Raw genomic sequence first — 118,405 nt, forward strand, 5'->3', positions numbered from 1 at the left:
AACCCGAAGTCCCCACCTGCAGGGAGCAAGTTTCATAAGAGGTGAAGCAGTTCTGCAGGAGTGTCTCTGTCTCTGTCTCTGCCTCTCTCTCTCTCTCTCCCTCTCTTCTCTGGATTTCTGTCGATATATCTCTTTTCTATTATTTTTTAAATAAGAAAGTAAGTTGAAATTGCCATAAATGGGGGCCAGGCAGTGGTGCACCTGATTAAGCACACACATTATAGTGCACAAGGACCCAGGTTCAAGTCCCTGGTCTCCACCTGCAGGGGGAAAACTTCAAGAGTGGTGAAGGAGGGCTGCAGGAGTCTCTCTGTCTCTCCCTCCCTATCTTCTACCCCCTCTCAACTTCTCCCTATCTCTATCTAATAAACAAAAATACTTTTAAAAAATTGCCATGAATAATTCAGTGTCAATACTGTGGCTTTCCCTGCAGCCCTCAGGGCTGCCACAACCATGGGTATCTGCTCAGCCGTGCACCCTCCCTGGAGACTCATCACCCGAGCGTTCCCCGCCCCCTTGCACAGATGAGCCCCAAATCCCCAAGCCAAGATGCCACTCAGGCCTTCCTTCCTGTCTCCCCTCCTCCCTCCCAAGTGTCTCTGCAACCAGCAAAGCCCTGAGCACCTAGCAAGCCCCCTGCTGGCTCTGAGCAGTGCCAGGGACAAGGCGCTAATAGGCCCCGGCTCAGAGATGGCTCACTGGCTGGGGTGTGCATCTTGCCATCTCTGAGGCCCAGGCTGAAGCCCTAGTATCACAAGGCAGGTGCCACGGCCCCAGGGGAAGCTCTGCTGCTGTGGTGTTTCTCCCCTTCTCTCTAGCTCAGTCTATCTGAATGAAGAAGCCGTCAGACACTGGGGACCCCAGCTACACACACACACACACACACACACACACACACACACACACACTTGAAAAAAAGACCCTGGGCTAGAGAGAGAGGCAAATCCGTGAGTAGAATTCATGCCTTCTATGCTGTGGTCCTGGGTTTGATCCCCAGGGCCACATGGGAACTCCACAGACTGGGGAGCTAGGGAGCAGCTCTTTGTGGGTATCACCTTTCCTGTCTCCTCTCTTTTCTCTCTCTGCCTACTTCTCTTTTTTCTGACTCTAAGTTTATATATATATGTATATATTTGTATTTACATATATACACACACATATATGGGGGGAATATGAATCAGATTAAGAGGCACTATGCGTGTTTATCTCTTAGCACTGAAATTAAAGAGAAAGAGTAGGGGCGGGGGGTAGATAGCACAATGGTTATGCAAAGAGACACTCATGAATCAGGCTCCAAAGTCCCAGGCTCAATCCCCCACATCACCATAAACCAGAGCTGAGGTGAGTGTGCTCTGGAAGAGAAAGAGAAAGAGAAAGAGAGGGAGGAAGAAAGGATGGATGGAAAGAGGGAGGGGAGGAGGGGAGGGGACTGGGGAAACAGCATATGGTTATGCAAAAGGACTTTCATGCTTGAGGAATCAAAGGTTCCAGACTCAATCCCCAGTACCACCATAAGCCAGAGCTGAGTAGTGCTCTGGTAAAGAGAGAGAGAGAGAGAGAGAGAGAGACACCACCACAATCACTCTCTTGGACAGTGTGCTGCTTCGCCACGTACACAGCCTAAGTTGGAATCTGATCCCCACAGCAGTGAAAAAAGCTTCAATGCTGCTCGCTCTCTCTCTCTCTCTATCTCTCTCTGCCTGTTTCTTTTTGTTTGTTTGTTTTTTAATATTTATTTTATTTATTTATTCCCTTTTGTTGCCCTTGTTTTATTGTTGTAGTTATTATTGTTGTCGTCATTGTTGGATAGGACAGAGAGAAATGGAGAGAGGAGGGGAAGACAGAGAGGAGGAGAGAAAGATAGACACCTGCAGACCTGCTTCACCGCCTGTGAAGCGACTCCCCTGCAGATGGGGAGCCGGGGTTCGAACCAGTATCCTTATGCCGGTCCTTGTGCTTTCTGCCTGTTTCTAAGAAAGAAAAAAAAGAGAAAGAAAGAAGGAGAGAGAGAATATAAGAGGCCCTGGGAAAACAGCTCTTGTGTAAGCTTGATGCAGGAGAAGCACACGTCCTGCTTGACAGGGGAGAGAGACTGGCCCATGAAGTCTGGCTTCACGAAGAGCCAAATCACACCAGAAGCAAATGACTCAGCCTCTGTGGGCAGCTCAGGTCTTCCCGGCTTCCTCTGGCCAGAGGTGCTGTTGCCCTGAGCCCTGACCACTCTCCCACAATGCCACAGACAGGCAGGCCCGGAACACAGGGCTGGCGGAGGGGGGTTTGGGGAGGGGGGAGCCGAGAGCAAGATGACAGGGGAACTGAAGACGGGTGGGAGTGGTGAAATTTCCTTTTTAACTTTTAAAGAAAGATCTGTAGTGGGGGAGCACTTGTTTGAGCATACACATTACAGTGCACAAGGAGCCAGGTTCCAGCTCCCCGGGCCGCACCCAACGGGGGGGAAGTTTCACAAGTGGTGAAGCAGGGCTGCAGGTCTCTCTTTCTTTATGTCCCCCGACCCCTCTCAATTCCTGTCTGTTTCTCTCCACACAAAAACAGCAGCGATACACCTGTGATGCAGCCTGCTAGCTGCCGGCACTGAGCATCTATTTGCAGAACTTGTCTCCCAGAGAGAAGCTTGTGCCCTTGTGGTGAGAACCACCCAGCTGAGGCTCAGGAATCGCACCTGCACCTCCAGGCAGAGAAGTGAGAGCCTGGCGTGTGAGGGAGGGGACACTCACCTCATTCCTGGCCACCAGAGTGATGAAGGCGCCCTGTCTGTAACACTCGATGGCCACACACTTCCCGATGCCGCTGGAGCCGCCCGTCACCTGCAAGCACAGAACACAGCCTTTTCCCTGGGACCTTTACTCAAGAGAACTTCAGGTGGTCCGGGAGGTGGCGCAGTGATAAAGCTTTGGACTCTCAAGCATGAGGTCCTGGGTTCGATCCCCGGCAGCACATGTGCCAGAGTGATGTCTGGTTCTTTCTCTCTCCTCCTATCTTTCTCATTAATAAATAAAATCTTTAAAAGAGAGAGAGAGAGAGAGAACTTCAGGGGGGGGGGCCCAGGGGTGCCTCAGAAGGGTAGCACACAGCCTGCACACAGGAGCCTCAGGCTGGATTCCTGGAGCCAAAGTTGATGAGACGCCCCCAGTCTCTCCCAATTAAAAATTTAAAAAAGGGGAGTCAGGTGGTAGCGCATGTGGCACAAAGCACAAGGACCGGCATAAGGATCCCGGTTCAAGCCCCCAGCTCCCCACCTGCAGGGGTCGCTTCATAGGCGGTGAAGCAGGTCTGCAGGTGTCTGTCTTTCTCTCCTCCTCTCTGTCTTCCCCTCCTCTCTCCATTTCTCTCTGTCCTATCCAACAACGACATCAATAATTAACTACAACAATAAAACAACAAGGGCAACAAAAGGGAATAAATAAATATTTTAAAAAAAGAAAAAATGTAAAAAAATAAATAAATAAAGATCTGGGCTCAGTGAAACGGCTCGCTTGGACAGTGCGCTTTGCTGTCACCGCACGGCCCGGGTCCGAGCCTACTGAGTATGCCACGCCAGGCCCTCAGTATGAGGTGCGTGTCTCTCTCTCTCTCTCCCTCCTTGTATCTAAAGTGAATAAATAAGCACCAAAAGACATCCACTACCTACACAGGGCTCTCACAGTCCCTCAAACACACATATTCCACTCAAACGGCTTCCTCAGCTCAGACCCGGTGAGCAGCTCGGAGCAAACCCAACCACCCAAAGGCTGGTGCCCACTCACTGCTCCCTTATTTATTTTCTTTTCTTTTTATTTATTTATTTTTTTATATTTATTTTATTTATTTATTCCCTTTTGTTGCCCTTGTTGTTTTTTATTGGTGTAGTTATTATTGTTGTCATTGTTGTTGGATAGGACAGAGAGAAAAGGAGAGGGGAGGGGGAAGACAGAGAGAGGGAGAGAAAGACAGACACCTGCAGACCTGTTTCACCGCTTGTGAAGCGACACCCCTGCAGGTGGGGAGCGAGGGCTTGAACCAGGATCCTTATGCGGGTCCTTTTGCTTAGCGCCACCTGCGCTTAACCCGCTGCGCTACAGCCCGACTCCCTCCCTTATTTATTTTCATTTTAACCACAGCCCTGCCCAGCTCTGGTTTATGGAAGAGCTGCTGGGGACTGAACCTGGGACCCCAGAGTCTCCGGCATGGAGGCCGTCCGCAGTATGCTGTCTCCCCAACCCTGCCTTACTTTTTAGATCGAAGGTGAGAGAGGGAGAGATGAAAGACACCACGGCATCATTTCATTGCTTGTGTTGCGACGATTTGTGGAACCGGTGCCCGATAGCATCTCTGGAAAGCGAAAAGCAGCGCCAGAGCAACTTCTAAGCAAAATGGGCGCTCTGTTATTCAGAGCTGCTGTCCTCTGCCTTGACTGCAGACAGAGGGCAAGAGCTGTTGAGTGTCTGACTGCAGGACAAAGCACAGGGTCCAACCGGAGGGCTTCTATGATGTGTCCACAGGAACACAAGTAACTTAACACTCCCATTTGGGTTCCTGTTTACTCAAGTCAGTTAATGCTTAGAAGGCAACTGAGTATATACTTAAGGCAATTCTCATCTGTTATCCTTGAACATTCTAAGAAAATACAAGAACACTAGGGAAAGAGAGAGGCAGACTGGGAGTATGTGGATTGACCAGCCAACGCCCATGTTCAGCGGGGAAGCAATTACAGAAGCCAGACCTTCCACCTTCTGCAACTCACAACGACCCTGGGTCCATGCTCCCAGAGGGATAGAGAATGGGAAAGCTATCAGGGGAGGGGATGGGATATGGAGATCGGGTGGTGGAAATTGTGTGGAACTGTACCCCTCTTATCCTATGGTTTTGTTAATGTCTCTTTTCTTAAATAAAAAAAAAATACAAGAACAGTTGGGGGAGATAGTTTAATGATTACATAAAAAGACTCTTGTGCCTGAGGCGTCAAGGTCCCAGGTTCAATCCCCCACACCACCATCGGTTAGAGTTGAGCAGTGCTCTGGTAATGCTGATGATAATAATAATAACAACAACTAAATTAAAAAAAAAATGAGGGCCAGGTAGTGCCACACTCAGTTAAGAGTACAGTACCGGGGGGAGGGGGAGCAGCGGTAGCACAGAGGGTTAAGCACACATGGAGCAAAGCGCAAGGACCACCAGTTCGAGCCTCCGGCTCCCTACTTGCAGGGGAGTCGTTTCATAGGCGGTGAAGCAGGTCTGCAGGTGTCTGTCTTTCTCTCCCCCCCTCTGTCTTCCCTTCCTCTCTCCATTTCTGTCCTATCCAACAACAATATTAATAACTACAACAAGGGCAACAAAATGGGGAAAATAGCCTCCGGGAGCAGTGGATGTGTAGTGCAGACACTGAGCCCCAGTGATAACCCTGGAGGCAAAAAAAAAAAAAGTGCAGTACCATGTGCAAGGACCTGCGTTCAAGCTCCTACTCCCCACCTGCAGCAGTGAAGCAAGTCTGCAGGTCCCTCCCTTTCTACTTTCCCCCATCCCCAATTTCTCTCTGTCCTAACAAAATAGGGAAAAAAAAAAAAATGGCTGCCAGGACTGGTAGATTTGTAGTGCAGACACTGGGCCCCAGCGACAACCCTGGAGGGGAAAGATAAGATCAGGGCCAAGCAGTGGTGCGCCAGTAGAGTGCACAGATTACCATGCTCAAGGATGTGAGTTCACATACTTCCGCCCCACCAACAGGAGAAGCTTCACATCCGTGAAGAGCAGGAGAGCAGTGCTGCGGGCGTCTCTTCATTTCTCTCCTTCCCTCTCCCTTTCCTTCGCTCTCTATCCCTCTATCAAATAAATAAATAAAAGTCACCAAGAAAAGAGTGGTGGCGACAGGAAGACACCAGACCCCCCAAATCACCTTGGTGGGGACGGAGGAAGCTTTTAGAATAACCTGAGGACCGGTAAATTCTTTTTTAAAATTTTTTTCATTATCTTTATTTATTTATTGGATAGAGACAGCCAGAAATCAAGAGGGGAGGGAGAGAGGGAGAGAGACAGAGAGACGCCTGCAGCCCTGCTTCACCGCTCGTGAAGCTTTCCCCCTGCAGGTGGGGACCGGGACTCGAACCTGGGTCCTTGTGCACTGTAGCATGTGCGCTCAACCAGGTGCGCCACCACCCGGCCCCAGGATTGGTAAATTCAACCAAGACATGGGCCACTAAAGATGATAATTTGATTTCATTATATTACATGTAGTGCTCAAAGACCCAGGTTCAAGCCCCTAGTCCTCACCTACAGGGGGAAAGTTTCACAAGTGGTGAAGCAGGGCTGCAGGCATATCTCTCTCTCTCTCTCTCTCTCTCTCCCCCATCTCCTCCTCCTCTCAACTTCTCTATCCAATAATAAATAAATAAAAATATAAACAAATAAACAAATAAACCATTTAATTTCCTTATCACTTTCTTCTTTCCTTTTTTTTTTTTTTTACTTTTTTTTAATAAGGGAAATAATGACTGACCAAGACAGTGTGGCCACATAGGTCCCATGTCCCATCTTCCGCACACCTCTCTCTCACACACCCCCATCGTGCCCTGTCTCCCCAACTTCTTCCTCATCTCTGCCTCCTACTCAGTGCAGATATTGGTCTCTCTCATCAGACAGCACACCTCCTTTGTTTGCTTCTTACTTTGCAAGTCAAAGAGGCAGAGAGATAAACCACAGCACAAAGACATCTTCAGTGTGATGAGGGCTAGGCTGGAGCCCAGATCACGCACACGGCAAAAACAGCGCACTACCCCAGTGAGCTATTTCACCAGTCCCATAAAGCACCCACCTGTCACTGAGGACAGAGGGAGGTGGTTTGCAGACAAGGACTTGCTGTTCCCAACCCTGTGCCTCAAAAGGGGGAAGACTTGATTTTCTGGTTCTCCCCGAGTTAATGAAGCTGCTTTTGAAAAATGGCTGACTTAAATAAGCATCTATGCTTAGACGTGCTATGCAGGTTGCCACTGTTAATTAGGGAGCAAGCCCCAGCATGTAAGAACTGCCCTGAAAGGGGACTGTCAGCAGTGACGGGAAAGGCCTGACCACAAAGCCACATTAGCTGACCTCCCACACACCAGCTCCTCTGCCTACTGCCACCCAGCCCAGCCCCCACAAGCTCCAGCAAACGAATTTCACATTCATTCTTCTTATGCCATTAAGAAAGCCAGGTGGTGAGGGGGAGTCACAGCGGCTTAAACGCAGGTAGCGCAAAGCGCAAGAACTGGCGTAAGGATCCCGGTTTGAGGCCCCGGCTCCCCACCTGCAGGGGAGTCGCTTCACAAGCAGTGAAGCAGGTCTGCAGGTGTCTCTCTTTCTCTCCCCCTCTCTGTCTTCCCCTCCTCTTTCCATTACTCTCTGTCCTATCCAACAATGACGACAACAATAATGACTACAATGATAAAACAACTAGGGCAACAAAAGGGAATAAGTATTTTAAATTTGAAAAAATAAATAAATAAAGCCAGATGGTGACATCCTGTGAATTATTCATATCATCCTTGCATTATGTATAGTGGAGTATGGCCCAAACAAACACAGATCCGGAAAGAAACCTGCGCACCTATGTTAACTGCACGGCTCAAGTGCCCAAGTGCCCTTCTGTCTACGCAAGGGAATATTACTTGGCTATAAAAAGGATAGGCTCTCGCCTTTTGCCACAACATGGCCATCAGAAGGAGAAAGATACCAGATAATCTCACTCACACCCAGGATATAAAGAAGCAAAGCAGTGCCTGGCGATGGTGCGCCCAGCAGAATGCACATACCAAACTGCACACTGACCGGGGTTCGGGCCCTCGGTCCCCACCTGCAGCGGGGAAAGCTTCTCAAGTGGTGGAGCAGTGCTACAGGCGCCTCTCTGTCTCTATTACCTCCTTCCCTCTAGATTTCTCTCCATATATACACAAAATAAACAAATAATGACAAACACAATAAAATATAATAAAAAGACACATTGTAAAAATAAAAGTCCCTTAGAAAACTGAGTCATGCATGGTCTGGGAGGTGGTGCAGTGGCTAAGGGACTAGACTCTCAAGCATGAGGTTGACTAAGGGACTAGACTCTCAAGCATGAGTTCAATCCCCGGCAGCACATGTACCAGAGTGATGTCTGGTTCTTTCTTTCTCCTGTCATTTCTCATGAATAAATAAAATCTTTAAAAATCTTAAAACAAAAGAAAACTGAGTCAACACTTCCTTCCTCCCCCCACCCCTTTGACTAGAGCACAGCTCACCTCTGGCTATTGATGGTACCAGGAATCCAACCAGGAAAGTCTGGCTTGCAGATGTCAGTTCTCCGCTATCTCCCTGGTTGCCTGGATCAACGTCCGCTATCTCCCTGGTTGCCTGGATCAACGTTTTTGTGACTATACCTTTGCTTTGCGCTTTCTCCTAATCATACTCTGCAAACCTAAGTTCTAGCAGAGTCCAACTTTCAAAGCCAGGCTTTCCACAGCAGAAGTTCCCTTGTAGATATCACACTTCCAGAACTTAGCATCGTGATCAAGTCCTGCTTCTCTCGCTCTCTCTCTCTCTTTAAATGAGTTTACAATCAGCTCCTCTCCTACCACCACCCGGCCGGTCAGCAGGAGTGGAGAACAGAGTTTTACCAAAGAGAAATGACAGAAGTCACATTTCCGCTGCTCACAGATTCTCGCCCAGATAGACAGCACTGGGAAAAAGCAAGGATGCCCGGGTCACGGGGCTCTTCTGGGAGGTTGGAATCCCAGAGAAGCGCACGCTTATGTCACCTCCAGCCTGAGTGTGACACCAACTCAAGCAGGGAGGAGGGAAGTCACTGCACAGGGCACAGGTGAGACGCTTCCCCTTATAAGAAATGGTGCCCTGGGGCCTGGAGACAGCTCACTGGGTACAGCCACACCTCCCCTTGCATGGAGACCTGGGTTCAAGCCCCCTGCCGAGGCCCCACCGAAAACAAAAAGGAAGGAAAAAAGAAGAAAGGAAAGAGAAAAAGAAGAGAACAAGGCGCTTGTCTGCAGAAAGAAAAAAAAAGCGAGAGGGGACTTGTGAATCTACCCGCTCCCGGTGAGAAACAAGCAAAGCCCTGCACATCCCTGTCATTCCCAGAGCTCCAGCCAGGTCCTTGGCCAGGTCCCTCCCATCCTCCCTCGCACCCTGGAAGGCCAGCAGAGGGTTGCAGCCCATCCCAGGCTGGGCTCTGAACCCCGCGGTGTGGACGGGCCAGTCGAGCCCCAGCACCACGAGCGAGGACCACCGCTGAGCTGCAGCAGATCCCTGCTCCCAGGTGAGTCGCTCCCTGCTCTTTCTGTCACTCGCAGAGGCGCAGAGGCCATTTTCCATATCTGAGCAGGGACACCCCCCCCACACACGCACACCAGGTCCCCGCCGTGCGGGACCCCGCAGCGGCGTCCTCTGCAAACTTTCCAGCCCTCGGCTCCTATGCTGACCCATCGGGGCGCCCCGAAGCAGCAAACGCCACCGCACCCCAGCGTCCCGGGCCGGGACGCGCGCAGCCGGCGGAGGGCGGAGGGCGGGGTTCTCGCGGCCTCCCCGGGCCCGGCCGGCTGGGTGGCCGGCGACAGGTGACCCGTGCCCCGCAGAGGGGGCGGCCGGGGGCGCTGCGCCAGGAGGCCACTCACCACCACATGCGCCCCGGGCAGCGCGAGCGGCTTGGGGCTGATGAGCGGCGACACCATGTAGAGCAGCAGCACGAAGCCCACGAGGAAGGCGGCCGCCAGCAGCAGCATCGCTGGCCGGGCCGGGCGGGGGGCCGGCGGGGCGCGAGCGGGGGGCGCGGGCGGGGGGCGCGGGCGGGGGCTGGCGATCTGTCGCGGAGGGCGGGCGGGCGCGGTGCTGTTTGGGTCGCGGCGCGGGGCGGGGCGGCGGCCGAGGGGAAGAGGAGGAGCCGGCGGCGGGAGGGGCTTCCCGGGGGCGGGCCGGCGGGGCTCCCCTGACTGCTCTGGGCCCAGCCCCGGGTCCGCGGGACAAAGCTTCGCAGCCTCCCCGCGGGAAGTGGGGGCGCCTCGGGGCGCGCTGGAGGGCGGCCTCCGGGAGACCTTGGTGCGCCGGCGCCCGGCGAGGCGGCTCTTAGGACCGCGGGGCGCCGCTGGCTCCTCGGGCTGAGCGCGCACGGCAAGGGCGCACCCCGCCCCCGGCCCGCTCCGCCCGCGCCCCGCCCCCGGCGCCCCCCGCCCGCTCCGCCCGCGCCCCACCCCCGGCGCCCCCGGCCCGCTCCGCCCGCACCCCTGTGCCCCGCGCTCCGGGGACCTCCCCGGCCTGGGGTGCCCCGGCCTCACCCCGCGGGGAAAGCCATGCAGGGCCGCCCTGGAGCCCGGGCTCCATTTCAGATGTCCTCGGCGCGCCCAGAAAATGGTCATAGCTCACTTGCACACCCCCGGGACCAGGAAGACTTAACATGGAGTTCGTAAAATAAATAAATAAATAAATACCATTAGATCATCCAATTTCATGGAGCTCAAGAGCTGACGATTAACATGAAGTTACTAAAATAAATAAATAAACAAGTAGATAACTATCACTCAGATCACCCAATTTCATGGAGCTAAAAGAGCTCTTTTAAAAAGTTTTTTTTTAATTGGATAAGATAGAGAAATTGGGGAGGGGAGGTAAGAGGAAGAAAGCTACCTGCAGACCTGCTTCACCTCTGGGGAAGCGTCCTGTCGTCCCAGACACACACACACACACCCCCCCCCCACCTACAGATAGGGAGCTGGGGCTCAAAGCCGGGTCCTTGTGCATAGTAACATGTGCACTTAACCAGATGCACCATCTCCCGCCCCCCAGAGCTCTTCCTTTTTATCAAGGTAAGGTTAAGAGAATAAAAGAATCTGGAGTCCGGTGGTAGGTTAAGTGCAAGTGGCTCAAAGCTCAAGGACCGGCGTAAGGATCCGGTTCGAGCCCCTGGCTCCCCACCTGCAGGGGAGTCGCTTCACAAGCAGTGAAGCAGGTCTACAGATGTCTTTCTCTCCCCCTCTCTGTCTTCCCCTCCTCTCTCCATTTCTCTCTGTCCTATCCAACAACGACAACATCAACAACAATAATAATTACAATAAAACAAGGGCAACAAAAGGGAATAAATAAATAAATAAAAATATTTTTTAAAAAAAGAAGAAGAATCGGCCCCAGCAGGTGTGCAGCTGGTTTAAGCACATGTGTGCAAGGACCTCAGTTCAAGCTCCACCCCCTCACCCCACCCCACCCACCTCCCTCCCCGTGAGGGGACGCTTCATGAGCAGTGTAGCAGTGCTGCTGCTGTCTTTCCCTCTCACTCTGTTTCCCCATTCCTCTCATTTTCTCTTTGTCTCTATCCGAAATAAATAAACATTTTGTGTCCTTAACCCCGTGCGCCACCACCCAACCCTCCCCCCAAAATAAATAGGGATAAAAGAACCCTGGAGATTGTAATTGCATTTACATTGGATTCTGTCGTGGGGCTAGATAGTATAATGGTTATGCAAGGAGACTCTCATGCCTGAGGCTCCAAAGTCCTAGGTTCAATCTCCCACATTAGATTTGAATTAGATTTAACTGTACAAGTCATTGATTTAAGCGCTAAACAGAACTTTTAGTATGGTCACAATCATTTCAGAATATCTTACCATACACATACACACACCAAAAAATATCTTTTACCTCTTAACAGCAACTCCCCGCCCCCAGCCCAGGCAATCATTAATCTTTCTCTACTGAGTTGCCTGTCCTGGCAATTTCATAGAAATGAATTTACACCAGGTGTATCTACAGCATTACATCCTCTGTATTCTCAAACTATATGCCCCATTTAATTTCTCCATTCGTCATTGATGGACACTTGGAGAGGGGATTCCACTTTCTGGTTTATTAAATATGTATTTACTTAGGAGAGTGGGTGATGGAGAGGAGAGAGACCAGAACATAACTTGGGCATGTGAGATGCTGGGGATGGAGCTCAGGACCTCATGCTTGAAAGTCCAACCCCCCCCCCTTTTTTTTTCCACCAGGGTTATCACTGGCGCTCTGTCAGCACTATAAATCCACTGCTCCCTGGGGCCTTTTTTTTTTTTTTCTTGTTTGACAGGACTGAAAGAAATTGAGATGGTGGGAAGGAAGACAGGCAGCGAGAAAGACAGACACCTGCAAAGCTGATTCACTGCTCATGAAGCATCCCTCCTGCAGGTGGGGAGCGGGGCTCGAATCTGGGTCCTAACACCTGGTGATATGAATGATTAACCGCGTCTGCCACTGCCCGGACTGAGAGTCCAGCCCTTTATCCACTGCACCATCTCCAGGGAGATCTACTTTCTGGCTGCTATGGATGAGGCTGCTGTTCATGTTCATGTTTGAGCTTCCCTCTGGAGGGAAGACCTGGGAGCAGAACTGCTGGCTCTTTAGTGGCTATCTAGGCTGTCTAACTAGAGCTGCCACATTGTTCACATTCCGCCACCAACAATGTGTGGAGTGTCCAGTTTCTGTACCAACAGGCCTTTTTGATTATCCAGTCTTGATATTGTCAGGTGTTATCAGGTCTTTTTTGTTTTTATAGCCTTGTGATGGGTTTAAAGTCACATTTCTTTGTTTGATTTGCAGAAGACAAGTCTTTTTCTGTGTTTGCTTTTCTTTCTTGTCCGTTTTTTTTTTTTTACAGAAATACCAAAGAACCCCGACACAAAGGAACGAATCTGAGTTTTTTGTCCTTAAAAACGTATTCATTTAAAAATTTTATTTATTAATTTGGATAGAGACAGAAATCAAGATGGAAGATGGGGTGGTGGTGGTGGAAATAGAAAGAGAGACACCTGTGGGGGTTAGGCCATGGCAAACTGCGTTAAGCACACATAATATTAACCACAAGGACCTGAGCAAGATTTGAGTTCAAACCTTTGTTCCCCGCTTGCAGGGGGAAAGCTTCACAAGTGGTGAAGCAGGTATGCAGGTGTCTCTTTTCTATCTCCCCTCCCTCTCAATTTTTCTCTGTCAACTACAATAAAATGGAAAAAAATGGCCACCAGAAACAGTAGATTTGTAGTGCTGGCACCAAGCCCCAGCAATAACCTTGGAGACAAACAACAACAACAACAACATATATATCCATTGAAGGTTACAGTACAGAATTGGAAACATTTCTGTTTCCCAATAGCTGTGACTTAGGGGGAGATAACAATACCAGCACTGCAATCATAGGAAAACACTGCTAGTGACAGCAGATTTTGCAATCTAAGGGAGTAAGCATGACCTGAAAATAAGAGTGGAGGGGCAGTGACACAATTCAAGAGTTTCATCCACTCATTCCCATCATGGTGCAGCCTGATGTTCTCCCACACACATGGCTTGGCAGCATCCCACTAGATTCCAACCAATTTTCAAACCCAGGAGGGAGCATCACCCTTTTAGACAGCTAGATCTACCTGATCTCTGTGTCTCTCTCTATCTCTTTCTCACTATCTCTCCAGTGCTGGGGAGAGGACCCAGTACCTCCCACATACATACTACTGAGCATCTCCTGGCCCAATTTTTCATTTTCAATTTTGAGAAAGAGAGAAAGACAGGGACATTGCCCTGTGACTCCAGCGTCCCTGGAGCTCCCCCAGTGCCAGGTGTGTGCTGTGTGTGTGCTCTGCCCCCGCCCTACGTGAGGCCCCGACAAATAGCACCACCTCCTGCTCTGGGCTTCTCTTCCAAGGCAGCAATGTTAACATTGGATATACCTTGATGGACAACCCACTTGTTCATTTCTTGCTCGCGGTTACTATTTCTTTCTATTTTCTTTCTTTCTTTCTCCCTTTTCTCTTCTTTCTTTCTTTCTTTTTTTTTTAACAGAACAGTGCTCAGCTCTGGCTTATGGTAGTGCAGGGTAGGTATTGAACTGGAAACTCTGGAACCTAAGGCATGAGAGTTTCTGCATTACCACTATACTACTTACCTGTCCATTCTATCCTTAAATTCCATTTGTCCATCCTTTCTTTCTCCCTTCCCTCCTTCCTTCCCTTTTTCTTTCTTTCCTCTGTCCTATCATTTGTTTCTTCCTTCTATCCTCTTTTCTTCCTCTTTCCCTTCCTTCCTTTCTGCCTTCCTTTTTCTTTCTTTTTAAAAATTTTTCTCCCACTGGAAAGGACATTTGGTTCGGCCAACATGCTGCCAGCACTAGGCGTGGCCTGCAGATGTCTCCCCTGTATTCTAGTCTCCCACTCACAGAGCACAGAGACGCAGAAATAATGCAGTGGACTTTCTCAACCAGTTTTCTGCACCTCACCCCCCCAGTGTTCCCACTGCCTCTTAGTAACTATAACTCTAGTATAAAGACTTAAGCTGGGATACTGCCCCGGCCAGCAGGGCAGTGAGCAGGGGCTAGGAAACCAATAAGACCTGAAATGATAGGGACACGAGACACAAAGAATGACAGCAAGACAGGTTTCTGATCAAGCTGCAAAATTTTATTGTGAACACAGGCATTATAAGGCTTTGGGGAAGGAGGGGGGAAGTGCTGGAGGAGGAGGAGGGGGAGCAATCTTCAAAGGGGAATGTTCCTTGCAACATACAATGGATGAAATCATGTTTGCTACCACAACTATGTGTTGTGTCACTGTTTCTGATAAATGGTCTACCTGAGGGGGAAATGAAACTTGTCTTCCATTGTTTCAAAGCTTATCATCTATCAAGCAGAGAAATGGCTCCTGGCAGGATACAACTTCTCTTTAAAATTAATTATTATTTAAGAGATTTTTTCAATTTTGCTTTTTTTCCCCCTTTTGTTGCCCTCATTGTTGTTGTTATCGATGTCGTCATTGTTGGATTAAGACAGAGAGAAATGGAGAGAGGGGAAGACATGGGGGGGGAGAGAAAGATAAGACACCCGCAGATCTGCTTCACTGCCTGTGAAATGACTCTCTTGCAGGTGGGGAGCTTGGGCCTAGAGCTGTGATCCTTATGCAGGTCCTTGCACTTTGCGCCACGTGCGCTTAACCCGCTGCTCTACTGCCCGGCTCCCTTAAAATTAATTAATTTAATAAGAGAGGTGGAGGAAAGGAGAGAGAGAGATCACCAACCAGAGCCCTGCTCAATTCTGCCTTATGATGTTGCGGGGAATTGAACCTGGGACCTCAGAGCCTCAGGCATGAAAGTCTGTTGCACAACCCTCATGCTGTCTCCCCAGCCAGGGGTAACAACACTTTACCTAGGGGCCATCCTGGTTTTCTAAAAGATTTCATTCGTTACATATGAGATGTATAGAGTTTCACATGTGCAGGAGAGCGAGGAGCTAGATGTTTCTCTGACTTCACTCAGGTCATTGTGTGATACACAGCGGTAGTGTGTCAGACTTTCATGCCTGAGACCCTTGGTGCTCAGGTTCAATCCCCAACACCGCCATATGCCAGAGCTGATTTCTCTCTGTCTTGTCCAATAAAATGGAAAAAATGGCCTCCAGGAGCAGTGGATTTGTAGTGCCGACACTGAGCCCCAGCAATAAACCAAAAAAAAAAAAAAAAAAAGGAGAGGGTAGAGCATCTCTGCCTCTTACAGTGCCTGTGAGAGAACCACGATGTCACATCTGTAATGCCTATACTCTACAACTGAGCTACCTATCTCCCCAGTGATCTTGCCATTTTGATTCTAAAGGGAAAATTGTCACTGGGCCCACCAAGAATTTGGTAGAACATTTTCAGTGTTATTTATTTTATCAAAAGAAGATCCACAAAGAAAAAAAAAACCCATGGGTCTGGAGTTCATAGCAGTGACACGATCAGGAGATGACAGGGTGTAGTTCCACACACACTGCACTCACCACCAAAGGCCTGTGTCCCCACCCTCCCAACAATACCCATCGGAGTTCTCACAAAGTCTTAGAATAGTTTGGCTCCTTCTTTTCTCTTTCTTTTTCTCCAAGACATGATATTATCTTTTCTGATTGCAGACGAGTATTCTATGGAGTATAAGCCCCATAACTTCTTTATCTTTGATGGACATTGAAATTCATTTTTTCTTTTTTTTTTGTTGCCTCCAGGGTTATCGCTGGGGCTTAATGCCTGCATGATGAATCCACTGCTCCTGGCAGCCAGATTTTCCTTTTTTTTTTTTTTTTGTTCTTTCTATATATTTTATTTTGATAGGACAAAGAGAAACTGAGGGGGTGTTTGTCTATTTTTCTCACACACGGTAAGGCATGCACTCTACCTACTGAGCCCCATGAAATGTATGTGTATGTGTTTTCATTCAGTTGACTCTAACAAATCACTGAAGCTTCCATATTAGGTATCATTGGTGCCTTTCCATTTTTCTGATTGGTTGGCAACAGAAAGGATTATTTTTCATTTTTGTTTATTTATTTATTCCCTTTTGTTGCCCTTGTTTTATTGTTGTAGTTATTATTGTTGTTGTTATTGATGCCGACATTGTTGGATATGACAGAGAGAAATGGAGAGAGGAGGGGAAGATAGAGAGGAGGAGAGAAAGATAGACACCTGCAGACCTGCTTCACTGCTTGTGAAGTGACTCCCCTGCAGATGGGGAGCCGGGGGCTCGAACCAGGATCCTTATGCCGGTAGAAAGGATTAGTTTTCTAAAGAAACTTTTAGCACAGATTGCAGAGCAGCAGAAGCAGTCTCAGCTTAAATGAAGAGTGGTGCTTGGCTGGGGAGGGGAAGAAAGCTGGGGCTTTAAAAAAAAAAAAAAAAAAAAAAAAAAAAAAAAAAAAACCAGCCTTTCCTGAGTAGAGCATAATCTCAACACCCATTAGAGCTTGGCTTACTACTACCTCTTCCCTATTTATGCCTCTCCCTAGAAATGCATTAGTGTTCTGGCTGCCTCTGAAATGACACCTTACTTCACCCCACATCCATTGATGGCATCTTTGAGTCTCTTATCACAAATAATGACGAAATATGCACACCTGCTTCCTTGCCATTACATCACATCTCAGCTGAGTCAGTAATGGATTTAATATTCACCTGATTCTGTTGTTGTTCTTGCTGGAACTTCACTGCTGTGGGCCAACTTTCTCAAATGGAAGGAGAGAGGTAGAGAGAGAGAGAGACCACAGCACTGAAGCTTCTCTTCTCCCAGTGTTCTGAACCTGGACTATGTACGTGGCACCTCGGTAATGTTAAGCGTTTTTACTTCTGTCTGTTGATTTGGACTTGAGTTACAAAAGAGGCAGTCCAGGGCCAGCTAGTGGTTTAACGGATAAAGTGCAAAGTTACCATGCGCAAGGATCTAGGTTTGAGCCTGTGGTCCCCAACCTTCAGGGATAAGCTTCATCAGTGGTGGAGCAGACTACAGGAGGCTGCTACTGCTGTTTGCAATACTTCTCCTTGACATTTTTCTGGAAGCATAATGCCTTCTTTGGTTACAGTTTCCACTGCACTCCATTCAGCTAGCACTTGGTCAAAGAGAGGAAAAAACTTCCCCAAAGCCTGTCTTATTGCTGCAGGTCCCAATACAAAGGTTTTAAAAATATATTTTAAATTTATTTACTCATGATACACACACACAACTACACACATACTCTGGCACATGTGATGTTAGTGATTGAACCTCACTCCTTCCAGTCCAATATTTTATCTACCTTTCAGATTACTGTCTCTGTGTTCTAGAAAAATTGGCCTGTAATAGCTAAACCTTAGAATGACAAAAAAAAAAAAAATAGAAGGATGACAGAGGACCTAGTGGGGGTTGTATTGTTATATGGGAAACTGGGGAATGTCACGCATGTACAAACTATTGTATTCACTGTTGAATGTAAAACATTAATTCCCCAATAAAGAAATTTTAAAAAAGTCAGTTGATGCAGCCCCAGGCCATATATAGATTAGATGAGTGGGTGAATGAGTGAGGGGGTGACTGGCCAGTTACTGGTGCACCAGGTTAAACACATGTAACACCATGCACAAGGATTCAGGTTTGAGTCCCCCACCCCCAGCAGTGAAGCAGATCTGCAGATGTCTATTTTTCTCCCCTTCCCTCTTGATTTCTCTCTGTCCTACCAAATAAAAAATAAAGTAAAAAAAAAATAATGGATTCCTAGTGCTGGCACCGAGCTCCAGCAATAACCCTGGTGGCAAAAAAAAAGGGGGGGAGAGGGGAAGGGAGGAGTGACAAAGAGACATTTCTGGAACTCTTTAGTATGGAAGTTCTGTGCCCTGTGCTTCTAAAGCCTGTCTGGAGTTAGGCTGGAAGGACACAGGGCTGATGGATGAAGAAGGAAGTTTGGGTGAGAATGGTCAGAAACCTATTGGACTCATTTCCTTCAGTGTGGTGGGGGCCGTGCTCAGACCTCAGCTGCCCACAGGCAAAGCAGTGCACTAGCCATATGAGCTATTTCACCACCTTAATTCTTAATCCCCCCCAAAGACTTATTTATTTACTGGAGGTGAGGAGAGAGAAACAGACCAGGGTACAGCTCATAAGCCCTCCCCACCCCCCACCCCCCCGCAGGTGAGGATCTGGGGTTTGAACCCATATCCTTGCACTTGGTGCTGTGGAGATGCACTATTCTCTCTCATTCTTTTTCCCTCCCTCCCTCCTTCTATTAAAAGCTCACCCTATCCCGGTTCGAGCCCCCAGCTCCCCACCTGCAAGGGAGTCACTTCACAGGCGGTGAAGCAGGTCTGCAGGTGTCTATCTTTCTCTCCCCCTCTCTGTCTTCCCCTCCTCTCTCCATCTCTCTCTGTCCTATGCAACAATGACAACATCAATAACTATAACAATAATAACTACAACAATAAAACAACAAGGGCAACAGAAAGGAAAATAAATAAATCAACATTAAAATAAAAAAAGCTCACCCTGGTTTCACTGGTGATAGACTCTGAGAGCTGTCACAATGACCTGTAGACAGTCAGTTCTTCCAAACCATTAATGTTCATTTTGGCTCTGGAATTCTTACCAGATGCCGAGAAACATATTAATTAGTCCTTACAGGAAGATAATTGAAATACCAGATATTAGATAAATGAGCCATTGTAGCTTCTTGATACACAAATTTTGGCCCAAACTGGTTCACTATGTTGAAGTTTTATTCCCCTGAATGTAATTCCCCCCTTCCCCAAAGTCACTTTTTTTCCCCCTCAGTATGGAATAATGTTCCTGAGAGGTTTCCATTTTGCAGGCCATCAGCTATAGAACAGATGGTTCTTTAGGCTATATCCCCAGGAAAGGAATTGCAGGATCATAGGGCAGGTCTACTTCTAGCCTTCTGAGAGTTCTCCAGACTGCTCTCCACAGGGGTTGGACCAATTTATATTTTCACCAGCAGTGCAAGAGGTTTCCTTTTATCTTATTGTTTTTTGTAATTTCTTTATTGGGGGGTTAATGTTTCACAGTCTGTTGTAGAGCCAGATGTTGTAGTGCGCGGGCCGCAGAGAAGAGAGAGAGGGGGTCTGGAGCGAAGAGGAAACACAAAAATTTATTCGCGCTGGCACCTCAGAGTTGGGTGTTAGAGAAGCAGGTCGGGCCACGTGGAGGTAGAGAAAATGGCCGCCTCACGCAGTAACCTTTCCTGCGTCTGAACACCAGAGTGGAGCGCCGGCAAGAGAGTGAGGTGCGGAAAACGAAGGGTTTTTATAGGAGTAGCTTTCGCGAGAATGGGAAGGGGGAGGAGTAACCATAGCACTCCAGGATAGGATAACTCTCAGTGACAATGGGAGGGGGGAGGAATAACCAGAGCACTCCAGATATAGACAATGCCCTGAGGGCACAACATGGCTGAACAGGCACTGCGAGAATGTCCCAACTCTCCAGGGAACTAGCAGTAGCCTGAGGGGACCACATGGCAGATGTGACTGCATTGGCACAATTTCCCAGCAACAGCCGACAGTAAATACAATAGTCTGTACACACATAACATTTCTGAGTTTTCCACATAACAATACAACCCCCACTAGGTCCTCTGTCACCCTACTCCAGGACCCCCCTGCACCCTCCCTAGAGTCTTTTACACCAACAATACAATACACCAACTCCAGTTCAGGTTCCACTTGTGTTTTCTCATCTGATCTTGTTTTTCAGCTTCTGCTTGAGAGTGAGTTCATCCCCTATTCCATATTCATGCAAAGAAGGTCCCTTTTAAAGTTTATAAAAGAGAACCAGAGTATCACCTGACACGAGATGATGGGATAGGAGTCAGGACTTCATGCTTTTAAGTCCACCACTCTACCCACTCTCTGGCATGTTTTGCCTTTTCAAGATTTTCCTGCATTTTGAAGCTAAAACATGAGAATACTGATGAATATTGGCAAGAATATTCACCTTATTGATGTCTATGCATCCATCAAGTTGCAGGAGAAGCAAGCGAGTCTGGCTTTCTTGAGGACTGGCACTCACTAACCTGAATGTGTTAGGAGTCACAGGAAGTTGTTCCCTTAATACAGACTCACCTAACATTTTTTTGTAACTTTATTACAAAATTTTGTTAAATTATAAGATAACAAGGGTATAATTCCACACTCTTCCCACCACCAGAGTTCTGTGTCCCTATTCCCTCCACTGGAAACTGCTGTAGTTCTCCCAAGGTCACAGATATGGGTGGACTATTATTTCCCTATCTACATATAGTTTTTATTATCTTTAACTGCTTCACCACTCACAAAGCTTTCCCCCTGCAGGTAGGGATTGGGGGCTTGAAACCAGGTGCTTGCACATTGTAACATGTGCACTCCATCAGGTTTGCCACCACCTGCCCCCCATCTATATTTTTTATATGTTGGGTAGTTGCCATCTCCCCCTGGCTTCTTCTTATCCATATGCCTATTTAGGGATTTACTGATCCAAAGGTTTGGTCTATTTACATAAATCACTTTTACATAAAGCACTCCAGGGCATTGGTGGTTCAGTTATAGGATTCTCGCCTGTTCCGCCCCCTCCTTGTCACACTCTGATTTTCACCAGTCACTTTTCTCTCCACCCTCTCTATATCACATCCTGTTTCCACCCTACTTGGAGAGTATAAAAACAGCTGCTCTTCTGATTAAAGACACTTGGAAATTGCTTTCCGGCTCCGAGAGTTCCAGAGTGTATCTCCTGCGGAAGTTGGTGCAGCACGCGTTCCTGATCCCTCTCCCACACAGCAGCCTAGATCAGCTCCAATTGAGTTCTCTCCAACCCAGAGAGCACTAGCTCGGGAAGAAGTACCCTCAGGCTATCCCGGCATTTATATATTTACCCCCTTTTTTTTCTATGGTCCTGCCTTCTTTTCCTTTCTTTTTTTTTTTTTTTCCTTCCTCCAGAAGCTTTTATTTTTATTTATTGGGAGACTAATGTTTTACAGTTGACAGTAAATACAATCATTTGTATATGCATAACATTTCTCAGTTTTCCACATAATAATACAACCACCACTAGGTCCTCTGTGCAGGGTTTTTTTTTTTTTTTTTTCCTATTCTCAATGTTATTTATTTCTGCCCTAACTTTAGTAATTTCTGTTCTTCTGGTTGCTTTAGGGTTCCTTTGTTGTTCTTCTTCTAGGTCTTTAAGATGTGCAATCAGGCTGTTTATTTGTGCCTTTTCTTGTTTCCTAATGTGTGCTTGTATAGCTATGAACTTCCCTCTTAGGATTGCTTTAGCTGTGTCCCAAATATTTTGATAGCTTGTGTCTTCATTTTCATTGAACTCTCGAAACATTTTGATTTCTTCCTTGATTTCCTCTTTGACCCAGAAGTTGTTAAGAAGTGTACTGTTGAGCTTCCACATTTTGGTACTGTTACTAATCTTTTGTTGATTGTTAAGTGTTAGTTTAATTCCACTGTGGTCTGAGAAGATGCTTGGGATGATTTCAGTGCTCTTGAATAGGCTGATGCTGTCTTTGTGGCCTAACATATGGTCTATCCTTGAGAATGATCCATGTGGATTTGAGTAAAATGTGTATTCCAGTTTCTTGGGATGAATGACTCTGAACATGTCCAATAGTTCTAGTTTATCTATCTCTTCATTTAGCTCCCTTATGTCTTTACTGATTTTCTTCCTGGATGATCTGTCAAGTTGAGAGAGTGGGGTGTTGAAGTCCCCTACTATGATTGTGTTACTGTTAATATATTGCTGTAGCTCTTTCAGTAGAAGTTTGATGTATTTAGATGGCTTCTCATTGGGTGCATAGATATTAATAATTGTTAAGTCCTCTTGATTGACTGATCCTCTGAGCATTAAGTAGTGTCCATTCCTATCTTTTTTAATCTTATCTATTTTAAAGTCTATCATGTCAGATATGAGAATAGCTGTTCCTGCCCTTTTTTGTGGGCCATTGGCTTGAATGATAGTTTTCCATCCTTTCACTTTAAGTCTGTGTTTGTCTTGTTGCGTTAGGTGAGTTTCCTGTAGACAACATATTGTTGGGTTGTGTTTTCTGATCCATCTTCCTACTCTGTGTCTTTTAATAGGTGAATTCAGGCCATTGACATTTATTGATATCAAAGATTGAAGATATTTTAACGCCATTCTTGTAGAGTTTTAGAGTGTTTTGATATATGTCCTATTTGTGGTGGTCTGGTTGTTTATAGGAAACCTTTCAGAACTTCTTTCAAGGCAGGCTTGGTGATGGTTGCTTCCTTCAAGTGTTGCTTGTCTGAGAAGGTTTTGATGCTTCCATCTAGTCTGAATGACAATCTAGCAGGATATAGTATTCTTGGCTGAAAGCCTTTCTCATTGAGCACTCGATAGATATCTTGCCATTCTCTTCTGGCCTGTAGTGTTTGTATGGAGAAGTCTGCTGCTAATCTTATGGGTTTTCCTTTGTAGGTGACTCTTTGTTTTTCTCTTGCAGCCTTGAGGATCCTTTCTTTATCCTTATTCCTTTCCAATCTAAGTATGACATGTCTTGGTGTCTTTAGGTCTGGGTTAATTCTGTTTGGGACCCTCTGGGCTTCTTGAATCTTTATGTCTTTGGTGTTGTCTAGACTAGAGAAATTTTCAGCTATTATGGCCTGGAGAACGCTTTCTTCCTCCCCTTCTCTTTCTTTCTCTGGTAAGCCAATAATGCGTATATTGTTTCTTTTGAAGTCATCCCATAGGACTCTGTTGTTGTTTTCAGCATCTCTTAATCTCTTTTTGAGATCTCTTACTTCTTTTTTAGTTGTCTCTAATTCATCCTCAATCTTGCTAATTCTGTTTTCAGCCTCATTGATTCTATTCTCTCTGCCCTCTACTGCTTTCTGGAGTTCATCTATTTTGTTGTCCTGCTCTGATACTATTTTAGCTTGTTTAGCTAGTTGCCTTCTTAGTTCAGCAATTTCAGCTTTCAGCTCTCTAATAACCATGAGATTATTAGAATTTTCTTCCATATTCTCATTTGTTGTTCCTGCAGTTCTGATTACAATTTTTTCAAATTCTTTACTCACTCCTGTTATTATTTCCTTAGCTAATGTTTGGATGTTGAACTCGTTTTGTGCTTCACCCTCTGGAGGACTTTTAGCTGGACTCTTGTCCTGGTTCGAGTCTCCATTATTTTTTCTTGTTGTTTTAACCATTTTATATAAGTTAGCAGTTTTTTCAATTCCTGAGTTGGAGTTCAGTGGTGTAAAAGCCTTTTTTTTTTTCCCCTGTAGGCTATGGTAGCCTGAGGGCTTTGAAACTATCAATAGGCTTCTTGGCTTAATCAGTGACTCCTGACCAAGAGATAAAGCAGGGTGTGGCAGAGATAATCCAGTGGTTATGCAAAGAGACTTTCACAGCCCTTCAGCTATGCCACCGAGGTATAGGTCTTCTCCTGAGTTTCCCGGTTAGATCTCTGTGCCCTGGTGTCCCTCCCTGTTGCTGCTCCAGATTCTGAGGGTAGTAGCAATGGAGACTCAGAGTTGTACTTGGTGAGTCTCTGGTGAGTCCTTTCCTCCCTTCAGCTGTCCCCTTGTTGGTGGAGCAGACTGGAGGTGGTGTCTCCACTGACAAACTGTCGAACTGTTAGCAGTCACTTAATCTCTCCTTAGGCCCCTCTCTCCTCTCTGTCACCAGCCACGTGTGTTTGTACTCACGGGTGATTTACTGGGTTTCTGTGGTCATTCTAGTCCTGTCTTGTTTCGGTCTGGGTGGTCTCCTTTGGTATTCCGAGTTCTTCTTTTCCTTTCTAAGTCACATCTACACCTATTATTACTTCCAAATACCCATCCTTTTGCCCCTGTTCTCCAGGTCCTGATGGAGTTGGGAGTTCAGAGCCCTCTGGTCACCCTTTCCTAACGTTTCTCCCCCTCTGGGGGTATGGGACAAAATTCTTTTTGGGGTGCAGAAGGTGGGAGTTCTGGCTTCTGTAACTGCTTCTCTGCTGCACATGGGCATTGGCAGGTGTATCCATACTCCTAGCCTGTTTCTGTCTCTCCCTAGTGGGGCAGGGCTCTGGAGAGATGAGGATATACTGGTGAGGTTGTCTGCCCAGGAAAGTCAGAACAGAATCACCATGGTGCCTGCAACTTGGTGGCTGAAAGGTGCTAAGATATAACACAGGAAAAAATGTTTAATGAGGGGGCCAGGTGGTGGCACACTTGTTGAAGCGCACATAGTACTAAGTGCAACACCAGTGCAAGGAGCTGGGTTCGGGCCCCCAGCTCCCCACCTGCTAGGGGGATGCTTCACAAGCAGCAAAGCAGATCTGTAGGTGTCTATTGTTCTCTCTCCCTATCTCCCCATCCTATCTCAATTTCTCTGTCCTAGTGAATAAAATTAAAAAAAAAAAAAGACCCCAGCAGTGGATTTGTAGTGCCGGCACTGAACCCCAGTGAGAACCTTGGAAGCAAAAAAGCCAAATAAATAAAACATAAATTCTAATGAGCAGGTACCCAAAAAGTAGTAATAGAGTAGATGAGATTAGGAGTCTTGGGTATTGGGAAAGAAGCTAGCAAGTCTATTTTAGGTATGCTCCAAGAGGCCTGTGACTTTTTTTTTTTGAGGTTGATAGCTAACATGCAGGTGGACTAAACATACCATCTGAGAAGATGGTGTCAGAGATGAGAATAGGCTTAAAAAGTTGGATTAGTGCAGAGTAGCTCCCAAAGCACCTAACATTTTCTTTTCTTTTTTTAATATATTTTTAATTTAAATTTATTTTTAATTGTCTTTGGGTATTTACTGGATAGAGACAGCCAGAAATTGCGAGGGAAGGGGTTGATAGAGAGGGAGACAGAGACACCTGCTTTCCCCACTTGTGAAGCTTTCCCCCTGCAGGTGGGGACCAGGGCCTCGAACCTGGGTCCTTGTGCATTGTAATATGTGTGCTCAACCAGGTGCTCCACCACCCAGCTCCTAGCACCTACCGTTTTCAAGCAAACACTTCCGATGCTGTCCTTTACCAATGTGTCAGCAACTGACAGTGGATTCCTAGTCTTAGCAAACAGGCACAATCCAGTATTAAAAACCTGCAAAGCACCGAGTTCATGTCTGCCTCTGTTGGTGTTATAATTTCATCTCTGAATTCCAGTAGTATCAATACCTTGACACTTGAATTGGTTCCAGTAAGCACAATGAGTGGAGAGATGACAAGTACCACCTTTTTGCTGTAAGGAGTTAAGAATGAGGCGTTGGGGGAGTCGGGCTGTAGCGCAACGGGTTAAGTGCAGGCGGTGCAAAGCTCAAGGACCGGCTTTAGTATCCCGGTTCGAGCCCTGACTCCCTACCTGCAGGGGAGTTGCTTCACAAGCGGTGAAGCAGATCTGCAGGTGTCTATCTTTCTCTCCCCGTCTTCCCCCTCCTCTCTCCATTTCTCTCTGTCCTATCCAACAACGATGACAACAATAATAATTACAACAATAAAACAGTAAAGGCAACAAAATGAAATAAAGAAATAAAAAAAAAAGAATGAGGTGTTGGGGGCTGGGAGGTAGCACATGGGGTTAAGCACATAGTGTGAAGTGCAAGAATCCTGGTTCGAGCCCCTGGCTCCCCACCTGCAGGGAAATCACTTTGCAAGCAGTGAAGCAGGTCTGCAGGTGCCTCTCTCCCCCTCTCCGATTCCCCCTTCGCTATCAATTTCTTTTTTTTCCTATACAGCAAAAAAAAAAAAAAAAAAGAGGGGGATGGCCCTCAGGAGCAGTGGATTTATGTAGTGCAGGCACTGAGCCCCAGTAATAACCCTGGAGACAAAAAAAAAAAAAAAAGAATGTGGGGTTCTGCTCTGAGCCAGAGCTACTGTGAAAGTAATGTCTCGATCTTTCTATTATCTGAGGGGATGGGATATGTGTGGGTGTCTTGACTCACACAGGTTCAGCCAGTGTGACGAGTACTGGGCAGGTGTCAGGCACTGAAGCATCTCTGGAAATGTGTTGAATCCTGAATTTGATGCTTTCAAAGCTGCTGAGAGCTGAGCTATGAATGTAATTCTTCCGGTTTCACACCTACTTCTCTATAGTGTGATGTAAATTCCTAAGTTTGGATGGTTCCAAGTGTCTCTTTAGAAATGATATGCCGTGATTTTAGCACTAAACCATATCTCACCTTAAATAAGTACAAACTTCCTCAGGACCATTTCTTCACACTCACTCCCTTCATCCTTAGGTATGGCTTGCCACACCCAGGAAATGTTTTGTATGTGCTTTAGTAAGTCCAGTTAACTTTATTTCATTATTTTTTTTCAGGTTTTATTATATACATGACATTTTAGTTGCTTTAAGGTAGAAGCAGAGAAATCGAGAGGGGAAGAGGGAGATAGAGGTTTGAGAAAGAGACCTGCAGCATTGCTTCACTTCTCATTAAACTCCCCCACTCTCCCCAGCAGGTGGGCACTGGGGGCTTGAACCCAGGTCCCTGTACATGGTAGGTAACATGTGTGCTCTGCCAGGTGTACCACCCCGCCCGGCCCTGATTTTATTTTACCTCAAAGATTATGCTCAAATAATAAATCAGATTTCCCTTTTCTAGTTTAGCTTATGTGAGAAACTGTTCAACTTAAAAGAGAGAGAGAGAGAGAGAGAGAGAGAGAGAGAGAAAGGAACAGGCTTACAATGGGAAAGGGCAACATTTACTTAGAGAAGAAATCCTGTGACACTATGTGTCAGCAATGAAGGGAATTAAAAGTCATTATTCCCAACTGCAGGAAATAGTTGTTGCTTTGAGCAAGTTTAGTCAATGCCTGCTAGAACAAGTGAGTGTCAATCTGATCTGATCCTAAGGGCAGGGCATGCCACCCAGGCGGCATTCTCCCCCCCACCCCAAAACAAACAAAAAACCCCAAAACTCCAACAGTTTAGTTAAGATCTCAGGGCTGGAGAGCTCACTCAGTACTGTGCGTCTCACCATTCACCACCCTCCAGCAGCAAAAGGGGGTCCCCTTCTGCACTGCTGTGCCTCTCCCTCTGCTTCTGTCTACCTGAAGGAAGAAAGTTACACTGCGGGCAGTGAGAGTGCACAGGCGCAAAGCCCTGGCTGAGGGGGAGCGGGAGTGGGAGAGGGAGAGGGAGCAGGCACCAGGCAAATCAGAGTGACTGGTATTCTTCAAAAGCACTGAAGTATAGAAATAAGGAAGCATAGGGAGCCTGGCAGTAGCGCAGCGAGTTAAAGTACACAAAGGACCGACAGCGACAGCGTATGGATCCTGCTCTCCACCTGCAGGGGGGGTCGCTTCACAGGCAGTGAGGCAGGTCTGCAGGTGTCTTTCTCTCCCGTCTTCCCCATCTCTTCTTGATTTCTCTCTGTCCTGTCCAACAACAAGGGCAACAAAATAGGAAAAATGGCCTCCAGGAGCAGTGGATTCGTGGTGCAAGCACCCAGCCCCAACAACAGATAAACCTGGGGAAAAAAAAAAAAAAAGGAAACATCTAGAATATCATCATCGCTAGGAGACTAAGGAGGCCCGAGGACTAAATACAACGTGGTTTCTGGGTCCTGGATTAGAAAAAGGGCAAATGGGAAAACTGGTGAGGCCAGGAAGGTGGTGCAGTGGATAAAATTTGGGCTCTGAAGTACGAGGTCCTGAGTTTGGTTCCTGGCAATACATCTTGGTTTACTGGTTCTGCACATCCCTGTTTTGTTTTGGTGGGAACTTACCTACCACTTATCCCTCCCATTTTTGGACAGTCTCATTTACCATTTATAATTTTAATTGGTTACTTTTCTAATTCTAAATATCTGGAATTTTTACTTCTTGTTCTATTATTTCTTTAAATTTATTTTGGATATAGACAGATAAAGATTGATAGGGTAAGAAGTTATAGGAGGGAGGGAGGGAGGGACACCAGCAGCCCTGCTTCACCACCTGTGAAGCATCACCCCTGCAGGTGGGGCTTGAACCCGGAACATGGTTCTTGTGTGTGGTAATGTGTGCGCTGCCCATTGGTGAGCCATCACTCAGCTTCTCCCATTAGTTTTGTCCATTGGACGCCACTGCTCCGGGCCAACATTTTTCAGAGAGGAAAAGAGAGGGGGGGGGATGTGGAGTAGGGGGAGAGGACACTAAGGACTGAAGGTTCCCCCAGTCTTGTGGGGGTGTGGCTTGAACTGGGGTCATGCTCTTGGCAAAACAGGCAAGGCCTTCCCAGGGAGCTATCTCACGGGCTCTCCATCAGTCGTAAAAAAGTGATGCCAGGGAGAACTCAAAGCCTTGCACATGCAGGACGCTCTCACTGAGTGCCCTCCTCAGATCAACTCACATTACTGTGAGCCTAGAGAGAGCGACAGGCAAGCGAGAGGCACCACAGCACAGCACAGCATCCATGGAGGATGAAAAACTCAGTGCCTACTACAGTGCCTGTGTGGTGAGGGGGCCAAGCTTAGGTCTCAACAAAGCCGCCCAACAAATGAAGTTCTTCGCCAAGTGAGCGGTCTCCCAGGTTGTTGGTATGCTTCTAATTCTGCTTTTAAAAACCCCTTCTGTTTCATTTGGTTTAATCCCCCCTGCATTCTATTTACATAACACTGTATTCTATTTACATAACCTCTGTTAACAAGCACCACCCTCCCTCCAGGGCATTGGTGGTTCAGTGGTAGAATTCTTGCCTGCTCCGCCCCCTCTCCTTGTCACACCCTGATTTTCACCAGTCACTTTTCTCTCCACCCTCTCTGTATTGCATCCTGTTCCCACCCTACTGGGCTAGTATATTTATAAGGACAAGATTGTTTGTAGTTTTTAGTTTAGCTTAGCTTGGTACAGATTGTGCTGCGTCCTGCATGAATAAAGAGATACTGCGTACAACCCAGCCATGAGTCCTGGGTCGTCTGCCAGCCCGTCGAAAACAACACCAGGTGCCCTCCATCAATTTTGGAACCTCACACTGTCACCCTTTCATAAAATTAATCTCTGTGCATTTTCCCATAACCCTTTCAGCCCTCAACCACTCTTTTTTTTTTTTCCTGCCACCAGCGTTCCTGCTGAGGTTTTGTGCCTGCACAAGTCCATTAATGCTCCTGGTACATATTTTCTTCTTTTTTTCATGATAGACAGAGGACAGATAGAGAAGAGACACTACAGAAGCCCTTGTGAAACTTCCCTTTTGCACGGTGCTCCTGTGTGGTGGCTGGTTGGGGGCTCAAACCTGGGTCCTCATGTGTGGTAAAGTGTTCTTTACCATGTAGGCAATCTCCTGGCCCTCAGGTGCCAGCTTTTTTATGATGAAAAAAATCAGACAGGAGGACATGCCCAAAGTAGGTGTGCACTCCGCCATCACCTCTCCTGTCCACCCTACAGAGTGCAGCAAGCCCAGTAGACACTGCAATCTCTCACAGCCTCACTGTTCACGCTCTGCATGATGGCGGCCAAGTCCTGTCAACGGCCCTGGTGCTAAACCTCTTAACTGTTTTTTTTTCCCCTCTTTTAGAGGGGACCAGACAGAACTTGGGACTTCTCCTTCACCCCTACTTTATTCTTCTCCCACACTCGATGCCTCTCACCACTGCTGGGATACTTTGTCAGCACTGCCCTCCTTTTTTTTTTTTCCCTTGTAAAGTTAGAGACTTGGGCAGGTGCGATTCCCTTTTTTTTTTTTCCTTCTCTCCTTTTTCTCAGATGGATACAAAAGGACAAAGGAAGAGGGGGACATATAGTATGGCTCCACCATCCCTGAAGCTTTGCCCAGAGCCTCGGTGAGCCTGTGTGGTACTGGGGTTCAAGCCTTCAGCCTTCGATGTCACGCATGGCAAGGTGCACACTCTACAGGTGAGCTGCTTGCTGGCGCAAGTCACTTTTACCATTTGCCGGTAAATCCATTTCCCAGCAGCTTTCACGTGTAGCCTCCTTTGGGGGGACTAAGGCGCAGGTCACAGCTCTGGGTCCTTCTGATGCTACACCACAGTCTCCACTTAATTCAGGTGGTACGGGCTGACTGTACTCTGCAAGTCCAGTGAGACGCACCACCATGATGGTCAGACTTGGGGGTGGGGGAAGGGTATGTTGGTGATACTGAAGAAATGGCATCTTTGTGAGTCGGGCCACCATTTATTTACGTCCTAGGGACTCCATCACCATTAAATGACTGAAATCTCCAGGGGTAAGACATTGTGACCATCACCTAAGACTTGTCATCTTATGTGGTCCAGGAGGTGGCACAGTGATAAAGCTTTGGACTCTCAAGCATGAGGTCTCGAGTTCGATCCCCGGCAGCACATGTGCCAGAGTGATGTCTGGCTCTTTCTCTCTCCTATCTTTCTCATAAATAAATAAAATAAAAAAGACTTGTCCCCTTACAAAGTGGCCCAGTTCTGTTAGTTTGTGCTGGTTAGTGGTCAGTGTGTGGCTTCTGAGACCCCGGCATCATTCCAGCTGCCAGGAGTACACCAAAGTGCTAGTGACACACCCAAGGATACTTCCTTCCATCTCAGAAAGCCTTGGTTAAGTCTGTGTTCTGGATATTCTCAGAGAGTGTTGTGGCCTTGTGAACAGCTCTCACCGGATAAATCCACTAATACATTTCTATTTCCTAAAAATGGCGGGCGGTCCTCTTTCTTTCATGTGTTGGTGGATTCCAGAATGAGTCCACTGCTGAACTTGATTTCATCAACCAGCCGTGCAAACAAGTACAAGGCCCCAATGAATGCAAATCAAAACACTGGAGTTCAGAGTCTCGGCTGAGCGAACTCACGCTGACGTTTCCAATCACGTGACGTGTGTAGTTCTGGTTTTTTGGTTCATCACTGATATTATCCATCCCTTGACAATTTGCTGACACTCCAGAATTGCCCTCACTCTAACAAGTGTGTTTATCCCAATGCATGGGTGGGTCTTACTTTTTTGCCCACTAAATCCCCTCATTTTTATTTATTTATTTTACGTGAAAACATGAATTCAACTAATACAATCTGGGAACCTGTTGGACCAAATACTGAATTTTGCTTTTGAAGACTTTAGTACTGTGGATGTAATGGCTTTTTGAGCACAGGCCAAGTTCCATCCCTGGGGCTCCCTCCCGGCTGTCCCAGCTCCCAATCCCTGAAGGGACCGTGCCTTGACTGTCCTGTTCTCCAGCAGATGCAAAGTCGCTTCATTCCATGTGGTCACACACAGCAATGCAAGCAATGCAGCTTGCTGCTTCACCACATGTTACCAGAATTCCATCCATGACATGCTGCCACACTACTGCTCAAATGTTAGGAGGAAAAGTTACAAAGACATTGTCATGAGAATGAGGAAACCAGTACGTTTATAGAAGACTAGATGGCATGTGCTACAGAGTAAAAGCAAGCAGGGAGGGACTAGGCAGAAGCAGTGCTGGGGGGGGATTATAATTTCTAAACGGATGATCAGAAAAGGTCTCACTGAAGAGTTGACATCTGAAAACACACAACACACCCATGAAAAAGATTTTTTTAAAAAAAAATATCAACTCAAGTCTCACTACCTGCTCAAACAAAATTACTCAAGTTTATCTTTCTACATATACAGAGTTTTGGATGAATGATATGGATAACTGGCAGAAAAGTATTATTTTAAAAATAGAGTTCAGTAAAATAAATAAATAAGCAAAAGAGGGTTTACGAAAAATAAAAACAGAGCCAGTGCTGGAGAGATAACCTAATGGTTATATAAAACAATTTATATGTCTGAAGCCCTGAGTTCCCAGGTTCAATCCCTAGTACTACAATAAGCCAGAACTGAGCTGTGATCTTTTTTAAAACATCTGATTAAAAATGTATTAAAATGCAAAAGATTTTTTTTCCAAACACCATTATATTAAAGCATTAATTTTTGCTTTCTCTCTGACTGGAACATAAATTCACTATACCAAGAAAAACAAAGTTACTTTAAATGGACTATTTTACAATCTCATGGATATATAATAAAATCTTAAAACAAAAACTTATACTGTAAAAAAAAAAAATTACCCCAAATTTTACAATGGTCAAGCCAGACAGAGCACATTCATTTTCTGCTGAGTATGTATCAATCAATAGAGAACACATGGAAGTTTTCTGTGTTCTACCCTCCTAAAATAAAAGTAAAACTGCTTGATTCCAGAAGTTGTTTTAGAACCAGAAATACAGAAAATACATAGAGAGCGTCATCTCTCAAAGCACATACGGAAATTAAGGGAGATGAAGTATTCACATCTAACCAACACTAGACAATACTATTTGGTCAAGTCTTTAGACAGAACACTTCCATAAAACAAATTATTAAATTATAAAAAAATTATGAATTTGAACTTTTTTATAAGATTAAAAAAATATTTATTCCCTTTTGTCACCCTTGTTGTTTTACTGTACTTATTATTGTTGTTATTGATGTCATTGTTGCTGGATAGGACAGAGAGAAATGGAGAGAGGAGGGGAAGACAGAGGGGGAGAGAAAGACAGACACCTGCAGACCTGCTTCACCACCTGTGAAGCGACTCCCTGGCAGGTGTGGAGCCGGGGGCTCGAACCCGGATCCTTACGCCGGTCCTTGTGCTTTGCGCCATGTGGGCTTAACCCACTGTGCTACAGCCCGACTCCCGAATTTGAAATTCTATATACTGTGTTATTCTTTTGATGACATAATTAGTAGCTAAGGCTGGTAAAGTACATAAATTATCTTATAAGATACTGACAAAGAACTCAGTGGTAGTTTGCTAATTCCCAACCCTCACACATGAGTTGATGAGAAACAGAATTTCATGTCTATACTCATTTTTAATGATCTCTGCACATTTAATCAGCTTAGATAATTTTCTCCTCTACAGATCTCCAGATAAAACATACACAGCACATAGACAAGAGTAGATCAGACTCATTTACTGCTCATAGAACGGCACATTTCAGACTTCCGATGAGCATTTAACAGCAGCAATAACAAAAATCTGTCCAGAGAACCCAAAGGTGACCGTGTAGCATAACATGTAAACTGCAAACATATTTTAAGATGCAACATACTCTACAGCATTTGCGAGGTAGGACTTAACAGTGATTTAAGGAATCTACCTCACTGGCTAACTCAAAGTTCGGCACATGGAGCCAATGCAGATGTACAAGGCACAACTTAGTGTTGGTGCTAAAGTGGATAGATAACACAGGACCTCAGAGTATTTCATTGAAGACATGAAAATAGCATAAGATCAAGTTTTTATTTTATTACTTTAATGAGACATCAGCTCAATTCTAAGCTTGATGAAACATTGCATCAATGAAATATATGAATGTGGCCAGGGAAAATGATTCCCTGAACTTAAAAAGATAAAAGGCAAGATTCCTGCTATCCTATATTTAAAAAATTATATATATTTATATGTGTGTGTGTGTGTGTGTGTGTGTATGTGTGTACACACACACACACGAAATTTCCCACAATCCAAAGGAAGGCCATTCCTTTTAGCAAAGGTTCCCCTTACAGTATTTCAAGACAAAGTTATTTAAAAAGTACATATTTATTTACCATCTGTTTTGGTCAATCTTGCTACAAAAAGATACTGAAATAGACAATATTCTTCTTCAAGAGGAGGACAATGCTTAATTTTGAAAGTCTTTCTCTCGAAATTGCACAGTGAAAGGTATTATTAAGTTAAATATAAAAGCCTGCTGCTTTTAAAGAAATTATTTAAATCTACACGGAGAAAAACGGCAACTTATTAAAACTCACTAAGAGCGTTGGCTAGAACAAAACCCACTATCTTTCAGTCCAATCACAGTGCTCTTTGCTATTTTACTGCCCATCCCTGAGAGCAAAGATTCTTTAATTTTTATTTTGAATAAAGTGAAACACTGATAATAATGATGTTTAAAAATATTTTTCAAAATGTGAAATAAGTTCTGTTCCATTTAGTAAAGACAGAAAAGCTATTTGCAAAGACCACCATTTGAAATATTTGTAGCTCAATCAATTTTAATCCTCTTTTTACTGTTTCTGTTGTTGTTATTCACAAATCACTCATTTCCTTATAACTACCCATTATTATCATTTTTGTCATTTAGGTTAACAAGAGTACTTAATAGGTAATGGAGCAAAGTACACATCCAACTTGGAGGAATGCAGAAGGGAGATCTATACTCCCCACTGTAGAAAGAGTTTTACTGCAAGTCATCTGAATCCCATTTGAGAAAGGTAAAAATACCTACAAAGGAGAGAACACACAGAGTAAATGTCTTCTTCTTTGTCTTTGGTTTAGCCTTCTTGGCCAAAATCTTCTGTAAACTTCTTTAATTTCAACAAGTCGTGCTCATTGACTGTGGGCTTTGTGCTGGAGAGTGAGCGTAACATATCCGACTGTTGGAAGAAGAAGAAGGGGGAAGGCGGAGAGTATCAGTAAAGGCTTTGAGCAGATGGAACATTATGTGCTCTCAGCGCTGTTACTTCCCCCAAGGGAAATCTGAAGATGTGTCAGGTGCCCTAAGTGAACGCAAACTCTCCTTTACTTCTAGGGCACAGCGTCAATCCTGTTTCTCTGCACAGAAACTGTCAACTGCTTGTCTTGCCCAGACAACAACCTCCAATGGCTTCCCAGTATCCTCTGCAGTGCAAACAGTCCTCTTCATCTGATAAGTAAGACCCTCAGAAACACACCCTCAGCCTCTTTTCTGGTTTTATCTGTTGCTCTCAAACAAGAGAGCAAGTCTCCCAACTGCAATTCAATATGAATATTGTCAAGTTAACACATATATTTAAAATTGGATTTTTTGTATTTGATAGGACACAGAGAGATTGATGGAGGAGGTGAATCTAAGAGAGGAAGAGAGAAAGGAAGATACCCGCAGACCTGCTTTACCATCTGTGAAGTCTTCCCCCTGGAGGTGGGGGACAGGGACTTGAACATAGCAGCATGTGCGCTTCACTAGGTGTGCTACTGGCCGGCCTCTCAATAGTTAATATTTATGTGAAGCAGAATACCATTTAATCAAAATTAGCTAGTGAGAACGCTTAGCTATCAGCCTGAATTAAGATGTTAACAAGGGATTCCTTTAAAAATTTAAATTTTGAAACCAGGTCGCTGGTAAAATAGCATGGGACATGCTTAACAGGATCAAAAGTTGAAAATATAGTAAGTCAAGGATTAAAACAAAACAGGCATTCTGAGTAATTTCTCAAAAACCACCATGGCCATTAACACATAAATACACCTACACGTGTGTATGTGTGCTAACGTGTCCACACGCATGCCTACCTACATGTGTCTACACAGCTATGACTGCACAGCATGTAGAAGCTTCTCTGGAAGTTACTGTTAATTCTGACAGAATTCTTTTGAGAAGTCAATAACAGAAGCAGACATTTTTTTTCCCATTTTTTATATATTTTATTTATTTATTCCCTTTTATTGCTCTTGTTGTTTTATTGTTGTTGTTGCCGTTGTTGTTGGATAGGACAGAGAGAAATGGAGAGAGGAGGAGAAGACAGAGAGGGGGAGAGAAAGACAGACACCCGCAGAACTGCTTCACCGCTTGTGAAGTGACCCACAGGTGGGGATTCCGGGGCTTGAACCGGGATCCTTATGCCGGTCCTTGCGCTTTGCGCCACGTGCGCTTAACCCGCTGTGCTACCGCCCAACTCCCGAAGCAGAAATTTAAAAGACAGTGTATCAATAGGAAAACGAGAGCAAATGTACCTTTTCAAACACAGCAAGTTCTGTAAGAACAACATGACTTACGAAACAGATTTACGAATTCTTAGTTCTCATAAAGCCCAATTAAACTCTTCAAATGAGCTACATAAATGTACCCATTTTGTTTCAGACTTGTCTTAGAGCACTACACTGAATTCTATGAAGTTTTGAGGAGAGAAGCAGAAAAGTCCCATTAGGAAAGCGGTGGCACGTGCAGTGGAGTGTCCAGATAAAGTCTGAGATTCAGGAAAATATTCTAACCAAGCCTCATTTTCAGTTTATTATTCACTGTAATTTATGTAGTATGTTGGCATTATAGTGATGTTACCCCGATATTAGACCTGTTATTTCACTTAACACTAAATCTTCCCCAAAACACCCAAGGAAATGCTAAAAGACAATTATTTTTTATCTTCAACTGTTCTCTACAACTTCCTAGGTGAGTAGGATTATTAGTAAACATGCCTGATGATTCTAACATTTTCTTTTTTTAATTAAAAAAAATTATCTTCATTTATTGAATAGAGACAGCCAGAAATCAAGAGGAAAGAGGGTGACAGAGAGGGAGAGAGATAGAGAGACACCTGCAGCCCTGCTTCACCACGAGCAAAGCTTTCCCCCTGCAGGTGTGGAGCAGGGGCTCGACCTGGGACCCTGTGTACTGTACTGTGAGCTCAACCAGGTGTGCTACCACCCAGCCACTCATTCTAATATTTTCTAGTTAATCTTACGTAAGTGAAAAATTTTATCTTTGATGAATTACAAAGTGTAACATTTAAAATATTTTCTTAAAATTAAAGAAAATGTCCAACCATGCAAACAACCGGCTCCAGAAGCTTATCCCCAGGAACGTCCATCCAGGTCATTTCAATGGCACCCGGGTCCCCTGGAGAACAGGGTGTCAGCAGATCATCAACTATGTTGTTAGGATCAGCTCGTGATGGCCCTTGAGCCTGGAAAACAAAACAGTAATCTCAAATACTTATTTGAACAAATTAAAAACATACTAAGCTCTCGGCCATTAACGGAAATTTGAAGATGCACTGCTCTTTTGTCCTGTTAAAATGTTTACTTCTTTCTATTTATTTATTTTCCTTTTTTTTGCTGTTGCCCTTGTTATTTGTTTTTATTGTTGTAGTTATTGTTGTAGTTATTATAGCTGTCGTCGTTGGCTAGGACAGAGAGGAATGGAGAGAGGAGGGAAAGGCAGAGAGAGGGAGAGAAAGACAGATACCTGCAGACCTGCTTCACCACTTGTGAAGTGACTCCCCTGCAGGTGGGGAGGCGGGGGCTCGAACCGGAATCCTTATGCCGGTCCCTGCGCTTTGTGCCACCTGCGCTTAACCCATTGTCCTACCTCCCGACTCCCAAAATGTTTACTTCTAGGACCAGACAGTGGCGCACCTAGTTAAGCATGCACAAGCACCCAGGTTCAAGCCCCCGCTTCTCACCACCATTATTACAGAACTCTACCTCACTTGCACATGCTCACCCTGCTCACGCAGACACAACAGGGTAGGGAGAGGCAGGGGAACAGAATCATGGAGATTTCGGATTCTAAAGTGCACCTTTCTTAGAGAAAAAGCGCAGCTGTCCCTCTCTAGGTGTGTGTGTGTGAAGCTCTAGGCTCGGGGCACACTTAGTGCTTGCCTGTAACAATCTCCTGGGCCAGATGACAATATGACCCTTAAGGCTCATTTTTATCATCAGGCCCCAGGTTCATCATGCTAACAAGCTATGACTGCCAGGTCTCAGATGAACCATCAACAGGCTGTACGTGTGTCTCTTGTCCACTTTCTGTCAGGACCACACAGGCTGATTATAGCAGCAGCATGTGCTGCAGACAAGCATTTGAACATAGTGACAGTAGCTACTGCTCTTTTAAATTTTGTTAGTGTGTATGCACGCGCTCAGCGTGAATATAATATATAGTTACACTGGAGTAACTATATACTTACACTTCTTTCTAAGCATATTTCAAAATTCCTTGTATAGAGAATTTTAAAAAGACTTTAGGACTATTAATAAACTTTAGTAGAACTCATTATCACTAAAGCGGAAACAAGTCCCATGTAAGTCCAGTTATCTATCGTAGGAAATGGGAAACGTTCTACAATTCTCTGAAGACAAAGCCGATCACTATCTCGAGCTATGCACCAGCGAATGGAGGACTTCTTACCTTTTTTTTTTTTAATTTATTTATTCCCTTTTGTTGCCCTTGTTTTATTGTTGTAGTTATTATTGTTATTGCTGTCATGGTTGTTAGGACAGAGAGAAATAGAGAGAGATGGGGAAGATAGGGAGAGAAAGATAGACACTTGCAGAACTGCTTTACCGCCTGTGAAGCCACTCCCCTGCAGGTGGGGAGCCGGGGGCTCGGAACCGGGGTCCTTGTGCTTTGTGCCATCTGCACTTAACCCATTGCACTACCACCCAACTCCCTCTCCTTACTTTTAAAAAAATTTTTTTTTTCTAAATTTATTTATTTTCCCTTGTTGTTTTTCATTGTTGTTGTAGTTATTATTGTTGTTGTTATTGATGTCGTCGTTGGATAGGACAGAGAGAAATGGAGAGAGGAGGGGAAGACAGAGGGGGAGAGAAAGATAGACGCCTGCAGACCTGCTTCACTGCCTGTGAAGCGACTCCCATGCAGGTAGGGAGCCCAGCAGCTGCAACCGGGAATCTTGTGCCGGTTCTTGTGCTTTGCGCCACGTGCGCTTAACCCACTGAGCTACCGCCCAACTCCCTCTTCTTACCTTTTTGAAGTGAGTAGCTGACTGCACTTTTCTGACAGGCTGCATGAGTGCATCCCGGACAATGACACTTATGTCGGCTCCCGAATAGCCATCTGTTTTCTTCCCCAGGTCTCGAAAGTCTGCTTCCGTTAGACTGTTCTGAGTGGTCCCTAGGTGCAGTTTGAACATGGCTGCTCGGGCATGGGCCTCGGGCAAAGGGATATAAATTCGTTTCTCAAATCTTAAAGTGAAAGAAAGATTACACCAAGACCATTACTACAATTATTTCATTTTGGTGGAAAATTAGAAGGTTTTCAAGAAGGAACACTGGGACTTGGATGTTCTCATTTAGATAAAATTAAGTCTAAGTAGGTCCACATGTGATAGCATTAAACATACATCTGAGTTAAATGAAGGGAATTTTCCAGAAGACACTAACAGCATATAAAGCTAAAATACAGAGGCAAGCAGTTTGAACTGGTTGAATTTTTCACTGATGACTTTTGAGTTTACTCTGGTTATGGTGTTACACATCTAAAATTCATTCCCTAGGGCTAGGATTAATTTCCTATAGATTTACTTTCTGAAGTCCTGAATCAAGAGATTAATGAGGAGCCATAATGGGAAATAGGAAAAAACATTCCTTAAATCCAAAACAGGGAAACTGCTCAGGATAAATATGTGTGACACAAAATCTACATTTTACACATGAACAAAAAGCACACACACTAATGTAGAATGGACAGACCAAAGACAAGTAATTGTGCGGTGTCATCAATGACCACTATGTCTTAGCAAAAACAATTCTGTCCCCTTTTTCTGGCTACAACAGTTACCACTAGGACATGGCGACTCCACCATTCCAGGAAGCCATCTTATCCTCCCAGATAAAGAATGAGAGACTGAGGGACCGGGTGGTGGCGCACAGGTTGAGTGCATATGCTACAATGTGCAAGGACCAAGGTTCGAGCCCCTGGTCCCCACCTATAGGCGGAAAGCTTTGCAAGTGGTAAAGCAATGTTGCAGGTCTCTCTCTCCTTCTCTATAATCCCCTTCCCTCTGTTTCTGTCTCTGTCCAATAAATAAATATAGTAAAGAGAAAGAGAGAGAGAGAGAATGAGAGACTGAGAGGAGAGACACCATAGCACTGTCTGACCATTAGTGAAGTCCCCTGCCTGGAGGAACTCCCAAGCTGTGGCCCAGGACTCAAGCTGGGGTCCCTGTGTGGTAATATGTTTGCTCCACTGGGTGAGTCAGCTGCTGTGCCTTCTGCTGTGCCTTCTGAGAACTTTGGTTTTTGGAGACAAGGAAGAGATGATGAGGGACAAAGACTTTCAAGTTTCTATTATTTCTAGAAACAGGTTCAAAATTCGGCTATTTTTCCAAAACAGCCAACACGCTTCCTGTTTTTCGGTGTTGGATGGAATCTAGCACACTAGCAAACCAAGCTGTGAGTGGATTCCAAGTGGGAGACAGGGCTGGTAACACAGCTCACCTAGGAAGGAAGGTGTCAGCTCTGTCATGCACACCAGCCAGGTTCGAGCCTGGCGGCCACTGCACTTATAAAACTTCAGTGCTGTGGTAGACTTCACTCACTCCCTATGTCTCTCTCTCTATCTGAAAAAGTCAGCTGTAGCGGGTCAGTCTAAAAAAACAATCAAATGACAAAGGGCTAATCTTTACCATTAAGTTAATAAGCAAATGGAGTAGGAACTTTGGAAGCAGAGGAAATAGATGAGACTGTGTCCTCTCCTTGGCTCCAGCTTCATATGAAATTTTGAAATTGAAGACATATTTTTTGATGAAAAATAACATTTGGTTACAATACATACATTAACTTGTATAACTGTCATTCTGTTAAAATTGCATGACTTTTTATAGCAATAGCAAACTGCATATGACTAAAATATGGGTCTACTCAGCTTAGTCAGAAACACATTTTCCAACATTAAGAATTTGGATATAAGGGCAAAGGTAGATAGCATAATGGCTATGCAAAGGGACTCTCAAGCCAGAGGTTCTATCCCCTGCACCACCAAAAAGTGTATAAAAATCTAACCACTTTAACATAGCAAACACCTGCTTCTCTTTCCCCCAGGCTGGGCAGGGGTCCAGTGTTAGGGCACATGAAAAAAATTCTACGAGTTATCAGAATGCCTTCTCACTAGACAAAAGGGAATTGTTCAGTCTTAGGTTTGTAGTTAGAAAGAAAGACATTGCCTTTAGTAGCATACCTTCGCCTAATGGCAGAGTCCAGAACCCAGGGTATATTTGTGGCTCCCAGAACCAAAATTCCATCATTGTCCACACCAACCCCTGCACAAAACAGGGAGATTTTAAATTATCTGTCATTCTGGTGTTTCTTAAACATCCTTGTATGTTAAGCGTGCAGAGCTTCAAAGTTACAGATTCACCTTGAATCTTTGAAAAACCTATATTCAGTCAAATACCCCTTCACTGAGACATGATGCAAATATTCTCAAGAAGTAAATCTCTCCAAGGTTATGGACAATCAAAAAAAATTTTTTTATTTACTTATTACTGGGTAAAGACAGAGATTGAGAGGGTGGAGGGAGACAGAGAGATACCTGCAGCCCTGCTTCATCACTCGTAAAGCACCCCCTCTGCAGGTGGGGACCAGGGGCTTGCATGCTATGTGTGTGCTTAACCAGGTGTGCCACTGCCTAGCCCCCCCCTTTTTTTTTTGTTTAAACATAATGTTAAAGGTAGACAGAATGTCTGAGGGGATGTCTCAGTGGACAGAATGCAATGTATGGAGACTCAAGTTCAGTACTCAGCATTGCACCCCACAGAAAAAATAAATGCTCTGGTCTCTTTTTCAGAAAAAATAAGTAAACACATAACCTCAAGATGAACCTTTAACAATCAAAAGATGAAGTTTAGAAGTAGATCATTAGGCCCTTGTCCCCTCCAGCATTCTCCCCTGACCTGCAGTTGGGCCCAATACGTTCAAGTCTCAGCACAATCTTCTTGGCAGTGTTAGCCTTTTTCTGAAGAGTCAGTTTGGTCTGCCCAGCACAGTTGCTCTGCTTTCTGACATGCACTGCTTCCCCTGGGTATACAATGACTCCTTGTCCTTCCTGTATTGTGGCACTGTGGGCTGATGTCTGACACACTTATAGCAAGTCTGGCTGATTTTAGGACATTCATTTTGCTTCTGAGAGAGCTACTGGCAGGAAGAGCTACAAATTCTGTTAAGGAACCTCGAAAAAAATATTCCTTGAACTATTTAAGCCTATGTATTTCTTCCCTGATAGTCTTTAAGTGAATACTTGAATCTCTTTACTACTTCTTTCAGAAATTCCTACAGTATAAAGATAAACACTGGGTCAGAATTATGTGTGCAAGTAAGAAATAAATCAGAGGGGCCAGGTGGTGGTGCACCTGGTTGAGAGCACATGTTACAATGCTCAAGGACCTGGGTTCGAGCCTCCAGCCCCCACCTGCAGGGGGAAAGCTTTGCAAGTGGTGAAGCAGGGCTGCAGGTGTCTCTCTGTCTCTTTCCCTCTCTATTTCTGGCTATCTCTATCCAATAAGTAAATAAAGAAAATTAAAAAAAAAAAAAAGAAAATCAGAATGAAGTATCTCAAAATCTTGGTCAGACTGAAGGAATTCTGTTTGGATGATTTCCATTACTGTTGTAAGAGTGGCTAGACTCTGCAACCCACAGTGACCTTGGGTCCATGCTCCCAGAGGGATAGAGAATGGGAAAGCTATCATTGGAGGGGATGGGATATGGAGATCAGGTGGTAGGAATTGTGTGGAGTTGTACCCCTCCTATCCTACAGTTTTGTTAATGTCTCCTTTTTTAAATAAATAAATTAAAAAAAAAGAGTGACTAGACAACAAGGGTAAGAAAAGGGAATAAATAAATAAATATTAAAAAAAAAAAGAGTGGCTAGAAGATAGAAATCGAAACAATTACCTTGCATCTGAACTAGGAATTCCGTCTTAATCCTACGAGCGGCTTCACTTTCATTTTCGCTCCTTGAACCACACAGAGAATCAATTTCATCAATGAAGATAATGGAAGGTTTGTTCTCTCTTGCTAGTTGGAATAAATTCTTAACTAACCTAAAAATAAAAGAAATCTTTTAGTTTCAAAAAATAAAAAGGCTAATGACACATGACTTAGTGGAAAGAGGAGAAAAAAAAACCAAGTCAATAGTAGTAACTCTATATATTGGAAACGTCAATCATGTTTTGACCCTGAAGATAAGGACACTACTATTGGATGACTCACTTCCTACTTCACCAACTACACACTTATTCTGTTTTTTCCCTTTTCCAAACTAGGGGCTGATTTGACAGAGAAACGGTAACTATAATTTCACTTCTCTGAGTATCTACTAATGACAGGAGAAATTTGATCCTTTGTAGATTGATGTGGTTTCTACTAGGCAAAGAACAACTTAAAAAAAACTACTTAATACTTACTTTTCACTTTCTCCTAGCCACTTAGAAACAAGGTCAGAGGAAGATATTGAAAAAAATGTTGAGTTGTTCGCTTCTGTTGCTACAGCTTTGGCTAAATAGGACTTTCCTGTCCCAGGTGGCCCAAATAACAGGATTCCCCTCCAAGGCGTTCTCTTACCTAAGATTTACATTAGAAATATTACATGAGAACCACAAAGCTGTTCATTTCACTTACTAGTGACATTATCCATGAAGAAGTCTATGAAGAGGTTTTTGACTCAAAAGCTATTAATCAAATTAGAATAATAATAAAGTGTGAGGTCTTTAATTAACTTTGTTTATCTTATCTTTTTAATGTGGTGCTGGGAACAAACCAGGGGCCTTGTGCAGAGACACCGAAGTATTGCTCTACCAACTATGGAGTTGTCTTGGTGTTGGCTGTGTCGCTTGGGCTTGAACCCAGAGCCCCTCATATTGTAAGATGTACACTTGAATGGAATGAGCAATCTACCAGGCTCTTTGTTTTTTGTAGAGACCACTGTCAGAAGTGTGCTTCCACAGATACAATCGTATCCTTCTAACAAGGAAGTTAGTTTATGCATTCCGTCAATAAGCATCAAAGCTACAACATACTTAGTAGATTTTCTGCCTTCTCAGGAATCTCAGGACTTATATTCCTGGGTGTGTGGAAGCTGAGTTAACTTGGAAGCAACCCCCCCCCCACACACACACAGTTTTTATGATAAATGACCTCCCCAGCATATACAGTGCAGGAGACAAAACCTGAGGGTTCATGCACACATGACCTGTCCCTTCTCACTGAACCACGTCCCCAGCCACAATACTATACATACTTGCTTTTTATTTAATTTATTTATTTATTTTTATTGTCACCAGGACCGGCTGAGGCTCAGTGCTGGCATGACCAACACAACACTCTCAATGGCCACTTTTATTTTCTTTTTTTCCCCTTTATTTTATTTGCTAGAACAGAGAGAAATAGAGAAGGGAAGGGCAGATAGGGAGAAAGAGAGAGAGAGAGAGAGAGAGAGAGAGAGAGATCTGCAGCCCTGCCTCACCACTCATGAAGCATCCACTGTGCAGTTAGGATTGGGGGCCTGAACTGCACCCTTGCACACAGTAATGTGTGCGCCTAACAAGGTGTGCCACTATCGGGCCCCCACACTTGCTTTTTGATTTTTACAATACACACGGGCATCCTTCCATGTCAAATACACAGCTCTCCATCCTTAACACAGGTGCACACTCCGAGGTAGAGAGCACACAGCCCCATTCGCGTTGGTGCCGCACCTTCTGCTCGAGGCTGACATTCTAGCCTGCTTTGAAATATAAATCACCTTCTTCACACAGAACTTACATATGGTAAGAATTCATGATATGGTGACAAGCATGCACAATGCTTTATGAATCTTAGAGACTATGTATTTTTAAAAAAGCAGCATCAACTCCCCCTACCGTCCCCCCCCCCTCACACACACACACAAAAAGACTGAAGTCACCTCACCCGTAAAAAGGTGAGGAAATTTAATAGGCAATATCACGGCTTCTTTAAGTGCTTCTTTGGCTCCTTCCAGACCGGCGACATCACTCCACTTCACATTTGGTCGCTCTATAACAATGGCACCTAGAAAACATTACATCATCTTTGAAGCCAGGAAGATGATTCCATCCAATTTATAAGACAGTGTGAAATGATGATGTTCCAGAAATACATTATGGGTTGGCTGGGAAAGGCTGTCTTAAAACTTTGCAACTGTGTGACGAGGAGTCAGTGCTGAGACAGGAGTCAGTGGGAGTGAGAAACCTGGGGCGGGGGGTGGGGTTTGATACCCAGGCTAACTCACTTAATCCTGCTGTCTGCTTCCTCGTTTCTGAAGTAAAAATAATGGTACCTGCCCAAAGTACAAACTACTCAAGCAGGTTAGTGGAAGGATGCAGTGATTAAATAAAAATGAGTGTTTGAAAAAGCACCAAAGTGGTTTGTTTGAATATATGGACCCTGTATTATGGCGAGCACTTGCTCAATAATGGGTCCTGAGCTACTCTTTTAATCTTGGCCAAAAGAAACAGTGATCTGTTGCTCTCCTTAATCACAGAAAGAGAATTCACTCCACAATATTAATTGAAGATAGACAAAATTAATAGGTAGAGGTAAGAAGGGAAAAGGAAGGATAGGTGAGGGAATGGAGAGAAAATGGACTCTTATAGTACAAATGCAGAAGCAGATCCTGGAGTGGAATCTGGATTTGACTGTAGCCAACATCTATGTCCTCCTCACCGTGGGTTAGGGATAGGGTTTTTATAATTTCAGAATAGAAAAACAAAGAGTATGAAAAGATAAATGCAAATGACGACACAGACGGGAGGAAAAAGCAGATGCAGAAGAGCAGACAGGCAATGAGAACAGGCTGTCGGTGAGCAGCTGCAGTGACGGCCAGGGGTGCCACCGGAGACCTGACTCCCTCGCTCCCTGAAGGGTCAGGACACCGTAACCCCATCTTACTAACTCTCCCTCTTCTTAGAAGGGACACGTAAGACAAAAGGAAAGGTAAGTTGACTGACAGGTTCTTAGAGGCAGATCTACAACTAAAATTCTATTCCAACATGGAAAGTCCCAGCCATCAGTGACCCTATGGCTCAAGTCCTATGAAGACTATCTAAGCAAACAAAGTCAGCCTGTGACCTCAGGGACCCCAAGCCAGTTCTCAGGCCTCAATTAAATGCAGGCGGAATATAATTCAATTTTTTTTTCAAATAAGAACAAATTTATAAATAAAAACTAAAATAACCTTGAAGTTGATTCTGTAGTTTCTTTTTTTCAGGATCATCAGATTCTCCTTCTCCATCACTGTCATTCCTAAGAAAAAGAATTTTATATATTCACATGATTACCTACTACTATCCGAAGAAGTCAAAAATTAAGGTGAGATTAGCTGGAAATATCTCAAATTTAAGTGGCTAAATAAGATATTCAGATTAAGAGTCATGCTTATTTCATTACTTGCAAGAATACAGTAAGTATACACTAGGCAGCATTTCACTCAGTAATATGCAACGATGAATGAGAAAGGGGCAGAAGGGCCAGGGTGAAGTCAGGAAGTAGCTGCAAACTCCCAGGACACAGTTGTGTGTGCATGTCCCTCACCTCCAGATGCAGAAGAGCTGAAAACAAAAGTGAAAACACAAAGACCAGGCAAGCTCCTTATCAGAATAAGAAATCACGACAATGACAGAAAGTGCCACGGAACATGAACGACTTCAGCTCAAAGAGCCGTAACCTTAGTCTGGGGTCCGAAAGGACGAATGGAGCTTCTGGTTTTCTTCTTCTAGCGTTTGCCCTTCTTCCGTAGCCAGTCAACAGCGTCAGGTTGAGCCTGATGTAAAGTTTCGAGACCTCCTTTGAATCTGGAGAGGTGGCAGTCGTTGACTATGTGGGTCATAGTCTGTCTGGAGCCGCAGGGGCAGTTCGGGTCGTCTCTGGCTCCCCAACGATGGAGCATAGCGGCGCACGGGCCATGGCCTGTTTGATAGCGACTGAGGAGGGCCCAATCATAACGTGCTAGGTCAAAGCCGGGTTGACGCTCGCAGGGGTCTGTGATGAGGTGTTTGTTCTTGCCCTCAGCTGACTGCCAACTCTGTTTCCAAGAGACTGGAACAGAGAAGTTCAGTGTAGGCGTAGGGGACCAGATTGGGTGACGAGACGTCAAGCGTTGGACAGGGTGGGCGAAGATATCCGCGTATATTGGCAGGTCTGGTCGAGCGTAGACGTGGGAAATGAACTTAGATGATGCCGCATCCCGACGAATATCTGGCGGGGCGATGTTACTAAGAACTGGCAGCCATGGAACGGGGTGGAACGGATGGTTCCAGAAATTATCCTCATGGAGGAATATAATTTGGAATCGACCAAGTGGACATGGGGGCTACGGAACCATACTGGGGCACAGTATTCTGCAGTGGAATAGCATAATGCCAGAGATGATGATCGTAGTGTGGAAGCGCTCGCGCCCCATGAGGAGCTGGCCAGTCTTGTAATGATGTGATTCCTCGCGCCTTTGCTGCAGTTTTTATGAGATGTTTGTGAAATGACAGAGTGCGATCGAGAGTAACGCCAAGATAGACTGGCTGGGCTTCTGGTGAAAATGAACCAAGACACAGAGAAAGGGAGAAAGGGAGCTCAACCCCCAAATCTCACATCTAGAGATGTATTCTGGGGCAAAAAATTTGAGTTCAAGGGTTAGCTACAAGGACAATCATAGCCACGCTGTTAGAAGAGGAAACCGTGAGAATTAATGCATACTCAGTTACAGGGATTAGACTATGGTACACTGCTAACTTTCAAAATGATGAAAAAGCATGTGTAACATTTCAAAAAGGTAAGAAGGCCAGAAAGAAAGTTCACAGGCTGAGGCACATGCCTTGTCATGTGTACAACCCATGCCTGAGCCCACACACCACATGGGAGCAGCATGGCACTGGGGGAAGCTCCTGTGCTGTGGTGTCTCTTCCTCTATCTGAATGGGAGAAAACAGTGGCCTAGAGGCAGTGAAATCAGCCATGCACAAGGCCCTGGTTTTATACACTACATACACTACACTACACTACACTACACTACATTACAAAGGGGATGGGTGAGAATCTTGGGCAAGCGTGGCCTTGGTTATCTTAGGATGGTGGGGGTATGGGTGAGGCAGAGCCTGCAAAATGACTCGCGGAGGCAATGCTTTCTTGCACAAGGGAGGCTGTCCTTCTGAACCCCACCCTTCCTAGGCTCTCTACAGCTTATGTGAACCACAGAATGATCTACTGTTCATAAGAGCCTGTGTGGCAGGCCAGTACCCCCACCAGGCTGCAGTCTCAGGAATAAAGCACTGCAGGGTTCGCAGGCCAAAAAGTCTCAACTCGCGGGGAGGAAAACACGGCTCGCAGGATTCTTGGCAACTCTTCCCAGTAGTTTAACACTGGAGTTCCTAGCTTCCAAGGAATGTCCCAATTTTGAGGAGAGGCCTGGGCAAGGCTAAGCTGTGCTGATGCTCACTCATCTACAAGATCTGGAGGTAAACTGGGGTCTGCTTTTAGTTAGGTCAGTGCTGTAACTGCGAAGGGTAGACCTTTCTTTGGGGTTGGCACAAAATCCCTGGCCTCCCAAACATATCTTGACCAGAGAATATAAAACCTTGAGTTCATACTTTTCTTTAATCTCTCCCATGTAGGTTCAGTGGTTAACTGAAATGGTCAACCAGCTCACGTTCTTCTATTCCTCGTGACTGTCAAAACAGCCTTTGGACTTAGGCCCCAAAAGCACTGCCTCCAAGGCACTCCTCTGCTCCAGGTAACCGTGGAGGGTCTCCCAAGAGCCCATGGCTCTGCGTCCCATTGACTGTGGGTGCGACATCCTTTAGAGCTAGCCAGGATCCCCATCTTTAAACCCAGGTGGGCCAGATCGCCTCACCCCACGCTTAGCAGTCTGTCACATGGAAACACTTCAAGCACCAACACACAGCGTGGCCATGGGGTGTGGGCAGAGTGTTGCCACTGCTCAGCAGAGCTGGGCACGCACACAGGAAGGCGAATAAGCTCTTTATGACTGACATAACATCCTTCCAGGAAGACCGTCCCCCAAACTGCTTTGGATGGTTACACCTTGACCAGTGGTGCTTCCTTACTGTTACAGAACAAACCAAGTCCAGTGCAAATCGACGCTGAAACACTTTCCCTAAGATAGCCATGGGATTGTTTACTGGAGTCACTTCTCTCTCTGTCTACCTGGTTATTAGCGAGAGTTAACATTTATAGCCAGAGACTTAATTCATAGGTCACTCCTCTAACTTCAGACTTCCATACACAAGTGGAAACTATTCTTACAAATGCCCTCCCCTAATGCTACTGAGTAATGATGACAGATTATGAAGCTTTGCCCTGGGCTTGGGTTTGTAAGGTGTTTCTATGAAGTAGCAGACAGTCAATGTTTTAGGTTTTGTGGGTCATATATTCTCTATTTCAACTACTTAATTTTGCTGCAGTAGTACTAAAGAAGTAGCCAGAGAAGATACTGCCAGGAGAAGGTAATTGCCTGGGTAAGGTGATTTGCTAAAAAAAAAAAAAAAACCCTTTATGGGAGTCGGGAGGTAGCGCAGCGGGTTAAGCGTACGTGGTGCAAAGCGCAGGGACTGGCATAAGGATCCCGGTTCGAGCCCCAGGCTCTCCATCTGCAGGGGAGTCGCTTCACAGGTGGTGAAGCAGGTCTGCAGGTGTCTATCTTCCTCTCCCCCTCTCTGTCTTCTCCTCCTCTCTCCATTTCTCTCTGTCCTATCCAACAACAATGACATCAATCATAACTACAACAATAAAACAACAAGGGCAACAAAAGGGAATAATAATAAATATTTTTTAAAAAGGGAACATAAAAAAAAAAACCCTTTATTTATAAACATAGGCAGTGTGCCAGACTTGGCCCATTAACTATAGCTGGTCAAACCCTGGTTTAACCAGGAGAAATTCATTTCACAAATCAAAATTTAGATGACAGAATCAAGACTGAAATGCACACTGAGCTACATACCTCATATTCTCATCAGCTGGGCTTGGCTGTCCTTCTTTCACTGGCTTCTGTGGCTTCTTCTCTTTCTTCTTCAGGTACTCCTTGAGCTTTTCTGCTCTATCAAGATACTCTGTGCACTTTGCCCTGATACTTTGCTTGGCTTTATCTCCCTGTGCTTCATCTATTGGGGGGAGAAGAGAGAGGTTTCGCCATTAGTTTCCTTACAGAAAGGCTGAAGCTCTGAGGTATGTTGTTTAAATAGACCATATCTATTTTGGAGCAAAAAGGCTGACCAGACCTAGCTGATGGCGATCGATGCTTGTAGTAATAATGTTAGAAGTCAACAGGGGGTCTGATCGGAGAAACCTGACTGGGGTATTTTATAATAATGTCAGATAATAAACAAAGAAATCATTTACTGTCTTATGGGCTTCCCAGTTTCTCTTATACTTTGGGCAAATACTGGGTGGGCAGAAAATTCATGAGGCATGTTTGCATAGAAAAACATAGAAAAAGCATGTGGGACTTTCCCAACAGCTCACTAGCTGAAAGGTGCTTGCTCATACAAAGTGAACAAAAAGACAAACAGAAGTCCAGCAATATTAACCATTTCTGCTACTATCTACACAGGCTTTATTTTTTTAAAAAGTTTTTTTTTTTTTCCCTGCCTCCACAATTATTACTGGGGCTCAGTGCCTTCACCATGAATCCACTGCTCCTGGAGACCATTTTCTCCATTTTGTTGCTGTTGTTGTTACTGTTGTTGTATATGACAGAGAGAAATCAAGAGGGGAGGGGAAGACATGGGGAGAGATAAAGATAAGACACCTGCAGACCAGCTTCACCGCTGTGAAGCGACCTCCTTGCATGTGGGGAGCTGGGGGCTCAAACGGGGACTCTTATGCTGGTCCTTGTGCTTCGCGCCATGTGTGCTTAACTTGCTGAGCTACCACCCGGCCCCTTTTAAAAGATTCTAATTCTTCATTTTTCTTATATTTGATATATAAGTACACAGAGGAATTGAGAGGGGAGTGGGAAGGATCGAGGGAGAGAGAGAGAGAGAGAGACACCTGCAGCACTGCTTCACCACGAGTGAAGCTTCACCCCCTGAATAGGGGGGCTGGAGGTGTGAACCTGGGGTCCCTGTGTCACTGCTTGTCCACCTTCTTTCTTTTTCTGACAAAGACAGAGAGGAATGGAGGATGGAGAGCAAGAGAGCAAGACACCTGCAGCTCCACCACCTGTGAAACCTCCCCTCTGCAGGTGGAGACTGGGAGCTTGAACTTGGGCTCTTGCACATGTGTGAGTGTCGATTTCTATGACCAAATCAGAGCCATTTCCCATGTCCTGTTTTAAGTAAAGCACCACTGTGGTCTCACATTTAACAACGTGCAGGAAATACTGCACAGCGTGCTGGTAGAGCTGTAGGGCTTCCTCCAAGTTGCCGGCCTTGTCCTCTTGGGCTGCTTTGCTCGCCAGATCTATTGCTTTCTGTTTGAAGGAAGATATAAATCACACCATGAAAATCACAGCAAAAATCCACAGGAAACACTCCCATTTCGAAATCCTGAAACAAAGCTCCTAAATCACAACTGCACCTGATCACACCTGCTTATACGGCTGTAAATGACACCTGCTGTTCGGACCAACGCTGCGTGTGTGCGCTGCTTTATCAGTACCAGTCACTGAGGTTCTCGCGCAGTTTTCTACTCTATCAAAGCCAAGCTTCAAGTGAGTAAAGAGTAACTGGTCAATCTGAACATCTGAGTTAAAAGCATTCGCGGCAATCAAAGCCAAGCTTCAAGTGAGTAAAGAGTAACTGGTCAATCTGAACATCTGAGTTAAAAGCATTCGCGGCAATGCTCAAGAATCCAGTCCCGCTGTATCAAAAGCAGTGACGAAAGGGAAGTGTGAAGGCGGCATAACCCCTTTAGAAACAACATGGCAATAAGTATCAAATACACGAAAAAAGGTCACAATTTGTATTCCGATAGTTCCAAATTTTTGTTTGTTTGTTTTTGTTTTGAGTAAAGAGATCTCTTAAAAAACTGGGGTTTGGAGAGGTAGCTTAGCCTGATATATTATCAATCTGCATACCTGAGGCTGCTCCAGAGGCCACAGGTTCAAGCCCAGGTCCTGAGCTGAGCTATGTTCTGGTTCTTTCTGACTTCCTCTTGTAATCAACAAAAGGCTGAGGAGGTGGTGTAGTGGATCAAGTGTTAAAGCCTCAAGCATGAGGTCCTGGGCTTGATCCCTGGCTAAACATGTGCTAGCTTGGGGCTCTAGCTCTCGCTTCCTCTCAAACAAACAAATAAATAAATGAATAATTTTTTAAGTCACAAAATAGATTGTAGCATCATTTAGACAATATCAAGAAACATTTGCAACAACATGGGAAGCGTTTGTAATGGAAAGTTTTTTTTTTTTAATATAGGAAAATGATAAGGAGTAAATTTAACAGAGCTTATCTTTAATAAGACTTTATTTTCATTTTCTATTTTTTTTAAATGTCCACGATGAACAGATTACTTTCACAGTATTAAAACCAGTCCCAGTAATAGGATATGGCACCCTGGTGGTGGGAATTGTATGAATTTGTACCCCTCTTATCCCACAATCTTGTCGATCATTATTAAATCACCAATAATGAATTTTTTAAAAAGTTGAAAAATAAGAAAACACAAAGCAGAACTTGGACTGGGTTTAGTATATTGCACCAAAGTGAAGGACTCTGGGGTGAGGGGTGGGATGGTGGTGACAGGGAAGCAAGCCCTGGAGCATGATGGCAGAGGACCTACAGGGGACTGAACTGTTTCGTGGAAAACTGAGAAATGTTATACATGGACAAACTACCGTATTTTACTTTTTGTTACTGTATTTTATTGTTGATGGCAAACCATTAATCCCGCCAATTAACAACAACAACAACAAACTGCTGTCTTAAACACACACAAAAAGCCCCAGAAACAGATCCATACAAATATGTGCAAAACCATTTGGGAAAAATAAATAAACAAACAAGTCAATAGTAGATTCGTGTTTTTTTAAAAATTTTTATTATCTTTATTAGGTAGAGATGGTCAGAAATCGAGAGGGTAGAGGGAGATAGAGAGGGAGAGAGAAAGAGAGACACCTGCAGTCCTGCTTCACCTCTCGCAAAGCTTTCCCCCTGCAGGTGGGGACCAGTGGGCTTGAACCTGGGTCCTTGCACACTGTAACATGTACCCTCAACCAGGTGCGCCACTACCTGGCTCCCACAGGTTTTTGTTTGTTTGTTTGTTTTTGTTTTTTTAAGGTATAAAAAGAGAAAGCAAAAAGACAGAGAGTGAATGAAACCACAACACCAAAGCTTCCTTTAGCGTGTGTGTGTGTGTGTGTGTGTGTGTGTGTGTGTGTGTGTGTGTGTGTGTGTGTGTGTAGATCCTCTGGACCTGCCCAACCTAAAAGCTTTGGGTCTGTAAGAAATTCTGTGATCAAGATGAGAAGACCAGCTATAGAGTGGTAGAAATATCTGCCAACCGCCTGCCCAGCCAAGAAAAGCGTCTCAGCAGAAAATGGACTCAAGACTTAAACAGACATCACACACAAAAGGGACGTGAGATGGCAACTGTGTGCACATCAGAGATGTTGGCCACTGCCCGCCGCCAGGAAAACGCAGTGAAACCGCAGACAGCTAGCACTTCCCAGCCGTCAGAGTGGCTCACAGAGTGCCGACACTAAGCACGGGAAGGATACAGAGACCTCAAACACCGTGGGCAGCTTGGTATCGCCACTCTGGGGAACGGGTTTGCTCGTTTTACATTTATCAGTCTCAACATGATGCCACACTATGAAGCAGTGCCCACATTCCTGGGCAGTCAGCCAGAGAAGTGGAGACAAGTTCACACAAAAACTACCTGCGTTACCAGAAGGCCTTCAGACTGTCCAGGCAAGCGCACGGTGGCCCAGCGCACAGGACGCTGCCCAGAAACCAACGTGGTCCATGGCTGAGCGCCATCTACGACAGACAGTACTCCCCGCTCTCCCCCGAATGGACAGATGAGTAGTGTCTTTTCTCGTCAGGGTGCAGAGCACAAGTCCTCAGAGGCGTTCCTCTGTCCCCTCGCCTCAAAGCTACCCCACCCCCTGCATTCAAGGCTCCCCTCTCCAGATTCCTACCTACCCACCTCCGTGTTTGTGATGTTTACCTGCCTGTCTGCCAGCCCTACCTGACCATAAAGGGAGGGGATAGGGCCTCCATCTGGACCCTGCTTTACTCCCAGAGACTAGAGCAGCTGCGGTGTAGCCTCAGATTAAAACAAGCAAGCAGCAAACAAAGACATTCCACAAACCGGTGGCTCCCATCTTAAGCACCGAGCACTCCGGCACCACTTCCCTGGTTTGGGTTCTCCTCCCACAGCTCCCATCCGGGCTGCTTTACTGCTCCTTCTCCTGGCTCATGATGCTCACGTGTCGAGGGTTTTGGGGTCTGGGCTCAGGCTCACCCCTCTGCTTTTTTATGAGTAGAGGTAACAGAGGTTCACAGCACTGCGTGTGTACCTGGAGCCCAGCTCACCTCAACAGACCTGTTCCCACACCACACCCACCCAGAGTGCCAGCCTCCCTCCAGCAGATGGCCGAACCCCCTCTTTCCTGGGGTGCCCCCTCCCCGCCACTAGCCTCAGCTCTGCAGTCAGAACCCAAGGATATGTTTTAGTCCGGCTCTGTCTGCTCCTCTGCCTATTTCTTTGAGTGAAGGCACCTGGTATTTGTCTTTCTGCAGTCCATTTCTTTGTGCTCATTCCCTCCCAAGGTGCTCTGTCTTTGGTGACTCACGCTGAGTATCGATGAGCCCCGATTTTACCTGATTTACAGCACATTGCTGCTCTGTCTAGCGCCCCGCCAGCAGCTTGCTTTCTCTTGCCAGTTCTCTCCCACTACACCCTCAGCTCCACTTTGGACAGGGATCTAGGTTGGTGGCTGGAGCAAGTTGCAACTTTATTTTATTTTATTTTTGCCTCCAGGATTATTGCTGGGGCTCGGTACCTACACCGGGAGGCCATTTTTCCCCTTTTGTTGCCCTTGTTGTTTTATCATTGTTGTAGTTATTATTATTATTGTTGTTGCTGCTGTTGTTGTTTTAGATAGGACAGAGAGAAATCGAGAGAGGAGGGGAGACAGAGAAGGGGAGAGAAAGACAGACACCTGAAGACCTGCTTCACCGCTTGTGAAACGACTCCCCTCCAGATGTGGAGCCGGGGGCTTGAACCAGGATCTTTATGCCGGTTCTTGGGCTTAGCCCGCTGTGCTACCGTCTGCCTCCCAAGTCACAACTTTAGAAGTACTTAGCTCAGGAGAGAAAATGTCCCAGTCCCCTTCTGTCCAGGGGTGCGTTTCCTCTCATGCTCTGGAGGCCGCCCCCACCTGCCTTCTTGAACATTTCCTCCAGCAGCTGTGACCCACTGCACGGGTCTCTCCGACCTAGCCTTCCCTGCCCCTGCCCTGGCCCCCTTTTGGTGGGGCTTTGTCGGTCAGCATGACAAATCCAAGTAAAGTCAGTGGGAGAGGGCATGCCAGCTAGAGAGGGTGCTATGTGCAAAGGCCCCTCTTGGCCAACCTCGCAACAGCAGATACCCCGGTAAGCAGACACCCTGACGGGGGCACACATGGTGTGAAGCACAAGGATCCCGGTTCGAGCCCCCGGCTCCCCACCTGCAGGTGAGTCACTTCACAGGTGGTGAAGCAGGTCTGCAGGTGTCTATCTCTCTCTCCCCCTCTCTACCCTTCCTGTCTCCATTTCTCTGTCCTATCCAACAACAATGAATCAATGGCAGCAATAATAATAACCACAACAATGATGGGACAACGAGGGCAACAAGGGGGGGGGATAAAAGGCCTCCAGGAGCAGTGGATTTATGGTGCAGGCACCGAGCCCCAGCAATAACCCTGGAGGCAAAACAAAAAAGTGATGATGGCAAATTACTTTTAGGATTCACTAAGACTTGGCACGATGTGTGGCGCAGCCTAGGCACTCAAGAGACATTTCAGACCAAGAAAAACCGACCTCTCTGTAAACTGAATTATGTACAATTATCCCAATCCTTGCCCAGTTTGATCACATTTATCACAAGGTATTATTACTATTATTATTTTCTATCTGGAATGTATTACACTTTCTCTGAGGTGGCAAAATTATAGTGGGGAAACCCCCCCCCCCCCCACCACCAACTTGTAGGTAGACAAGCCTGGGTTCAAAACTACCTTTGATGTGACTGTGTTTGGGCTACTAGTAACTTTACTCCGGTTCAGTTTCTTAGCCTCTGAAGCAGGAATGATACTGTGAAGAACTATTTTGGGGACTAAAGGAGATCACATCCAACGCCAGGCAGACACTTGGTGTCAGACCCTTTACTTTATCAAGTTCACATCACCTCCTTTGTGCAGCACTCACATTTGCCCCTGAAGAGCTAGATATGCCCTTCTGTTCTGCCTTCTCACGCTATCCTCTAATTCAATTATAGCATTCTCTCATTCTTCTGCAACTTTAACTTTCAGTTATCTGAGTCCCTCTACTAAAGCAAAAGCATACATCTACAGGAGTTCCTCCTTATATGATAGGGAAGTGATTTTCTATTTGAAATGTCCCTCATGCAGATTTCATAGGCCAGATGTTTGAAAAGCATATGAACCTGTAAACCAACCACTAATAAAAATAACTCAGTCTGGGAGTCGGGCGGTAGCGCAGCAGGTTAAGTGCAGGTGGTGCAAAGCACAAGGACCGGCGTAGGGATCCCGTTTCGAGCCCCCGGAGTCGCTTCACAGGTGGTGAAGCAGATCTGCAGGTGTCTATCTTTCTCTCCCCCAGTCTCCCCCTCCTCTCTCCATTTCTCTCTGTCCTATCCAACAACAATGACATCAATTATAACTACAACAATAAAACAAGGGCAACAAAAGGGAATAAATAAGCAAATATTTTTTTAAAAAAACCTTTAAAAATAATAACTCAGTCTCTCCTTAACACTAGCAATTATGCTTTTACCAGGCCGTTCTCTAGCTGATTCATCAAAGAACACCCAACAGTTCAATTCAAACATGATAAAACTGATTATAGAACAAGACGGCAAGAGAAAAACACCAAAGGCTAAACATGAAAATTATATTACAGAGTGCCCAAATTACATGCGAAGTCATTTTGGCTTGCTCCCCCCACCCTTCTTTCTTTTTAAACCAGAGTACTGCTTAGTTCTGCTATGAGTGGTGTTAGGAATAGAACCCAGGCATTCTGGGTAGAATTCCTGTAGCTGACCACTGTACTAACCCTCCAGCCCCTTTCACGTAAAGTCCTGACAAATGGAAAACTGATGGAATAAAAAAAAAAAAATCAACTGACAAGCCCACAAGGATGATGATAAGATGGGCATTTAAGAAAAACATTACTGTAGCTAATAAAAAGAATAATGTTTCTATCAGACATTTTTCTAAACACATCTATTCAGCGAGGTTCTTTCTGAGTGGGGCTATGGACAAAGAGCGACTGACACTGACGCGAGAAGACGGCCCAATGGTATGGCGAATGCTTCCACTCTGCATATGTGAGGCTGCGGACTGGGTCCCCAACAAAAAGCGATGTTAAGCGAAGACTTCCTTATCAATTTAAAGTGATCTTGCTGGATGACAAACAATCAAGGCTTAATTCTTATTCTGAGAAGTGAGTCAGAGTAGAAACTACACTGTTTGAAAGATAACAAAATACATTTCCATAATCTTTTGGGGCTATTTTCTTTTTTTGCCTCCAGGGCTCAGTACCTGCACCACGAACCCACTACTCCTGGAGGCTCCCCCAGCCCTTTTGTTGTCCTTGTTGTTTTATTATTGTGGTTATGATTGTTACTGATGTTGTTGTTGTTGGATAGGACAGAGAGAAATGGAGAGAGGAGGGGAAGACAGAGAGGGGGAGAGAAAGACAGACACCTGCAGACCTGCTTCACTAAGCAGGTGAAGCGACTCCCCTGCAGGCGAGGAGCCAGGGGCTTGAACTGGGATCCTTAACGCAGGTCCTTGCGCTTCATGCCACATGCGCTTAACCTGCTGCGCTACCACCCGACCCCCTAGGGTCTATTTTCAAGATACAAGACTCAAGCAAATGCCACATCTCTCTCGCTTTTTATTCTGTGAAAACTTCATCTTGTCAGTGGACTGTCGGTGCCCAATTACCTTGAGATAAACAGGCCCCCCCTTAGCCCTGATGCCTGTAGCAAACACTTAATAAATGCCCACTGAACGAATTACGGCAACACCAACACAAGAATTCACTACAGGTGCCTCCCCACTACTCATCCGTACTAACCTGACCTCTAGTGGATTCAGAAGTTCTCCAGGCTGTCTCATCCCCAAACCCCAGGTCCATTTTGGGGAATGAGAATAACTATTGCACGATTTTTTTTTTCCTCCAATGATTTCCACTTCCTGGAAAAAGTCTACAATCTTAGGAGTAGCTTTACTAAACAAAACAGAGGGGCGGGGGGTGGCGATGGAGACTCACAGGGGTTTAAGTAAATACCAAAACTCCCCGATCGTATATACTACACCCTGAAAGCTCTAGGACAGTGCTGCTCAACAAATTCCCTTGTTCTTCAGGTCCCGAGACCACCCTGCCAAGCTGAGATGCTGACAGCTGGGACCGTCCACCGTGCAGCGGCCCCCGGCAGGACTTTGTAAACATCACGTTCCTCCCGCGACACCGACGGGCGCTTATGTGGGTCTGCTACAGCGCACGGCCCGGCTGGGTTCCAACTCTAGTTAAGGAAGGTGGTGATGGTGGTGGTGGGCGAGATGCCAAATTTCAGTCAGAAAGACCCCAACAGCTTCTGGTGAGCCCGGAAGCGGGGCGGGAAGCCGGACCCTCCCACCTGCGGCTGCAGGGGACGCCGCCCTCCTCCAATGGCCGCTCGCCCGCCCCCGGCCTTCCCCCTTTCCCGGGGTGGGGGGTGGACAGGAGGGGGGCAGTGGTACCTGCAGGTTGGATGTAGTGGCTGCCATGATGGAGCTCCTAGGCGTCTCCCGGGGGAGGAACGAAGGGGACTGAGACGAGGGCGGCGGCGACGAGTCGCACCCGGTGTAGTTCCGGACGTGCGTGAGCTGTGCGCTCTCAGACCCCGAGCGGTGGCCTCCCTTCCCCAACCTGTCCCCAAACAAAACAGCACCCCTACACCCGCCCGACCCTCCCTACAGAACTTCCGCAATCAGGAGACCCCGTCCGGGCTCCCGTCCAGCCACTGGCCTCAGAACTTCCGGTTTCGTCATCATCACGCGCGCCACCCGGTAGCCGCCTCCCAGATCTCGTCCCAGCCCGGGGCTTCCCGAGACCGGAAGAAGTGGCCCTGGAGTTGCCAAGTCGCCGAGACCTCGCGGAAGTCAGACCGGGCGCATGCGCACTGGGGCTTCAGCCTGGAGTGTGGACGCCAGTGTCAAGCCTAGCAGTCTCCCCGTTACCTTCTTACTTCCCTTCCTTGCTCCCTTCCCACTGTCCCCCCTGTCCAACTATTAATGTTACTGACTCTTGTTTCCTTTCAGTCCAGTCTTGACTTGTGACCTGCTGTTAAAGACCTCGCCTCCTACATCGACCCGTGACTGTCAAACCCTCTCCTTTTCCTCTTCTAAAAGGGGCCACTGCTGCCAAGTTGCAGATGCTACCATGATCCCATCCTTGCTACTCTGGGCAGACAGCCTCGCCTCTCCAAAGCTCTACCCCACTAGGGAAAGACAGAAACAGGCTGCAGGTGTGGCTACACCTGCCGATGCCCATGTTCAGTGGAGAAGCAAGTAAAAGGAGTCAGACCTGGGGCCGGGTGGTGGCGCACCTGCTTGAGCACACATGTTCGAGCCTCCGGTCCCCACCTGCAGGGGGAAAGCTTTGCAAGTGATGAAGCAGTGTTTTGTGTGCACTTAACCCGGTGCACTGCCATCCAACCCCCTAGAGTGAGGCTTTAAGGCATATGTCCACTGCTCTTCAGTAGCTTTCATTAGCTCATCTGCTAAAGTCATTCATGCTTTTCAAGCGCCATGTCCACAGCTGCAGCCTCTGAACTCTTACAGCACTTTGAATTTTAGGTTGTCCAGAGATGAAGGACACCGAGTGCCTCATAGAGTGCTGGGAGTGTAGCTTTCTTCTTTTCCAGACTATAAAGTCAACCAAGATCTGAGACGTCATCTTGTTAGTTAATGCAGAAGATGTTAGAATGTTCTTTTTTTCTTTATTGTTGGAGACTAATGGTCTATACTCACCAGTAAAATACGGTAGTTGGTACATGGGTAACATGTCTCAGTTTTCCGCATAACACTCTAACCCTTCCATCTAGGTCCTTGTCCACCATCATGTTCCAGGACCTGATTACAACCCCTCCTCAGAGTCCTTTATTTTGGCGCAGGACATTAAATCCAGTCCACGTTCTGCTTTGTGTTTTCTCTTATGTTCTTATTTTTCAGCTTCTGTCTGAATGGGATCATCCCATATTCAGCAGAGGATGTTCTTAAATATTCAAGTGCTTGTTAAACAAAATGTAGTCACTGGGGGTCGGGCAGTAGCGCAGCGGGTTAAGCGCACATGACGCAAAGTGCAAGGACCAGTAAGGATCCCGGTTCGAGCCCCCGGCTCCCCACCTGCAGGGGAGTCACTTCACAGGCGGTGAAGCGGTTCTGCAGGTGTCTTTCTCTCCCCCTCTCTGTCTCTCCCTCTCCTCTCCATTTCTCTCTAACAACGAACGACGTCAACAACAACAATGATAACCACAACAAGGCTACAACAAGGGCAACAAAAGGGAAAAAAAATGGCCTCCAGGAGCAGTGGATTCCTGGTGCAGGCACCAAGCCCCAGCAATAACCCTGGAGGCAAAAAAAAAAAAAAAAATGAAGTCACTGTGAGAACCATGGTAGTTACCAATTGGAGTGGCAGGGACACAGAGCTTTGGTGGTGGGTGTGGTGTGAGAATTTACCCAAACCACCAATAAAAACTATTAAAAAAAAAACAGCAAGAGGAAGAGAAAGAGGGGGATGGGGAGAGTAAGGAAGGAGAAGGAGAAAGGAGGCAAAAGGAAGAGGAGAGAGAGAAGGAGAAAGAAAAGAGAAAGAATTAGGGAGGGAAAGAGAGGAAGAGGAATAGGACGAGGAGGAGGAGAGGGAGGAGAAGGAGTTTTCCTGCACACTATTAAGGGCTTGGCCAGTTTGGGAGATCAATGATTGATTGCTAGGTGGCATTTGTGGATTCAGTTCTCAGCCTGCCTAGAACCAAGTCTGTCTGACCCAGAGCGTGCTGGAGAAAATGCATCATGCTGGAACCCCTACAACATACTCTGCAGTGTTAACTCATGTCCAAAATTCAGGTGTCTCCTTGTTGAGTGGCCTCCTCCTCCCCTGACTTGAGTCATAACTAGAAGGAAGGCAAAGTGCTGGCTGCTGACCGCCAGGCAGGAAACCTGCTGATGATGTTAACAGCATTCCATCCTGAAGTGCTCAGTAGGCCAGGAGGCCCAGATATTTCTCACGTATTCATAGGAAGACATTCAGAGCTTCTGGAATGATTAATGGGTTTGGGTACCAACCTTTCACTTCACCAACGGTCAGCCACGTGATGGAGGGTGTGTTGACCTAGCAGTCATTCATCATTCCTGATTACTCATGGCCAAATGTGACATAGGTCATTAGCACCAGTGAAGGATGATGCTCTCAGGAAGTTTGCAGGTTACATCAGCATTCTCAGGCGGTGATTACTTGGAATAGGGATGATGTACTTCAACAGATTGATTTCAAGTCTGTAATATGAGTGTGTCAGGATGGCCGAGTGGTCTAAGGCGCTAGACTCAAATGTGTAATATGCACTTTGTTATTTATTTTGTTTGAGTGAGTGAAACAGAGGGAAGATATAGATAGAAACTAGAACACTGGTCAGTTCTGGGTTAAGGTGGTACTGGGGATTAAAGTTGGGACCTCAGAGCCTCAGTCAAGAAAGTCTTTTGTGTAACCAATATGCTGTCTTCCAAGTCCATAATATTCATTTTTAACTTCTTTCTTTATCTCTCTCTCTCTCTTTCTTTCTTTCGTTGCCAAGACAAAACCACTCTGGGCTTACTTTTTCAGCTAGAGACAGAGGGAGGGAGGGGAGCAAGGTCCCACAGCATTGAGGCTTCCTACAACACACTGAGGCTGAATTTGAACTTGGGTCACACACATAGGCAATCAGGCACACCATTCAGATGCATTATTTAAAAATACATATTTATTTATTTATTTTCCCTTTTGTTGCCCTTGTTGTAGTTATTGTTGTTGTTATTGATGGTGTTGCTGTTGGATAGATCAACAAGGCAAGTGGGGGGGGGAGACAGAGAGGGGGAGAGAAAGACACCTGCAGACCTGCTTCACCGCCTATGAGGCAACTCCCCTGCAGGTGGGGAGCCAGGGGCTCAAACCAGGATCCTTACTCCAGTCCTTGGGCTTTGCGCCACATGAGCTTAACCCGCTACACCACTGCCCAACTTGCCAGATGCATTATTTTGTCAATCTGAAATTTGGATTTTAAGGCTGATATCTGGGGCCTGGTGGTGGCTCACCTAGTAGAACATATGCATTATCATGGTTAAGGACCTGGGTTCAAGTGTCCAGTCTACACCTCTGGGGAGGGAGGGGCTTCTTGAGTGGTGGAGCAGTTTTCAGGTGTCTCTCTTCCTCTCTGTCTCTCTATATTGAAAGACAGTAAAATAAAAAAAAAAAAAAGGCCACCAGGAATGGTGGAGTCATGCACACGCCAAGTCGCAGTGATGATCCTTTTGTTTAAAAAAAGTTCTGGGGGTTGGACAGTAGCACAGTGTTTTAAGTGCAAGTGACACGAAGCGCAAGGACTGGCATAGGGATCCCGGTTCAACCCCTGACGTACACTCCCCCCCGGCAGGGAGGTCACTTCACAAGTGGTGAAGCAGGTCTGCAGGTGTCTATCTTTCTGTCCCCTTCTCTGTTCTATCCAACAACAACAGCAACAACAACAATAAGAACAACAACGATAAACAACAAGGGCAAAAAAGGATAAAAGATGGCTGCCAGGAGCAGTGGATGCGTAGTGCAGGCACTGAGCCCCAGCAATCATCCTGGAGGGAAAAAAAAAGTGCTGACTATATCTGGAGAGGAGAGGCTTCACTTATAGTTGAAGCCAAGCATGGACAACCACAGGATTATTTTTTGATGGAAATTTACACTGCCACATACAATTCAAGCAACAGCAAGAGGGGGAGAGGTGAGAAATAAGAAAACTTCGGAGAGTTTCCACAAATGAATGGCAGCGTTAGGAGGGGAATCTGGCTATCAGGGATTATAAGAGCCCCCCCCCCCAAACTGGAAGGGCTCTTGACTGTACTGCAAAATGTTGATAGATATTTTGGATATGAACTTTGACAGCAGGTCTGGTACAAATGTATTAAGAAATGTGGCCAGTCACCTAGAATCGCCAAAACCATCTTGAGGAAAAGAAACAGAAATGGAGACATCACACTCCCAGATCTCAAACTATATTATAAGGCCATCATCATCAAAACAGCCTGGGACTGGAACAAAAATAGGCACACAGACCAGTGGAACAGAATTGAAAGCCCAGAACTAAACTCCCACAGCTATGGACATCTAATCTTTGATAAGGGGGGCCAAAGTATTAAATGGAGAAAAGAGGCTCTCTTCAATAAATGGTGCTGGGTAAGATGGGTTGAAACATGCAAAAGAATAAAACTGAACCACTTTATCTCACTAGAAACAAAAATCAACTCCAAATGGATCAAGGACCTGGATGTTAGACCAGAAATTCAAATACTTAGAGGATACCATTGGTGAAACACTTTCCCACCTAAACCTCAAGGACATCTTTGATGATACAAACCCAACTGAAAGGAAGACTAAAGCAGAAACAAATCAATGACACTACATCAAATTGAAAAGCTTCTGCACAGCCAAAGAAACTATCACCCAAAGAGACCCCTCACAGAATGGGAGAAGATCTTCACATGCCCTATATAGACAAGAGACTAATTACCAAAATATACAAAGAACTCTGCAAACTTAGCAACAGGAAAGCAAATGACCCCATCCAAAAATAGGCAGAGAATATGAACAGAACATTCACTCCAGAAGAGATCCAAAAGGCTAACAAACACATGAAAAAATTGCTCCAGGTCACTGATTGTCAGAGAAATGCAAATAAAGACAACACTGAGATACCACCTCACCCCTGTGAGAATGGCATACATCAAAAAGGACATCAGCAACAAATGCTGGAGAGGCTATGGGGACAAAGGAGCCTTTCTGCACTGCTGGTGGGAATATAAATTGGTCCAACCTTTATGGAGAGCTGTTTGGAGAACTCTCACAAGGCTAGACATGGACCTTCGATATGACCCAGTAATTCCTCTCCTAGGGATATATCCCAAGGACTCCATAACACCCAACCAAAAAGATATGTGTACACCTATGTTCATAGCAGCGCAATTCATAATAGCTAAAACCTGGAAGCAACCCAGGTGCCCAACAACAGATGAGTGGCTGAGAAAGCTGTGGTATATATACACAATAGAATACTAAGCAGGTATTAAGAACAATAAACTCACCTTTTCTAACCCATCTTGGATGGAACTAGCAGGAATTATGTTAAGTGAGTTAAGTCAGAAAGACAAAGACAATATGTGATGATTCCACTCATAAACAGAAGTTGAGAAAGAAGAACAGAAAAGGAAACTCAAGGCAGGATCTGACTGAATTTGGAATATAGCACCAAAGTTAAAACCCTGGGTTGATGTTGGGACTATGTGTAAGCTTGATAGAGCTTAGGGAGAACTCCCTCATCCTTGGATGGAGGTCTGAGAAGATACCCTTTTTGTTAGTCTCTCTCAACCGATGTGAGCAAAAGGGGAGAAACTCAGACTTAGTTCTTTCCTTCTTGACTCTCAGGCCCATAGATGCCCCAATACTTCTCCCCATTAACTGCAGGCCACATGGCTGCCTACTTTAAGATTCATTTACTCAAAGTTCACAGAGGAGAACACACCTTATCACACACTCCTAGCAGTGGCCTTTGATTTCCTCAATTTGCATCAAACCTTGCTTATCTTCTCTCTATCTTGCCTTAACTGGTTCAACCTCTTACCTCCCCTCAAACACCTTTGGGTAATTACACGCCTGCATCAGGAGACTAATTATCTTGACCTTTATGTATCTGCATCAATTCTTGTCATACCAGCCCCCTACCATAGGGGCAAGCTGACCTTTAAGAAACCTGTAATTTCTGACAAATTTGAATAATTTTCTTTGTTTGGTTTTCTACTTAAACCTTGCCCACCTGCTAATAAACGAGACCTGAGATCTGAGGTCTGAGCATGCTGCAGGTCTCCCCGGTGTCTTTATGTCATGTCTTCCCCTGTCACAAGCGAGAAAGAACCGGTCTGTTACCTTTCCCCTGACAGGTTGAGGGTGTGGGTCAATGTTCAGCTTTATAAGGCAGGGGGTAGTGGGTGAGAGGGAGGAAGGAGAATGGGATAGGACACAGTCTTTGGTGGTGAGAATGGTGTTCATGTAGACTCCTATTAATTTGTAGTCATATAATATGAGAGGGGAAAATTGATTGAATGTCTCAAATTTTTTAATGCACTGAGTCTTTGATATGTTGACTCTTTAAAAAGTTTAGACCAGGGAGTTGGGCGGTAGTGCAGTGGGTTACATGCAGGTGGTGCGAAGCACAAGGACCAGTGTAAGGATTCCAGTTCGAGCCCCAGGGTCCCCACCTGTAGGGAAGTTGATTCACAGGTGGTGAAGCAGGTCTGCAGGTTTCTATTTTTCTCTCCCCCTCTCTGTCTTCCTCTCCTCTCTCCATTTCTCTCTGTCCTATCCAATAACGATGATATCAACAATAATAACTACAACAATAAAAACAACAAAGGCAACAAAAGGGAATGAATAAATAAATATTAAAACATTTTTTAAATGATTAAAAAAAAAGCTTAGACCAGGGAGAACAGAAGCAACCGGTGGCACAGCTATATACAAGTAATGTCAAAGAACATAAATTATGGTGATGTTGTGTATGATACAGCAAATCCTAACAAAGGGATATTTCAAAGTTAACCCAACTGCCAAATAATGTGATTATAGCAATAACTCTCTATTGCCTTCTTAAATCCAAAGACAGCAGGAAACTCCTACTTCTTCTATAGAGCCTATATTTCCCCCAGTCCGGCAACATCTAGGGTGGGGATTACTTTCCTGCATGCTTCTCTCAATTCATACCAAATGATATTGCATCCACCAATCCCAAACTAATCAATGCAATGAGTACCACCTCAGCATGCTTCACTTCACACTGTGTCTAGAGACATCAGGCATGGAATGTCAACCCTTCAGCCTCATTACTTGGGTGAGACCTTTCCTTTCATAGGATTCTCTAATTCCATTCCAGGCAGTTTACTTCCTAACAAAGTCCCAAAACCTAGATATAGACTAGGTCCCATGAGACAGACTGATGTTCACATGTATCCATAAATTAGGGCAAAATATATACCTTAAGCAAAAGTGCACAAAGTCTGAAGTGAGTAATAATGAAATAGTGTCTACTTAGACTTAGTTATCCTCCTCACCTACTTCCTATTACACTTCTCTCACTAACTCCAAAGCTAACCTTATGAAAGCAAGGACTGCAAAAGCTGAATAAGGGAAAGAGACTTGGCATATTTCAACGATGACTCTTTAGTCACTATCAGGCCACCCCATCAGCTGGGGCCCTATTCGGGGAGTCCTGAGATTCCCAAACAGAAATGATGGGCTTAGACCTCAAATAAATCCCTCTCTCCATTGTTACCAGTCATCTCTATCAGGAACAACAAACTAGACCCCTTTTTGGGTTCTCATAGGATCTTGCTCTCAACTTGCATCAACAACGGTAGAAAATGTTTCATCCTCCAAAGGGAGGCTGGACAACACACTCTATGCTACACCTCAGGAAGATGGGTCCTGATATTGGGGCAGCTTGGAACATTCCTACTGATGACCACAGAATGTGAGCTCAGATCTACAGGGATGCAGAGGTCATATAGGCTCCTAAGCTAAATATGGCCCCCAGATCACATCAGATTGATGGGGTTTACAGTCAACAATATTTATACACCTTTCCCATATTTGGGAGCTACTCTCTTCCTTGATCCAGCTTTCTGGTCCTTTTTCCAGCAATGACATCATCTCCCCAGAAAATAACTCGGATCCACATGCATATCAGATTTCAGGTTCAGGGAAAAAAAAAAGAAAAAAAACCCACTAATATAGCCACAGGCCCTTTGGAATATAACTAAAATATACCTACTAGCTATCTACAAAATAGAGGACCCCCCAACTCTTCATCCTCACTATTACAGCCTTTAAGTCCATGATTAGTCAACAATTTGTTTGGCTTTGTATGTTAACTCTCTTTTCAGCCACCAGGTTCCAGATGCTAGCATGATGCCGACCAGACTTCCCTGGATAGACAACTCCACCAGTGTGTCCTGGAGCTCTGATTCCCCAGAGCCCCAACCTACTAGGGAAAGAGAGAGGCAGGCTGGGAGTATGGATCAACCTGTCAACACCCATGTTCAGCGGGGAAGCAATTACAGAAGCCAGACTTTTCACCTTCTGCACCCCATAATGACCTTGGGTCCTTACTCCCAGAGGGTTAAAGAATAGGAAAGCTATCAGGGGAGGGGATGGGATACGGAGTTCTGGTGGTGGGCATTGTGTGGAGTTGTATCCTTCTTATCCTGTGGTTTTGTCAGTGTTTCCTTTTTGTAAATAAGATTAAAAAAATGTGGCCACCACTTATCTTGAAATCAAGGGAATAGAAGTGAGAGAGGACAGCACACTTCTAAAAGGAAGTGGACAGTCTCTGGGGAAGAGAAATAAGCTGAGATCAGGGGTTTCCTTGTTTTTTTGGTTATCTTAACCTCTCCCATTGTCCATGATTTGCTTGCTCATAGCTGCAGGATAACTTGGTCCTTGTGATTCTCACTTCCAGCTGCATCATTAGTGAAGTGATTCACACTGGAGACAGTTTTTGACTCTCCACCAGGTGGACTTGTCAGCTGCCACAGGTCATGAACTCTTATGAATAGTCTTGAGTTTTTAAGTGCTAAGTCACATCATCGTAATGTGCCTCTTCATTGCCAGCTGTCAAGGTTCCTGTCACCTCAGGTGCTGCGTCCTTCTGTCTCCTATCACCCTTTCATCAAACCCTGGCATGGAAAGACCAAAGGCCACGGAGGTGGAGTCAATAAGCATCTCACATTGGCTGAGTCCACCTGCTTTGGTTTATAGCACCTTTCAGGGGTCTTTGTTCAAGACCACCTCTTAATCTAAGTGGGGTCCTTTGGAACAATTAGGTTTTTATGTATCCTGCATTTATTTATTTAAAATTTTTATTTACTTAAAAAAGGAGACATTAACAAAACCATAGGGTAAGAGGGGTACAATTCCACACAATTCCCACCATCCGATCTCCGTATCCCCTCCCCTCCCCTGATAGCTTTCCTATTCTTTATCCCTCTGGGAGTATGGACCCAAGGTCATTGTGGGATGAAGAAGGTGGAAGGTCTGGCTTCTGTAATTGCTTCCCCGCTGAACATGGGCATTGACTGGTCAATCCATACTTCCAGCCTGTCTCTCTCTTTCCCTAGTAGGGTGGCTTATTTTATTAATATTTATTTATTTATTTCCCCCTTTTGTTGCCCTACCTGCTTTTATTTTAAATACATTTTGTTTATGTACTTCTTAATGAGCAAGATACAGAGAGAAACAGAGAGAGAGAGAGAGAGAGACCAGGGCAGTGCTCAGCTCTGGCTTATGGTGGTGCTGGGAATTGAAACTGGGACCTCAGAGCCTTGGGTATGAAAGTCCTGCATAACCATTATGCTGTCTCCCCAACTTCCTTTATTTAATCATACACACACACACACACACACACACACACACACACACACACACACACACCGGAGGAGAGAAGGGGGAGAGAGAGAGAAAAAGAGAGAGGGGAGTGAGAAAGACACAGAGAAACCAGACCACCTTTCAGCTCTGATTTATGGCAATGCTGGGGATTGAACCTGTGACCTTGGACCTTGAAGCATGAAAATCCTATGCAGGACTATTTATGCTATCTCCCCAGCCCAGTGGCTGCTTTTCTAATTGCTACTTTAAATTGCTCTATTTCAAGTGCTCCCACCCCTCCAGTCAGGATCATTACAACACCAGTACATAAAACAAAGTATCTTTCCCATTCCTGCTCAAGCTGCAACTTTTCTTGGTTGCTTTTCTCCAATAATATCTCCCTTTGCTCTCGTGCTAGATTCAGTATTCTAGTGACTGTGACTGAATGTGTGCTGCTTGGTGAGGAAATAATTATTCTCCTCTCAAAACTCTCTTTTCCCCATCATATTGTATCATTAACTATGATTTCTAAATTATTTAACCTTTCTTATTTAGTAATTTTATATGGATTTACAAGGTCATCAAATAATAGGGATCTAATTCCACACCATCTCCACCACCCAAGTTCTTTTTTAAAAAAATTTTTAAATTTATATATAAAAAGGAAACACTAACAAAACCATAGGATAAGAGGGGTACAACTCTACACAATTCCCACCACCAGAACTCTGTAACCTATCCCCTCCTATGATAGCTTTCCTATTCTTTATCCCTCTGGGAGTATGGACCCCCCAAGGTCATTGTGGGATGCAGAAGGTGGAAGGTCTGGCTTCTGTAATTGCTTCCCCACTCAACATGGGTGTTGACAGGTTGATCCATACTCCCAGCCTGTCTCTCTCTTTCCCTAGTGGGCAGGTCTCTGGGGAAGCGGGGCTCTAGGACACATTGGTGGGGTTGTCTGTCCAGGGAAGTCTGGCTGGCATCATGTTAGCATCTGGAACCTAGTGGCTGAAAGAAGAGTTAACATATAAAGCCGAACAAATTGTGGACTAATCATGAACCTAAAGGCTGGAATAGTTCAGATGGTGAGTTGAGGGGTCTCTGTTTTGTAGATAGTAGGTCTATTTTAGTTATATTCCAAAGGGTCCGGTTATACTAGTTTCTTTCTCTCTTCCTTCCTTCCTTCCTTCCTTCCTTCCTTCCTTCCTTCCTTCCTTCCTTTCTTTCTTTCTTTCTTTCTTTCTCTCTCTCTCTCTCTTTCTCCCTTTCTTTCTTTCTTTCTTTCTTTCTTTCTTTCTTTCTTTCTTTCTCTCTTTCTCCCTTTCTTTCTCTCTTTCTTTCTTTCTCTTTCTCCCTTTCTTTCTTTCTTTCTTTCTTTCTTCCTTCCTTTCTTTCTTTCTCTTTCTTTCTTTCTCTCTTTCTTTCTTCCTTCCTTTCTCTCTTTCTTTCTTTCTTTCTTTCCTTCTTTTTTTTTTTCCCTGAGCCTGACATCTGTCTCAGAGTCTACAGGCAGAGCCACTACACCAGCCTTTCAGTCTTGAGCCTGACATCTGATATGCAGGTGGATATAAGTTATTGTCTGGGGAGATGATGTCATGGCTGGAAAAAGGACCAGAAAGCTGGATCAAGGAAGAGAGTAGCTCCCAAATATGGGAAAGCTGTAAACTCCATCGATTTGATGTGATCTGGGGCCCAACCACCCAAGTTCTATGTACTCACACTCTCAACTATTGAAGTAACCATCATAGTTCTCCTGAAGTCTTAGAGAGAAGTTGGCTACTTTTTTTTCTATGAAAGTTCATGTGTTTCAATTCTCTATATTCTACATATGAGTGAAACCATCTGGTAGTTGTTCTTCACTGTCTTCCTTACTTCACTAAGTATAATCACCTACAGTTTCATCTGTTTTGTCTTGAAAGACATGGTTATATATATATATATATATATATATATATATATATACATATATATGATTTTATTTATTATAATCTTTATTTATTGGATAGAGACAGCCAGAAATTGAGAGGGAGGGGTGATAGAGAGGAAGAGAGACAGAGAAACACCTGCAGCCCTGCTTCACCACTCGTAAAACTTTCCCCCTGCAGGTGGGGACCAGGGGCTTGAACCCGGGTCCTTGAGTGTTTTAATACATGCGCTCAACCAGGTGTGCTACGACCCAGCCCCTCTGATATTATATTTTAACAATACTGATTTATTTAATAGATTAACTAGTGGTCATGAGTTTGCTGACTTTTCTAAGTAAGAATGAGTATAAGGTAGAGGGAAGTCTTTCCTGAACCAATCCTTCACTTTTTCTCTCTGTTTAAAACTCTTATTGCAATAAAGGGTTTTGAAAATGGTACACAGAACTGGGTGGTAGTGCATCTGGTCGAGTGCATGTGATACCATGTGCAAGGACCCAGGTTCAAAGCTCTGGTCACCACCTACAGAGGAGAAGCTTTATAGGTGGTGTGTGTGTGTGTGTGTGTGTGTGTGTGTGTGTGTATCTCTTCTCTCTCTCTCTCTCTTCCTTCTCATTTTTTCTCTTTCTATCATAACTAAACAAATAATGGTAATTGTGTTAAATTATGTTCAAACTCTGTCCAATTTTCTATTGTAGTGTCTATCTTTTTATCTTTCTCTTATTTATTAAACACTTGTATATTTTAAAAGTTCTTTTGTTATATGTGTTTCAAAAATCCCACTTTATATTTCAGTTATTACATTCTTTTGGCATGAAGATTTAAGCCTCAATGGGGTCATAGTTATTATTCTTTTCCTTTATCTTTCCTTTCTGTTTATGCTTAGAAAGAACTTATACATTCCCAAATTATCTAAAAACACCATATACTGGGGGCAAAGCAGTAGCACACCAGGTTAGGCGCACATATTATAAAGTGCTTAACCTCAAGAATCCCAGTTTGAGCCCCTGGCTGCCCACTTGCAGGGAGGTCACTTCACAAGCAGTGAAGTAGGTCTGCAGGTGTCTATCTTTCTCTCTCCGCTCTGGCTTTCCCTCTTCTCTCAATTTCTCTCTGTCCTATCCAATAAAACAAAACAAAAAAGAAACGAAGAGAAAAAAAAAGGCTTGGGAATGGGTGGTGGCACACCTAGTCGAGCACACATGTGACAGTGCGCAAGGACCCATGTTAGAGCCCTCAGTCCCCAGATGCAGGGGGAAAGCTTTGCGAGTGGTGAAGCAGGACTGCAGGTGTCTGTCCCTCCCTCTCTATCACCACCTTCCCTCTAGATTTCTGGCTGTCTCTATCCAATAAATAAAATAAAGATAATAAAAAAATAAATAAAGACTTATAGGAGCAGTGGATTTGTCGTGCTGGCACTGAGCCCCAGCAGTAACCCTGGAGGCAGTAAATAAGAAAAAAAACCTGCAACCACATGCTGGTGTATTTTTCTAGCATCGCCTATATTTTAGTATTGCATTTCAATCCTTGATCTCTCTGTTTTGGTCTAACAGTTAATATTGGGATGTAACTTTCTTGGCTTGTTTTTATTTATTCTAAATGGATATTCAGTTGTCCCAAAGCTATTTCATTCTTCCCACTCATTTGAAGGACTACTTTTGCTATGCCAATTTCTCATAAGGATTTGTTTGTATGAGATCTTGATGATGCTCAAATGTTTCTCTTTCTTTTTTTTTAATCGTTGTGGTTATTTTTATTATTGATGTTGTTGGATAGGACAGACAGAAATGGAGAGAGGAGGGGAAGACAGAGAGGGAGAGAGAAAGATAGACACCTGCAGACCTGCTTCACTGCCTGTGAAGCGACTCCCCTGCAGGTGAGGAGCTGGAGGCTCCAACCTGGAACCTTATGCCGGTCTTTGTGCTTCGCGCCACTTGCGCTTAACCAACTGCGCTACCGCCCGACCCCCTCTTTCTTGTTTTTTTTTTCTTCTTTCTTTTAAATTTTTGTTGAGGAAATGTTTTACATGACCGCTGCCTCAGCAGGTACAGTTTTACACTGCCCTCAAATATTATGTCAGGAGTACTGTTTTTTTAAATTTAACTATTACTATTACAGTTGTTTTATAATACATTTCAGTCTCTTGTGGGAGGTCCCTTGAGTGTTTCTGCCATTGTAATATTTTAGAAGACATCTCAATAAAGAAGTTAGATGTGTGGTCCAGGAGGTGGCGCAGTGGCTAAGGCACTAGACTGTCAAGCATGAGGTCCTGAGTTTGATCCCTGGCAGCACATGTACCAGAGTGATGGCTGGTTCTTTCTCTCCTCCTATCTTTCTCATGAATAAATAAATAAATTCTTTAAAACAAAAAGAAATTAGATGTAATCAATTTTCTTTTCTTTTTATAAAAAGTTTATTTGTTGTTTTTTAAAAAATATTTATTTATTTTCTCTTTTGTTGCTCTTGTTGTTTTATTGTTGTAATTATTATTGTTGTTATTGATGTCTTCATTGTTAGAGAGGACAAAGAGAAATGGAGAGAGGAGGGGAAGACAGAGAGGAGGAGACAAAGACACTTGAAGACCTGTTTTACTGCCTGTGAAGCGACCCCCCCCCCCCGCAGGTGGGGAGCCAGGGGCTCGAACCAGGATCCTTATGCCGGTAATTGTGCTTTGTGCCATGTGTGCTTAACCTGCTGTGCTACCTCCTGACTCCCTATTTTCTTTTCCAGGGTTATCGCTGGGGCTTGGTGACCGCACTACGAATGCACAGCTCCTGGAGGCCATCTTTTTCCCATGGTTGCTGTTGGTGTTGTTGTTGTTGGACAGAAAAGAGAGAAATTGAAAGAGGAGTGGAAGATAGAGATGGGGAGAGAAAGACACCTGCAGTTCTGCTTCAGCACTTGTGAAGTGACCCCCACTACAGGTGGGGATTCAAACCAGGATCCTTGCCCTGGTCCTTGTGCCTTGCACTGTGTACACTTAACCTGGTGCACTACCACTGGCCTCATTTTTTCTTTCTTTTTAATTTTCCCCCCATTTTGTTGCCCTTATTGTAGTTGTTATTGTTATTGTTGTCATAGCTGTTGTTGTTGTTGGATAGGACAGAGAGAAATCGAGAGAGGAAGGGAAGACAGAGGACGAGAGAAAGATAGACCCTTGAAGACCTGCTTCACTGCTTATGAAGTGACTCCCCGCAGCAGGTGGGGAGCCGGGGGCTCAAACCAGGATCCTTATGCAGTCCTTGTGCTTTGCACCATGTGTGCTTAACCTGTTGCGCTACTGCCCAACTCCCTCTTTTTAAATTTTTTAATTATCTTTATTTATTTTTTTGGATAAAGATAGTCAGAAGTTGAGAGGAAAGGGAGAGATGAGAGGAAGAGAGACAGACAAACACCTGCAGTACTGCTTTACTGCTCACAAAGCTTCCCCTCTGCAGGCAGGGACTGGGGGCTTGAACCTGGGTCCTTGTGTGTTATAAACCAGGTGCGCTACCACCTAGCCCCCATCAACATTCTTTACTTTTCTTCTCTTTTCTTTTTTTCCCTTTTGCCTCCAGGGTTATCGCTAAGGCTCAGTGCCAGCACCACATAGCCACTGTTCCTTGCAGCTATTTCAAAAAATTTTATGAGACGAGTCAGAGAGCAATTGAAGGAGAGGGAAAGAGAGACCTGGGGGTTCAAACCTGGATCCTTTCTTTGGTCCTTGCATTGAGTACTATATGCGCATAACCAGGTGAACCACCACCTGGCCCCCTTCTTTTCTTAATATAAGACAAACATGAAAGATTTTATATTTTAGGTACTATTTATTATTTTTTTCTGGTACTCTATCTGAATGCATATATACATGTAGATATGCTTTATACTTCCCAAGATTATGCTAAGTATTGCATTCATTAAAATGACAAAGTTAGACAGTAAAAATATAAAACCTAATGATAAGAGACAAATGCTTTAAAGAGGAGAAATCACTGCCTTGAAAAATGATATGAACTGGGATCATTTGGTTTAGAAAGAGGAGCCAATTCTCTGTACCTTCAAAATATGCTGACCAGTGCAGCATCCAGCAGCAAAGTGAATTTGGACATAGTCCCTCTTACTGTGTACTGAGAGTTCCTTCTCCAGAGTGACTCCTCCCAGCTGTTTTTTTTTTTTATAGACAGAAGGTCCCAAAATTGCTTCCATGAAATCAGCACAGACCTAGAGCGATGGTGTTGAGGGTGGAAGCATCTTTATCCCCCAAACCAACTCCTCTTTTACTCTCACGTGCTTCAGGAGAGAAATCTCTGAGATCCCTGAATTGTCTGCCGGCACTGAATCTCCCGCTGCCTAGAACAGCAAAGGAAATTTGCGTTTTGCTAAGTGAATATTTCCCTAGGAATTATAGTCTTCATAGTTTGCCCATTGTCCCATTTGATCACCTAATTAAGGCAATGCAACAAGATTAAGTAGAAATAAAGGAGGTTTACCATGAGTAGCAATTATGTGTGGAGCATGGTGGACTCAGAGATGATGTCTGTGCAGCAGTGTCTCTATTTTCTCCTGAAAATTGTAGAAAGCCAGCTTTACTTCCTTAGAAGCTTGTTAGGAACAACTTATTAGACATCAAATCTTTGTTGAGAACTTATGTTTTGCTCTCATCTTTGTGTGAAAAAGATATAATTGTGTTAGGACAAAAGTAACTTGGTTGGGAGGTTTTGTGCAGATAATAGAGTGAAATCTGTGTGTTTAACTACTAAGCCCTGATTTAATTCCTAGAAAAATGCCTGCAAAATGAATTAGGGAAAATTTCAAAGTAACAGATGAAGTTAATAGCCTGACTATAAGGGACCTTAAGACTGAATATCAGCAGGTAACAGTTTTTTTTTTCTTTTTCTTCACCTAAATCTTTTAATTTATTTATTACTGAACAGAGATAGAGAGAAATTGAGATGGGAGAGGGAGATAGAGAGGGGAAGAGACAGAAAGACACCTGCAACCCTGTTTCACCATTTGTGAAACTTTTCCCCTGCAAGCGGAGGATCAGGGGCTTGAACCCAGGTCCCTGCACGCTGTAATGTGTGCACTTAGCAAAGTGTGCCACTGCCTGGTCCCTGGTAGCTTTCTGCTATGTGCTTTATAAATCACCTTATGTAGTTTTTGAAAGCTATGAAGATTTGAAAGCTATAAATTTCAATGCTGAGTTATAAAACCAAAACTTGCCAACCCCCCAAAAATGTGTTGTATTAGAAACTGCTATTTCAGTGCATCTAAAGGTCAATAATTTAACTAGATAAGGCATTGAGTACTCTTGTTTCAGTTCCACAAGTAATCATATTGGACTTTGTGCTGTGACCCCAACAGGAGTTTGGGACTCTTAGCATATGAGTGACGACATCCGCTGGAGGAGGAGACATAGAGGGGAACACATAAAAGGAGGAGGGGAGAGCAGCTCAACACAGCATGCTCCTGTTGGTTTTGGATATTGGACTTATCCTCACACATGGTGGTCTTGGGTGGCTTGATTGCAGACTTTGGACTTGGCCTGTTAACTAGAATCATTTCTTCATGATTATTGTACTTTCTAAATAAATCTCTTATTGGTTTAATCTTATATAGGTCCATGAGTTTTTGCATTACTTTGGAATCAAAGCACATGGGATTGGATTTTTTTTTTATACTTGTAAATAGACATAAATCATGGGACAGATGATTAACAGACATCAGAACTATTGACTTATCTGTGCTTGAACCAGTAATACTTTGGAGTCAGCCAGATGGTGTTCCCAGAATTCCTACTAGTTCTTTAGTACTTGCACCTCATGTTTCAGTGAACCCAACATGTCAGCTATGGCTCCTTCTACCAAGAACTTTGAGTAGAGTTGGAAAAAGGAATCAGTTACACACAGAGAGAGAGCGATCAAAATGCACAGCACATGCAGTGTACGCTTTATAAGTTAAAAACCAGGGGCGAGAAATGCTGACCACAGTTGTCATATAGAAAAGCTGAACCTGAATTGCCTCTAGAGAAGATGGTATAGCCACCATTTGGAATTTGTGTTGATTGACAGTAAGTCACTCTTGTGCTGCTAGGAGCCTGGTTCTTTCATAGTATTCAAATTGTAATGACAAAAATGAGAGTCCAGAAAATTTAAGTGTTTATTCATAAGTTTGGCCAAATGCCACTTTGGAAGAGGAAAGATAGGTTAAAAACCACAGGCAGTCCAATTATTTAATTTCACTGTATTACAGCTCAAGGTTGCCAAGTGATCTCATTACCAAATTATATCCTAAGGTTATACTGGGAAAGTAGGTTCTTCTGTGCCAAAGTGCTCCCCAAGGGTGGCTCCTGGCCTGTACTATTTTGAAGTTGCACAAATGGTTGTGTTTTTCATTGGAAAATTCCATCCTCTACTTCTGGTCTTCTTGGAGCATTCCCGGGTTTACCTAACCTGATGCTTCCAAGTCCCGAGCCAAGGAATTCTCATGTAAAAGATGCTCCATGACATGTGAAAGACAAACAGTAGTGATCTGAAAAACCAGTGTGTGACAGAATTATTTAAAAGAGGCAACCTAAGTCTATCAAAGTCTTCCAAGAAATCAGACAATGGTTGTGTTAACCACCCATTCTATACATTGTCATGGTTATATACATATGGGTTATAAAGGAACATTCTGCTGGGGAAATTACGAAATGAAGAACTAAAAAGCCAGCAATGTCTAGATCTCACTCTTCATGTTAGGTCCCCCTTCCCACCTCCCCTCTCCCACCCCCCCCTTTTAAGTGGTGGAACTTTGTAGAAGCCGAGAGTTCAGATTTCCTCTTAAAAGAGAAAGTCTACTACTTCTTGTGAAGCAAGGAATGGTCCCTAACAAAGTTGTTTCATTGTGTCAGTGAGAAATTCCAGAAAAGGGATATTATAAGAACCCCCCTGGGGTAGATTTAGGTCAGGGGGAAATATATACCTTGGAGGGAGAAGGAGACATTAACTTATTTAGAAGTTGGCTCTCTTCAACAACCCTGGAGTGTAAAGTATCATGTAATGGATCCAAGCAGACAATATGTCAATCAACAGATCTAAATTGAGTTGACTATTATGTGAAAGGCACCTGACCCTCCATGCTCCTTCTAAATTTCCCCAATGAAAAAAGCCAGCATTGTGCATTGATTGTCTTGCTAATGGGTATTACAACATGAATATATTTCAGAAGTGCCAACAGGGACGCTGTAATGTTATTGGCCTGTGTCAGTATGTGGTGGCGCAGTGCTCTGTGGGGGTTTGAAGTCCTGAAGTCCCACAAATCTTGATGAATCCGTGCAATACCTATGTGGGCTTTGTTGGGGACTTAGCAGCCAGACTTAGTTTAAAAGCAGTATGATGTATTCAGAAGACACTAGTTTTATATTTAAGTATGCCAGGATTTTGACTTAAAAATGTATTTATTCTGTATGAAACAGGGATAATGAAAGAAGAGAGAGGGAGAGAGAGAGAGAAAGAGGGAGGGAGAGAGAAAGAGAGAGAGAGAGAGAGAGAGAGAGAGGTCATAGCGTTACTTTGCTACATTTGGTTATAGGGACTGAACTGGAAGCCTCAGGCTTATAAATCCTAGCTCAACCAGCTAAGGCTTCCTCGGCTGCTGACCTTACTTTCTTATGCTAAGCAAATTATTTTATTTCTTTTATATAATAAAAATCAGAAATGAAAGAGATTAATGTCAGTACACTGATTAATAGTTACCAACCACAGATTTGCTGAAAACCTCTCCCTGACTTTTGCTCCAGTTAGAGTATCTTCATCTCAGTTCCATTCTGATAATAACAGCATTATTCTCCTGGATACAGTGCTGGGTTTTATTTTGATTTTATCTATTTATTTTAATTCTTATTAGTGAGTTAATATTGATTTACAAAGTTATGAGATAACAGGGGTATCATTCCACACCATTCTCACCACCAGAGTTCTGCATCCCCAATCCCTGCATTGGAAACTGCAGTAGTTTTCCCAAGGTCACAGATGTCGGTTGACTCTCATCCCTATAACTGTTTATATTTATATCTATTTGCCCATTTCCCTGTGGCCCTGCCTTCTCTTCCTATGACTACTTGCCCTTGCTTTTTGACCCAAGGAGGATCCTGTGGATTCTCTTGTCTTGAGTTTGCTTGCCTGGGAAAAAGAGTAAGTCAGATGACCCCTAACATCGTGTGCTGCTTGAAGCCAATCCCTTGTCGTAATGATACTATTTGAAATGACTGTGGTTGTCTAGGGCAGCATCTTTGCTTTTCTGCTGGATTGTCACAACGGCACATGGCATATGAGAAAGTTTAGAGAATGGGAAGTGAGGCGTAAGGTCAAGCACTTAATTATTGCTCGGAGACTCAGTTTTCTTATCTTTATAAAACTGGCCCGATAATTCCTGCTTTAATAATGCCATGTCTTTTTTTTTTTTTTTTCTTACAAGATTGCTGCAGAGAAGGGAGAGAATGAATTCTGCTGCCAGGCCCCTAGTGGATATCCAGTAAGTGGTAGTGCTTTCTGCAGTTTTACCTCTATGAATTCGTTGAGGCGAAGGTATAGTATTATTCTCCTGGGAAAATGAAGTAGTCTTTATCACAATCTACAGTTTCTAGGGCATCTCTGGGGCAGACGCAACACAATGCTATCTTTGCTAAGGCAGACAGTGATCAGGTATGAAGTTTAGAGAAGCTTACTAATGGACTCCAGTAGGAGTTCATTACCTTACAAAGGGATTGGATGTTACCTTTTTGAATGTCTCTGACTGAGATGGAACAGTTAATTCTGACACTTAATGCCATGGCTTCAGTAGGTAGCTGGGCCACCTGCCTTGAGCCCCAAGCTGATTTGAAGGCCTACGACACCGAGTGGATGGAGTTTTGATATTTTCCTTGGCGATTCTTTTCAGTCTTCTCTTTTCCTTTCTTCTTTCACTTTTCTTCCATCCATTCAACAAAGTTTTGTTAAATATTTATTATACCTCAAATAACGTGTATGGTAGAAGATGTGTGTAAGACTCATATCCTCACAAAATGGCCACTTTGTAAGTCCAGGGACAGAGAAGAGCTGACACTGCAGGTGACAATGGAACGTTGACCCCTCTGAGTGACACATTAAAGAAATTCCCAATGTAGTCAGAGTGGGCTTTTCCTGGTACTGACCCAGGCTATTGTGGGCAGTTTAGTGAGACATGGAATCTCTTCTCACCTTCCTCTCATCTGACAAGTGAGACCCCAACTTGTTTCTTTCTCAGTTAAAAACAAACAAAACGGGAGTCGGGCAGTGGCGCAGCGGGTTAAGCGCATGTGGCGCAGAGTGCAGGGACCGTTGTAAGGATCCCGGTTCAAGCCCCCGGCTCCCCACCTGCAGAGGAGTCGCTTCACAGGCAGTGAAGCAGGTCTGCAGGTGTCTATCTTTCTCTCCTCCTCTCTGTCTTCCCCTCCTCTCTCCATTTCTCTCTGACCCATCCAACAACGATAACAAATAACATCAGTAATAACTACAATAATAAAACAACCAGGGCAACAAAAGGGAATAAAAAACAAAAAAACAAACAAAACTGGGAGTTGGGTGGTAGTACAGCAGGTTAAGCGCAGGCGGTGCAAAGTGCGAGGACCGGTGTCATGAGTGTGGCTGGACCACATTTTCATATTATATCAATTTACATCAACAATTAGTGCCATTATCAAGGGTTCCTGTGACCGCTAAGATAGAACCCATGTTTCTGGGTTGGATAGGTCCCTGGTAAGTGTGAAGTGCTATATCTGCCTTGACTATAAATGAATCTATGGTGGGATTTGGTGATGCTTACCTCTATAGTTTATTGATTTTGTATAAACTTTTATTCACAATCATATCTACACAGTCATATGAATATATACAATTCTAGTAGATCAGTAAATATCTTTGTTCTCCTCTCTTCTCCCTTCCTCTCCCCTCCTCTCATTTCTTTCTTTCTTTCTTTCTTTCTTCCTTTATTTCTTTTTTTTCCTCCAGGGTTACTGTTGGGGCTTGGTGCCTGCATCATGAATTCTCTGCTTCTGGAGGCCATTTTTTTCATTTTTGTTGCCCTTGTTGTTGCACTATTTCTTATTGTTATTGTTGTTATAGCTGTTGCTGTTGGATAGGACAGAGAGAAATTGAGAGAGGAGGGGAAGACAGAGAAGGGGAGAGAAAGATAGACACCTGCAAACCTGCTTCACAGTCTGTGAAGCGACACCCCCTGCAGGTGGGGAGCCTGGGGCTTGAACCGGGATCCTTATGCTGGTCCTTGAGCCTTGTACCATGTGTGCTTAACCCACCACACTACTGCCTGGCTCCCCTTTCTTTCTTCTTTTTCCCCCCCTTATTGTCACCGGGGCTATTGCTGGGGCTCAGTGCCTTCATAATGAATCCACCACTCCTGATGACTTTTTCTCCCTTTATTTTGTTTGATAGTTCTCTTCCTTTTTTGACTTAAAGATTAAATTCATATTTCCCCTTTTTTCTTTTCTTTTTTCCTTTATTTTTTTGAGACAGTCATAGAGATATTGAGAGAGTGTGTGGGGGGGGAGGAGGAGGGAGAAACACCTGCAGCACTGCTTCACTACTCATGAAGCTTTCCACCCTGGAGGTGGGAAGTAGGGACTTAAACCCAGATCCTGTACATAGTAATGTGTCCACTCAGCTGGGTGTGCTAGTGCCTCTGAAACTTCTCTTTTCTTTTTTTTTTGTATTTATTTATTTATTTATTTATTCCCTTTTGTTGCCCTTGTTGTTTTATTGTTGTAGTTATTATTGTTGTTACTGATGCCATTGTTGTTGGATTGGACAGAGAGAAATGGAGAGAGGAGGGAAAACCAGAAAGGGGGAGAGAAAGACAGACACCTGCAGTCCTACTTCACCCTGCAGGTGGGGAGCCGGGGCTCAAACTGGTATCCTTCCGCCAGTCCTTGCACTTAGCTACACATGCACTTAACCCACTGCACTACCACCCGACTCCCAACTTCTCTTTTCTTACAGAAGGCATCTTTCCAGTGCCTTCTTGGATTTGGGGCATGCCCAGAACCATATCACCGCTGCAAAGACCCTATTTCCAAATAAGATCACATTCCTGGATGCCGGGGGAGGGGTAGGACTTGCAAGTAAGACTCAGCCCACAACATCTAGATAGCCTGGGGAGAGGAGGGTGAGAGGACCCTGTTTGTCAGCATGGTGCTGTGGGAAAGGGTAGAAGAAAGATCCCCTTGAGCATGAACTCACAGTCTCAGCTTGGGCACTCTGTTCTGAGCTTCTGAATCTTGAGTAAGTGACTCCACCTGTAGGGAGCAGTGAATGAGGTTGGATTCCAAAACCCAGTGTCATGAGTGGTCTTGCTGGACGTGAGATGGTGTCATGCTGTGCCGCAGAAGAGAGAGGAGAAAAGATCTGGAGCAGAGAGGGACACAATTCTTTATTAGCGCTGGCACCTCAGAGTTGGGTGAGAGCGCAGTGGCTCGGGCCACGTGGAGCTAGCCAAAATGGCCGCCTCCGCAGCGACCTTCTCTGCGTCTAATCACTGAAGTGAAAAGCAGGCAAGAGAGCCGGCAAGAGAGAGAGGGGCGGAAGAAGAAGGGCTTTATAGGGCAAAAACTGGGAGTGACAAGCTGGGACAGGATTGGTTGGGAAGGGCACTTCGAGAATAATATCGTATTAACTCTCGCGGGAACTGGCACTAGCGTGAGGGGACAACATGGCGGAACAGGTGCTCCAAGAATGTCCCAACTCTCGGAGGAACTGGCACTAGACTGAGGGGACATCTGCACAGCAAGATGGCAGGGTTCTGGTTTGATTTCTTGTCAGCTTCCTTTTTTTTAAAAAAATTTCTTTGATGGGGAATTAATGTTTTACATTCGACAGTAAATACACTAGTTTGTACATGCATAACATTTCCCAGTTTTCCACATAACAATACAGCCCCCACTAGGTCCTCTGCCATCCTCCTTGGAGTCAGCTTTCTTTGACGGCTGCTGTATCCCTGAGATTGATTCTCTGACTTTCTTCTCTGTCTTATCTTCATTTCAATAGCTTTTCACGGAATTTCCTTTTCTTTGCTTAGACAAAGTTCTTCTTTGCAAGAAGGAACTCTGAGTCATAGCAATAGCCAACCAAACTAATTTATTATCCAAATAGTGCCAGAAGGTTTGAAGGAGAAGCAGAACCCAGGAACAATTCGTCCCAGAAGAGTAAGTGCCATTAAGAACATTAGTTATGACGGAACATTAAATATTGACTATCAGGTCACACTTTTGCTGTGAATATTTTCTATGATGGCAAAGGGTCGAGCTCCTCTATAAATAAAGTAGTTACACCAAGGAAGAGTGAATTTGAGAGCTTTATTCTTTGATGTCTAGAGGTCAGAAAAATGCGAATTCAAATTATTTTAAAATTAAGACTCAAAAGGCTTAAGGAAAAAAAATTGGTAGCTGGGCCAATTGCCTAATGATAGGGAACTTTTAAATCAATTCCTCTACTCGATAAGAATTCATTAATTATCTGAGTTCAATCTATTTCTTAGTCAACAATCAGGAGCTGGTTAAAATGAATTTATACTGGAGGCCTGTGGCTTGTTCATCTTTGGCTCTTTGTTGTCTGAAGGAAGCTTGTGGCCTTGCTGGTTTCTTGGCGCCTAACTCTGTTCTTGAACTAAGGAGGATGAACGTTCAGTGGATACATGTGAAATGGGAGGTAAAACTATCGATTTGCTTGGAACTGACAATATCGAATGTAATTTAAATTAAAATAAGAAAAAGGCACTCAGGGGAGTCGGGCTGTAGCGCAGCGGGTTAAGCGCAGGTGGCGCAAAGCACAAGGACCGGCATAAGGATCCCGGTTCGAAGCCCGGCTCCCCACCTGCAGGGGAGTCGCTTCACAGGCGGTGAAGCAGGTCTGCAGGTGTCTATCTTTCTCTCCTCCTCTCTGTCTTCCCCTCCTCTCTCCACTTCTCTCTGTCCTGTCCAACAACAACAACAATAATAACTACAACAATAAAACAACAAGGGCAACAAAAGGGAATAAATAAATAAAATAAATATTAAAAAAAAAAAAAAAAGAAAAAGGCACTCAGTAAACATCCTTTAGAACATCCAGAAAATTGTGGAGCTGTTCTCCAATGTTTCTTCTCTGCTGGGTACAAGCAAGGGTTTAAACTGTAGCAGACAATGAAATGAAGTAACACTAGTTCATCTTTTTTACATAGTGGGTGGAAAGAATATTAAAGTCATGCTAATCAGCCAAGGAACTCACATGGAGAAGGACAAATACTGGATGATCTCATCTACATGGGCTCTAAAGGAGCAGAGCAAGGGAACAAAGTCAAATGAAAGCAAACACTTGGCTTCTGACTGCAGAACTTGAGTTTCCAGTGGGGAGTGGGAAAGGGTTATGAAGAAGTGCGCAGTGGTGCCCCTAGAACATACAGCCTTGTGAACCAGTGTTACCCCTAAAAATTTAAAGAATAAATACAAGATAAGGTTTACTGGAGGTTGCTGGTTCTCTTTTCTGGTGTGTGTGTGTGTATGTGTGTGTGTGTGTGTGTGTGTGTGTGTGTGTGTATAGCGCTCCAGAGCACATAATCTATGTCCATATATAAGCTTATATGAATATGTGTATAGGCTGTGCACAGGGCTTTCAGCTTTAAATAAAACAGAGATTTAAAAGAAAAAAAAAGCAACAAAAAATTATTCAGAACAGTATGAGCTGTTTCTCCAGCCTTGAGTGTGCTAAGAGAGCCATCTAGTGTCTAAGGGTTGAAATTACACATTTCCATCCATGCTGTTTAACAAGAATTCAAATGCACTTTCCTTTTTGTTGTCTCCCCAGTTTCTCTTTGAAAATGATCAGGGGGTGGAGAGGTGAGGCGAGTGGTGGTGCACTCAGTTGAGTGCATATGCTACCATGCTCAAGGACTCGGGTTCAAGACCCCGGTCCCCACCTTTGGGGTGGGGGGAGTTGCTAGTGGTGGAACAGTGATACAGGTGTCTCTCCTTTCTTGCCCTTCCTCCCCTCCCTCTCATCCTCTATCAAAGAAAAAGGAAAACAGTGGCCACCAAGAGCCGTGCAGTCATTGTGCAGGCACTGAGTTCCAGTGATAGCCCTGATGGAAAAGAGGAGGAGGAGAAAGAAAGAAAAGGAGGAGAAGGTGAAAAAGAAGGAGGAGGAGTGAGGAAGAGGATGAGGATAAAAAGAAGGAGGAAAAGAAAGAAAAGAAAGAGGTTGGAAAGGAGGAGGAGAAGAAGGAGAAGGAGAAGGAGAAGAAGATGGAGGAGGAGGAGGATGACGACAATGACCAATATGAAAATTGTCAGAACTGAGAGATAGTATACTTATTTTTTTTAAACACTTATTTATTTATTCCCTTTTTTGTTGCCCTTGTTGCTTTATCATTATAGTTATTATTATTGTTGTTATTGATGTCATCATTGTTGGATAGGACAGAGAGAAATGGAGAGAGGAGGGGAAGACAGAGAAGGGGAGAGAAAGACAGACACCTGCAGACCTGCTTCACCGCCTGTGAAGTGACCGGGAGCCAGCGGGCTTGAAGGTGGGGAGCCGGGGCTCGAAAGGGATCGTTAGGCCGGTCCTTGCGCTTTGAGTCACCTGTGCTTAACCCTCTGCGCTACCGCTCGACTCCTGATAGTATACTTATTATGCAAAAGACTTTCATGCCTGAGGCTCTGAGGCCCCCAGTACCAACATTTGCCAGAATTGACTAGTGTTTGGGTAGAAATAAATAAGTAAATAAATAAATAAAATAAAGTTGCTAGGTGTAGTAATTGCTTCAGCACAGGAACAAGGAGAAGCTCTTTAGGGTGAAGTGAGAAATGCTTCCATTTTCCCACCCGCCTCGGACATTTATTTCTGTGGATTCTTGGGATGGCCCCAGCTCTCAGCTCTAGAATTCTAGCCTTGGCTCATCAGCTGGCCAAGGAAGAGCAGACACACTTTCCGGTCACATGCTGGGCTGGTTTCCATCCCTGCCCCTTTGGGTCTGAGGTTGGGGTGGGCTAGTAGCTTGGGGTGGAACGTAAGGTGCAGGGCTGGCAAGATAACTTGCTGGGTGCTGTAGTTACTTTGCCATGAAGGGGATACAACCAACCCAGGGTTGGCTCTTACTACACTAAAAGAAAATGGGATGTTTTGGTATCTTTCTATCTCTGTCTCTCTTTTTCCTTTATTTATAAATATTTTATTTATTTATTTATTGCATAAAGACAGAAATCAAGAGAGGAGGGGGAGATAGAGAAAGGCGGGAGGGAAAGTCAGGGGGGAGGGAAGGTTGGGAGGGAGGAAGAGAGAGAGAGAGAGGAGAGAGAAAAAGAGGAGAGGAGAGAGAGAAAAAGAGGAGAGGAGAGAGAGAGAAAGAGGAATGGAGAAAGAGTAGAGGAGAGAGAGAAAGAGGAGAGGAGAGAGAGAAAGAGGAGAGGAGAGAGAGAAAGAGGAGAGAGAGAAAGAGGAGAGGAGAGAGAGAAAGAGGAGAGGAGAGAGAGAGAAAAAGAGGAGTGGAGAAAGAGGAGAGGAGAGAGAGAAAGAGGAGAGAAAGAGGAGAGGAGAGAGAGAAGGAGGAGAGGAGAGAGAGAAAGAGGAGAGGAGAGAGAGAAAGAGGAGAGAGAGAAAGAGGAGAGGAGAGAGAGAAAGAGGAGAGAGAGAGAAAGAGGAGAGGAGAGAGAGAAAGAGGAGAGGAGAGAGAGAGAAAAAGAGGAGTGGAGAAAGAGGAGAGGAGAGAGAGAGGAGAGGAGAGAGAAAAAGAGGAGAGGAGAGAGAGAAAGAGGAGAGGAGAGAGAGAAAGAGGAGAGGAGAGAGAGAAAGAGGAGAGGAGAGAGAGAAAGAGGAGAGAGAAACAGAGGAATGGAGAAAGAGGAGAGGAGAGAGAGAAAGAAGAGAGGAGAGAGAGAGAGAAAGAGGAGAGAGAGAAAGAGGAGAGAGAAAAAGAGGAGAGGAGAGAGAGAGAGAAAAAGAGGAGTGGAGAAAGAGGAGAGGAGAGAGAGAAAGAGGAGAGAAAAAGAGGAGAGGAGAGAGAGAGAGGAGAGAGAGAAAAAGAGAGGAGAGGAGAGAGAGAAAGAGGAGAGGAGAGAGAGAAAGAGGAGAGGAGAGAGAGAAAGAGGAGAGAGAAACAGAGGAATGGAGAAAGAGGAGAGAGAGAAAGAAGAGAGGAGAGAGAGAGAGAAAGAGGAGAGAGAGAAAGAGGAGAGAGAAAAAGAGGAGAGGAGAGAGAGAGAGAAAAAGAGGAGTGGAGAAAGAGGAGAGGAGAGAGAGAAAGAGGAGAGAAAAAGAGGAGAGGAGAGAGAGAGAGGAGAGAGAGAAAAAGAGAGGAGAGAGAGAAAGAGGAGAGAGAGAGAGAAAGAGGAAAGGAGAGGAGAGGAGAAGAGAGAGAGAGAAGGAGAGACCTGTAGCTCTACTTCATCTCTTGTGAAGTGTCCCCCTGAAGGTGGGAACTGGGCTTGAACCTAGGTCCCTGTGTATGATAACATCTATGCTCAACCAGATACACCACCACCCAGCCCCCTCTATCTCTGTTTCTGTATCTGAAAATGTCGGCATGGAGTGGTGAAGCCCCCCCCCCCCCATCATGACCCTCCCCCTGCCCTGCAAACCATAAGATACAGGGCCCGGAAGCTGGCTCACTTGGTGGAAAGTACACACTGCCGTGCTCGAGGCCCCAGGCTCAAGTGCCTTCCCACAGCGAGGGGAGCTCTATGCGTGAGCTTGTGGTGTTGTGGGGACTCTGTTTTCCCGTCTCTTTCTCTCTACGTAATGATGGTATCGTGCTGGCACCAGACCTCAACGTAAGATGCACATGTCAAATTAAAAGAAATGTATTCACGTGTATCATTGACTTCAAAACAATTATATATCCGACTCATTACATTTGTGGTGATATAAGTTGGTGTTAACTGCTTTGGAAAGTGTTACTTTTTAGATCCTCACCGATCTAAAAATAGAACTACCATCAGGCCCTGCAACCCTACCTCTGCGCATCTGTCGGAAGGATATGGAAACACCCACCTCAATACCCACCTCATGTTTTCTGCAGCTTTATTGACAGTATCTAAGATTTGGAGGCACCCCAAGAATCTTTGGATGGATGACTGGATAGAGAAGTGGTGTGCTTCTATCATGGAGTACTATTCTGCTATGAAAAAGCTGTCATTCCCACCCAAATGGACGGGACTCAAAGGGACAACGTGACAACAGAGTAAGTCAGAAAGAAAAGTACAAGTTTTGGGTGAGTTAACCTGTGTGAGAAATGTAAAGACAGTGAAATGGATGACTGGACAAAATGAAATAAAGACAGACCCATGGACAGTAAGAACAGAACACTAGGGGGGTTGGGCAGTAGCGCAGTGGGTTAAGCGCACATGGTGCAAAGGGCAATGACAGGCGTAAGGATCCTGTTCGAGCTCCTGGAGTGGGGTAGCTTCGCAGTGTGGGAAACATTCTGTCTGTCTGTCTCTGTCTGTCTGTCTGTCTGTCTGTCCGTCCCTTGACAAGCTGGAAGAAGAAGCAATAATTCCAGCCACTTTAATGGATGCAAAGATGATGCCACTGTTTTCTCTTTTTGAGTCAGTCACGACTTTACATGATGGCGCTCTTAACATGAGATGTTTTTTCCATTTCCTTTTTCTAAATATTGCTTTGGTTTTATTGTAATGAGAGAGATAAGTGGGTAAGAAGAAGGTCAGCTCAGAGCATTGCTCAATTCTGGCTGATAGTGGTGCTGACGGTTAAACATAGAAGCTTGGAGCCTCAGGCGTGAGTGTCTTTTGCACAACAATTTTATCTTCCCACCCACCCCTACCTCCTTTCTTTTTCCTGATGCTTAAAGAGTAGAGAATCTGGTTTGGCTGTAGAAGTAAGAACTTCTTAAGTTAAATAAGGTCCTTTTTCCCCAGGGTTGGTTTGTTTGTTTCTTAATTGACTTACAATGCTATATACAATTTCAAGGGTTTTACACCTGTGTTGGTATTTCTACCTGTGCTTATGTTTACACCTGTGTGTTGACACCTGTGTTTGTGTTGACACCTGTGTTTGCATTTATAACTCACCAAATCCACCACTACGTTCCAGGATCTTCACATCAAAGAGACCGCTCTACCTGCCCCTCCCATGCTGACAAATCACACAGAGTCAAGAGATCTTTTTGTTGTTTTTCCTTCCTTTCTTTTCTCTTTTTACAAAATCATTTGCTCTAGTGATACGTAGTCCAGGTATGAGTGAAACCATCTGGTAACTGGTTCATTTCCTTAGTTCTTTCTCTCAGTATAATCACCTCCATTTTCTCCCAAGAGGCAAGGTTTCTTATTTTTAAATGTCAAAGGAGGATTCCATGGAGCATAACTCCCATGGCTTCCTTACGCAGCTGGCTATTCATGGGAACTGATGAGGACATCTGGAGACTCAGCTTAATTGACAAGAGAAGCAAATGCAAGAATAAACAAACACACTACACCAAACTACACACATCAAAGGAATCTACCACACAGTGAGTGTGACCTGACACGAGACAAGTGAAAAGAGAGAGCAGTGCATGGCAATGGAGAACAGCCACCCAGTTAAGGAAGGACAGAAATATTAGGCATGGCAGAAGGGTCCACACCTGGAGTGCAGGTATGACCATGTGAGAAGTGATAGCCAAAAGGACCATTTCAAAAAGGGCACATCACCTTTCTGCTTTTTTTGCCCACAGCACCGCTTGGCTTTTAGTGCTGGCAGCATTTGAACCCGTGACTCTTGCATGCGAGTCCTGTATACTACCACTTCCCTAAGTCCCTAGTACCCAGCATCCCTTTTAGCATCTTTCTGAGCTTCCCTCCTCTCTCATGCCAGGTGAGAAGGCCCTTGTTGCCAGTGGGTCCCTTGTGACACCTCCTTTCGTATCTTTTTCTTTTTTTAATTTCCTTTATTTACTATTTGATAGAGACAGAGAGAGAAATTGAATGGGGAGGATAAAGAGGAAGAGACACAGAGAGACACCTGCAGCACTGTCTCACCACTCATGAAACTTTCCCCCTGTAGGCGGGGACCAGGGGCTTGAACCCAGGTTCTTGCCGACTGCAGTGTATACGTGTAACTAGGGACACCACTGCCTGGCTCCCATACCTTTCCTAGCTTATCTTTTTCGACATCTTTGATCTTGCTGGGGCTGGAGGGAGAACCGGAACAAGTAAATGAGAGGTGTATTTGGAGAGCAGAAGTCACGGGAAATATTTTAGCATATGCACAGTACAATCAACCACAAAAGAACTGGGATTCATTCTCATGTGTCCCTGGGAGGGGGGCCAGGGGCATGAGTTTGTTGGGTGTAAGGAAGACAGCTAATCAGGATAGAGAATAAACAAGGTCAGAGGTTTGTGCCCAGAGCCAGTGATGGCAGGTCTGGGAATTGAGGAGAATTGAGTGGAGAGAAGTGTTAAATTTGTAAGGCTGGAGGGATCTCGAATGAACAGAGTTTAGTCAACATTCTACAATCTGCTGGTGATGGCTGTTCTAACAGTATTTTCTATTTATTCAGTTCATGTAATGTTTGCTGTAAACATAGCTTGATTCTTTTATTTCTCAGACACTAAACTTTTCAGGGCTGGAAGATAGCTCACCTGGTAGGGTGTACATCTCATCAGGGGTGAGGCCTTGGGTTTGAGATCCAGTACCGTGGTGGAAGCTCCCTGGATGGTGGGGCAGTCCTGTGGTGTCTCACATCTTCCTCTGTCTCCAATTCTCTTTCCAAATGAAAAGAAAAAGAGCTGTTGTCTTCTATTCTTGAGCAAAATTGTCGACATTTGAGAATGCAATAAATTAGAAGCTTATGAGAGGGTGTTAAGCTATTTATACACACATACACACACACAAGCACACATTCAGTTTGTCTGAGTGGGGCAGGTTGAATCTCTTCATAAAGAGCTGTCTGAGTGAGCAGTGTTGATGTCACTCCTTGGCAGTAAACAGATGTTGGCCATCATTGAGGAAGACAGGAAGCTGGAAAAATGAGTCCCCAGGGAAACATGGTGAAGCTTTCCTTTTAGTTCAGTTCCTTCAAGTATCTGTGGGGAGTCGGGTGGCAGTGCAGCAGGTTAAGTGCACGTGGAGCAAAGTGCACGTGGAGCAAAGCGCAAGGACCGGTGTAAGGATCCTGGTTCGAGCCCCTGGCTTCCCACCTGCAAGGGAGTTGCTTCACAGGTGGTGAAGCAGGTCTGCAGGTGTCTGTCTTTCTCTCCCCCTCTCTGTCTTCCCTTCCTCTCTCCATTTCTCTCTGTCCTATGTAACAATGATGACAACAATAATCTAACAACAATAATAATAGTTACAACAACAATGAAAAACAACAAGGGCAACAAAAAGGGGAAAATATATATCTGTGGAAATGAACACACACACACACACACACACACACACACACGTTTCTTTACACTGTATAAAAACTGATCCTTGAGGTCCAACAGGAGAGTGAGGACCTGAAATGTGAGTCTATTTAGTGGTCCCACCCTAGCCCTTACTGGATCTTGCCCCAAGGGTAAGTTCTTTTTTTTTTTTTATTGTTGTAGTTATTATTGTTGTTGTCGTTGTTGGATAGGACAGAGAGAAATGGAGAGAGGAGGGGAAGACAGAGAGGAGGAGAGAAAGATAGACACCTGCAGACCTGCTTCACCGCCTGTGAAGTGACTCCCCTGCAGGTGGGGAGCCGGGGTTCGAGCCAGGATCCTTATGCCGGTCCTTGTGCTTTGCGCCACCTGCGCTTAACCCGCTGCGCTACAGCCCGACTCCCCAAGGGTAAGTTCTTTCTTGAGGTTAAGGTTAGTGAAGACAGGGCTTGTCCCAGCCCATGATGAGACCTTCCTTTCAAATGTGTAACAGAAATACATTCATTCCTAGAAACTGGCGTGTCTTGTGGGGGCTTGCTTGGGTGATCCTCTGTTGGAACAAACCCTTCTGGGAACTGTGCCCAGTTCCTAGGCAGAGAACATGCCCAGTCTCATTTGTGTTCTAAAGCCAAATATCTCATCTTAAAAGGAACTGAATGAGTTCTCCCGAAGGCTATGTGAGGGAAGGGGAGTAGAGGGGAAGGCTTGCGGGAGATAGGAGAGAGAAGAATGAAGAGGCTACCGTGAAGCATGGACAGAGTTCACATTTTGGAGTCAACATACAATTTTTTCCCCTTGAACATGTCTAGTTTCCCCATTCCCCAAACTAGATCTTGAACTTGATTTCTTTCTTTTTTTAAAAAATATTTATTTATTTTGGGTAGAGACAGAGAAATTGAAAGGAGGAAGAGAGAAAGTAAGAGAGAGAGAGAGAGAGAGAGATCTGCAGCACTGCTTCATTGCTCTTGAAGCTTCTTCCCTGCAGGAAGGGGACCAGGGACTTGAACCTGGGTCCTAATGCATGGTAATGTGTGCAGTCAACCCTGTAGCCCTGAACTTGATTGTTTGCAGTAGAATAGTGGTTTTATTGCATTATCAAAAATTTGTGGGGGGATGGAAAAATGGCACAGTCCCTCTAGAAAGCAGTTTGTCATTTACTTCAAAATCCAAAAACTGGGGCTGTGTGGTGGCACACTTGGTTAGGCACACATGCTACAGTGCGCAAGAACCCAGCTGCGAGCCCCCCCCCCCCCCCCCGGTCCCCACCTGCAGGGGGAAAGCTTTGCTAGTGGTGAAGCAACGCTGCAGGTATCTCTCTTCCTATCACCCCCTTCCCTGTTGATTTATGACGGTCTCTATTCAATAATAAATAAAGATAATAAAAAGAAAGGCCAAAAATCCACTTTACCTTCTGAGTCACTGCTTTGGGAGTTTTGTGCTGGGGAAATGAAATTCTATGTCCACGCAGGACCCAGTGCACACACGGATGTCTATAGCAGTGTGACTCTTAATGGCCCCAAGCGGGACATGAACACAATATCCTTCAATGGGTAGGTGGTGTCAGAGCTGGGGTAGAGGGGTACTGTGTCATAACTCAGTAAAGGATAGCAGGAGGGTGCATCCTCGTTTTAGTGATGGCTACACACACACACACACACACACACACACACACACACAAGTTGTGCCCATGCCAATTCCTTGATTTTGACATTATACTGTATTTACATAACATCTACTCAATAAGGAAGCTGAGAAGGGCCCGGGGACCTCTCTGTGCTATCTTTGAACTTCTTGTGAATCCATAATTATTTTGAAATTTAGAAGGTACAAAGAAATGCAGTGAAGCAAGTCATCTGAAAGAATGGCATGTCTACTTTGTTCAGCCCAGGGCCAGGAAGGGTAGACTAGATATTCTAGACTCACCCAAAGATCAGGTACAGGGGTTGGTCTCTTTCCCCACAGCGTGGTACTCAAAATATGGAGTCTAAAAGCATCTTTAAGGATGCCAAATATAACCTTCTGAGTGTAGACCAGCACACATTATTATTATTATTTTGCCTCTAGATTTATCTCTGGGGTTTGCTGCCTGCACTATGAATCCACTGCTCCTGGAGGCCATTTTCCCTATTTTGTTGCCCTTATTGTGGTTGTTATTGTTGATATTGCTGTTGTTGTTGGATAGGACAGAGAGAAATAGAGAGAAGAGGGGAAGACAGAGAGGGGAAGAGAAAGATAGACACCTGCAGACCTGTTTCACCATCTGTGAAGCAACCCTCCTGTTCCAACCGGGATGCTTATGCCAGTCCTGGAACTTCACACAATGTGCTCTTAACCTGCTGTGCTACCACTCCACCCGCGGCCAGCACACTTATTTTTCCCTTTTTAATGGGGGGGGGGATTAATAGTTTACAGGTTAAAGAAAGAGGTGCTAAGAGGTGGCATTACACACATTATAGTGCGTAAGGAAGCCAGGTTCAAGCCTCTGGCCCCTACCTGCAGGGGGAAAGCTTCATGAGCAATGAAGCAGGGCTGCGAGTATCTGCTTCTTTCCCTCTCTTTTTCCCCCTCCTCAGTTTCTCTCTGTCTCTACCCAGTAATAAATACATAAATAATATTGAAAAAAAAATAAAATGGGGGAAGTTTTGGTGAGTAATCCTCAAACCTCAGATACTTGAAAACACGCACACATACACACACCTTTTCTAGAGCTGTGGCTCAGAGAACTGTTGATTTATTTTTAAATTAAAGCAAGTTATTTGATAGAACATCAAGAAGTTGAGAAGGGAGATAGAGAGGAAGAGAGACACCTGAAATACTGTTCCACCACTTGGGAAGCTTCCTCCTCCAGGTGGGGACTTAGATTTTTTTCAGGCTAAATGTTTCATTTTTGAGAAGCAAATGTGAATTCACATGCAGTTGTGCACAATAATGAAGTCCTGCAGAGGTTTTGCTGAATTGCTGCCAGATGGGCCCTATTTTGTAAATCTTCTGATTATTATGATCAAGATAGATTATTATTATTATTATTATTATTATTATTATTATTATTATTTTGTGCCAGACCTTATACATGCTGAAGTCCACTGGGGCCAGTGGACTTTATTTTTCACTTTTAATTTCAGATAGAGACAAAAAGGGGGAAAAACAGAGAGATGGGGGGGACTGTAGCCCCTCTCCACTGTTCCGAGTTTTTCTTGGTGCTGTGCATAGTGCTCCCATGTGGAGCTGGGACTCAAAGCCAGGCCCTTGGTCTCGGGAGAGTATGCCTTCTGCCAGGTGAGCCATCATCCGGCCTCATTTTGTTCTTAATTAAACTCTATTGATTTATCATTGGTTGTAACACAGCACGGTTTCAACAGTGCAGCTTCATGACTTCACAGGTCTATGTGGTTCACCTACCCACCAAACTTTCAGTGCTCTTACACCATCTATCTATCTATCTATCTATCTATCTATCTATCTATCTATCTATCTATTATTCTTATTGCCACCAGGGTTATTACTGGGGTTCACTGTCAGCACAACAAATCCATCACTTCTGGCTGACTTTTGTTTTTTTCTTTTGTTTTCTGATAGAGAAAGGTGAAGAGAGGGCGAGAGTCCTGCTTCACTGGGGCAAGAGTCCCCTCTGCAGGTGGGGACTGAGGACTTGAACCCAGGTCCTTGTGCATGGTAACTTGTGTGCTTTACAAGGTACACCACCAAGCAGCCCTGCACCATCAGGTTTATCCCTCTATCCACTCCTATTCCTCTGTCCTTCTGACAACCATGATCACTTCACAGGACCTCGCCGATATTTTTGTTGTGTTTTGGCAGTTTGTTCGCTTTGTTTCCTTCTACTCCACCTCAGAGTGAAACCATTTGGCAGTTACTTTTCACTCTTTGATTTATTTCACAGAGTACCTCCGTTCCATCCAGGAAAGCTATCTTTCTGGCCAGATGTGATTCATCATGGTCATATCCACGGCCCCCTCACTGCGTCTGCTTGAGGCCTTGGCTTTTTAAATCTTTTTTTTTTATTTTTAAATATTTATTTATTCCCTTTCTTTGCCCTTGTTTTATTGTTGTAGTTATTATGGTTGATGTCATCGTTGTTGGATAGGACAGAGAGAAATGGAGAGAGGAGGGGAAGAGAGAGAGGAGAGAAAGACACCTGCAAACCTGCTTCACCGCTTGTGAAGTGACTCCCCTGCAGGTGGGGAGCCAGGGCTCGAACTGGAATCCTTATGCAGGTTCTTGCGCTTTGCGCCATGTGCTCTTAACCCACTGTGCTACCGCCCGACTCCTGGCTTTGGCTTTTTGTATACCAGCTAATTATCTGGAAAAGTGAATAAACATGATCCTCCCAGAAATTCGGTCTCCTCCCAAGAGACACTTGCCCTGAGATTCTCATTGACAGCGAATCCTGCTCATTCTGACCCCCGCCCCACCACTCTGGAGAAGGGTCCTTTCTAGGGATGCTCAACCCCATGACCGTTTAGAATCACCCAGGAGCTTCTGACAACAGACAACACAGCTGTTGGGCTGCTCTCCAGATCAGTTATCCTGGGACTCTTAGAGGGGCAGAGCCTGGGAAACGCCTTTCTTAAATGCTCCCAGACTGATTCAAACTGTTGCCTGAATCAGGCGAACCCTTGCCCCACACCCCGTGTCTCTAGTGAGGTTGGCATTCCACCCACACATGGAGAAAAGGGTGTTTCCGCCTGATGTAAGCGCTGCACTTAAACTCACACCAGTCCCGGGAGTTTGGCATCATTACCCCCATTTAACAGATGAGAAAACTGAAGCCCAGGATGGGTGTATAACTGATCCAAGGACTTGCACTTAATGAGTGATGGGACCTGGATTGCATTCTGGGAGGCCAAAGATCTCCTTTTTCTCCTTCTCATTTTCATTGATTTGCCATTGGTTTGCAACACTGTAAGATTTTAGGAGAAAGGCCTCTTTTAAAATCCCTTTCTCCTTCTGTTAGAAATAAAAAATTAACCCCTTCCACCCCAAGCATGGACTTGGGAGACTTGAGAAAGGTGGGACGTCAGTTTATTCGATTCTGCAGAATAGGACCTCATCCCAACATGGACCCACCATGTTGGTGCACACAGGCCAGAGACCACAGCCAAGTATTTAAACACAGGTCTGAAACTGCCCTGTTCTCCAGTGGATGGGTACACAGATTCAGTCATCACAATTGGCTAAGAGAAGAGGGAGAGCGTGGGGGTGGGGAGGGTGAGGCTTTCTAGGCTTGGGGCCTGTCCATAAAGTTGTGTGAGATTCTTTAGCATGTGAATGTCTTAGATAAGCAGCTCAGCTGTTCCTACAATGACTGTCAATAGGTCCCCAGGCAGGAACCCTTTTTCCTGAAAGGAACACATATCCTATACACACACACACACACTTTGAAAATAAAACTATCTTTATTTCTTACACTCCAGCTGCTGTTAAAAGTTCTGGGAAAAATGGAAACAGATGTCAGCATTGATCCTAAAGTTCTCATTCACGGCTGACCATGGATGGTCAATCAATGTCCATGGGCATCTTATTAGTACAACAGGTCACGTGTGTGTGAAGCAACAAATGACTAACCCACAGGACTGCACGCGGTCCTGACCTGGGCGGCTCTTGGCAATGTAACACACAAGCAAGAGTTTAGTCTCCCCCAAACGCACCGGTGACTTCCTTTCCTCTGGAGGTCTGGACCCCTCTCCCACAGCTCCTTCTAGCAGAGGCCATCTGGAAGCATTATCTCTTTTTCTCTCCTGGGTGGCTGTTTAGAAGCTCCGAAGAACAGTAACTCCTGTGTAAAACTGCACAGGGAACACTTAATTCCTCATCTCCCTGAGTTTCACTTTGGAGTTGACTCACCCTCTCTGGAGGGGTGTGGCCACAATGCTCCATCTTCTCACTCCCTGCCTGTGACATCACCCGCTGCCAGACTCCAGGCACCTTCAGGCCCTTTTGGGTCTACTAACCCCTCACACCTGGCCCCTATTCACAGCCCCCCCCAACCCCCCAGCCCAGAGCTATGAGGACACAACCATTAGCAGCCCCACCCACCACTCCATTAATCCAGCAATTAAGGGAGGGGCTTTGGGCTCCGAGCTATAATGCATTAACAACCTATAGGGTTTCTGCTGCCACACAGGGATTGTTTAGGTGTTTTTTTTTTTTTTTCCCTTCAGCAAATCATAGTACGAAAACTTCGATTTGGAGGTGAACTTAGAGCCTTAAAGGGGATCTGAGAGCTTGCATTTTGGACTTTTCAGTAGGGCCAGCCAGTGAGTGAGAAGCATAACTTCTGAGTGCTGTAGACAAGCAAAACCAGCCACAGCAGAGTGGTCACACCCAGGGTGGGTAGGCTGGATTTTGCCCCTAGGCATCTGCGGTGTGGAGGTGGGGGTGGGTGGATGACCCCTCCTCCCCTTCCACTTCTCTGCAGTGCCTCCAAGGTCACCAATCCACTGTTCCTGGAGGCTATTTTTTTTCTTCCCCTTTTTGTTGCCCTTGTTGTGGTCATTATTAACATTGTTATTGATGTCGTTGTTGCATAGGACAGAGAGAAATTGAGAGAGGACGGGAAGACAGAGTGGGGAAAGAAAAGAAAAGTTTACATAGATGGTTTGTAACCCTAAAACAATTTATTTGTTTTGTTTATTTACTTATTTGGTAGTGACAGGTAGAGACACCAGAGCAGTGCTCTGGCACATGTGATGCCAGGAATTGAGCTCAGGACCTCATGCTTGAAAGTCCACCAACTGCTCCACTGCATTACCTCCTGAGCCCCATACCCTGAAAAATTGAAAATGTACTTAGAATTCCTTGAGGGATGGTACACTTCTTATAATTCCCTTGATTTTAGTCTTATCCATTACTCTTATCATTGCTTTTGCAATGTGAACAAAATAGAACGGTTGTTTTGGATTTTTGTTTGTTTTGGATTTTATATGGCTTTCTTTCTGGTGTCACTCCTTTCCTCCCTCAATTTTTAACTTTTCACCCTTGAATCCTAGAACCTTGAAATTAGACCAACAGTCTCATAGTTCCTGGCGGAGTATATGGACGGTAAAATATGACTGATTGTGACTTGTACATCTTCCTTGTTATCAAATTTTGCAGCCATCACCATAAATTAATTTTGAAACAGCAACAAAATGTAATATGCTACATTCTCTCACCCTAAAAGGTTCTTTTTATTCCTTCCCTGTTACCCCTCCCATATGGCAAGCACTTCTATCTTTTCTGTTCTCCTAGACTAGATTTATCTTTTCTATAGCTTTATGCAGTTGAAAAGAGCATAGCATGTACACTTTTTATTAAGTATTTGTTAATTTATAAGCTTTATTTTATCAAATAGAACAGAGAGAAATTGAGAGGGAGGGAGGATACAGGGAGGAAGACAGAGAGACACCTGCAAGTCCTGCTTCACCATTTGTGAAGCTTTCCCCCTGCAGTTGGGGACCAGGGCTTGAACCTGGGTCCCTGAGCACTGTAATGTGTGTGTGCGCTTAATACGCTCCTATTATGTCCACTTTATGACCAGCTTCTTTGATTCTTTTTTTTAAAAATATTTATTCCCTTTTGTTGCCCTTGATGTTTTATTGTTGTAGTTATTATTGTTGTTGTTGATGCTGTTGTTGTTGGATAGGACAGAGAGAAATGTAGAGAGGAGGGGAAGACAGAGGGGGAGAGAAAGATAGACACCTGCGGACCTGCTTCACCACCTGTGAAACGACCCCCCTACAGGTGGGGAGCCGGGGGCTTGGACCGGGATCCTTATGACGATCCTTGTGTTTCACACAATGTGTGCTTAGTCCGCTGTGCTACCGCCTGACTCCCAGCTTCTTTGATTCTATGTGTTTCAAGCTTCATTATGTTTTCATTTTTCATACGAGGGTGCCCGAGGTTGACTCACCAGGAGAGTGTACACATCACCATATGTATAGACCCCGCTCTAGTCCCTGGACACCACATCAGAGCAAGCAGAAAACGTCATGAGTGGCAGAGTGGCGTTACAGTGTCTCTCTCCTTTTCTTTCTCTCTTTACCCTTTTCCATCTCTATCTCTTTCCATTTCTCTGTCCTTTATCCTCTGTGAAAGAAAGGAAAAGCAGGGTTGCCAGAAGTGATGGAGTCTAGTAGGCATAGAACTTGAGCAATAACCCGATGGCAAGAAAAAAAAAAAAAAGCAGTCTGGGAGGTGAGGGTGTGGACTTCTAGAAATTGCTCAGTGGTAAGAGTACAGGACTTGCATACATGAGGACCTGAAGGGTTCAATCCCTATGCCAGATGCCAGAGTGATACTCTGGTTCTATCTGTCTCATACATAAATACTGAAGATACGCTTAAAATAGCAATGTAAAATTATTTAGTAGCATTCCGTTATACAAATATTCTAAAATGTGTTTATCTGCTGATGGTCATTCGGGCAGTTTCCTTTTGTTTCTGCAATTGCAAATAAAGCTCCTGTGATTATTATTATTATTATTTGTACAGGGTTTTGTGTAGAAATAGATTTTTATTTCCTTGGGTGGAATTCTTGGGTCACATACTTGGTGTATATTTTTCTTCATAGGAAATGGTCAAATTTGTCTGCATTTCACATGTGCGAGTCCCTGAATTTGATCTCCACCCCTAGTCCAATGGTGAAATTGCTGTCTACAGTAGTCATACTGTTGAAGTTTTTTTTTTTGTTGTTGTTGTTGTTTCTGTCCCTTCCAGTAAACCAATGGGGCTACACTAAACTGAAGAAGCTTCTGCACAGTAAAAGTAACTATCATGAAAACAAAAAGACATCCTACTAACTGGGAAAAGATTTTTACATGCCACCCATCAGACAAAGGGTTAATAATTTAATAACCAAAAATGACAGGGAGAGCTCACAAAACTTGGCAACAAAAAACCCACACAACCCCATTAAACACTGAGTAAAGGATCTAAGCCGTCTTCACCAAAAGGTTGAGATCACAAAGTGATAGACGGTAGGGCAGTGTCCATTTCTTGCTAGAACTTCAGAGCATGGCCTTTGAAGTAGTCTGGTCGAAACAAACTAAACCTGAATGTGATCAGGCTTCTAGATCTAACTACGAATTTCAGGATATGTAAGCAATAGAGAACCCCAAACCAGAACATAGTTCAACAGCAACATCCGGGCCACAGACGCTTTATAATAATAAATAAACAAGCACATAAATGTTGAAAAAAAAAAGAGCTAACTTTGAAAGACAGTTACACAGAACCTTGCTTGGGGGAAGAATCTGAGTATGGAATACAAACGTATAACTACAAAGCATTCTAACATGTCTTGTTAGAGTGGTGATAACATACAGGCCCACTATTTTAACACAATACATGAACTAGATACTACACTGAGGAAATCGCAGATGCTTCAGATCTTGGGGGGTGGGCTGGACAGAGAACAGAGTGGAAAGCCCATCTAGAGAGTGATGAACAAGACGGAGCATTCTCATCTGAAGAGTCTAGCACGCTGCCCTACGCCGTTTATGGTCTGGGGAACACAGATCCAGCCATTTATCCCCCCTCCCTCCCCAACGCGAGATTCCCTGGAAGCCTTTGAAAAATTCCCTTCTTGGACCTAGTGGTAGCTCCTTGTGAGACGTCTTGGCTTGCAATCAAATGAAGACCAGACTGCTGCGGGCAAACTTTTTCAAGAGTTAAAAGTAAGTTGGGTTGGATGAAACTGTTTGCCAAGAACCCACAAAGAGCTGGATAGAGTCTTGGTGTCCTCTAGAGGTAAACAGTAATAGACGGCAAGTTTGCACTGCGAGAGCCGGGAGATAACTTGGTGGTCTTGATTAGTTAGAGAATAAGTGGAATGCAAGTCATTTTAAACTAAAATAGCTTTCCTTGTATTCATTATAAAAGAGATTGTGCTCTTAACAGACTTCAGCTTGGGTCTATCCTTGGTCTCTACCGAATTTCTTTTAGTGCCTCTTCACCTTGGATCCCCAACCCCTTCAGGAGAGTTGACAGCTTCCCTGGTAGAGAGTCTATGTAACTCTGTGTGGGGACCTGGGCTCAAGCCCCAGCAGGGGCGAAGTGTCACGGTAAAGCAGATGTCTTTCTTTCTTTCTTTTTTTTAAAACGATGATATCTTGTTCTTTTTAAAAACTATTTTATTTATGTATTATGAGATAGAGACAGAGAACAATTGAGAGAGGAGGGGTGGTCGAGAGGGAGACAGACAGAGAGACATCTGCAGCCCTGCTTTGCCACTCGTGAAGCTTCCCCCCTGCAGGTGGGGCTCAGGGGCTTGAACTCGGGTACTTGCACGCTGATGTCCTTGTTGTCTGGTTCCAGATGATCTCCTTTGGTATTCCTAGTTGATCTGGGAGAGGAGAGGAGAGAAAACACAGCTGCTGCTGCTCTGTAGCGCCGCCTCCGGAAGTCCTCCTCCTCTTCCAAGTCATGCCTACACCTATAACCACTTCTGAGTGTCCCTCATCTTTTCCTTTTATCCCTCTGGGTCCTGATGGAGTTGGAGTTCAGAGCCCTCCAGTCATGTTTTCCCTATGATTTCTCCCCCTCTGGGTGTATGGACCAAAATTCTTTTTGGGGCACAGAAAGTGGGAATCCTGGCTTCTATAATTGCTTCTCAGACATGGGTGTTGGCGGGTGGATCCATGTTGGTATGCTTCTAAAACCCCTTCTGTTTCATTGGTTTAATCCCCCCTGCTTAACACTGTAGTCTATTTACATAACCATTGTTAACTAAGCACTACCCTGCCTGCAGGGCATTGGTTTAATCCCCACTGATTCATGATGTCTTTTTGCTCCGCCCCCTCTCATAGTACATCCTGATTTGCACCAGTCACTTTTCGCTCCACCCTCTCTACATCACATCCTGTTTACACCCTACTTGGCAAGTATATATATAAGGACAGGATTGTGATTATAGTTTTTAGTTTAGTTCAGTTTAGCTTGGCTTAGATTGTGCTATGTTCTGCATGAATAAAGACTGGTCTGCGTACCACTCAGCCATGAGTCTCTGGTCGTCTGTCTCCCGTCAGCCCCGGCAGATCCACACCCCCAGCCCATCTCTATCTTTCCCTAGTGGGGTAAGGACTCTGGAGAGGTGGGTTTCCAGGGCACATTGGTGACGTCATCTGCCCATGGAAGTCAGGATGGCATCATAATAGCAGCTGCAACTTGGTGAATGTAAGGCAGTTAGATAGGATGGGAGTGTGCAGTGCTACAGTGTTTCTCTCTCTTTGAAAACCCTGTTTCTCTCTATTTTTTTTTTTTAAAGAGAGACTCCACTGGTAGTGGAAGAATCATGCAAGCATGGAGCTCCAGTGATAATCCTTGTGGGAAAAAAAACGTTTTCTCTTGCCAAGTGAAACAGCTGACTTTGTGCTCTGTTCCTGGCATGTGTACAACCCCCCCCCCCCCCCCGCATTCTCACTGTTGCTTGGTTGGCCCTGTGACCACATAGAGCTGATGCCGACTGAAGGAAGCAACATTTCTTACGTCCCTCCCACCTCATTCCATAGCCCCCAAGAAATGAGGACATTTGCTCTTAGAGGAGATACAGGAGTGTGGGGCTTACCACAAGCGCACAGGGTGATGATGCAGACACCGTTCCAGAGCTCAGGGTGCTGCCGCGACTTACTAACCCTGTGACCTAGAGGAGCCTCAGTGGCCCTGTGCCTCTCTGTTGCCTTCTTTTTTCATTTAAAAACTGGAATAAAGATAGAATTCATATCAAGTGGTTATTACAAGGCATGTGGCATACTTCTTACATCACTTTATACATGCTCACACAAGGGACCAGGAGATGGCTTGCCTGGTGGAGCACATACCTCACCATGCATGAGACCCTGGGTTCAATCTCCAGCACCACCTGGGAGCACCCTGATGGCACTGGGGGAGCTCTGTGGATTGCTGAGCTGTGTCTTGGTGCTTCTCCCTTCTTCACTTCTCCTTTCTCTACTTCTCCCACTTTTCTTTCTCTTTCAATATATAGAATTAAAACTGCACACAAAAGGCACCATGGGCTTAACTTCCACTCTTTAGAGTCAAGGGGTTTGAGTCTAGTGATGCTAGGTCCCTTTGGAGCTGAGCTTTGGCTTCTGGCTTCATGTTGGTTGCATCATGCTGTGAGGTGGTGCTCCCGGGGTACTGAGTCAGCATGCTGCTGTGGAGGAGGAGTGGGGAGGAGGGAGGCCTGGGCTGGGCCTGTCCCCACTTGTCCTCCCCTCCCAGGATGGGTGCCTCCTCCCCTCCCAGGATGGGGCTTCTCCACACCCCAGTGACCCTGGTTCCTGTCATCCTTCATCTGATCTCTGGAGGCCCAGGATGAGACTGTGGCGGCAGCTCCTGCTGGTCCTCTGAGCCGTCCTCCCCTTCCTCAACCCAGCGTTATCTCTGGGGCTTGGTGCCTGTATAACAGCACTGCTCCTTGCAGCCATTGTTTCCCCGTCTTTTTCCTTTCTTCAGTTACAGGACAAGAAACAGAGAGAGATAGAGAAGATGAAAGAGACAGAGAGGGAAGGAGAGACATTGGAGCATAGCTCTCCTCTGCTGGAGCTCTCATGGGGTGGTCAGGTGCTGGCACCCAGGTTCTCACACGTGATAACATATGCACTCTACTCATTGAGCCACCTGCCCTCAGTCCCCTCCCTCTATCCCCAGCTGGGCAGTCCCATGAGCAGCTAAAATAGAAGGTGTGCTGTGGTTACTAGCAGCGGCAGTGGAAGCTATGTGCTGTGGCAGGCAGTAGTGACTGTTTATAACTGGAGATTGATTATGCAAAAGGCCCTTCTTGGCAGCCAGTGTTTTTTTTTTTTTTTTTTTTTTTTGCCTCTCTGGGGTGCAGTGTCTGCACTAGGAATCCACTGCTCCTGGAGGCTATTTACCGCCCCACACCCCGCCTTGTTGCCCTTATTGTTTATCATTGTTGTGGTTGTTATTGCTGTTTTAGTTGTTGGATAGGACAGAGAGAAATGGAGATAGGAGGGGAAGACAGAGAGGGGGAGAGAAAGATAGACACCTGAAGACCTGCTTCACTGCCTATGAATAGACCTTCCCTGCAGGTGGGGAGCCAGGGGCTCGAACCCAGATCCTTACGCCAGTCCTTGCACTTTGCGCCACGTGCACTTAACCCACTGCTACCATCTGACCCCCGGCAACTATTGTTTTTGGAAGTGACTTGTATAGAAATAACTTCTGTGTGGGGTGTACTGTGGCTCTGGAGGAAACTCTAGCTGGGCTGTCTTTTCTCTATCTCTCTTTGTGTCTCTCTATCTGAATTAAAAGGAAGCTTTGAGTGGTATAATTGTGTCCCTAAGTAGGAGAGAGAGAGAGAGAGAGAGAGGCAGTTAGTTGACTTTTCAATCATATGATGATTGTGAAAGATACAATAAATTATGGAAAAGAAATTAAAAGTCCATTCAATTTCACCTGTCAGACATAGTTTCTGCTAATTTGATTTTTTTTGTATTTTCTTTGTCTTTTGTATACATGCACATACGTTGTTTTCTAACATAAAATCAAGCAACAGCAAGAAATGAAAGTCCCAAGTAGATATTAGTCTTTCTTCTTTTCTTTCTCCTCCCCTCCTCTCTTCTCCTCTCCTCTCCTCTCCTCTCCTCTCCTCTCCTCTCTACCTCCTCCTCCGCTTCCTCTTCCTCCTTCTTCTTCTATCTCTCTCTCTCCCTTTCTATTTTTCCTGTGGCAGGGGAAAAACCCAAGGTCTCCGCCTTGTGCAATAATATTGTTGAGATCTGTTTTTAGGACTCCGATCCTATTCAGTGAACATTTCAGAGGGAGGAAGGAGAGTGAGGGGAGACAGCAAAGCAGTCGCTTCCCTCTTCCTTGGTGCTGTCCATGGTGCTGCTGTGTCAGGGTCTCATGCATGCTGAGGCAAGCGCTCTACCTACTGAACCATCATCTCCTGGATTATATATGTGTGCATAAATATCTCAGTTTACTGTTATGAAACTTAATTTTAGGAGCATACTTTTTGAACAATGTTTCATTATTTCCTTGTTGATGAATATTTTCATTTTTACTTATTTATTTTCCCTTTTGTTGCCCTTGTTGTTTTTTATTGTTGTTGTAGTTATTATTGTTGTTGTGATTGATGTCGTCGTTGTTAGATAGGACAGAGAGAAATGGAGAGAGGAGGGGAAGACAGAGAGGGGGAGAGAAAGATAGACACCTGCAGACCTGCTTCACCGTCTGTGAAGCGACTCCCTTGCAGGTGGGGAGCCGGGGGCTCGAACCGGGATCCTTATGCCGGTCCTTGCGCTTTGCGCCACATGCTCTTAACCCACTGCGCCACCGCCTGACTCCCGAATATTTTCATTTTTATGCTATAAAATATTACCATGGATATTTCTTTACATTCATTTTGGATTTTATTTGTAGTTTTTTCCTTGAAAAGGCTTTCTCAAAGTGGTATTATTATGTTGAGGGAAATGAATAGTTAAAACAATTTACACCTTTCTAAATTATTTCCCAGAAGAGGTGACCAGTTTGTATTTTAATGCATTTCAATGTTTTTAAAATTTTTTATTATCTCTTATTGTATAGAGACAGCCAGAAATCAAGAGGGGAGGGGGAAATAGGGAGAGCGACAGAGAGACACCTGCAGCACTGCTTCACCACTTGCAAAGCTTCCCCCCTGCAGGTGGGGGCCTGGGTCCTTGTGCATTGTAATGTGTGCGCTCAACCAGGTGCACCACCACCTGGCCCCTTGCAGTTCAATTTCTTCAAATGTGAATTCAGTCTCCTTCCTCCTTCTCCTCAGACGTCTATGGCATGGATATTATCTTAATGCTGTCCCATAACTCTTGCACCATCTCTTTCAGTGTTCTTTTTTTTTTTTTTTTTGTTCTTTTCTTGGTGGCTTCTTCTATCTTCTTCTATCTTAACTCCTTGTTCTTCATCTTGGCCTTTGCTGTCTGTTTTCTTGCAGGTGTTCTCTGTTTTTTTTTTAATTAAAAAAAATTTATTTTCCCTTTTGTTGCCATTGTTGTTATTTTTATTGTTGTTGTAGTTATTATTGTTGTTATTGATGTCACTGTTGTCAGATAGGACAGAGAGAAATGGAGAGAGGAGGGGAAGACAGAGAGGGGGAGAGAAAGACAGACACCTGCAGACCTGCTTCACTGCCTGTGAAGCGACTCCCTTGCAGGTGGGGAGCCAGAGGCTCCATCTGGGATCCTTATGCCATGTTTTTTTTTGTTTTTAGCTCTGTTCTTGCACTCTTGATTCCTCTGCGTGCTATCATGAACCCATCTATATATTCCCTCATTATTTCTCTGAGTTTGTCGACACCCTCAGTAGATTTTCTCAACTCTGCGGAAATCTCTAAGACCATCATTTCGAGCTCTTCTTCAGGAAGTTGATACAGACCTGTTAAAGCTGGAGTTTTCGTCAAGCTGCTGTCTTGCTCCAACAAGGCAGGTGAATAGCATTGCCTTTCGGTTATGTTTGATGCTCCACGGGCACCGCTGAGGTAGTGGGTGGCAGGGTACTCACTGGAACCAGGTGGTGACCACAGAGGCAGGGGGCCTCGCTGGAATGTGGCATGTACCAGGAGCAGGCTGAAGTGGGTGTGATCTGAACGGCGGTAGGGGGCTGAGCTGGAGTTGGTGGGCTGAGACCAGAAGCTACCACAGACACAGCTGTTTAGGGGGCCATGGCGGAGCCAATGTTGGCACCAGTCAGAGCAGCAGAAGTGGCAGGAGCGGCAGGAGCCTGCTGCATTGAGAACCTAGTAGGCTGATGGCTGTAAAGGGGAAATCTTGATTTGATGGCATGGGACAGAGCAGGGTGGAACTTTTTTAACTTTAGCTGTGAGTCCTGATGTCCTTGTTGTCTGGATTCTGGACCCCAAGCTCATTTCTATCCCCCTGCCAGAAGTTGGAAATGATAATTTGTTTTTGTATATTAAGATATTTGAGCACTTGAGTAAGAAATATAGACCATGGTCCAGGAGGTGGTGCGGTGGATAAAGCACTGGACTCTCAAGCATGAGGTCTTGAGTTCAATCCCTGACAGCACATGTACCAGAGCAATGTCTGGTTTCCTCTCTCTCTCTCTATCTGTGTGTGTGCCTGCCTATCTCCTTCATGAATAAATAAAATATTAAACAAAAATTTTAAAAGAAAAAAGAAATCACTCAACCCTCTAACTCTATTAGCTAAAGAATTTCAACTCAGTCATTCATTCCAGTACTGGATGATTTCCCTTACAAGTGGAACTTAAGAAATAAGGACAGAAAAGGGAAAGACAAAAGTGAAAAACTTGGACTGGGTGTGGTGTATTGCACCAAAGCAAAGGACTCTGGGGAAGGAGGGGAAGGAAGCGGGTGGGGAGGATGTAGGAGTCCTGGTGCACGATGGTGGACAGGGAGCCAAGCTGAAGTGAGAGTGATTTGCAGACACCTGTGACAGGCAGATGATAGGGTGTACCCTGTATCAACAACCGTACTATCAACCATTAACCCCCAGTTGAGTCATAAAGAAGCATAGTATTAAAGCAATAGTAGTATGAAAGCAACATAGACAATGTAAGGCTAAATATGCATGTGTGTCCCCATAAAACTGTATTATAAAAATTCCGGGTTTGGGAGAGAGCTTAGCTGGTAGACAACACACTTTACCATGCACGAAGACCAGTTTCACCCACCACCTCCAGGTACTATGTGGGAACAGCTGCCTGGGGTAGCTTGACTAGCAATCAAGCCGTTCTTTAATGTCTCTCTCTTTCTCCTTTTCTCTGACCTTCTTTAGACAAAATTCATTGGAAGCAGTGGAATCATGTAGGCATGAAGCCTCAGTGGTAACCCTGGTGAAAAAAGAAGAAGAAGAAGAAGAAGCTTCAAATCATATTTGGAACATTGACTACCATTTGTTAGCTTTTGGTATATATAGATTATCCCTCGGACTCTCTTAAAAGTTACTAGAACTGTGGTCTGGGGGGTGGCGCAGTGGATAAAGCGTTGGATTCTCAACCATGAGGTCTCAAGTTCAATCCCCAGTAGCACATGTACCAGAGTGATGTCTGGTTCTTTCTCTCCTGTCTCTCATGAATCAATAAATTAAAAAAAAGTTACTAGAACTAAAGAGTTTAGGAAGGCAGCATGCCATAAGCTTAAAATACAAAACTTTTTTTTGTGTGTGTAATATCAATGAAAAGTCAAAAGTCAAAAAAAGTAAGGAAAAAATCAGCCACTACAATATTAAATGCTTAATATTTATTTCATCTTATGTCACAACCAAAATGTATTGTATACTGTCAGTTTTCTTTTCATTTTTTAAAGATTTTATTTATTTATGAGAAAGATAGGAGGAGAGAGAAAGAACCAGACATCACTCTGGCACATGTGCTGCCGGGTATCAGATCAAACTCGGGACCTCATGCTTGAGAGTCCAGAGCTTTATCACTGCGCCACCTCCCGGACCACATATTGTCAGTTTTCAACAACAGTTGAGCTCCGTTAGATGAGGTGAAGGTGGGTTTCACTCATCTGAAAGAAGCTGAAGGACAATGGGCCCAATCCCCACCCACTATGCACTTTGGAGACTTGGGCAACCTTGATGCTAAGTTCATGGTGATGAGTGATACATCCTCACCAGCCCAGAATTGACTCTGAGACACACTGTTCTCATCCCACACTGCCGCCTCCCTCTGTTCTACAGCCAATAGTGGAGGCAAAGTGGTTTTGGTCTCTGCTCTGAGAAATTTGTACACAGACTTAAGGATTTTAAAGGCCAGTGTGTTTCTTCCACTCTCTGGTTACATGGCTTGACTCTGGAATTTGGGATCCCACTTTTTCACCACCCTAGTTTGCTTGTTTGTCTATTTATTAAATATTTTAGCTTTCACTCCTTTTAAGATTATGCCTTAGTAGGAAGTTTCATATGAGCTATTTTTCTGTAACAGGTTATCATGCAATATAAGATTCTTCTAGGAGTGGGGGAGATAGCATAATGGTTATGAAAACAGACTCTCATGTCTGAGGCTCCCAGGTTCCAGGACCTAGGTTCAATCCCCTGTAAGCCAGAGCTGAACAGTGCACTGGTGTTAAAAAAAAAAAAGTTTCTTCTAGAGAATTTTAGACTTTCCAAATGCCAGAAGTTGAAAAACTTAGAGCATAGAAACACATGAAACTGTTGAACCATCAGAATGGAAACTGGAGACAGGACAGTAAATCTGGGGCTTTGAATATTATTGTTAAGTAGCTTATCTTTCTTGACTCAGTTTCCCCACCTGTGAAAGGAGATAACAGCTCTCAGTGACTTGGTGGGAGGTTGCATTGTGCAATTTCAGTGAGCTGTTGGAAATGAGAAAGGTTGTCATTAGTGTTCTGCTGTGTGGGGAAGATGTCATGTGTACAAGTGGGAATTATGCTTATCGATGTTGGGCGAGGCAAACATTTCATTGTTTCTAGATATCTGAGGAGCACACGCAGGCGTGCGGACATTTGTGACTGAAATTTCTCTCTCTGAAGAAGAGAGAACGAGTGAGCAAATGAGAGAGAAAGAGAGGGCATGGTATGATTCCCAGCATGCTATAACAAAGCTCCTTTGAGTTGATTCTGGGAGTGGCCGGGTGTGCCAGGCCTGCCCTCATCCAGGATGCTGAGTAATCAAGTTATAACATTTGCAATGTTTCCACCTATAGGTTTGAAAAAAGTCCCCACTAAACGGTTTCCTAGGTTATTAAATATTTGGGTAGACGATGACTTTTGTTTGACTGTATGACAAATGTATGAACAATCCATTTTTAAGTCGTATTTCTCCCCCCCAGATCTACTTTTTCTTTTTTTTCTTTTCTTTTAAAAAAATATTTATTTATTTCCTTTTGTTGCCCTTGTATTATTGTTGTAGTTACTATTGTTGTTGTTATTGTTGTCACTGTTGGATAGGACAGAGAGAAATGGAGAGAGGAGGAGAAGACAGAGAGGGGGAGAGAAAGATAGACACCTGCAGACCTGCTTCACTGCTTGTGAAGCAACTCCCCTACAGGTGGGGAGCTAGGGGCTCGAACTGAGATCCTTAAGTCTGTCCTTGTGCTTTGTGCCACGTGCGCTTAATCCACTGCGCTACCACCCGACTCCCAGATCTACTCTTTCTAATATATGGTCAGTAACATGACCTTTGTGGCAACTAGAAATTTGAGGTGAAGATCATAGCCTTTTTCCTCATCTTCCTGGGAATGGGTTGGTGGTCTCAGTATAGTTGTTGACACAAGAGTACAACTTCTCATCTCCTCATGATAGGTATCTGCAAAACACTTTCTCCCCAAATTTAGGATCTTTTGCCCCATCATGCACCTGAACCCCAACTCCCTTTCCATCCCATCACTTCCCCTACTTACCCAGAGTCCTTTGTTTTGGTACAATACACCACACCCTGTCCAACCAAGTTTCATTCTGTGTTTTCCTTTGTCATTGTTTTTTAAAATTATAGATCGTCTTTGGAATTTAAGTAATCTGTAGCAATTTAGCAAGCCTACAAACAAGTATATTTTTCTACGAATTATTTTTATTTCTTAATTTTTACTTATTGTTTATTTAAACAATATTTATTTACTAAAACATTTTTTTTCATTCTGGAGTTTCACTCCTCTGTGCCAAGCTTTTCAGAAGGAGAGAGAGAGAGGAGAGAGCTGGGAGCTGCAGTTATCCTGATTGTCGTGTAATTTTTTTTGAAAAGCTTATTGACTTATTTTCATGAGAGAGAGAGAGAGAGCAAAACAGAAAGCTAGGGAACAAGAGAGACTAATGCATTGTTCTGCTTTGACATATAGGGGTGTCTGGGGTTGAACTTAGAGTGTCTAGGGCCTCTGGCATGCAAATGTAGTGAGTTAATTCCCTGACCCTCCAACTCAATGGAATGTTTTTAATTTTTTTTTTTAAGAAGGAAACACACTGCAAATGGAAAGTGTTTGGGATAAGCGTATGCTTATGATTTCTATAAAAAGAACTGGAAGAAAGGTAGCTGGTATTAAAGGAAACATCAGATAGATTTTTACATTTGGGAGTGAGCTTATCATTATTTGCGTCTGCAGACTTTCATGTAGTTGGTGTCATCCTCAAGTGTTTTTAATTCTTTCGTTCCACAAGACTGATGGAACATTCACTACCTGCCAGGTGCTCAGGTACTGTTCTAACTGCGCATGTCTGATACTGCTCCAGGTTATTAATTTTAGGCAGAGAGGGAGAGAGAGAGCAGAAAGGGAGAGAAAGAAAGGGAGCTTACATCTCTTCCTCATGATGAAATTCAAACATATATAGAAAATAGACTATGCAAGTAGTTAGAAGGTTAGCATGGAGGCTTGGCAATAACTCACCAAGTGCTGTAGGAAAGTGCAGGCCTTACCAGGTGGGAGAGCCTGGATCTGAGCCCTAGCACCACACGGGGGAGCATTATAGCACCCAGGGAAGCCGCAGGGGTAGTGCAGCGGTGCTGTAAGAAGGCCATAATGCCAGAATTGTACACTTTATTGCATAGAAAACTATAAAATTCAGCCTTATGTCAACATGCTTTTTAAATTATTTTCTATTTTTATAACTAATAAAACAATGTTTGTATAAAAAATTCATACAGACTTGCTAGAGAGTATATAGTTAAAAAAAGTCCTTGGCTTCTTTTACATTCAGCTTTCTTTTTTAAAAATAATTTAAAAAAAATTTATTTTCCCGGGAGTTGGGCTGTAGCGCAGCGGGTTAAGCGCAGGTGGCGCAAAGCACAAGGACTGGCATAAGGATCCCGGTTCGAACCCCGGCTCCCCACCTGCAGGGGAGTCGCTTCACAGGCGGTGAAGCAGGTCTGCAGGTGTGTATCTTTCTCTCCTCCTTTCTGTCTTCCCCTCCTCTCTCCATTTCTCTCTGTTCTATCCAACAACGATAATAACCACAACAATAAAACAACAAGGGCAACAAAAGGGAATAAATAAATAAAATAAATATTTTTAAAAAATTTATTTTCCCTTTTGTTGCCCTTGTTGTTTTATTGTTGTAGTTATTATTGTTGTTGTTGGATAGGGTAGAGAGAAATGGAGGGGAGGGGAAGACAGAGAGAGGGAGAGAAAGACAGACACCTGCAGACGGGATCCTCACGCTGGTCCTTGTGCTTTACACCATGTGCGCGTAACCCGCTGTGCTACTGCCTGACCCCCTTACATTCAGCTTTCTAAGGATGAACTCAACTCAGATATTATGTAGTATTTCACTATCTTTGGTAAGACTGTTCTTATTATCTTGTCTACTTTCTACCTGTGCTTGAACTTCATCATGAGGAAGGGATATCAAAGCTCTTTAGAACTGATTTTTTACAAGGCTGCATAGCAAGAGATTAAACACATGCAGGGAAACTGTTATGCTGCTATTGCTGCCATTTGAGTTATTAGTATGAATGTACCCTAGGTCTTTTGCTTCTTAGTCCATATTCTAAAATAACTAACAGTATAGGTTTTTTTTCCAGGATTTTCCTTAAGGGTGTGTATTTCTTTTTTTTTTTTAATTAAAAGTTTTTTTTTTTTTTGACATTTTTTCCTTTATTGGGGGATTAATGTTTCACAGTCACCAGTAAGGACAATAGTTTGTACACGCATAACATTTCTCAGTTTTCCACATAACAACACACCCCCACTAGGTCCTCTGTCATCATGTTCCAGGACCTGTACTCTCCCCTCACCCACCCCAGAGTCTTTTACTTTGATGCAATCCACCAGCTCCAGTCCAGGTTCTGCTTAGTGTTTTCTCTTCTGATCTTGTTTTTCAACTTCTGCCAGAGAGTGAGATCATCCCATATTCATCCTTCTGTTTCTGATTTATTTCACTTAACATGATTTCTTCAAGCTCCACCCAAGAATGGGCTGAAAACAGTGAAATCACTATTTTAATGACCTTTTTTTATTTGTTGGGTAGAGCTCCCCCCCCCTCTGAAATTGAGATGGAAGGGGGTGGTAGAGAGGGAGAGAGACAGAGATACCTGCAGACCTGCATCACCACTTGGAAAATTTTCCCCCTGCAGGTGGGGACCAGGGGCTCAAACCCTGGTCCTTGAACATTGTAACATGTGTGTTCAACCAGATGTACCACCACCCAACTCCAAGGGTGTGTATTCTTTACTCTAACAATGATTATAAGATCTCAGAGGCATAGAAACTTATAGCTACACTGCTATTCTCTGGCATCTCAAATCTGGGTAGGTTATATTCTTCCTCTAAAGCAGATAGGATTACTAATGACAAAGATAGGGAGATAGGTGATGGAGGACAAGTTTGGAATCTCAAGCTGGAGAGTCTAACTCTACCAACTTGGGCTTTTCTCCAGTGCTGTCCATGGTGCTCCCAGGTGATGCCGGTGCAGGTGGGGACTGGGGGCTTGAACCTGGGTCAGTGAGCACTGTGATGAGTGCTCTCAACCAAGTACGTCACCACCCAAACCCTGCTTGCTTTTCAGTTTAACGGAACCCAGGACCTCACGTATAGTAAGTCATGGACCCTTCTGGGTGAGCTACCTTCCTGCCCCTGTTATCATTCTTGAGCTTGTACCTGCCCGAGGGAAAGGCAAAGTGGGGATGTTACCCAGCATCACTAGAGGGGTAGGAGCTATGTGCCTGACAGTGTGTGTGTGTGTGTGTGTGTGTGTGTGTGTGTGTGTGTGATTTTTACAGATGCAGAAGCCTAGGCTAGAGAGATGAAGTCCTCTGTCTAGGATTTCTTAAGTGATAAGTGGCAGAGCCAGTTTTCACACTTAAGACTCCACACTTGGAACCCCTCCCCACCCCTGCAGCTGGACAGTGTAATTTTGGAGAGGGGTGTGCTCAGCTGACCGACCCCCTCATAACCCTTTTGCCCCACTGATGTCAGCAATTTTACGTTTAGAGCTCAAATGATTGAGTTTATGGCTTTGGTTGTGGTTAAAAAGGCAAGACAAGGGGGCCAGGGAAACTCTAGGTCAAATCTTTCATCCATTTAGTTGGCAGGCAGCCATGAACCTCACGCTGTCTGTCCAGTTCACACACATGTGGGTGTTCCCGAAATGAAAGGGGCTTGGCCCTTACCTCGAAGCTGATTGCGGTCAGAGAGGAGAACCCGTGAATGCAATAGGTTATTACCAAACAGTGCCGTAAGTGAATGACAGGGACTCTCCAGTCAGCTCAGCAGAAGAGTGATTGGCTGAGGTTCAGGTTCTTTCCTGAGAACAGACTCGGTCTGAAGGGAGTAGCCTCCCTGAACGATGGAGCTGCAGGGAGATAGGGAAACTGGCCCAAGTGAAAAGCAGATTAGCAAAGACATTTCTGAGCAAGAGCAAGTGGGTGTACTCCTCATCACCATTTAAAAAAACTGTTTATTGGGAGTCGGGCAGTAGCGCACTGGGCTAAGTGGCGCAAAGCGCAAGGACCGGCGTAAGGATCTCAGTTGGAGCCCCCAGCTCCCCACCTGCAGAAGAGTCGCTTCACAGGCAGTGAAGCAGGTCTGCAGGTATCTATCTTTCTCTCCCCCTCTCTGTCTTCCTCTCCTCTCTCCATTTCTTTCTGTCCTATCCAACAAGGACGACAATAATAACTACAACAATAAAACAACAAGGGCAACAAAAGGGAATAAATAAATATATATATGAAAACTGTGTATTAGTGATTTAATACTGGTTTACAAAGTTTTAAGATACCAGGGGTATAATTCTACACAGTTCCCACCACCAGAGTTCTGAGCCCCCATTCCCTCTATTGGAAACTGCAGTAGTTCTTCCAAGGTTGTTGGTATGAGTTGAATTTATATCTGTTACTATCTGTTAATAGTTACCTATCTGTCTTCTGTTTTTTTTTTTTGGCCTTTTTTCTCCCCTCCAGTCTTGCCTTTACTTCCTTTCTCTTACTACTTCCGTGTATCCTTTCTTTTCCCCTCTTCTCTCTCAAATGAGATAAATAATGCCTGACTTCCGCTGGTGTTTCCCAGACTTGCGTCCCTCCCTCTCAGTGATTGTCTAAAACAAGATTCCAGGCGACAGACTCTTCAAGTTTTATGGAATTGGGATTCAGAGCCCTCCAGTCTTCTCCTGTCCGTTACCTGTTCACCATTTTTTTGTTTGTTTGTTTTTATTTCCACCATGGTTATCTATCGCCGGGGCTCGGTGCCAGCACTACTAATCTACCTGTGGCCAATGTGTCTCCTTTCCTTCTTTCCTTTTTTTTTTTTTTCTTTTTTATTAGATAGGTCAGAGAGAAATTGAGAGGGGAGAGGGAGAGCGGGCAGAGGAGAGACAGAGAGACAGAGACAGAGACCTATAGACCTATTTCACTGCTTACAAAGCTTTTTCTCTACAGGTGGGGAGTGGGGTCTGGAATCTGGGTGCTTGTGCATGGTAATGTGTGGGCTCAATTCAGTGTGCCACCACTTTAAAAAATGCCCCCCCCCCATTTAAAAAAATATGATACAGTGCATAAACAACAATGACAATAACAAAATATCAACCTATTTTCAAGACTGTGGGAGAGAGAACTATAGTGGTTGTCTATGGGGGTGGGAATGGGGACACAGAGCTTTGGTGATGGCAGTGGTGAAGAAAGAAATCTATGGCCTAGAGCAGACTGAATGCAGGGCTTTACTTTTCCAGCATAATTGTGAGGATCAGTGAAAAAGAGGGAGAGTGGGACCATCAAGGCTCTGCTCCACCATCTATGGAGTCCCCTTTGCTGCCGTCCATGATGTTCTCATGTGGTGCTGGACTTTGAACACAGGGCTTCAAACATGGTAAGGCATGCGCTCTACCAGCTGAGCCACTACTCTGGCCCCTTATTACCATTTTTTACTGGGAACTTCTTTCTTTATTATTTTTTTAAAGGATTTTTATTTTATTTATTATTTTTTAATTTTCCCTTTTGTTGTCCTTGTTGTTTTTCACTGTTGTTATAGTTATTATTGTTGTTGTCATTGATGTTGTCATTGTTAGGACAGAGAGAAATGGAAAGAGGAGAGGGAGACAGAGGGGGGGAGAGAAAGAGAGACACCTGCAGACCTGCTTCACCGCCTGTGAAATGACTCCCCTGCAGGTGGGGAGCTGGGGGCTTGAACCAGGATCCTTACGTACTGGTCCTTGTGCTTTGTTCCACATGCGCTTAACCTGCTGCGCTACTGCCCAACTCCCATGGAAACTTCTTTTTTTTAAAAAAATATTTTATTTTCGAGATAGAGAGAGAGAGAGAGAGAGAGGGAGAGGAGAGAAAGAAAGAAACACCAGAGCACTGCCCAGCTCTGGTTTATGGTAGTGTGGGGATTGAACCTGGGACTTCAGAGCCTTAGGCATGAGTCTCTTTGCATAACCATTATGCTATCTACCCCCGCCCCCTGGGAACTTCTCAAGAAACTTCTCCTAGCAATTTCATATGGGGTATTTTCATAAACATTGCATACTGTGTTTTCCTACACATTCAATGGAAAATACCCATCATCTTTTGCACCCCATAGAGATCTTTGGTCCATACTCCCAGAGGATAAAAAATAGGGACACTTCCAACAGAGGGGATGGGATGTGCCACTCTGGTGGTGGGAATTGTATGGAATTGTACTGCTCTTACCCTACAATCTTGTCAACCATTATTAAATCACTACTAATAATCAAAAAGTTGAAAAATAAGAAAACACAAAGCTGAACTTGGACAGGTTTGGTGTATTGCACCAAAGTAAAAGACTCTGGGGTGGGTGGGTGGGGGGAGGGAGAATAGAGGTCCAAAAAGGATGACAGAGGACCTAGTGGGGGTTGTATGGTTATATGGAAAACTGGGAAATGTTATGCATGTACAAACTAGTGTATTTACTGTGCAATGTAAAACATTAATTCCCCAATAAAGAAATTTAAAAGAACAGAAAAAATAGTCACATTATATACATTAGGTAATATTATTATTCAACAGAACATATCAATTAGGAAGTAAGATTTCCCTACAGACTTTAACTTCTATCCTCCACCTCACTCATAAAAAAAAAAAAGACTCTGGGGTGTGTAGGTGGGGAGGGTTCAGGTCCTGGAGCCTGATGGCAGAGGTGGACCTAGAGGGAGTTGAACTGTTATGTGGAAACTGAGAAATGTTACACATGTACAAAATACTGTATTTTACTGTTGACTGTAAACCATTAATCCCCCTATAAAGAAGACAAAATCAAATGAAAAGAAAAAATATCTATCATCTATCTATCTATCTATCTATCTATCATCTCTCATGTGTTTATTTATTTATTTGCCACCAGGGTTATCACTGGGGCCAAGTACTTGCACCACTCCACTGCTGTTGGTGACTATCTTTTCCTTTCTTTTTGATAGAGGGTGAGAGACAGAGAGGAGGAGAGAGATACAGAGACAAGGAGAAAGGGAGAAGCCTACAGCACTACTTCACCACTTGTGAAACCCCTGCCCTTCCTGGGGTTGGGACTGGAGACTCGAGCCCCATATATACTACTTAGTTAGCTATCATTCGTATATGACATCTATCTATCTATCTACCTATCTATCTATCTATGCCTTATTTATTTATTTCCATAGAGGATGAGGTTGAGAGAGAAAGAGAGAGAGAGAGAGAGAGAGAGAGAGAGAGAGAATATTGTTTAGTTCTAGCATATCATAGTGCCAGGCACTGACTTGGGGCCTCTTCTTCTTCCTCTGAGGCCTCAGATATACAAAGTCTGAGGCACAACCACTTCACTATTTCCCAGCTCCTGATTACATTTAAGAGGAGTTTCTGTTTATTCATTTTCACAGGCAAATTTCTAGTTTCACAGAGAGCATTTATGACTTCCTTTGTCAGCAACTTTCAAATATGAAACACAGGGTTGTTATTTGTGCACCAGTCAGTGCACCACATTCCCCAGAACTTGTCTGTCTGGAGCTCTGTATGCCATGGGTCTAGTTATCTGCACATAGTGTATGTCTACTACTATTTCTTCTGACTGGCTTTTTTTTTTTCTTGGAGATTCTTTAATTAAAAAAATTTTTTTGTGGGGAGTAGGGTGGTATCGCAGCAGGTTAAGCACATATGGTGCAAAGCGCAAATACTGGCGTAAGGATCCTGGTTCAAGCCCAAGGATCCTGGTTTTAGCCCCTGGCTCCCCACATACAGGGGAGTTGCTTCACAGGCGGTGAAGCAGGTCTGCAGGTGTCTGTCTTTCTCTCCCCCTCTCTGTCTTCCCCTCCTCTCTCCATTTCTCTCTGTCGTATCCAACAACGATGACATCAATAACAACAATAGTAATAACTACAACAATAAAACAACAAGGGCAACAAAAGGGAATAAATAAATAAATATTAAAAAAATTCCTTTGCTCAACAATTTGTTTGGCTTTGTATGTTCCAGGTTCCAGATGCCATCAGGATGCCGGCCAGGCTTCCCTGGACTGAAGACCCCACCAATGTGTCCTGGAGCTCTGCTTCCCCAGAGACACACCCTACTAGGGAAAGAGAGAGGCAGACTGGGAGTATGGACCGACTAGTCAACGCCCATGTTCAGTGGGGAAGCAATTATAGAAGCCAGACCTCCCACCTTCTGCAACCCACAACAACCCTGGGTCCATGC

At 44.6% G+C, this 118,405-nt stretch overlaps 2 protein-coding genes and 3 long non-coding RNA genes across 7 annotated transcripts in view; 2 read left to right on the top strand and 3 right to left on the bottom strand.

The window, feature by feature from the left end:
* Positions 1-10,198, bottom strand: part of KDSR (3-ketodihydrosphingosine reductase) — a 44,980-nt gene extending 34,782 nt beyond the window's left edge. For both annotated transcript variants that reach the window (XM_060174008.1, XM_060174007.1), the window contains exons 1-2: positions 9,636-10,198; positions 2,736-2,825 (exon numbers count right to left, since the gene is read on the bottom strand). In XM_060174008.1, the coding sequence (XP_060029991.1) occupies positions 2,736-2,825; positions 9,636-9,743 (198 nt within the window). In that variant the 5' untranslated portion in view covers positions 9,744-10,198. The remainder of the gene's footprint in view (positions 1-2,735; positions 2,826-9,635) is intronic.
* Positions 10,199-32,974: 22,776 nt separating this feature from the next.
* On the bottom strand, positions 32,975-58,898 carry VPS4B (vacuolar protein sorting 4 homolog B). 2 transcript variants are annotated; one of them, XM_007523940.3, is made up of 11 exons: positions 58,620-58,898; positions 51,008-51,119; positions 49,650-49,809; positions 45,877-45,944; positions 44,592-44,711; positions 43,088-43,244; positions 42,576-42,724; positions 40,864-40,945; positions 38,651-38,870; positions 36,707-36,847; positions 32,975-34,561 (listed from the first exon to the last, which is right to left on the bottom strand). In XM_007523940.3, the coding sequence occupies exons 1-11, from the start codon at positions 58,644-58,646 to the stop codon at positions 34,460-34,462; spliced, it is 1,338 nt and encodes a 445-aa protein (XP_007524002.1). In that variant the 5' UTR covers positions 58,647-58,898; the 3' UTR covers positions 32,975-34,459. The 2 variants fall into 2 exon arrangements, with proteins under 2 accessions (XP_007524002.1, XP_060029971.1); XM_060173988.1 differs by lacking the exons at positions 40,864-40,945; positions 42,576-42,724.
* Positions 34,272-36,158, top strand: LOC132533181 (uncharacterized). Its single transcript, XR_009545099.1, has 3 exons — positions 34,272-34,399; positions 34,717-34,837; positions 36,025-36,158. It is a non-coding gene; the product is annotated as an uncharacterized LOC132533181 (long non-coding RNA).
* A 17,718-nt stretch (positions 58,899-76,616) lies between the features above and the next one.
* LOC132533035 (uncharacterized) lies at positions 76,617-102,954 on the bottom strand. Its single transcript, XR_009544921.1, has 3 exons — positions 102,866-102,954; positions 90,100-90,206; positions 76,617-77,006 (listed from the first exon to the last, which is right to left on the bottom strand). It is a non-coding gene; the product is annotated as an uncharacterized LOC132533035 (long non-coding RNA).
* LOC132533036 (uncharacterized) lies at positions 96,978-107,750 on the top strand. The gene is made up of 3 exons (XR_009544922.1): positions 96,978-97,136; positions 106,072-106,338; positions 107,618-107,750. It is a non-coding gene; the product is annotated as an uncharacterized LOC132533036 (long non-coding RNA).
* The last annotated feature ends 10,655 nt before the right edge of the window (positions 107,751-118,405 follow it).

The sequence above is a fragment of the Erinaceus europaeus genome, chromosome 15, assembly GCF_950295315.1.
Source record: "Erinaceus europaeus chromosome 15, mEriEur2.1, whole genome shotgun sequence".
NCBI classification, from domain to species: domain Eukaryota; kingdom Metazoa; phylum Chordata; class Mammalia; order Eulipotyphla; family Erinaceidae; genus Erinaceus; species Erinaceus europaeus.

What these genes read in the sequence shown, in the direction of transcription:
- VPS4B (XM_007523940.3), bottom strand. Translation starts at nt 58,646, where the DNA reads ATGGCAGCCACTACATCCAACCTGCAG. An exon ending in TGGCTAGGAGAAAGTGAAAA is followed by an intron (nt 42,725 to 43,087) that starts GTAAGTATTAAG and finishes TTTTATTTTTAG; the next exon opens with GTTAGTTAAGAATTTATTCC. An exon ending in CAGCTACTCACTTCAAAAAG is followed by an intron (nt 36,848 to 38,650) that starts GTAAGAAGAGGG and finishes TTTGTTTTCCAG; the next exon opens with GCTCAAGGGCCATCACGAGC.